This window comes from Xyrauchen texanus, chromosome 9 (assembly GCF_025860055.1).
Source record: "Xyrauchen texanus isolate HMW12.3.18 chromosome 9, RBS_HiC_50CHRs, whole genome shotgun sequence".
NCBI classification, from domain to species: domain Eukaryota; kingdom Metazoa; phylum Chordata; class Actinopteri; order Cypriniformes; family Catostomidae; genus Xyrauchen; species Xyrauchen texanus.
Genome location: NC_068284.1, coordinates 37,989,596 through 38,109,385, shown reverse-complemented (window position 1 = coordinate 38,109,385; position 119,790 = coordinate 37,989,596). Strand labels below are relative to the sequence as shown.

The following is a 119,790-nucleotide window of genomic DNA, read 5'->3' as shown; positions in this document are numbered from 1 at the left end:
TTTAAACAATTTCAATAGCATATTGACTTACTATTTTCAACATAAAGCCTAGTTAAATAACTGTAAAATCTTTTAAACTCAGATTCAAATGGTTGTTTTACAAAGTGTGTGTGTGTGTGTGTGTGTGTGTCCAAGTATGCTGCCATATTACTACATGAATTGATTCAAACAAGGTTTTTTGTGGTTATTTAAACTCTAAAATAGAGGTCGACCGATTGTGAATTTTGCTAATACTGATAACTAAGGTGGTGGAAAAGGCCAATAACCGATTAATCAGTCGATAGTTTTTAAAAATCATTTATAGCATGGTAAAAAAAAAATCTTAGTCTTTCTTTACTACGATGGGCACCGACTAAGAGGCTGAGAGAGTCCAAAATGAACAAAACCCCAAATTAAGTTTATTGTGCAACCTTATAAACAAAAACAAGACCAGAATACACTTGCTTGTTTCGGGACTCCTTTTTTGGAATGATGTAGACATTGCTTCTTTGCAGTGCTCTATATTTAAGTATTCACCAGATTCAAACAATTGGCATAGATTTTTTCTGATAACTAATAATTCCAAAAAGCATCTATCAGCACTGATTATTCTGAAAAACGGATATATCAGTCTACCTTTACTGTAAAATATTTTCTCCACTTGCTGGGTTTCAACTTTATCAATGTAAGAGGTTTAAAAATGACAATTGAAATGATTAAATTAATAACTGCACAAGCTTTTAATAACTGTTTTTAATAGTTGATTAAAGCTTTAAACAACAATTATGTACAATTATCATGTGCAACTACACACAAAGGTCTGACGTGTCTTACCCCTTTGGGGGTGTAAGTGTATTAGGGGGTGTAATTTATTTAAAACCTCTCCTCTAGGGCATAAAAGAAAACAGTGGTCACAAATAGCTTTTCTTGGTTTTCTGATGTCACCAATGAAGTTTAAATTATGATTCACAGATTGTAATGTTTGTGTCAGTTCAAGGGAAAAACAATAAGTTAAATAATAAATATTAAAAATTTTAGTTTTAGTTACAAGTGAATTGTATCTGTTAGAGAAGCACAATTTCTGGATTAATAACACATGACTAATTCACTAGTTCCAGCAATGACAATTTTACTATTAGATGACATAACACATTAAAGCTGTGAAAATGGTATGTATAATAGGCTGAGTGTATGATTAATGTACACACATTTTCAAAAAAGCTTTGAGAGAAAAGACAGGCCAACGCCAATTGCTTTAGGGATGAAGCCCGGCAAAACCATAGTTGCAGCAGAACCCAATCCATCCAAAACATTGCGGACTATGGATGGTTCGGACTCCTTGCCTTTACTAATGTCTGCTTTCAGGCTATCAATCTCCCTCTGCATCCGATCAGCCTCCCGCTGGAAGCCCTGCTGCTGAAGAGCTTCCATTTCCTACAATATAACAAAAAAACAACAACAATAACAACTAATTAAAGAATGATTAACTCTAACCTTGATCCTAAACCTCACTCTACAGAGATTTTGACTATCAGGTTCAAACCGTTTGCACAGCTTTATACTTTTGCATTTCATCTTTTGCCATAACCGTTAAATAGATTGTTCATGTAAAATATCCAGAAGGAGGTTCAACTTATAGTTCCACTTTTTATAAATACGCTTGACACATACTGTATGATTTTAACAAACAGTGGATGTCAAGAATTTCAGTGAATAACAATTGAAAGATTTCACATCTAAATGGGTTTGGAACAACATGATGACAGAATCCTTCATTCCTTAAAAATTAGACAATTTGCATAAATACTGTACACAAAAATCCATTATTCCCATGATTAATTTTTGCTGATATATTTTAATTTAAAAACACTTCGATTTTGCAACGTTTACTCCTCTGGTCCACACTCGAACAGCTTTGTCCTCCACCAAAAATAGAGACTTCAAAAATGCAAAAGTGGAAAACTATGACTTTAGGAAACTGAAAAAGGTATTTATGTCTCTCACCCACACTAGAATGACGTTTTCCTCCACTGAAAAACCCGAACATGACGACGTTGTAAAATTAAAAACAGAGTTTTCAAACTAAAATGTATTGGTGTGGATGTGGCCTAAAATCCAAAGTTCTAAATGGATTTCGAGTTTCTAAAGAAAGTGCCTTGTTCTTACTTTCAGTTTTGCATCAAGAACGCGTTCATTGTCTCTTCTCATTCTCTCATGCTCTCTTTCCATCTGATGAATGATCTGATTAACATGCTCATCATGGGTTCTCTGCATGTCGTCAAATGCTTGCCTCTGTAAACGGTTCTGTTCCATTAGACCCCTTTGTCGCTGCTCTAGAACCTCATTCTTTAACCTCTGCACTGCATAAAGAGAAAAAGTAAAACACAATCATTCCAACACTACAAAACAAATGACAGACAGGTGTGTAGGTAAACAGGATACATGCAGTTCTGACCCATATAGAATTGAAATTTAGATTAGACAGTGATGAATGTGTGTTCTTTGTTCTGCATTAAGTTAGTGTGCTCGATCGTATACAATTGAAAGTCTCTTGCCTAATTGTTGAATGATAGAAAAGACTTGTACAGTAGCTGATATGAATGTTACCCTCTTGTTTCTGTTCCACCACACTCAGAGTTTTGTCAGCTTGAAGAATCATATTTCCAATCTCTTCCTTTGCTTTAAAATACATACTCAACACTTCCTCACTCTATAAAAAAACAAATAAAAAAAACAACAGGTTTTGTTTGATAGAACTAAAAAGTCAAACATGACAAAAAGCACCTCAAAATTATTATAAAAGTAGACAGTATGACTTGTGTGATATATTCCAAGTCTTCTGAAGCCATATGAGGTTTGGGGTCGTTATTCATTTAAAATACTCCCCTTTTGCTGCAGCTCTCAAATCTCATTATCAACTCTGTATACTCAAGCTGGCTCCATAAATTCAGTTATAATTCACAGATGTACCAATTGTGATTGATGTCAACCCCGACTTGACACATCTTTCCTTATTCAATTCCTTGTTCAATTAACAAGTACATAAGAAAAAATTTGGAAATACTGAGCACAGTCATAAAAAACGCATTTGTGCATGGAACTACTTTATTACGCGGCGGATCAGAATCTGCTTCAAAACAAATGATGCGTCCAAGCCTCTCTAAAACATCTCTTTAGAACCACTAGTATCACGACTTGGGCTGCTTCTAACATGTTATTGGAGAAACAAGGATGTGAGTGTGTGTGAGAAAGAGAGAGATGGAGCATGATTACAGACTACAGCATCATCAACAGGTGATCCATCTCTCTCTCCCTTTCTCTCTCTCTCTCTCTCTCTCTCTCTCACACACACACACACACACACACGTTTCTCCAATAACATGTTAGAAGCAAGATACTAGTAGTTCTAAAATGATGTTTCTGAGAGGCTTGGACGCATCATTTGGGAAATGTGGAAAGCTTCCCAAAACGTTTGACCCAAGTTAAACAATTTAAAGGCAATGCTACCAAATACTAACAGTGTATGTAAAATTCTGACCCAGAGGGAATAAAAGCTGAAATAAAACATTCTCTCTACTATTATTCTGACATTCCAGATTACTTTGCATTTATTGTCATTTGTTTAATTTGATATTTAGTCCTTTCAGATGGAAAACATTTATACATTAAATTATTATTATTTGAACAGTTGTGAAACACTTTCTCATGATGTGTTACATTCATACGAGCAGACAGAGAAGTCAGTTTGAAGTAAGTTTGGAGCAGAAGAAATAGAAATACATTTTGTGTAATTTGTCAACTTTACACTAAGCTAAAATGCTATTTCTAGCCATTTTACATGCACATGTTACCAGGCACAATCATATTTCTTTATCAATCACATTCATTCTTTTTTCTAGAAAGACCTTTGATATTAGGGCAAAAATCATATTCTTGATAATAATTTTTTTAATATTTTTCTGTCAAAATATCTAAAAATCCTGAAAACAAGATCAATTCGATTGATCTTGTTTTAGAAACACTACATAATATATTTAGGTTTTTCAGAGAATGTATTTTCAGCATGTGTATTTTGTCTTACTGTACTGGCAGAGTTTTTAATAGTCAAAGTTAAAAAAATCAACCAATGCTGAAGAAGTAATCCAAAGTATTTAGAATACGTTACTGACCTTGAGTAATCAAACGGAATAAGTTACAAATTACATTTTACAGCATGTATTCTGTAGTGGAATACATCTCAAAAGTAATCCTCCCAACCATGTATATATATATATAAAACAATGTAAAAGTATCATTAAAATAATCCATGCAGTATATATATATATATATAACAGTGTAAAAGTATCTGTCATTGTATCAGCGAGTACATTCTTTAAAATGTATCCAAAAGCAGGTTTGGAATGACTTGGAGTTAAAGGTTATTTTAAAATAGTAAAAAAGTAACTTTTCTGTATCTTTATCAGCATAATGGATGGTGATGTGTGCTGTTACAAGTATGACCATCTAGAAAAAAAGAATACATGCAAAGCATGCATGTGTGTGTTCATTACCATGATTTGTGTCCGAGTTTTTTCTCTGTACTTATTGGCCAGATGTGTAATTGTGTCTCTGTACTCATTGTATCCTCCAGGCTTCATGAATAATCCATCAGAAATGCCTTTTTCCAGTGTATCAAACACATGATGCAGATCTGCCTCACATTGTCTCACAGACTCGTCCAGATTCTGTTGGCACATTCCTTGATATTCTTCATGAATCTTTCCCTAAAAAGTGAAAAAGAATGAGAGAGAGAGAGAGAAACTGTTTGTTATAACAGTATGCTCTGCCTTCATAGATACACTGTTAATGATAAAGACAAGCAATGTGTCCAATTTCACTTACTATCCATCCTAAATAGCATTCAAGATTATAATTAATGCATCCCAAATCATAGTACCGAAAAGGTCCAGATGGTATGCAATTTTTGTTACATGTTAGATTGTCAAAATATAGGAACCCAGAAGGTGTGCTATTCAAGTGCATGCTTTTCCAGGTAGTACTGCATCTCTTTAAAAAGTGGTGAATAAATGCATGGCAGAAGTGGCACAGCAGCCTGATGTAATAATGGCTTTTAGTTAAATGCTAACGTTTACACTGAAAAACAAACAGTATAGTACATTGATATTCTAGCTAATTCTTGAAACTTGGCACTACAATACTGCATATAGTGTTACCTTGCTTGAAATGTCCCTCAGTTGTAAGTCGCTTTGAAAAATACATCTGCTTAATGATTAAGTGCAATGTTAATGTACATGTAGTACACGACAAGAGGATATGTGATATCATGGCACAATTCTATGATGTATTATGTCCTAATGTTGCCGTACATTCTTAATACATCCTCAAAGGTATGAACTTTCCAATTACCAGCAAAGTAAATACTGTTAGTGCACAATATATAAGTATGAAAATTGGGACACAACATAGCTCAGATTATCTCCCCATCTGTTATGTTATTTTAGTGCCTCTATATAACTGTCTGCCTTTCTTTATTTTCCTTTAGTCTACTTCTTTTAGTTCCCTCGGTCTGTGTGTTAGTACCATGAGCTCTTTCTGATGAATCTGTTCATTGTCATTGAAAGACATGGTGATGAAAACTTCAATGGCCTTGTTCTCTGCAATTTTGTGGAAGTTGGACAACTTAGGAGGGTCCATTGGAAGCTTAGTCAAATTGAACATCTCTGCAATGTAAAGCTGCAGGGCCTCATCCACTGCTCGGACATTCTGGATCTTGGCCAAAGACATGACCGCATTCTCCAGACAGGGTACCTTCCCACTGCGGATCGCCTCTACGTACACCTCAGCAAGATTACCTAGAGCTGCCAGGAAATAAAAACTTTCTCAGTCATTCAATCAGTAATTCTAGTCACAGTTCACTGATTTCCACAGACTGTTATTAGCAGCTTATGAATGGAAACAGTTGCTGCTGAAGACCAAGTTTTACAAGTAGCATTCATTGGCACAATTATTAGCAACCATTTCTATTTTTTCAATCAATGGTAAGAAAAGAAAAAAGGTCACTATATGTATCACACACACACACACACACACACACACACACACACGCACACGCACACGCACACGCACACACATGCACGTTGGTTAGGCTATCCTTATGAGTACTCTCCATAGACATAAGGATTTTTATACTGTACCTAACCTAACCCTCACAAAAAACATAATTTAGTATGTTTTTTAAGCAATTTGAATTATAGGGACACTAGAAACATCCTCATAAACCACATTTATAGCATAATAATCTTGTAATTACCAGTTTGTAACCTAAAGTGAACTCGTAAACCACCCAACCCTCATTTTGTGTGTAAGAAAGAGATCATTATTTAAGTCCTTTTTATTATAAATTCTCCTCCTGCCTAGTGGGAGGCGATATGCATGAATAATGTGAATTGCCAAAAACAAAAGAAGAAAAATGAGGATGGTGGTGATTTATAGTGAAAAAGCTTAAATATGTATCTGTTTCTCACCCACACCTATCATATGACTTCTGAAAGGGATAGTTCACCCAAAATTTGTAATTCTCTTATAAAAACCTGCATGCCATCCCACATGTGTATGACTTTCTTTCTTCAGCAGAACACAAATGAAGAATGTTTCAGCTTTGTAGGCCCTTACAATGCAAGTGAATGGTGATCAAACATTTGTAGCTCCAAAAATCACGTAAAGGAAACATAAAAGTTATCCATAAGACTCCAATGGTTATATCCATATCTTCAGAAGCGATATGATAGATGTGGGTGAGAAGCAGTTCAAATTTGAAGTCCTTTTTCCCCCTATAAATCTCCACTTTCACTTTCACATCTGAAATTAACATATGTTGCCTGTTTAGTTTCACTTTCACATCTGAAAGTGAAAGTGGAGATTTAGAATAAAAAATGACTACTGTTTAAGTAGCAGACAACAACTATAAACAGATAAACAGCACCTATTTATTATTGATTGACTATTTTCAAAGTATTAACGAGCTGCTTAAATACATTATTTAACAGCATTTGTCCACCATTCACAACATTCAACCATGCACAATAAAATATTAGGATATTTTGGGCAGTGAATTTTTTGTTTATAATTTAATTATAGACTATAAAATAAATGTATTAATCAATGGCAGAGTTTGTGTATGAAGCTAAACTTCATGGTAGGAGATGAATTTAGTTGGTTTTCGTTTTTATTGAAAATGTTTCATTTATATTTACAGTAAACCACCGGGCAACTTATGCACGTCTTTTATTCAGCCTATATCTCTGACACTTTTGAAGGACAATTCTGTTAAATTTATGACTCAAAATTATTATTTTAACCATGTTTTTGTGGCTAAAGAAGAGCTCCATTAAATTTTCTTTGGTTTGCATTTAAAGATTTCAGACTGATTGCAGACCAACGTGGACTCGATTGTTTAAAGACTCTGACTTGACTAAGGTGGACTTGAACCCAACACTACTGTGAAAGTACATACCGGTTCCGGTAACTGTGCGGCCTCCTCTGATGGTTTTTGGTTCTGCACTGCCATATATGTAACTGCAGAAAGTGTTGGCCTGCTGCACGAATTCTGGCTCCAGTTCCGCCTCGGTCAGCTCCTCCATTTTTCTCATGCCTTGTGTACTAGCAGGCCGAGGGAACACAAAGCACTTCCTCAAAGCAAAGAAATGACGAAGACAGCGTCGGGGAAGATTGAACCGCTCAATCTGAGGTGAGCTACCTGAAATGAGTTAAACCTGTGAGGCAACAGTAGTTATTTCTCAATTTCTGATTGGTACAGCAAGTGGTGCAGAACTTACATAAGTCACAACAATGTCATTGTGTGCTTAAATATAGCAACATTGAAAACAGATGACAGTGAATGGGCAGTGTTTTGATTGAGTGTTTGTTTGTGTGTGAAATGGCGTTCGTGAGATGGCGTTATTAAAGGGGTATGTATGTACTGTATATATATAATGTCACTTAATATCACTTAAATGTCAATTCACACCTGCTTTGAGCTTCAGTGCACTCTCCAGATACTCGTCTGATGTTATTAGTTCATTCCCCATTTTCAGTTCCAGTGTGAAGTCCCGAACAGCCCAGACAAACGATGGGAAAACATGCATGAATTCTGCTGACTCATCCTCGTCTCGACTTGCCTGTGCCTTCACACGAATGTTCTCTGTCAGCTCTGTCACATAGCTATATTTAGCTCTGTTCAGGAGGAAATTCACTGTTGCTAGGAGAGACTGTTTTGTATGTGTTTGTTTACTGTGAGTGTGTATAATATATATGTACAAGTTTATTGTGTTTGTACTTACTGTATGTGGGTAGGTAATGATATTTCAAGCAGATTCTACATATAAAACAACATTTTTCTAATACTTCAATGACTATCATACAGTTTTTATAAATTGAGAGATTATTTTTATTCATAAAACCTATATAATTGAACTCATGAAAGTAACTGTCACTGACATCAAAGTCAGTTTTTTTTTTTTTTTTACATATTTCCCACATATTTTGTATTTAAACTAAGGATACAGCTGTAGGGTACATAGTGAAACCACTTAGGTAGGAAATGTGGTAGAGGGGTCTCTAAATATGTGAAAAATGTTGTCTGTTCCACATGGAGTGATTAGAGTTTATACACACACACACACACACACACACACACACACACACACACACACACACACACACACACACACACACACTTGTTGTGTTTTATGGGCTTGTTAATGCTTGTTAAAAGAGATTAGTTAAAGGAATAGTTCACCCAAAAAATAAAATGCTCTTATCATTTACTCACATTTATGCCATCCCGGATGTGTATGACTTTCTTTCTTCAGTAGAACACATATTAAGATTTTTAGAAGAATTTCTCAGCTCTTTTGGTTCAGACAATTCAAGCGAATGGGTGCCAATATTTTTAAGCTTCAAAAATCACATAGGTCAGCATAAAATAAATCCATATGACTCTTAAACAGATCAATGTTTAAATACATTTTTACTATAAATTCTCCTCAGTCAATATCCACTTTAACTTTCACATTCTTCTTCTTGTGCTTTTGGTGATTCACATTCTTCATGCATATGTCCCCTACTGGGCAGGGAGAACAATTTATATCACAAATGGACATAAGTATTCATCTGTTTCTCCCCCACACATATATATCACTTCTGAAGATATGTATTTAACCACTGGAGTCTTATGGATTATTTTAATGGTGCCTTTATGTGCTTTTTAGAGCATCAAAATATTGGCACCCCTTCACTTGCATTGTATGGACCTACAGAGCTGAGATATTCTTCTAAATATCTTAATTTGTGTTCTGCAGAAGAAATAAAGTCATACACATCTAGGATGAGATCATTTTAATTTAGAATTTTTGGGTGAACTATCCCTTTAAAGGTGCTGTAAGCGATTTCAGCCATTCTACTTCCATAAAACATTGAATTAGCCACGACCCTCTATCCTATGAGCTTTATTGAGATCAACATCGTGCAGAAACGGTTGTCTAAAACAACAGCAGCAAAGTAGCGCCCTCAAAAGACAACTGTTATTAACAACATAGATTAAAAATGGCATTAAAGGAATAGTTCACACAAAAATGAAAATTCTCTCATTATTCACTTGTCTTGGATTCTACTGAAGCAAATCGAAACATTTGTGTACAAAATACATTGATAATTAAAACGTTATTATCTTTTAAAAGACTTGACAGAGCTCTATCTTCTTCTAAAAATCTTCATTTGTGTTCTGCTGAAGAAAGACAGTCATACACATATGAAGATCTTCCAAACACAACGTTTATGCTGTATTGCTGTGTGTTATTTGTATTTATCTGTTCTTTTCTTTTTGATGGTGATCCTTTCATAATTGTCTGTCATAAAATAATACTTGTGCGGGAGCTACACTTTCCCTTACATTCATGAAAAATTTTACCCAAAATTATGATGTAGAAAAAAGTTTTTGTTATTTGTAAACAACTCATGTGTACATTTACATTTACTCAACCTTATTTAGAATTTAGTTCCTTTTTACTTAGTTTTCTTTTTTAGTTTAGTTTTTAATGACGTAAAACATAAATGTGGGTGTTGTATATGTGTGTGAAAAGGATACTGCAGCTTTTCCAGTGCCATGTTGTCAATGACCCCTAAGCTGTTGTACACCAGAGTACTGCTGAGCAGAACAGCCAGACAGAAGATCCATGTGTCATGTTTCTCATCCCCCTGAAACATTAAGAGGCCATCAGTTCCAGTAACCTGCATTTTGCATTTACTAGCAACAAGATAAAATGTGTGCAAAAGAAATCACTACTGCTCTCCAGTTTTGCTATGGAGGAATAATGTTGCTTAATGTTGCTATGGAAACATCAATGTGAATTCTGTGTGGCTGGTCTCACCTTCTGCACGTCACCAAGTCCCTCGGTGTCCAGCAGCACCAGAGTGTGTCCTTTTTTAAAGGGGTGAGGGACACACCACATCCAGATGCCTTTGGTCTTGGATTCGATAGTGCTGCCCAGAGCAAAGCCTGAGACAATTGCATTTTTAGGGTCAAAGACAAATAAGGATGTAATATAGAATAATGATGTACCAAGCTAGAACACACACACACACACACACACACACACACACACACACACACACACACACACACACACACACACACACACACACATATATATGTATATATATATATATATACATATATAATATTTTTATATTATATATATATTTTTTTATATATTTTTTTCTTTTTACATTTATTTATAGTGATGTAAAAATGCAGTAAATACAACTGAATACATTTGAGTGTACACATATCATTGTTTTTAAAGCCAAAAATAAGTTGTCAAACACTTTAACAAATATAATGGATGACATAAAGTTTTCTTGGGGTCATACCATTTGACATACAGAAAGAACCTAAACTAACCTTGCTTTATTTTAAAAGATCAACTATTTTCACTGTTTCTAAAAAAGCTGTTCAGCCATGACGTCAATTTGTAGGCTCTTTGTTTGTCCAGCTGTGACGGAGGCTTGTTCTGATGTAAACGAGGTTGTAGCTCGTTGTCTACATTACTGCGGTTGGAAAGAGGTGTTGTTTGTGTTTTAAGAACGTTTCGCGTATGAGTTATTGATCCGGGAATTTCGAATCTGTGAATATATTTATGTCCAACTTTACCGAACTCTAAAAAGCTCTATTCTAAGTTTTTTTTATTATTATTTATTTTTCGCATTTTATACTTTCTTGTCAAATTTAATTATTACAGATTATGTTTATTTATTCATGATAGCCAAACAACAACAAAAAATAATAATATTAGGAGTAGTAGGCTTATTTCTTACCTGACTGTTGTCCCGCTAGGCGGTTCATAATGTATGACTTCCCCGTACGGTAGAGTCCCACCACGGACACCACCACCACCGGCTCCTTGATCTCATCCAGAATGTCTTTGGCCTCTTTCCTCACACACAGCTTTCCATTTAAATCATTTTCAATAAAACACACCGGAGATGACATTCGCGCACTACAAGCCATGTCTCTGCGAAAAAAAGCACAATAAAATGACAGTCTTAGCGACAGCACAACACCGCGATGCTTCAAAACGCTTTATTTAGTAACATACATTTACGTTATTGCGTGCCAAGCAAACAATACAAATAAAATCTGATTGTTTATTACCTATTATAAAAGCATGTAACGGTCACAGGCAGATGAAGGTAAAAGCCCTCTTACGTTTCCGTATGTGTTGCTGCAGCAGTTTGTAAATTAACTCTGAAATGTACTCTAGTGTTTCAGGCTCCTCCGGTTGTTTTTAACATCATGATCAGTACAGAACCAGACTATACCGAAAGTGAAAACAGGCAACTCATCCTGTGTGGTTGGAATCATGAAACATTCTTAAGATTAAAAATCTTGTGAAATATTTTCTTATTTAAGAAAGTTAATTTGCAATAATTTACTGCTTATTTCTTACTTCATATAATGTATGCTAAGATCTTTTGACTCCCCATACCAATTGGCCTGATAATAGTTTGCACGCCTTTACAATTAATAGACCAGTTCCGAGAAATGGCCCGTAATGTCAGCTCAGCTAACAACACGTGGGCGTACACACACTGCAAAATATATATACAAAAAACATATTCGTGTTAAATGTGACTCTTACAGTCTTACAGCAGACTCGGAGAGAAAGCATCGGTAGGATATTTAATTTCCTTTAGTACGATATAGTGAACAAAAAACATATATATAATATATATATATATATATTTAACTTAATAAGTCTTGCATTTATTTGTTATTTCCACAACATTTAATATTGTATTTATTTTTCTTTTTAATTTTAAATATTTATTTTAAATATTACATAATGAGGAAGAATTGCTTTCATATTATGGCATATCTGTACTTTTGTGCTTCAAAAGATATGTTATTAAGCTCTGCCTGGGTGTTTTTGGTGCTGTAGGTCTATTGTAGCTTAAGGGAAAACCAAAACATTCTGAGAAAAATATGTTGGTATTTACCTGTATGATTGGACTCTGAAATGGATGAAAAGATAATGTGTTTTGATTTGGATGACTAAGGTCCTTGAGAACATTTAGCCCTTGGTTTAGGAAGTATTTTTCCTATTGTTTTCATCCACTGGCATTTAAAATAATACATCAACAATAACTAGTATGATTAAAACAATTATTTCTATAAGTCATTAATTATAAATATATATTGTATAGCTTATTGTAAAATATTCACATATATATATATATACAAAAAAATTAGGTTGCTTGAGAGTAGAAAGACTGATTAGATTACATGTTTCACCATGCCTTATAGACAATAGGGAGTATGTTTTGAGCTATTTTGCATTGGTTGATAGGTGATCTCACTTCAAGATTATGGATAGAGTGGTTCTCTTTCATGTTTTTTTTTTTTTTTTTCCAATCAAGATGAAATCACACTGACTTGCTTCATTGTTCTTTCTCACTGATCACTGCAATCTTTGCCTTTTAAGGCACTAGTAATTTGCAAAGTAAACACAGGATGTGGGATGCACATATACCTCAGTAATGAAGATAATCAACAAACATCAAATAAAAAGATAAGCACTGAGCATCAACTATTAACTAACAGTGATGACAAAAACAAAAACACAGATTAAGTCTGCTAACAGCAAACAATAAGACTATAGCACTAACCATACAAATACATTCATACCACAATGCATGCTGGGATCTGGCAAATCAGCAACATTTTTCAATATTAAATAGTGTTTAGACACATTTGTTAAGCTATTTGGACAACATAAAGGGTGACATTGATTGTCTAACATGTAGTAAGGGGGTTAAAGGGAAAATAGGAGGTGAGAACCGGCTTAGCAATATAAATTATGTTTTATGATAAACATAACCAAAAACACACAAACATAAACACATACAGGGCAGCTGCCTTTATCACCCTCAGGCTGATTGGGGTCTAAGCGTGCGTCGCTCCAGCCCGACCCCACCCTCTTCCGTTCTACACATGTGTTTATATTCAAAGTAATTTACATTTCTCAGTATCGAAGATTTTGTTATAAATTATGCAGAATTTACTGACACAGATTTTAGCTGATTCAACAAATCTTTTTGAGTACAGTAGATTTGGCAAATACGCTTGTTAATTCACCTTAATTATATAAACCGATTCAGTGAGAATGGACTAAATTAAGCTCAGATAAATTGATTGAACTCAAATATTCCAGTAGAATGGAGTATGTAAGGATTTATTTTTATTGTACTTCATTTAATTGGTTGAAAACAACATTAGGTATAACAGTGCATGGGTTTGAGGGCAAGTATGCCCATTCCAATCAGTTTGTGAATGAAATATCACAGAACTTTTTAGCTAATTAAATTATCATATGTGTTCAAGGAACTGAATTAGACAGCTAGGAATTAGCATGATTAAAAAGATCTGGCAGGTATCAATTTACCTCCGCTTTTGTTTTACCCCCCTTTAGCAAGCAGAATGGCCCAGAGAGCTAGAATGTCCAAAGAAAGACCAATGTCACAGCCCATTTGTTTGGTGGAGAATGTGGGTGGATCACTCTGCATCTGTAAATATGCCATTGAGTATCTGAGTAGGATTAATGAGCCGGTGGTGGTGGTGTCTGTGGTGGGACTATACCGTACAGGGAAGTCATACCTTATGAACCGCTTGGCAGGTCAACAGTCAGGTGAGAGAATCTGCGGAATCTTTAATTTATCATATAAAGTATAAGTTGATAATGAGAATAGACCAATTGAATACTTGCACATTTGACATGCATTTAAGAGCAGCAGCTGCATCAAGTATGGGCGTATTTTAGATAAAATAAATGTTGGTAATAATAATGCAATTGTTGCAGGCTTTGCTCTTGGAAATACAATCGAGTCAAAAACCAAAGGCATTTGGATGTGGTGTGTGCCTCACCCCTTAAAAGAAGGGCATACTCTGGTGTTGCTGGACACAGAAGGACTGGGTGACGTGGACAAGGTGAGGGCACCACAGAGTACACATGAATTTTAAGAATAAAAGAAGAATTTTCAGGGCTCTCTCTCTCTCTATATATATACACACACACAAAGACATGCACTAAATATTACTGCTTTAATCTGATGATACTGAATATGTTTCAGGGAGACTCTAAGAATGACGGATGGATCTTCTGTCTGGCTGTTCTTCTCAGCAGCACTCTGGTGTACAACAGCCGTGGCACAATTGATAACAATTCACTGGAACAGCTGCAGTATCCTTTAGCCTGTCACACGAATGACCCTCTTCCTCTTTTTATATAAACACAAATACACTTTATAAGATGCTGTTATTTCTCAATGTGCCGCAGCTACATTACTGAACTCGCTGAGCAGATCAAGATCAAATCTCCATCAAAAGCAGCAGACGAGGAGGAAGAGGATTCTGATTTTGTGCGTTTTTTCCCCTCATTCGTCTGGGTCGTTAGAGATTTCACCTTGGCTTTGGAAATAGATGGAAAGAGAGTGACAGCGGACGAGTACCTCAACTTTGCCCTCCAGCTGAAGAAAGGTATTTCTACCAGGATTACTTCTGGATCCTGATGAGTAGAATTGGGTTTACCTTTCATACCCCTCTCATTCCAAACCAGTTAGATTTTTCTTCTATGTAAAACTAAACAGAAGATTTATTTGCAGAGCTGCGTTTTTTCCATTCACCAAAATTGGACAGTAAAAAAAAAAAGATACCATAAAAGTAGTACCTAAAAGTATCTTATCTCTTAAGTTTTCGAATGCCATTTAAAGGGATAGTTCACCAAAAAATGAAAATTCTCCCATCATATACTCACCATCAGAGCCGGCCCAAGGCATAAGCAAACTAAGCGGCTGCTTAGGGCCCAGTGTCCACCAGGAGGCCCACCAAGAGCACATGAAATGACAGCTTGATTTAAAAAAAAAATTTGTGATATATTATGTCAATGAACAATGGTAATTATACAAAAATGCAATATAAAAAAAAAAGTTATTTTATTTGTAGTTGATTGTTCTGCACTTTTGCAAGTTGTTAATTTTTTTAACCAAAAGCAATTAAAGTGGTTAACTTGTTTACAGTAAATGCATTGTCTGCCACATAGTGCTGTAAGACTTTGAATATGAAAGTGCAAATTAACACCTGACCACTCTTGTGGGTTTGCTACTGTTCTAAAAACCATAGAAGGGTAAAACAGGCAGACATTGTTATGATGTAAGCACCAAGTTGCCCCCAAATCAAATTCTGTTTAGGGCCCCATAAATGCTTGGACCGGCCCTGCTCACCTTAATGCCATTCTAGATGTGTATGAATTTCTTTCTTTTGCTGAACACAAATGAAGATTTTTAGAAGAATATCTCTGCTCTGTTGATCCATTCAATGCAAGTTAATCGTGGCCACATCTCTGAAGATCCAAAAAGCAAAAAAAGGTAGCGTAAAGGTAATCCATACGACTCCAGTGGTTAAATCCATATGTTCAGAAGCGATATGATAACTGTGGGTGAGAAATAAATAAATTAAGTCTTTTTTACTATCAGTATCTGTATAAATGTTTACTTTCACTTCCACATTCTTCTTTTGTTTTTTGGCGATTTGCATTCTTTGCGCCACCTGCTGGTCAGAGCTGGTCAAATGTGGAGATTTTCGGTAAAAAAGGACTTAAATATTGATCTGTTTCTCCCCCACACCTCTCATATCGGTTCTGAAGATACAGATTTTACCACTAGATTCATGTGAATTACTTTTATGCTGCTTTTTGGACCTTCTGGGTTCTGGGCACCATTCACTTGCATTAAATGGACAAACAGAGCTGAGATATGTTTGTGTTGTGCAGAAGAAATAAATTAATATACATCTGGGATGGCAGTGAGTAAATGATGAGAGAATTTTCATTTTTGGGTGAACTATTCCATTTAATAGCTTTGTAAGAGAAACAGACTTATACAAAGAAAAAAAAATAAAGAAATGAAGCAAGGCTATTTGTAATTTTCAGACACATGTACATGCACATATTTAAACATTTAAGGTCTTGTAGTTGCAAGATTGAAAAAAATAATGCATTACAAATGTTGAAAAAATCTTTGTTAGTGCAGTTGACTAGACAAAAGAAATTGTATTTCTCCTGAAAACCTCATTTAGGTGTGAATAAGAAAACCAGTGACTACAACTTGCCCCGTCAATGCATCCGGAATTATTTCCCTACCCGGAAGTGCTTTGTGTTCCCATCTCAAACCTCACCGGATAAAATGACATGCTTAGAAAGTCTATAAGAAGAGGAACTGGTGCCGGATTTTTTAGAGGTCACACAACATTTCTGTCACCACATGTTTATCGAGAGTGCTGTGAAAACACTGAAAGGAGGACACATAGTTACTGGGAGATGTGAGAGTTTTACTTAATTATCTTCTCTACACTCTGTAGCCAATTACTTTGAAATCTGTGTTTCAAACACATACAGTAAGCCTAAATTATACATCAAAGAGCATCTTCAGTTTTATGACAATATCACAACTGTTGAACTGTTCTATCAAAATAATCAAATGGTCCAATTTATTAAAATAATGTATGTGTTTGTGTTGTTAGTGCTTGGCCATCTGGCTCAGAATTATGTGGATACAATCAGCAGTGGTCGTGTGCCCTGTCTGGACAATGCAGTGGTTACTCTGGCAAATCTTGAGAACCAGGCAGCTGTTCAAGAAGCTTTAAATGTGTATCAGTGTGGGATGGAAGAGGTAAGACATACATATTCTGATATATTGTATAAAGTCAGTGTTGGTACTCATTGAATGGCCCACGTTTTACATACTGTCCTAAGTGTTTATACGAATGCACAGATGTAGTTCAGATCTAATGTGTTTCTGTTTAACAATTAAATTAACTTTTGCTTCTCAAATTTGTCTTGCTGAGATTCTTACTCATAATGTACATCAACATATACATATATATATATATATATATATATATATATATATATATATATATACATATATATATATATATATATATATATATATATATATATATATATATTTCTCCTGAGGAATTTTAGGAAAATATCTGAGACATATTTGATACTGTAAATAAACCATTGTGAGAACTCCATTAAGTCTCCTGAAATATGGATATCCTATTGTTTAAATTGTATTGTATGCATCATAAAACAACCTTGGGTTTTCAAAGGTGCTATATAAATAAAACTGTTAATTATTGCTTTTGTTGAGATAATTTTTAATCCAAGCTCTTTTGAGGAAGACTGCAACTTATGGGGTAATCAGCTCACTCAGCAGTTGAAACTGTCTGGTGTTTTTTAAACAGCTTTATAAAGCATCCATCTGACCAGTGGTCCACAACATTCATTAGGCATACATTGACAAGATATCTGCATTTTAAAATGGTCATATTAAATAATAGGTCTGTGAGGGATCAATTGTGGATTGAAAAGTGACTTAAACCTATATAGTGTAACTCTGTTGATGGAACTGCCATCAGAAAAACATAACTAAGGACACAGCGTTTGGTTATCAAAATAAACGCAATCCCACAATAACAAATGAAATCTACTAGACTACAAGGTCAGTCAATAAATAAAGGTGTGCCTTTGCCAAATATTCATAAAGATATTCAACATGTTGTTGAAACTTTGCAAGTATCAGAACTGCTGCAGTCATTCACTGAAAGCACACACATACAGAACACACTTTGTAATTTAGAAGTGTGTTTTGCAGGTGAAGAGTAAGTTCACAGTAAATGTGACTGATCTTACATCGGAACACCAGAAGTTCAGCAATTTGGCTACCTCAGAGTTCATGAAATACTCCTTTAAAGATGAAAAAGGAGAATTCCATACAAAACTACAGGTAAGTCTCAAATTCACAGTCATACACACACACTTATACACTCATACAGACAGGGGTTTTCAAACTTTTTGTTGCCAAGGTCCCCCAAATATGATGATCCTCTTGCCAGGGACCCCCAGACTGCTATCAGGTCCCTGAATAACGTATAACATTAGGGCAGCACAATAATGGTTAATGGTAAATAAATGGTTAATTGTGATTTTTTTTTTTCTTTAAAATTTTTATCACGATTATTAATCACAATTGTTTGAGATTTTTTTTCATTACAGGGCTGCACGATTTGGACAAAAAATACTATTGACACTGCTCTAATATCAATTCTAAATTTTTTTTTTTTAATTTCAATAAACAGCACTCATGTTGGATAAGCTGTTAAAACTACAATCTAGTAAATGATTTGACCAAAAGTCACGTTTTATATATAATATAAGATATATTAAATACAATATAAGAGTTACTCTGTATGGATTTCACACATAAGTTCTCTATAAAATTAGATATTATTGTCATTGACAACAGTAATATATTTCTGTACTAATTTAGTAGGTAGAAATGCTATCCGGTCTCAAGCCATTATTTTGACGAGGAAATAAATAACCGAAGAAAGTGTGTGTGTGTGTGTGTTGTTTCTGTTGACAACAGCTTTGACAGGCTCTGGATATTCTCTGGTGCTCCTTCATAACATGTTAAAATGCTCCCATCTCCTCCTCGGTCCACAAAACCACGGTGCCATGAGTGTATTTAAAATTTTTCAAACACTTTTAATTTAATACTTGAAACTTGAGATTTTACTGAAGTAAATCTGGAGCGTTTTTAACGCGGATAGTGCACATTAACTGCACGCACGAACTGAACCGAACCCTTGACTACCAGGGGCCCTTAACTGCCTGGGGGGCCCTGGGCTTTAAGGTTGCATGATCCAGTTTGGCGATTCCCCCGCTCGAAAACCCATCATCAGTGAAAATGAAATGAAACCTTTGGCCATGAAAATTAAAACACACTCTTTCTTCATCAAACAGAATTTATTCATGTTCATTGCGAGAACATGACCAACTTGACGTTGGAGAACACCCCAACGTTGCGGTCGCGGCTTTCGTTCTTCAGCGGGAAAGCTGCTCCAGCTGGCCCCCACGCTGCACCATCTTCCTAAGGGTTCGAGGCCGGCTCAGCTGGCACTGATTGCGATTTGATGATTTAAATGGGCGCGGTTTTGGGGTGTAGGGAACTACATGACGTCTTGTGGGGCATTGGGGGAGGTTATGAGCAGACTGATGCACCTGCTATTACGCACGCAGCAGCTTGCTTGCACCTGCAGTTCACGTAACACAGTTCAGCTGTTGTGCCATTTTGCTATAGGGACCCCTAGTGTCACTACAGGGTTACAATATTGAGTGAGTGACAGAATGGGAACGTCTTGGTTACTGTTGTAACCTCCGTTCCCTGATTGAGGGAACGAGGCACTGTGTCCCTCTTGCCACAACGCTGTACTATCTGCTGATATGGCCGGCACCTTGTCTCAGCTCCTCAGCACAAAACCTGAATGAGTGGCTGCATTATAGCTCCTTTTATACCCGTATGTCTGGGGAAGTGGCATGCAAATTCCACTCGCCAATTCTCATTGGCCTTTTCTCAAAGATTGAAGGTGTTTGTGACTCCCAAGGGCATCTTGTTCCCTCCATCAGGGAACGGAGGTTACAACAGTAACCAAGATTATATAAATATTGTCTTTGAATATGCAGGAAGAAAAGTCATCTTTAATTAATGAAAGGTGGAGTGGGAGCCAGATTGTGATTGATTAATTAGATTTTTTTTAAGTATCGATTTTTTTCACCGATAATGCAGCAGCGGTAAGACAGACAAAATGTTAGTACGTCATTTATTTTTGCATTAAAACAGAATATGCACACACACGTGAACTGAACCTAGAGGAAAATCTTTCTAAAAGAGTGAAAGCTGTTATGGGAGCAAAGGCAGGACCACCATCCCAATTAATGCCCATGGGTTTGCAATTAAATATTCAACAGGCATATATTGGTGTGATGTTAGAGTTTACACATACAGTATATTTGGCCATATAGTGTGTATGTGTGTTATTTATATCTGTATGCATGTTTATAGGAAGCCATAGATACATACTATTTAGACCTGATGGATAAGAATGAGATGGCATCACAGCAGAAGTGCGGACAGCTGCTGAACTATTTGTTCTCTGAGATGAGTGAGCGGTTGCAGAATGGAGTGTACAGTCAGTCTGGAGGATATGAACTCTATTGCAGAGACAGAGATGCCATCATTGCAAAATACCGCAGTGAGCCCAACAAAGGAGTCCGGGTGAGGACATTTACTGAGTGTGTTTGTGGGTCTGCGCTTGAGTGTGTGGGTGTCAGTGTGTTTTCTAAGATTGTTGTTTATGTGCAGGCCGAGGCTGTGCTGAATGAGTTTTTGAATGAAAGAGGAGCTGAAGCAAAAAGTATCCTTTACAATGACAAAAGACTCACTGAGAATGACAAAAAGATTCAAGGTAAATCTTAAAAACTATCCTAAAAAATGCATTAATTTCCCCATTTCATTAAATTGACTAATCCTTGAGTAAATGAAAAAGCACTTGTGAAATTAAAGCAAGATTTTTACTGAAGAGCATGATCTCTGTGGTTGTCTTAGAGTGAGGTTGGGTATCAGGTTAGTGCTATTATTTACATAATTTATCTTTTTTTTCTTGGCTGAATGGTCAGAGGAGAAAGGAAAAGGCGGCTCTGCTGGAACAGAAATGTAAAGAGGAGGAAGAGAAACGAATTGAGTGTGAACGAATGATGGTGATAGAAAAAAAGCGGAACGAGGACAGAATGAGGCAGATGGAGGAGAAGATGAAGCAGGAGATGCAGCAGCAACGGCAGGAGATGGACAAAGCTCTGGAGAGCAAACTGAAGGAGCAAGAAGAGCTGATAAAGAAAGGTTTTAAGGAGAAAGCTGATTTCCTTGGTGAAGAGATAAAAAATCTAAAGAAAGAATTGGAAGAGAACAGTTGCGCATTTATGCAATATGTGATGCCTCTTCTCAGTACTGTGGCAAATGTGCTTCCCAACTTGCTCCATTACGAAATTATGAAAAGCGTGCTCAAAAAATAATTACAAGGGGGGATCAAGGGAAGGGCAGCAGACACTCATTTACCCCTAATTTAATTGAAGTTTCATTTTCCTGGGTGTCAGAGTTACTTAAAGCAGTGGCTGAAGGTATATTACAGATAGTGCTGGGTAGTAACGGATTACATGGAATCTGGATTATGCAATCATATTATGAAAATCAAGCACTTGTAACTATTCAAATAAACTGGATACACTACTGAAACTTTTGATATGGATTACATGTTAATAAGGCAATGGCAGTAAATTGTTATAGTTATTTGATCACTGTAATTTTCAAATTTTTAAATCTGTTATTAAACAGATTAAAATATAATCTGCCTGCATAACCTGATGTTTAGTCCAAACGGGCAACCTAATCCTGATCTATGCTGATCAATGATTAACACCATGGGACACTCCATATATCTTGTACCTCAGCTTTGGAATAAGGGATGGACTATCAGTAAGCATTAAGGGTTAAAAGTAAGTGTTTCAGTGTTTTGAGATGAATGCGTTGGCCTAAACACCACTGCTATTGATTTTGTGATCCTTACATTTCGTACATTTCATGTTGATTTTATGTTAATGTTCGTAGTGTTGCTATTGTTTTATGCACTTCATTGATTTTGATGTCTCTGTGTAATGTTTAATGGACTTTTAAACAATGTCCTAAGGACTTTGTGATGCTTTTTATCAATAAAGAATGGAACATTTTTTCCTTCCTCTTTGTATTTTTATGTTAAAATAGCCTACTCAAATGCAGATCAAATAATAGAGTTAGGTTGGAAGTAATCCAAAATAATCGTATTAAATTATCCGAAAATGTAATCTTCAAGATTACATTACTGATTGGAATTTTTGTCATGTAATTTGCTTTCAGTAGGATATCCGATTAAAATTCAGAAGTAATATCCAGCACTGAGTACAGAATACAGTTGTGTGGAATTAATGTTTGTGGTGGTTCAGATGGCAGCAAGAGTGCAGGTAACATAAAGCTATCTTTGTTAAAAATGTAAACTGTGGGTTCAAATATTAATTTAACAGTTTTTTCTCTTTGAAACTGATTGGCGATCCTTTTTAGGCATGCTGCCTTTTTGTCCCTCATATATTGTGAGAAATATGAAATTGTACATGCTGTTCTGCTCCGTGTGTGTGTGTGTGTGCTTCTGACCTTCCATGTGTGTTCAGTTGACCCCAGATGCAGGCTGCAGTGAGCACGATAGTGAATCAATATATTTAGCAACTGCTGACCATTTTTCTTTTCCTCTTTATCATGTTCCGCATACTTATTTCTGTGATCTGATTAAGGTCACACCCGTCCACAAAGTCAACCGTAATTTAATCACGGCTGGAACATCTGTATATGGCCTCTACACCCATTTTCTCCCCCTTGACCCTAGGCCTTGTAACCGTATATTGCGTGCATTTGTTGGACTCCCTAAAAAGAAAGGGAAGGTTATTGCTCTGCCAAAGCTGCAGAAAGGGAGCTGATCACTCCATTTTGAACAAATGCACATCGAAATAATTTTCTCTGCATCAGTGGGCCCCTGAAAAGGGAGTGTTTGCTCTGTGAGATACACAGAAAGGAGGTAAAATACCTCAGATTGACTGTAGCAGTTGAACATCCTCACTATGGTGGGAAGAGGACGGATAAAGTTAAAAAAAAAATATTTTTGTTAGAAGAAGGTGCCCAGTCCAGCAGGCGTTAGAACTGAGTGTTTGGGGAATTATATGTTGTTTGTCACATGTTTGTTATAGTTTGACTTTTTGGTGTGCTTGTGAGAGTATCTGTATCTGTAAGCGAGAGAATTATGAGAATGTGTAATGTGTGATGAGTCCTTATAAAAAAGTGGAACACAGAATGTATGTTATACGAGCCCTGTAAATAAGGGGACAAGTGTGACTATAAGCCCTATAAAGGGATATGATGAAAGTGACTGTTATCTGAATAAAGAAAAGATCATCTTTTATGTATTGAATGAATGTTGGGAATGAAAGCTGTCTGGTGAAACTTTGAAAAGGAATTTCCTTTGTTAAGAGGAAAGTATAAAAACGTTCAGAAATATAAATACAGAACCATAACATAGAAGGATATACCTTATTTTATCTGCGTTTGCAAATCTGATAAATTATGAAATTTTTAGATTACAATATAAATATTTTAGCTTTGATACATACATGGGATATGTGTATGGTTACAGTCACACCTCGATGGTTCAAATTGATAAAATGCAAGTACAACTTGGCACTCAAGTAATAACATTTCCATTAGATAAATAGAATATAAAATAAAAAAAACGCTATTGGCACGGTTGCAGATCAGAGGGCCCCTGGTTTTCAACACAATGCCAATATGCAATGAAGAACATGATAAAAGGATAGACGGTCTGAAAGGAATAAACACCTACTGACCCATTACAATTTCAGAGGGGAAATACCATTGATTGTGCCATCAAATTACAGAAGTTGGATTACTTTTGAATTAACACTATTATAGCATAGGCATAATAGTACTGTACATGACCATACAATTTTGATTAGGATCATAAAATTCCTATTGTAGTTATGTTTACTACTGCATACCACTGATGAAAATGTTAACTGCAATAATCGTTCCACTAATTATGACAGAGGCACTAGCAAAAAGAATTTGAAAAATAAGAAATTACCCGACCCAGTTAAGTATCTTCTACAATACGTGAATGTTTTAAAGAAACTTACGACACAGTCAATTGACTGGACGTGATTATAGATTCATACTGTCCAAAACCTTACCTCCAGAAATAACTGAATTGATATTAATTGATAAAGTGCCTTTGTTGGATACAAAATTTGATCAGCCACAAATAGAGGAAGGAAGAACTAGGTCAGATAAAGACTTTAAAGGAACCACATAGACTAGGCATGGGGAGACAATGACGCTTTTTAAAGACCTCCTCACATTCCTGCAGAGTATGGCAGCATATAGACAAGATATTAATTTTACCAGAATCTCCATTCTGCTTATTAGGTCGTGATCTGGTGCATAAAATTGGGGCTAAGATAACATTTGACTCTAACTCTCTCCAATTGCTGTTCCCATCAGTATATTCCCAGTCTGTGTATACAGGATGTTGTGGTGATGTCTGCAGTTTCACGTCTCCTGAATCCTCAGCAGCAAAAACAGAACTGCTAAATGTCGACCAGACACTATGGGCCGCCAACAAAGACGAGGCAGGCCTCAATGATTGCAAAACTCCGCTCTGACATGTCGGTATACTGCAAAACAATACCCACTATCCAAGGAAAAGGAGGAAGGTATAGGTCCCATAATACAGCAATGTCTGTGTAAAGGTATTATAAACTCTCCATATAACACTCCAATTAATTATGAAAGAAGGCCAATGGCGCTTGGCGTCTAACTCAAGATTAATGATTTAATCATTCCACTCTCACCGGTGGTGCCTGATGTGTGTACAACTATAAATTAAATACCTGCAGATCACACTCTATAATGAGACTGTAATCGACTTGTGTTCTACCTTTTTCAGTGTACCAGTATCTCATGCCGCACAGCCTCTGTTCGCATTCACATACGGGGGCCAATAGTACACTTGGTGCCACCTGCAACAGGGTTTCCGAGACTCGTCTTCTGTATTCTCCGCTGTAGTGCACACCTCGCTGAAAGACACATAGCTTCCACCACAGACTTGTTTGCTACAATATGCAGACGACATTCTAGTTTTCGGCCACGATGCTGCATCCTGCACAGCTGCCTCATCTATTGTCTGCAACGTTCTGCACAGGCTGGCTTCAAAGCTTCCAAAGAGAAACTGCAATGGGAAACTGAAAGTTGACTATCTCGGTCACGAACTGCAAAAGAGCCTGGGTGCCGAACTGCTCTCTATAAGACAAGATTCTGAGAGAAGCCACACTCTCAGCGGCCGAAGAATCCATTAAGTGGACAGCTGAGATGGACATGGCTTTTAAGCATCTCCGGAGCAGCCTTAGCTCCCCACCAGCTCTGGGCTTACCCAACGATGGTGAAACATTCCACCTTTACGTGCACGAGGCGGCAGGTACAGCAGTAGCGATCCTTGCACAGTCCCATGGCGGCACCTACAGACCAGCCAAAGGTCTCCTTGCATGTCTGCGAGCCGTGGCTGCTGCAGCATTGATGGTGCAAGATGCAGAGCGTATTGTTCCGCTCATTGTGCACACATCTCACCAGGTAGGCAAAAATCTTCTTACACAAATTGCTTACCAAAGGTGCTTTTTCTAATGACTCATGACAATCTAGAACATATAAACAAATTAACTTCCTGCAGGCCAGATGTTTCATCATCTGCTCTGGAGGAGGGGGACCATCGGCACATCGATGGGTCCTGTTCGAAGCTAAATGATTCTGTATACTGGTGCGGCTACGCCATAACTAAACTTCCTAATTGAATCATTGAGGCCTACTCCCTCCCATAAAAATCGGCACAGGCCGCTGAACTATTTACATTAATTAGAGTATGACAATTGGTGAAAGGAAAACCCATTAACATGTACACAGACTCAAAATATGCATATGGGGTAAAGAGAGGTATTTCAAGACAGTAGAAGGAAAACCCAAATTTTCACTATTTTCAAAAGTGACCATCATGGATGAGATGCAGTACATGGGGTATGGTAGAACTAAAAATAAGATGTAGCTCATTACTAATGATTGTAATGTGATAGAATAAACCCATATCTGTAGATATAGATGGTTTATGCTGGTCTCTCTTCCTCTCTTTTTTGTAGGTGCCTGTGTTATTGAGCTTGAAATCATTATCACCAAGGAGGCTGCAATGTCAAGACGTACAGTGAAAAATAAGTTATATTTTGGTCTGGTCTGTTCTCACCCAAAACCAAGTGGATCACTTTGGAAGACATGGATAAACCACTGGACCTGAGATATTCTTCTAAAAATCTTCATTTGTGTTCAGCAGAAGAAAGAAAGTCATTCACATCTGGGATAGCATGAGGGTGAGTAAATTATGAGAACATTTTCATTTTGAGGTGAATTAACCCTTTAACTGGTCCAGCATATTGGAAAGGCATTTAAAACTATCACAGGTGCAGTATTTTTAGACACAGTATTTTATTAAGTTTAATAGCATAAGTTGTATTTAAATGGATAAATATTTTTAAATTTTGCAGGCTACCAGCAAAGTAAATATTCAGCGCAAATGATGGTGACTTCTGGCACATCAGCGTTTCACTGTAGATACTAGAAATGTCCCACCTCTTACAGAAATTGAAAATATGATTGATGATTTCATGTTTGTTCTTCAGCCTTCCTTGTGGGTATGGAGGATGAGGACTTTGAATCTCCTCCCACAGTGGACATCTCCAAGCCTTCCACGGCTCCAGTCTACAGGTCTTCCACGGCCCCAGTTTCCAGGCCTTCCGCGGCCCCAGTCTCCGAGCATTCCGCGGCCTCTGTCTCCGAGCCAGCAGCAGAGCCCACGGTTAGCGAGCCAGAGCACACGCCTGCCACGGTCAGCGAGCCAGCGCCTGTAGCCTCGACCGTCCCAGAGCCAGCGCCTGTAGCCTCGACCGTCCCAGAGCCAGCGCCTGTAGCCTCTGCACCGCCCCCAGAGTCTTCCACGGCTCTGCCTTTGCTCCGCCCCCAGAGCCTCCCACGGCTCCGCCTCCCGAGCCTTCCACGGCTCTGCCTCCCGAGTCCTTCACGTCTCCGCCCCCGAGGTCCTCCACGGCTCCGCCTTCCACAGCTCCGCCCCATAGTCCTCCACGGCTCCGCCTTCCAAAGTTTGATTGATATGCATTAGCTTGTTTAGGTCATATTTATTTGACCGCTACCACATTGTCTGTGTAAATGTCTGATCAAATTAAAGTTAAGTGTGGCGTGCCACAGGGATCAGTTTTAGGGCCTCTCCCTTTCTCCTTATGTATGCTTCCCCTGGGAGACTTTATCAGGAACCGTGGAATTAGTTTTCACTGTTCTGCCGATGACACCCAACTTTATATTTCCTCAAAACCCCACAAAATTTCACAATTCTCCAAGTTAGCACAGTGTATCAATGATATCAATGATTGGATTTCTGGAAATTTCCTTCTACTCAATTCCGACAAGACAGAGATACTAATTATTAGAACAAAAACCTCTAAAATATAATTTGATTCTTAATGGATGTACTGTCACGTCATCTTCTACAGCAAAGGAATTAGGTGTTATATTTGATAGCATCCTTCAATCTCAGAAATATTGCTAAGATATGACACGTGATCTCTGTTTCTGATGCCGAAAAACGAATTAATGCGTTCATGACCTCAAGACTAGATTATTCTAATGCATTACTGAGAGGATTTCCAGCAGCTTCCATAAATACATTTCAGTTAGTTCAAAATGTAGCAGCTAGAGTGCTGACTTTAACAAAGAAATATGATCATATCATCCCAATCATAGCGTCGCTACATTGGCTACCTGTTAAATTTCATATTCATTTTAAAGTAGTTCTTACTATTTACAAAGCCTTGAATGGTATAGCTCCACAGTACTTATGTGACCTTCTATCACGCTATATTCCATCATGTTCACTAAGATTGCAAAATTCTGGCCTGTTAATAATACCAAGAAAATCTAAATCTAGGTAGATCCTTTTCCTATTTGGCTCCTAAACTATGGAATAGTCTCAGTCACACTCTCTCAGTTTAAGTCTAGAGTAAAGACTCATCTTTTCAGCCAGGCATAGACCTAATTTATCTATCAACACATAGTTATGCTACATTAGTTAAGTCTTCCAGAACCACAAACAAATCTCATATTCTAAAATCCTGTTTTAAAGTGAATGGCATTTACACTTATATTTTTCTATTTATTTCCCTTTCTTAACCTTGGGATACATATCCTGAGTTTACTAGAGCCTGCCAGACCCAGCTCTGGTCCTGCCTGATGTCTGACTCCCACTACTATATGGTGCCGAGTGATTATGACTAACTGCAGCCTGTGCCAGGCAGATATCACTTAAGTCTACTATGATGGACTTTACAGAAGATGAACTGATGCAAGCACCAACTGTCAGACATGGGATACTTCATTGGACACGCTTGAAATTAATCCACCACAAGCTTGCAGTCGAACAGCAGTGCACCTTGCTGACTTCAGCCAGCATCACCTTGATCAAATGATGGACTACACTCTTAAAATGGAATACATAAATAATAAATTATTTTATAGGCAATGAATCTGTTTGCACTTCCACAGTTAAGAATGTAAATTCTAAGATTGTAGTCATTAATCTTATAGTTAATACAATATATTTTTGTCTAAACATTGGCCCCTAACACTTACTTAGTTTGCAAATGTTAAATCTTGACTTTTACTACACATAAATAACTAATATATGCATTATATTCATGCTGTTTAGCCTGAGGTGAACTGGCCCCAACCTTGGGCCTGGTTTCCCCCAAGGTTATTTTTCTCCTTTAACCAACAACTTATAGAGTTTTGTGTTCCTTGTCACAGTCACATTAAGCTTGCTCACTGGGGGTCTTAAAATAAATAATAGAAAATAATTATATTTATTCTAAGGCACAATTTCCAATCATGCTTTTTTTAACCACACTTTTTATCCACACTATTATGACTCGAAGACATTACTATATTACAGCTTTTTCTGTTATAGTATATTTTCATTTAATCATTCAGTTAGACTAGTTTGATGATTGCATTAACATGCATGCAATATGCAATGTTATTTAATATGATAGATATTTAATCATTATCATTTAACAGTTTAATAATCAAAGTGCAAATCAGGAAAAATTCAGCTTGGCTTCTCCAGAGAGAATTACAGTCTCACTCTGTGTCTCCTTGTAAAGGCCATTTCTGTGAATGCTTTTAATGGAATTGTAACAAACGAGACTCCCGCAATTCCTCCTGCTCACCACCAGAGGGAACCCTCTCCTGAATATTAGATCGTTTGAACTACATTCCCCACATACCTGGCACTGATTACCTTGCAGCTGATCTTTATCAGTGAACTATTTAAGGTGCTCTCAGACTCTCAATCATTGCAAAGTTTTGTATCTACCCTGGTGATCAATTCTTAGCGTTTCTTTCCGTGTTTTCTTTTCCCGAGTACCACTTCTTATCTGTTTATTTCGTGTCTCGATTCTTTGCTGCCTGCCCTGATCTTATGCCCGTTTCTGGATTACGAACTGCCTTATCTCTATTGTTGTGTTTGCTGGTTACTGACCCTGACTGTACGACCACGATTGAAATAAAACTGCAAATGGATCCTCACTCTCCTGAAGTTTCATTACAGGAATAGAGTGAGACAATGCATGATCAAGAAATGATGAGTTAATGCAATTATAGAACAGAGTACAACATTGATTTGATGCAGACAATATGAGGAATTGGGAGTCCTGGAAAGAATCAAGGTTCATGCATCATCAGGAAGTCTCAAGGATCAAAAAAAGAGCACCACCCGTGGCAGCACACACACTTCTCCATCTCACAGGGATGTGTTGTGTGTGATCAATAAACTGAAATAAGGGAAATCATTTAATATACTAATTCAATGAAAGAAAATAATGATTATTAGTTAATATAAAATACGTAACCATATGAAGTGATTACAGTGTGTTTTATGCATATAAAATAAAATAGTTATGCTTTTGCCATCACTGAAGTAAGTTAAGCCAGGATAGCCTGTTAGAAAGGGGTGTTGATGTAAATAATCAAGGCATAAGATTTTACTGGGTGATAACATTGGATGATATCATGGGTTAATTTTATTGGAAAGAGAGGCCATTCTAAAAGAGAACAGAAACTGTATAAAATGGCATGTTCTAAAATTTAACTTCAGATGCTCCATGGAGCACCTCGAATTTGTTACTCTGTAATAAAAGTCTATTTTTGGAATCAGAAACTTTGTGCCTCCTAGAAGTTTTTGACTCAACTACACTTGGTATGGCTGTTTTGGATAATGTGCCATAAGACTTGATGCAGTTCCCTTTACAAAAGGCTTCACTACGATGTTGCGCTGCTAAGCGCTAGGGGAACAGCTCTTGCTGTGAGCCAAGCTGAAATAATGTGTGAAACACGTCAATGAACATTGACCGGAATTTATAGCCTCGGCTGATGTAATCATTAGATGCACCTGAGGCCAGGCTATAAATGGATACGTCACCAGGTGTCGTCAGAAACTCTTTTTTCAGAGCGATTCTGTTTCTGTGTGTTTCACACACGCTGTCAAAACTTTCTTTCCTCTGTTAGGAGATATAATCAGTTAGACAGTGTGCAGTGAACATTGTTCTTTTCTCTTCTGTTTGGAAAATTTTATATATATATATATATATATTTCTAAAAAAAGAGAGAATGACTGAAAGCAAACGGTGCGTGTTCCCCTCTTCTCGCTCTATAGCTTAAGACGGCACACATCAGTTTTTGCTGTTTGTTTGGGGGTAAGAGCATGCTGCTCTCGCGTTGCAGCAGGGTGGGTGCGAGCACTGCGATTTGCTTTAACAGGCAGAGTGCGTTGTGCTCGCCTCGCTTGCTTCCGGGAGTCAGCAGGCTCGTGCATGGATTTGGCTGAGGAGCAAGAGACGGGTTGATCCCTTTCTCTCACTCTCTCCCCAAACCCAGCTGGTCCTTCACATGATCTCGAAGCGCGTTCCGACGCTTCTTCGGATCATGAGGTGGATCGCGATTCTCTTCCCGCCTCCGAGCTTTCCGTCCGCGATAAAAAATCTACGGAGGAATTGCTCGATGTTGTTACTTGTGCGGTTGCCAGATTGGACTGGCCACGCGAAAAAGAGACCCCAAACGCTCCAAATTAGGGGATAGATTTTATCTTCCAGTCTAAGAAAGGGAACGCCTCATGGGTCCCTTCCCTTTCTTTGATAACCTCCATGAAGAGCTTTTTCGCTCATGGAGAACCCTAAATAAATTTTAAAAAAATATATATATATATATATATATATATATATATATATATATATATATATATATATATATATATATATACTTCCCGTGTTCTCATACCCTCGACGTCATTATATTCGACTATCGTGGGTGCTGAGGCACGGGGTATTCAGTGATGCCGCCGGTCGAAGAGACGCTTGCGGGCTATCTCTCGCCGGGCTCGGCATCGTCACTTAGAAGCCCTCTCTCCCCTCAAAGCCTTGTAGGACAACCTCCACTTTAGTGGGAAGGGCTTATCAAGCAGCAGGTCAGGCTGGTGCTGCTCTGCACACTATGCTGTTTTTCAGGCATACCAGGCTGACCTCCTGGACGACCTGAGTGTGGGTTCTGCGCTTGACGAGCAAGCCTCAGACCCACCTCGGTCCTGACTGAAGGGAGGCTCAAAAGCAAAGCGTGGCGAGTCGTGCTCCTCCTCCTAGGGATTGGGGACAGTCTCGCCGCCCTCGCCAGCCCCCGAAGAAAGACCTCAGGACTATAAATTCTAGTAAGAGAAAACCCTGACGGTCTTGCGCCTAGATTAGGGGGTAGCTCCCCTCGGGATGGGGCGCGTCCTTCACTTCACCCCTCCCGGTACCCCCTCGAAGCCCCTCCATTCCCGCCACCTCTTGGTGTTTCGGGTTGCAGAGGCTTCCGTCAAAATTGGGTGTTTTCGCTGTTCCTGCATTTTATTCAGGACGCGAAACACCCGACAACCCCTCAACAGGAAGTGTTAAAATATAATACCCATCTCAGAGATCCTGGCAGCGTGGAAACTTCTGCCGGATATATTCTTTTCCGTGGGTCTTATAAGGGCGACAGGATTTAATTCTCTCGCCACTTTTCCGTGTTTCAACGGCGTGTTCTCACTACCGTAAACCGGATTTCTTTTTGTGTAAAAAAAAAAAAAAACAACTCAATCTCCTGGTTAAAGGGGCCATGGTATGTGTTCCCCTTCCAGAGAGAGAGTTAGGTTATTACACTAAATATTTCCCGTTTCCCGTGGAGGGTGCGGGGTGGCGTCTGGCTTAGATCTTAAAGCTTGAACTACCCGTGGGTGTTCAAGTCCAAGATGATGCCTGTCAAGACGGTCGTGTCTCAAGCCCTACATCTCGTTTGGCTGGTCACCATCGATCTTATGACGCACTTCTATACTTCATTTAGAAGTTCTGCCACAACATGGAAAGTTCCTGAGGTTCACTTCCGGGGGCGAAGTCTTCCAGGGTCAGGTTCTTTCACCCAGCCTAGCCCTTTTTACCCGCACATTCACAATGCATGATGTAGCGCTGGCTCCTTGCGACTCCGGGGCATCTGCATTCTGAATTACATAGACGACTGGCTGATCCTAGCGCAGTTCCAGGAACTGGCAGTTCAGCACAGGGACATCGTCTTAGCTCATCTGTTTCTCTGGGGTTGAGGCTCAACGGCAAGAAAAGCGTCCTCTCTCCCACTCAGAACACTGTCTATCGGGGCATCGTATGGAGTTCAATCACTATGCAGGCACAACTGTCTCCCGCTAGGATTGAGTCCATTCAGATCACCCTGAGCAAAATCAGGCTAGGTTGCACTGTTATCAGTATCAACGATTTCCAGGTCTCAGGGCGAACGCGTCCACGGTGATCCCTCTGGACCTTCTGCTCATGAGACCGTTTTTGTTGTGGCCAAAAGCCAGGGATTTCTTCCAAGGGCCAAAACCCCTGGGCTAAATAGGGTTACGCGCCTCAGGCTTCGTTCCCTTTCTATGTGGTTCAGACCCGGTTTTCTGCCTTGGGTCCCACTCTAGGTGCGTCTTGTTGTCGCAGACTGCTAACGACAGACGCCTCCCTGACGGGCGGGGTAGCGGCCTTAAGTGGTCGTCCAGCTTAAGGGGATAGGAGGGTCGTCAGCTCGGTTGTCACAGTCACTGTCTCGGGTTGATGGCTGTATTTCTGGCCCTGAAATACCTCCTCCTGAGGCTGCCATGTCTTGGTGCGGGTAGACAATACAGCGGTAGCCTCTTACATAAATCATCAAGGAGACCCACGTTCTTGTCAGCTGTATTTCTGACACGTCGGATTCTCCTTTGGGCCCAGGGCAAGCTCCTGTCACTCAGGGCAATTTACATCCCTGGACGCCTAAATGTGGGAGCAGATTTGCTGTCCAGACAGAACATACCGAGGGGCGAGTGGAAACTCCACCCGAGGTAGTACAACAAATTTGGGAGAGATTTTACAGAGCAGAAGTGGACCTCTTCGCCTCTCAAGAGACTGCGCAATGTCCCTCTACTTCTCTCTGAGTCACCCAGCCCCCTGGGTCTGGGCGCGATGGCGCATACATGGCCCAGAATGTGTCGGTATGCTTTTCCCCGGTTTCTCTGCTCCCGGAGTCTTAGCCAGAGTTCGCCAGCAAGGGTCTTGCCTCTTACTGATAGCGCCTCACTGGCCGAACAGGATTTGGTTCTCAGAAATTATATCTCTCCTCGACGGCTCGCCTTGGGCGATTCCGGACAGGAGGGACCTTCTGTCTCAGGCACAGGGGACGATATTTCATCCCCGGCCCGAATTGTGAAACCTTTCATGTCTGGCCCCTAAGGGTACCAAATGAGGTTCACAGGGTTTTCTCTTGAGGTTATTGAGACCATTTCAAGTGCTAGGGCTCCCTCCACTTGGAACTGATCTGGGTAGATTTTACAGGGCAGAAGAGGACCTCTTCGCCTCTGTTGATAGCGCAATGTCTCCTCTACTTCTCCCCGAGTCGCCCAGTCCCCCCTCCCCCTCCCCCTTGGGAGGGGCTGAACGTAGTAACGCAAATACACCTGCATGCGTTTCCTTCTACTAAAGTTCTTATTACAGAACCAGCTAACTGCCAGTTTGTTTCAGTTCTGGATTTTCTGTAGAAAAAACTGTCAGCGGGCACTTGCCTCGCCACTGCCAGGTTCTATGTGGCCACTGCGGTTTGCCACGGCTTGGTGGGCGGGGTGCCCTCAAAGAGGCATCCTCATTATTGCCCGGGCCTACGAGGCGCGCGGTCAAGCTTCGCCAGTAGGTTTCAGGGCGCACTCTACCAGAGGGCTCTCCTCCTCTAAAACCTTGGCTAGAGGTCTCCCTCTGCAGCAAGTTTGTGATGCGGCAGGTTGTCCTCTCCACACACATTCATTGGATTTTTATAGTTTGGATGTTTTGCCACTCCGGGCTCTTATGCCCTTGAGTCGACATCTCAAGCTCATGTCTGGACAAGTTTGTGATGCGGCAGGCTGGTCCTCTCCGCTCACATTCATCAGTTTTTATGACAAGTTTGTGTTGTGATAGGGTTCTCTTCGCACACATTCATCGAACTTTATGGGCTAGATGCTTTGCTACTCCGGGCTCTTATGCCCTTGAGTCGGCATCTCAGCCCATGCCTAAACAAGTGTGTGATGCGGCAGGTTGTCCTCTCCGCACACATTCATTGGACCTTTTTAGTTTGGATGTTCTGCACTCCGGGCTCTTATGCCCTTGAGTCGACATCTCAGCTCATACCTGAACAAGTTTGTGATGCGGCAGGCTGGTCCTCTCCGCACACATTCATCAAAATTGAATGGTTTAGATGTTTATGCTACTCCGGGCTCTTATGCCCTTGAGTCGACATCTGAAGCTCATGTCTGAGACCTCTCGCGTTTTTGTGAGTACACTGCACAACCGTAGGGGTCCGGACAGCCCCAAGTGCTGGCGGCGTGGGTATTGCGTTCCCCTAGCGCTAGCAGCGCAACATCGTAGTGAAGCCTTTTGTAAAGGGAACGTCTCGGGTTACATGTGTAACCCTTGTTCCCTGAAAAGGCGGAACGAGATGTTGCGCTGCTTTGCCGCACTGGGGCGTCCCAGGACTGCTCTTCAAAAAGAAGTATCTGACGACACCTGGTGACGTATCCATTTATAGCCTGGCCTCAGGTGCATCTAATGATTACATCAGCCGAGGCTATAAATTCCGGTCAATGTTCATTGACGTGTTTCACACATTATTTCAGCTTGGCTCACAGCAAGAGCTGTTCCCCTAGCGCTTAGCAGCGCAACATCTCGTTCCGCCTTTTTCAGGGAACAAGGGTTACACATGTAACCCGAGACGATTTTTCTGTGAAGCTGCTTTGAAATGACGCGTGTTGTGAAAAGTGCAATACAAATAGAAATGACTTGAAATCAAGAGAACACAAGATACATTTCTCTTTATTTATCTGTCATTATGATCCACATACAAAGAAGTTTTCTTTTAGGGGAAGGTCCATGCTATGTCCATTTAGATAGAGAGATGGAGTCTGTTCTTTATTATTTTAGCCTATTTTGTAGCTTTTCAATGAAACTTTTCACTAAAATTGTTACATTGATTATATAATTTGAAATATATTTTTTTTATTAAATTAGAAAAATTGCGCGCACACACACACACACACACACACACACACACACACACACACACACACACACACACACACACACATGTTGTGTTTCCATGTTTTATGGGGACTTTCCATAGACATAATGTTTTTTATACTGTACAAACTTTATATTCTATCCTCTAAACCTAACCCTACCCCTAAACCTAACCATCACAGAAAACTTTCTGCATTTTTACATTTTCAAAAAACATAATTTAGTATGATTTATAAGCTGTTTTCCTCATGGGGACCAACAAAATGTCCCCACAAGGTCAAAAATTTCGGGTTTTACTATCCTTATGGGGACATTTGGTCCCCACAAAGTGATAAATACACGCTCTCACACACGCTCTCTCACACACACACACACACACACACACACACACACACACACACACACACACTTTCTCGAGACTTTTAGACCAAACTGCTGCATACCACAGTCCTATTTGGTGATCTATAGGTACTGTCACGCCTCCGTTGATCTCCTCCATCACCCACTCCAAATGTAAAATGGCCCCTTTTAATCATTTTAAATGTTATGCTACAACAACTAAATTAGTATGTTCTCTATTTACAGTTTTCCCCATGATACTATATTGATGTTGCATAATCGTTCTGTAGGCTACATGCTAAGCTTATTTATAAATATGTTACAATTTAAAAATAAATTAAGGCTACAGTTCTTATGGGGGGAAATCCCCCATCCTCGCATAATTATTTCCAATGATTATAATTAATTTTCAATTACGTCGGAAAATCCTTCGGGTAATGCAACTACTGGGTGGATGTATGCATGAGTCGACAGAGGGAAGGGCAAAGGACACTCATTGAGCCCTCTGACACCTAGGAAAACGAAACTTACGGCTACGGCAGTGGCTGAAGGTACAGCTACAGAATACAGTTGTGTGGAATTAATGTTTGTGGTGGTTCAGATGGCAGCAAGAGTGCAGGTAACATAAAGCTATCTTTGTTAAAAATGTGGGCTCAAATATACATTTAACAGTTTTATTTGTGTGAAACTGATTGGCGTTCCTGTTTAGGAGTGCCGCTTTTCCCCCTTCGCGTATATTTAAACTATGCTCCCGATGTTGTCTGCGGTTAATATTCAATATAATCGTCTTTCATTATTTCTTTAAAATATTGGGGTGTTTTATTTACCTTGGTTTATTTTATAGGCTTTTTTCACAATACTGCAAATGTAACATTAAAACAGAAACAACTTCAGGGATGCGATCTTTTTAAAGAAGTCAAACAGGTAGACTATTTCCTGTTGTAAGCACTGAAGTACATGGATTACTTCTGCATACTTTACATAGCCTATGAAAATGTTTGGGCACTGTTCAGAGGAAGGCAACTTGTCAGAGACATCAGATGGGTGCATCATTATTGTAAGGGTGCCCAGCAACCGCCTCTGTGCTCTGATACCTGATACCTGTGTGTCAGTGGATAAACATGCAATGAAAATAATTCTTATGCACCTGTGCAAATTATTGAGTTATTATAGTGCTTTCATCAACAGTGTTTACAAAGGCATTTAGCATCATTTTAATCTTAAATGCTATTTAGACTTCCATGACATTTTGAAATAATCCTTACATGACATGCAGCACTGTTTATTCACCCTGAAAAATGTTGAGAGAACATATACTCTCATTTACAGCAGGGACAGGGCCAGATGGAAAAATAAAATCTCTGGGGCATACGGGCCAAGCCAGAATATCAGGTTAACATAAAGCTTCTTTCAGTTATTGTGTTATAAAAAGCTTATAATATTTGTTCACTATATAATAAAACATAGATAATTTTTTTCTTTACAGCAGAAAATAAAAAAAATAAATAAATAAATAATTAAAAATCTACTTAAATGTGCTTTAAAATTGGAGTAAATTAGATATGATAGTCAAATTGTATTAAGTGTGAAGTTTGTTATAGATGCATTGATTTAAACTTTTCAAATCGAAAATTGAATTTCTTGACTAAATTAATGAATATCACTTTTTTGTTTCTCTGAACTCACTCTCGTCAGTCATCCATGATTTTAGTACTTTAATCGAACCATTTTGTCAATATTATGGATTAATTTTGGCGCAAGCATGAAAGCATCAAAAACGTGGCACTTCTCAACCTGATGCGTCATCTGTCTAGCACAAGTTTACACATGAAAACAATTGGAAAACGGCACGATCTGATACTAAATGAATTTGGCATGTGAACAGCTCCTATGACAACTGACAACCTCACGTGGGCCACCAGTTGAATAGGCCTGATTTACAGGTTTAAGATTAAGGAGAGTTGTGGGCTGCCAGTCTAAATGCTGCTTGACACTAAATTGTTCTGTGTGACAGTTTAAATCTTGTTAATAGGTGTTTTGACAACTTAAAGAAAGAAGCAAGTGTTTTGTTTAGTCTCCAACAGTGTTATTAACAAAAACTAAAATCATTAAATAAAAATAAAATGTATGAAATTATTGGAAAAAATTGAAACTAAACTAAAATAATTTTTCATAACTCCAAAACGAACTAAAATAAAATTAAAATGATCTCAAATTCATTTTAGTTTTAGTTATATCAGGGTGAATATGGGCAAAGTAGGACACTTTTGGAAATTTTACTTTTCTTGACACGTTGACTAATTATCTATATGACACATAACCTAAGATTGTACCTTTAAAGAAAGCTTAGGATGTCTTCTTCCTTTGTCAAAAGCAAAAATGAAGAAATATTCAATACTGGGAACCTTTGATGGCCCTCTTTTGTCCAAATCCCCGATTTTTTTTAAAGCAGTACTGGTAAAGTGGGACAGAGGAAAAATGATTCTCTAGAAAATATCTACATCTATCTGGAGCAAATTTCTATATTTTCATATACACTTTCACATTATACTATTAAGTTAACTTATCATTTTTTATAACCTTAACTAGATTTACCTAAAATTTCTGTCATTTTCTGTCAAATGAACTTTGCCACACATCCTAAAGTAAAAATGTCCATTTCAAACCTCAAAAAGATAAAGGGATAGTTCACCCTAAAATGAAAATTCTCTCATCATTTATTCACCCTCATGTCATTCCAGATGTGTATGACTTTCCTTCTTCTGCGGAACACAAACATAGATTTTTAGATGAATATTTCAGTTCTGTGGGTCCAGAACGCAAGTCAACATGGTACAAAACTCTAACACTTCAAAAAGCATCTAAAACGCAGCATAAAAGTTATCCAAGTTGTTTAGTCAATGTCTTCTGAAGTGATCTAATCTGTTTTGGGTGAGAACAGACCAAAATGTAACTCCTCAATCGCAGTCTACAGGACCGATTATTATTTCAAGCTTGATTACACTTACTAGTAGAGTCTGCAGAGTGCTAGATAGTGCTGGGAAATATAATCAAGTTTGAACTCATGATTGCCAAGGAGACAGCGGTCAAGATTTACAGTAAAAAAAAGTACTTAAATATTGATCTGTTTCTCACCCACACCTATCATATCACTTCTGTAGACATGGATTTGACCACCGGAGTCTTATGGATTACTTTTACTTATTTAAAAAAAAAATTAAGTTTCAGCCCCTTTTGACTTGTATTGTATGGACCTACAGAGCTGAAATATTCTTCTGACTTGTCCCTTATTTACTAGAAGAAAAAAAAAAGAATGCTACAGAATGCAAACTTGTAATATCATTTATATATAAATTTATATAGACCTCAAAGAAATGGTCACAACTTTTATTTTTGTTATTGTGATCAGGGGCGGACTGGCCATAGGGAGAACCGGGAATTTTCCCGGTGGGCCAGCCGTGAAACGGGGTGAACGGGCCGCGATAAGCTGAAACGGGCCGCAGAGCAGTGGTGATTTTCCAGAGCCAGCAAAGCCTTCTCTGCTGGCTTAACATGCCTAATAAATACATCTCTTTTCATCCTGTCATACTCATTGACATTTTTGTATTTTCAACTCTTTCCACTCCTAAGTCATCTATAAACGAATAGCAAAAAGCAAAATGTTTGTCCAATCAGAATTTATTCCTCGATGTTTACAAGAAAAGTTTGACAACTGTTTAACAAATCACATGCCTGAAGCCATGCTCCTTATCCGAAGCAGCATGTGAGTCTGAGCTCCACCCCGTTAGGCCTTCAGAGTTTCCTCAGAATCCCTCAACAGTGCAAATGAATGCACACCTAATGTCAGATTGTCAGATTCATCAGCCAATCAGATTGGTTTTTTTGTTCTTGGTGAGTGTGGTCTTTAGGATATGTCTCAGTCCAGGCCTTCTAGCTGGCCTTGAGCGACGCAATCATGCTTTGAGTGATGTATGTAATGTGAATGCGAAGAATGCAAGATCTGTCTGACGAGTCGGCTGTCATCACTGCAGGCATTGCCGTTGAGAAAGAGATCCTTGTGGATTTAAAAACCTAAGATGTTCTGCATGATCGTGCAATTGATTTATCACACGATATGGTTTGCTGCTTGAGCATTAAGTGTCAGATCAAGTTTTAAAATGTAACTGTGTACCTTAACCAAATTTAATGCAAGCAAAATTTAAATCACAAATATTATTAGAGAGATTTTTCTTGGTATTAGACCTCCTTGGATCTGGCTTTCGTGCATGGACATGATTTTAAAATGTCAATTGGTATTATTAGTTGACTGCCAAGTACATGTATGATGGGCATACAGCATCTTATTGATTGTGAAATGGTGTTTCTTAATGGCATGAATCGCACTGAAGGCCTAGACTTAAAATGCATGGCCTGCGGCTGCTGCCGCTTTATGCTGAACATGCCGCGAAAGGCTGAAAAGGGCCGTAAAACTATTGTGCATGTAAATTAATGTGCTTTTTGCCATTTTTTAAGATGAAAAAAAAAAGTAAAGGATACGATTTCAACAAAAATGCAAATAGACAATTCTACAGTATTGTGAAACATGTAATTTTGCATTTGGCACAGAAGCAAGACATCTCATGTAACTAAGAAAATGCCCTTTGAAATATGCTATCCAATGTTCATTTAATTGGCAGAGGTGATCTAATTATATAACGTAAACCATTATAAATTCTGTTGGCTCTTATTTTTTGTGGGGCGAAATTTTACAAAGATTGATTTGTGTGTGTGTGTGTGTGTGTGTGTGTGCGTGTGTTCAATGTTAAATGTTAAATCCTTCCAAAATATATTTTTTATATTTGACGGACCTCCCCTTAATTGTTCAAAACTCTAAATATTGAATTATTCAGTTTCATTAATGATATTTATGTTCTTTCATTAATGTGAATGGTATTAGTACAGTGCCTCTGTTATGTAAGCAGCACATGTTCAATGAACGTCACATTCTTTACGTTCTCACAACATGTTAAGCTGCTTTATAAAGATGTGTATTGTGAAAAGGGCTATACAAATAAAAATAACTTGTCTTGACTTGTTCTCACCATAGGTTGATGCTACAGCAGTCAATGAAGCTGTGGGCTTGATGATCAGATGAACTGATGAACTGCCAGTCGATGTTGTTCATGTCAGACTGGGTGTAAGTAAGTCCCTAGCAATGGCAACAGCACAGTCTAGAGATGATCAGCTGCAGCAGTTCATGCAGTTGTATGAGCTGAGAGCTGCATGTCCAGTTTGCACTCATAAGAACTCCAGCATTTCCTACGCCATCATCTCAAAGTCTCACCGTTGCACTCAAGATCTGCTGCTAGTCAGAGCAAAGGTCAAAGGTCACAGATGGAGCCGTGTATTTTGTCGGCCTTCTTACCCACAACCTAGTCGATATGAAGTGTGCTGGTTTTTTAAGGAGGATGTCGGGTGCTTTGTGCATCGTGACCAGTGCACTTTTGCCACTAGTACAGAGGAAGCTGCGGTGTGGAACTTGCAAAAGCACACAAACCTTGACCACAAAAGCTTAATTCATCTGATCAATCAGAGAGAGCAACTGACTGAACAGAACCGGCATGGGGACGGTCAGTCGAGTTCTCAAAATCTCTCAACGTACCAGCATAAACTGCTGGAAGAGTACAGATGCAGCAGCAACGAGATCTGTATTGTGAGTAAAATGAAATACTGCACAACACAACTACACACAACTAGGGCTGTCAAGATTATGAAATTTGGCTGACGATTAATTGCCAAACAAATAATTGCAATTATGATGATTAATTGTCTGTTTTAGGGCTATGATGATTAATTGTCTCTTAAGTTTTTTTTTTTTTTTTTACAATTAATTGTCATATACAGTGGATATAAAAAGTCTACACACCCCTGTTAAAACAGAAGGTTTTTGTGATGTACAAAATGAAACAAAGATAAATAATATCAGACCATTTGCACTTTTAATGTAAAAATTACAACCTGCAATGCCACTGAAAACCAAAGTGACACCTTTCAGAGAAAAAAAAATAATAAAAAATGAAATAAAATAACTGCATAAGTGTGCACACCCTTTTATAATTGGGTATGTGGCTGTGTTCAGAATCAACCAATCATCAAGCTCATGTGAAATAGTACACCTCTTTTCAACTGAAGGCTGTCAAGAGGCCTACAGTAACATTAAAGGAACTGCAGCTCTTTCTGGCAGGACTGGTTGCTCCCTACATGTGACAACTATCTCCCATATTCTTCATCTGTCTGGGCTTTGGGGCAAGGTGGCAAGATGCAAGCCTTTTCTGAAGAAAAAAAAAAGAAAAACATCCAAGTCTGCAAAACCTATATCCAGTCTCCCAAAACCATGTGGAAAAATGTGTTATGGTCTAATGAGACCAAGATTGAACTTTTTGACCAAAATTGTAAAAGTTATGTTTGGCGCAAAAACAACACAGCACATCAGCAAAAAAAAAAAACACCATACCATGGTGAAGCATGGTGGTGGCAGCATCATGCTTTGGGGCTGCTTTTCTTCAGCTGGAACTGGGGCTTTAGTGAAGGTGGAGGGAATCATTAATAGCTCCAAGTACCAGTCAATATTAGCACAGAACCTTCTGGTGTCTGCTAGAAAGCTACAAATTATGAGATCTTTCAGCATGACAATGATCCAAAGTACACATCAAAATCAACAAAATAATGGCTATAGGAAAAAAAGATTAAAGTTTTGGGATGGTCCAGCCAGAGCCCAGACCTGAATCCTATAGAAAACATGTGGGGGGACCTGAAGAGGGTTGTACAAAAAAGATGCCCTCACAATCTGACAGATCTGGAATGTTTTTGCAAAGAAGAGTGGGAAAATACTACCAAGTCAAGATGTGCCAAGCTAATAGACTCTTATCCAAACAGACTGAGTGCTGTAATAAAATCAAAGGGTGCTTCAACTAAGTATTAGTTCAGGGATGTGCACACTTAGCAGTTAGGTTATTCAAAGCTTCTTTTTTCTCTCTCTCTGAAATGTGTCACTTTTGTTTTTCAGTGGCATTGCATAGGCTGTAATTTTTACATTAAGGGTGAAAAGATTCTGATAGGACTTATCAAAGTTTTTACATCACAAAACCTGCTGTTTTAACAGGGGTGTGTAGACTTTTTATATCCACTGTAATTGTCATATTTCTTAAGGTGTGCTTCATTAGAAGTAATTTTTACACACTCTAATTCCAATCACATTAGAATGCCAAAATAAGAAAATTTTAAGCTAATATACTGTAAATGCCATGTGTGTCATTCAGTTGAACTTTCACTGAGCCTCACAGCGGACATCAACAGCTCTGAATATTCGCGGTTGTCTCAAATATCCGCAGTTAGATCAAATAACCATGATCAGACAGTTATTTAATAAATCGCGACAGGACTAAACACAACAAAACTTTTTACATTTGAGCTACATGAGGTTGAAATGATATTTGTGTGTAAACAAATCCCTTTAAGATTAACATTATTATGCCCTGGAGGAAAATCCAAAAATCCACTGTAAATAAAATTAAACAATTTTCACAACATAAAAACTGTACAAAGCAGTGTGCAACTATATCTGCATGCAAACAGCGTGTTAACTTGGTTAACTTGTTAACTAATGTAATTCATTCTAATATGGGATGTAATGTAAAGTAGTGTAACAACATTTTTAATTCTTGTAATCAGATTACATTTACTGACTGATGATGTGAGATTCAGTAGATGGAAATGACTTCAATAAATCAGATTACTTATAGTAGGAATAACAATTTAAAATCTGTAGAGATTAATAAATAAATAATTAAAAAGGAAATAATGAATACTGAATTTGTTAATGAATGCAATGATACAGAAACTAAATGTTTGATTATAAATGTCAAGTATATCGAAGTCCTGAAAGTCTTGTCTAATGAACTAAGAAAGTAAATGGAAAAAAGTTGAGATGAGGTTCAAATTTGGAGATCATATGCGAAGAGCTAGAGAGCTGAAGTGTTAGTCTAACACCGAGATATTCATTAAGGTCTTCATACCCTCTTGAGACTGCCAGCAAGTATTTCCTTTTTAGGTGCAGAAAGTTCTGCACAATGATGCAATAAACCTAAGTGTCAGGTCAGGTGGTTATGAATTATAGAAGTGTGAAAGTTGTGGTTTGAGTGGAAAGATAGACTATAGCGGCACTCTTATGTTTATTTATGCAATACTTATCTCAGCGAAATACGAGGACAGGCCAGTCTCGAAACATATCCTGTTGTGTACTAGGTCTATGTCTGTTCCATGTCTGCACGTTTCTTAGAACAATAGCAGACATAAACTATGCTCTCTTGTTCCAGCTCTGAAACCTCATCAGGTCAAAAGTGTAATCAACAGGTCAAAAGGGTAACAAACTCATATACTAGAAGTGCAAATGTATACATTTGGTCTGAAGCATGCATTTAGTTCTCATGGGAACATTGAATACATAAGGCATCATGCATGAATATAATGATAGTAATACAGTGATGATATAAGTTAATATAAAACTGAGTAAATAAGTGTGAATATGTGAATATGATCACATAGCTTCTGATATAGTTGATTTCAAGCATAATATCTAGAAGCAAAAATATAAAATATAGGAAAGACTCTAGCCACTTATAGTTCATAGCACAATATAGTTCACTCAAAAATGAAATTTCTCTCAACATTTACTCACTCTAATGCCATCCCAGATTTGTAAGACTTTCATTCTTCTGCTGAACACAAATGAAGAATATCTCAGCTCTGTAGGTCCTCATAATGCAAGTGAATGGATACCAAACTTTTTATGCTCCAAAAGTATATAAGGCAGTATAAAAGTTTTCCATAAGACTCCAGTGGTTAAATCTATGTCTTCAGAAGCATTTTGATGGGTGTGGGTGAGAAACAGATCAATATTTATTTCCTTTTTATGGTTTAGTTTAGATTATGGTGACCACCTTTCCAAGCTCCAAAGTATAATTCTAACATATTATTGTATGTGATTCATGTCTTGTTCTCAAGGAATAAGATACGTTTTGGTGAGAAACAAACCTATTACAGTTTAATTTTTTTTTTTTTTTTTTTTTTGTTAATGCATGACTTAGTGTAAAGCTGCTTTGAAATTATGTGTGTTGTGAAAAGCGTAACAACATAGCTGCACACAAACCAGAGAGCAGTATGTAGTATGTAGTCATAAAATAGATGGATTTCTATATATAGCCTTATTTAGGGACTGAAGGTAGCTACAGTCACACCTTGTCCTAACTAGATGACAAACGACAAGCAATAATAGTTCATATAAATAGCGGTTCAGAATTTTCTCCGGTTTTTCCACTTCACTTTCTGTAAGCAAAACCTCCAAAGATCCACGGTCTCCTGTACTCTCCGTCTGACTGTAGCATCTGGTTGTGTATGTGTAACTACCTTCAGCCTCCTCCATGACACTGAGCCCATTTACATGCACACCAATATGCTGATTACTCTTTAATATCAGCTTATTTACAAAATCTGACAAGGTAAGAAATCCGCATTTATATGACATTTGAAATAATTGCGTTATTCTCTACCTTTGACATCAAACCATGAAGAGGGATGCGCTCAAAAAGTGCGCACATTGGCATCTACCTATGTTGATCGGGTTATTCATAAGCCGTTTATAGCCTTAACACCGATAAATGAATGCGGTTTATTGCATTTACACGACTGCATGCGTTGTTGGCTTATTAAGCATAATCGGTTCAAGAACGTGCAAGTGAACGCACTCATTGTTTGATTTAGAACTCCGGTTCAAACAAATAAGGCTGGGCATAGAAATGAATCCATTTTTCGACTACAAACTCTTGTAAGTTCTGCTCTCTGGTTTGTGTGCAGATATGTTATGTTTTATGTTATTAATATCCTTGGCGGTCCTGTTGAAGAGAAACAAAATTAGTTTCCACTTGAACGCCCCACCTTGGGCATTTAGTGTAACTACTGCTCTTGTGCAAGAGCTCTAAAGAATGCGTGCAGTCTGTTTCATGAACGTGCACAGGAGATGAACGGTCGGGCAAATGCTTCATTTAATAATACATTCGATTTTGGTTTGCTTCTAACCAAAACTTATTGTATTCCTTCAGAACAAGACACAAGTCACATACAATAAATTATTAGACTATTTTTGTGTAACTTACCCAACACTAAAGAGAAGAAAATGAGTCCACTCATCATGCAAATAACACAATTATACCTATAATGAACTTTGCACGGTTTATAAATAATTAATAACAAGCTTAAAATTTTCCATTAATGCACAACAATGTTTTTCTTTTACTGACACATGTCTGTGATTTGCAGATCTCCGAGCAGGTGGATGATGTGTGTGTTACACAGGATCAGAGTCTGTGTGTGGACTGTTTACAAACAGATAGTGAAATCATATGGAAATTCAAAATCACCACTGAGGTCAGAGATACACCCAACCATACGTTTACTTATCTATCTAAATGGGGACACACGACTTCAGTTGTTTTCCATAAAGCTAATGACTAACCTAACCAATATCCAAACCATCATTCTAAAATAACTTTTTGATGTTTTTTTTAGAATTTTAAAATCTCCTTATTTATAAAAATGTTTTTACAATTGAGGACACAAAATATCCCATAAGAGACATTTATTTCCCCCCAACTAAAGATGTTTTATCAGATGTAACTTAAATGTCCTCAAACTTTAGCTAAGTAACCACACACACAGCATATATTGTGTCTTTGTATGTGCATGTGGGTATTTGTGCTTACATGTTTTTTTTTTTTATGTGCTGGTATAGAGGTCCTTGGCTCACGTGGCTCTGCTGAAAGTGGAGAGTGGAGCAGTTTTCTCTTTGGGTGACAGTTTACAGAACACTTTCCCACCAATCACACACACTGCAGGCCACCACCTGCGCTCCTCTCACTCCACTTATGAGCTGAGTGTGTGTTTTCTGTCATTTCGCCCTGGTGTGTATGAGCAGTGGCTGGTATTTGACTTTGAAATCCGTCCAGTTCTGCTCAGGAAACTCAAAGTGAGAGTCGATCAGCAGTTCCATACCCAGCCAGATGAGGTAGAAGAGAAGGAATGTGCTGAGATTATTTCAGATGAACGTTGGAACAGAGGGAACAGGGTCATCGTGCCCTTCTCTGCCAGGAAGGAGGATGAGAAGCTTCTAAGTAAATACAAACCACCCCAGATGAATCTCCAGTTCAGTCTGTATACAGATCATAGTTCCCCACTTCATCAAGACAACTACAGAGAGAGAGCTCACTACTTCCTGTTTAAAGAGGAAATTGCTGAAGAGAAGCTCATTAGCAGGTCGGTCAATGACATGATGCCTTCTTATTATGTCCTTCTGTACTTTTTCATTTTTTTTTAATAATATAAAAATGTTTTAAAAGCAGCATGTACTTTATATGCAGGACCTTTTAAATATACACTCACTGAGCACTTTATTAGGAACACTATGGTCCTTATAAAGTGCCCAACGTGGTCCTTCTGCTGTTGTAGCCCATCCGCCTCAAGGTTCGACATGTTGTTCATTCTGAGATGCTATTCTGCTCACTACAATTGTACAGGGTGATTATCTGAGTTTCCGTAGACTTTGTCAGCTTGAACCAGTCTTTCTATTCTCCATTGACCTCTCTCATCAACAAGGCATTTCCATCCATAGAACTGCCGCTCAAAGGGTGTTTTATGTTGTTGTTTTTTTGGCACCATTCTGAGAATTTTTCACCACTCTTTGAGAATTGTGGGCATGAAAATCGCAGGAGATCAGCAGTTACAGAAATACTCAAACCTGCACGTATAGCAACAACAATCATGCCACACTCCAAATCACTGAGATCAAATTTTTTACCATACTGATGGTTGATGTGAACATTAAGTATTTGCATGAGTTTATGCATTGCACTGCTGCCACACGATTGGCTGATTAGATAATTGAACAAATAAGTACTGTAGGTGTACAGCTGTTCCCAATAAAGTGCTAAAGGAGTGTGTTACAACTTTTAACTTTCCCATGTCCACCCATCACTTCTCATTTGTAAGGTAGAAAAAGCACCTGATGCATGCATAAATTCTCCTCCCTGTTCACATCTGACACACCTTTGTTGTTTAAATCAACTCTAATTGTCACATACTTTAAAAACGCATCTTGAATTATTACGTTTTACTGTGAAAATATAATTTAATCAAATTTCAGCAAAATAACGGCAAGCTCTTCGAGGTAATGCTGCTGTGCAGAGACCGCACTCTGAAGTGAAGTGAGTGAGCAGGACATTTCATTTTACATTTTACAAATCCATCTTGCTTCGATTCCTCCGTCCTCGATTCCTTTCCTTGCATCCTTTCCTTATTTTATAAAAGGGAGAATATAGGAAGTGAGGAAAGGAGGCAAGGAAAGGAAATAAGAAAGCACAACTTTTTGATACATTATATAAGTGTTTAAGGAGCAGAAATGACATCATACAACAGCATGCAAATTACCTCTGGATACATGTTTAAGATCATTACCACTATTTGAATTTTGGAAAATAATCACCTTTTAAACTGCTGGTGTGTTGTTGCCAAAATGGATCATCATGTGGTATGACCTCAAAACATACTGAAAATGTGTTAATTTGATTATAAAGTTCATAATGGCTTTGTAAGGAAATAATGCCTGTTTTGTTGAGGTTTCCAATTCTTTAGAAAAACATCATGTGGTTTGAACAAATATCATGCGGTTTGAGACCATTGCTGAACATTGTCTATGATGGAAGTATGTCCTGGTTTTTAACTTTTTATAATTCCACGTCTAATTCAGAAGTCCTATATATTCATTTTAGTTTATTAAAATAATTTATAGTGTTTTTTTTTATTCCTCTTATTATTATTTATATGGCTGGGTGTCTATGGCAGCTCCTATATTTGGAAATGAAAAAAATTCATTAAAAAATATTCAATTGTGCAAGCCCAGCCAGTGTTCGAACGGGAAAGGTACTCACAGCATTCGAAGGGGGAGTCAACCCGGCTGCGAACAAACGAGCCCACGATATGAATAAACGTGAATAGCTCACGCTGCATATGGGTGGTAGCTCTCATTGCTGATCGAACGGGAGAGCCAGAAAAGATTGTATTGGAGGGCTCTGCAATGCCTTATCACGGGAGGCACTGAGTGGAGGTCTGAGTGGAGGCATGAATCCTAGCCACTCAAAACCAACCTGGCTCTCCCTTCAGACACAATGGAGGTGCCCTCACAGTGTAGTAATGTACTCAATGCACTTAAAATAGGGAGCCCACGATACAAATAAACGTTAGTTAGCTCGCAAGCTTTCAAACAGGAGAACCCCCTGTATTGAAGCATCTGTTTAGCAGGTTGAAGGTGAGGGGGAGCCTGATGTTGGTTCTGGTGGGTTGGGATTTGTGGATACCTTTAAGGAGAAGTGAGATCTGGGGATAGTTTATTGTGGAGGAGTTTTGGCTGAAATTTTATTTGTAGAAGAAATGGATGCCACTTAGGTATCCTTTGATGGTTCATGAATGGAGGTTTTTTGATTGATTGAGGTGTGAGGTGAAGGAGGATGTGGATGTGGAGTGAAGGGAAGGATCTTGAAATGGCTTGAAGAATGGAATCCTGGGGGATGTGGGAAGGAGTCTGAAAGGGTGATTTCTAGGAATTTCAGTTCTGAACAGGGAAGAACTGGGGTTGGTGATGGGCTCGCTTCAAGAGCCAAGGCTCTGGGTCTCTAAAAGAAAAATGAGAAGTCAGCAATATGATTTTTTGAGCCTGGAATGTGTTCTGCTTTAATTATGGTTTGCTGAGGAAGGATTTGGGACGAAGTTCGCTTGCATAAGGTAACCTTATGCAGGGAATGTTCCGGAGTAGGACAGATTAAAATGGTAGAAGGGAGGGGGTTAAAGTGAAGAGGGGAATGGGTCTGGAGCGGGGTTCTCCAGTGGAGGCAGCCTCACGTGAGAATACACTCTAGTGGCCCATGGATAGGAAGGGGTAGTGGGATGGATGTAGGCAGAGAGAATAGGTTGCGTGGAAATACTAAGGTGTCTGGAACATATGCAAAGCTTCATGCTTGCATGGGCATTTGTTATATGACGTGGGCCTGCACAGCATTCGATGGTAGGATAAATGGGGTGAATCTTCGAGTGCAGACTCACAGGGCGTTTAACAAGAGCCCATGTTTTCGTGTGAAAAGTTTATGCTGCAAATAAGCAAGAACTCACTCTGCAGTACGAATGGGTTGAGCGCAGCACTCAATATAAGGGTGTATGGTAGTCATGTCCGATTTGATGCTGAGATGCAGGCTCATGATGAACTGTTTAGGGAAAACCTGAAACAGCCCAATTGTTGTCAGTTGCTAGATCGGTGATGGTTCATTTGCTATGAGTGACACAAAATGGGTTACGGAGCCATGGAGGCTGAGACCCATGGTCTGGAAGATGTGCTGCGGTTGTGCCACATGAACGGTTGTGGCACTTGGATGGCGAGTTTGCGCTGTTTGCCATATAGTGGGAGTTTGTCGAATGGCCCTAAAGACGCTGCAGCACCTGGACTTTTTAATTTAGAATCCATAGTTAAAAACTGTGAAAAGCTTTATTTACATGTGGTAAAAATATTATATATAATGTATAAATATATCATATAAAAGAGTTTTTCATAAGATTTAAGCCTAAATGGGAAAACTCTATGTAGGTATTAGATCTGTAACTATGGTTATAGACGGTTGCTGCGTGATGCTTTAATGGCCAGCAGTGTTGGGTGTAACACGTTACAAAGTAACACTTTACTGTAATCGGATTACATTTTGGGGTAATGCATGTAGCGTGTTACTTTAAAAACTAAGTAATCTGATTTCAGTTAGAGATATGAATAAAACTTACTTGGATTACACATTTATTGCTAAAACAATAATATTAATTAAGTAGAATGCATATTAAAATGGTACTTTTGGTACTTTTATGTGTGTTGCTGTGTCAGCTAATAAGCATTGAGGACATGTATCGAGGCGACTGCAGTTGAGTGAGCTGTGTTACAATGGATGCAAATTTTCATGCGCTCACAATCAATCTCAGCGAGCTTTGTCAGCGTGCTCCCAGCCCTAGATGAGGCATGCAAGGCTGGATCATCGACAAATCCTCCTTAAATATCCACACTTTACTCCATCATCGTGTGCCTCCCTCATGTCTCTCTGCAGCTGCCATGGGAGGAGAGGGGATCGGCTTTGGGTATATATGGAAAATAGCGCTCGTTCCCATCTGACAGAGGGATACATTGCTCACAAGGTGGAAACATTTGCAAGAACGGCGTATTGAAAAAGATTTCGCTAAGCAGACATAAACAGCTTTTTATGTTCTTTATGTACTGTACACATTAAAACACAAACACAATGCTACAGCATTACAGATGCGCAAATGATAAAGGATGCTAAATTCGTCTGATCACAAGCAGGGAGTTACTCCACTCGCTGTAATGTTGTGTAAACACACCTGTTTGCACACTAAAAAGAAACAACAAGCATACAAATGCACAATGGTTTTACAATCAAATCTATCTGCAAATGGGTTTTCAGAACTGTTTCAGCTCAATAGTATTATTTTTTTGTTTTTCACACCAACAGAAACACAGGTAAACAAGCATATTTTACACATACATGCAACACACAGCTAAGATGGTTGTTGATAGTGTGCACACACACACACACACACATAACTGAAGATACTACATCATATTTTAGATAAAAACGTTAAGTTGCATTTTTTAGAAATGTATTGGATGTCTTTAGCCAAGTTGCTGTCTTTGTCATATTGCTGTAATTTGGTTAATATTTCAGTCAATATTAAAGTACTAAATTACTAACTAGCTATTAGTCACATTTTTTTTCCACAGGTTTGATTGGTTTTAGAGAGTAACTTCAAAGTAAATAATTAGTAATCAAATTACTTTCAATGTTCCCGTTATTATGCATAGTCCAAAGATCTATTTGTAAGGTGTTGTGGACAGTATTTTGAGTCTGTTGCTGATTCTTTATGTTGGGGTGTCTGACAGACAACAGTTCCCTTACAACTCAGTACACTTGGCATTGCATTTATTTACGCATACAGGGAAGGGCCTTCTACACAACCTAGTTGAAACCTCTGTACAATAATGCCAATATTCTTATATTGGCTATGGTGTTTGAGCCCTGCCCGTTGTGGCGCGAAGCTGTCTGCTATAAAAGCAGGTGCACAACACCATTTTCTTCCTTAAAGACTGCGATCCTCTCTTGTATAGAAGCCCTCTACCTTTGTCGATAAACACAAGTCAGCAGGTGGAATCTTCACAGGAAGACTTTCCGCTACCCTGCAGTGCTTCGGCGAACATCACACCGCCTCACCACTTGCCGCTTAGCTGGTGAACGGGCCATAGCATCCTGATTCCCCGCAGCGCTTCGGCAGGGTTTGTGTATCCTTACAAAGCAATTGTATATTGTGTGATATAAATAAATATTTATTTATATATCTAAAAGAGTCACTTACGTGTTTGCGTCTTTTTAAAGATCTCGTTCCGTAAATGTTCCTTGTGCGAGTGGAACATCCTGCCGTTAGATCAGCACTAGAGCTTCATCCTCACTGTTGGAGACAGACTGTCCTTACTGTGAGGGCATGAGTCTCAAGATGCTCGATCACTCGCTATTCACCCTCATTCTAAAAGGAAACGATTCAGCCTAACGATTCCTGAGGATTCACACAAGGAGACACGGCAGGGCCGCGATGTCGAGTAGGATGACATTGAGGTGGTCCTCATGCCAGCACATGCCCCGCAAACCCCTCAATCTCTACGAAGTTCATGTTTTCCCCCCAGCAAGGGCGAGGAATGTGCATGCACCACCGACAGGGAGATGCTCCGCTTCCTTACAAGGATGGTCGAAAAGCTTCTCGGCACGTTCGCATAGTGACACCATCCTATCTAATCATGGTGGAAGAAAACGGTTATGCCAGTGCTGTTGCATAATAAGAAAATGTGCTTATAATTGTAAAACCAGTTAACTGCAATTTCTTTTCATAAAAGCGGTCCATACGACTTGTATGTAATATTCCAAGTCTTCTAAATCCACACAATCACTTTGTGATTTTATGATAATCGGACAAGAAAGGTAAATTGTTATTCATTCTCAAATCAAATCAAGTCAAATGGATTTGTAAACAAAGGTTCGGGAGGAGCTTGTCAAGCTAGTGATACGAGCTTGTGATATGGGCTCGCCGACAGTTTTGTGGAGATCGCCGACAAAAGCCGTGAGAACGATCGCAATGTATGAACTATCAAAGATGCGATTTATGAGAATCGCCAACGCGTCGCCAATGTCAGCGAGATATTTAGAATGTTAAATATCTGGACCTGTCTGCAATTTCAAATTGCACAATGTGAAATATGTTTTGACTGAATACAACAGCAGCGTTGCCCTACAGTCAATGAGAGAGCAAGAAACGGGGTACATGAATTTCAGTGTGAGTCCTGATATACCTGCAACAGGCTGTGGTATCGAGAAAGTCACATTGGACCGAAACAATGGAGTAAAAATGAGTGGAACATTGGCAGGAGCACCAGATTTGATGTTTCATCTGAACTGTACCACAACCGGGTGGAGAAAGAGAAGAGTTGGAGAGAAATTTCCAATTCTCTTGGACAGTAAACAAATAGATAGATTTTTCTAGACTTTTTCATATTGTAACCAATAAAATGTATGATTAAATTCGAAAAATGGGTTTTCACTAGTGCTCACAGACATAATATGATGCCTTTAGACGATTAAAAACGTACACATCATATTCTGAAATGCATAACATATGATCATGCATTTGTTTTCGTATCTCGTATCACTTCTCGCGTGTACTCTGTTGGGAAACGTAATTTGGAGTCCAAGCAGAGTCGTCGGGGATTCGTCAATAGTGAAATGTCTTGTAATGTGTTCACCCATGTCGCGGATTCGTCCTGTAATTTGAAAACGCTACGACTTATATGACAAGACAGACAGTTGTGTAATATGAAAGGTACCACAATCCGACGTCTTTGAAAGTCGTGTAGTGGGTAGGAGGCATAAGTTGTCCTGAAGGGAGGGGAACTTATAGCTGGAACTTATAGCTGGAAGTGAGCCACATGCTCGAACCACTCCTTTATGGACAGCAAGCCAAATTTGTTTGCCCTTAACAATCTATTTATAATTTTTCCTTCAGGGGCTAGGTGGACATGCGAATATATGAAATAGAATTATTATACATTTATATAAACAGAATTATGCAAACCATATTGGTCCTTGCACGTCGTTACCAAACGATCAATGACGCAATGAGTATTTTTAATAAACTACTTCAGATGAATTACAACCAAATGACGTACATGAATAAAAATACATGTCAGTTCAACTATTACTAAATATTTTCTGTTTATTGGGATTTCAATAAGTGCTTTATTACTGTGCTCTGGCCTTTTGTAACCTCGGTCGTGTCCTCATTTGGTGCAACCAAACATAATTTGGATAATTTTGAATACATTTTCAATACCTTTTCTAGATTTGAAAGAAAAAATGTATATGTAAATTTCACAAACACCAGAGAGACTGCTCTTAAACGATAAATAAATAAATATTACTTACAGATAAAAAAAAAAACTAACTTAACCACATGAGTTTTTTTTAGGGGCAAGAACAGATTAACTTGGTAAAAACACATTACACCTATTTAAAATTGTATTAACATGGTTTAGTACAAAATTCTTCAAATATACAAAAAAAAAAATAAAATACATAAATAAATAAATTGTGTGTATATATATATATATATATATTTAAAATTGCCTTTAAAAAACCTAAATCTGTAATTGACCAAGGTATAGCCTATGGGAAATTTACAGGACCTTAACCCCCCCCAATTGTAAAATGACACAAATAATTACATTTACACATATAATTATGTAAAGTCCCAATGTCTGTGAGTCAATTTATCTTTAAGTGGCTTCCTCCTACATTAAAGCTTCAGTTATGATATAAATGATTCTTAAAATGGTATTCGCCTGCTCGGTTCATCCAGAGCAGTATATCCTATTTTAAAGACCCAGTATTGATATAAATGATTTCAGAGGAATACAGAATGAATCAAAAAGCAATCATTTATTTGCCAGGTAGGATTTAAAACACAAGTTAAAGAAACAAGTCAAAGAACATACCTGGCAGTTGAGAAAACTACATGTAATTGCAAAGCATTGGAAATCTGAATGCAGATTCCTATTATTACAGTTACACACATCGAGGTGTGGGATCATCTGACTACAGAGAACCCTGAGCTCTGGGCCAGCCTTCCTTAAATATCCAGACAGAATACACATTGTGTACCAAATGGTATTATAATTTGGGGGTGAATGGGTTCTTGACTTCCTGGTGTTAAACCTTCAAGGAGTGGGATAGACTTCCAGAATTATTCAGTATTTGGCAAAGACCTTATAACTTTGCTGTCATTAAGTTTTACAAACCTGGGAAAAAGAACACTATACCAGTCACACGGAGACATTTTAAACGATACCAAACATGTTACACTAGTTACATTATTTGTATACATCAGATATGGTCTTTTGTGACATACAGATCTTAGGTGAGACTGAGGTGATTCTGAGCTGAAGGGGAATAGATGAGGAGGAGAGAGGAGAAAATGGGACAGATGTGGAAGGGCAACAATGAAGTTTGCAATCTTCGCTCAGTGGGGTGTGGTGCCTCAGGAAGAGTTGCTAGTTGTGAGAAAGTTGTTGATATGTTGATTTTCTCAAAGATCATACATTTGCTCTTTGCCTTTGAATGCAAACATATTGGCACCCCGCCTTACACAAGCCAATCGCTGTTACTATATGATTAGATGAAACATCAGGGTTGCCTGGTGTTGTTAATGTTAGCTAAGATTACAGCACAGGGAGGTGGATAAACAGGTTGGATTAGGGTAACAGATTCAGTTAGTGATTGTAAAGAAAGTAATTATGTCATACAGTGTGCAATACATTTAGCTATGACTGGTTTTGTTCTCGTTAATGAATGTATTGTAATTTTTGTCTGTGCCATACTGCCAGCCACGCCCACAGATTTACTGCCATTCTTCACATTTGATAATCTTATGATGGTCTTGTGGTCTGCTCTAGGCAGGGTCACAGACTTTGTAATGTATCTAAGCATCAACAGCTGAAGCTGCTTGTCACATGGCAACTTCGTTTTAAACCTTTTAAAGCTTGAAGAGGTGGTCACCATAAACTGCCATTGTGTGAAATCACTGAGCACAAATGTTTTTCACAATTTCTCCCTTTGTGTTAAGAAAAAGTCTGCCAGATATTAAGATAGCATCTAGTGGCCTCATGTCTGACAGTGTCAGAAAGGTGTAACCACTTAATTGAATATAAAGGTCATTGAATGCAAACGGAGATGTACTGGCTGCCGGGAGCACCGGGTGTTTTCCCAGTGGGCTGCTGGGTAATTTGGGCTGGCCTGTCGCTGCACAAGTACCGGCCCGCCCTATAGGCGCAATAGTCGGCCGCCCTGGGCTCCAACATGTCCGCACGGGTCCCATTAAAGTGCGAATACTCCAAAAAAACTCTGTAAGGTAAAAGACATTACAATGGCTTTTATTTTATTTTTTATTCCACATCATAGCACGTTTCCGTGTGTGATTTATCTCCGTACCTTGCGTGGACCTCAGTATTACACATACATATAACAATAATGGTGACAACCAAAGACAACATATTAAGTACAAGATCTGAATAATCACAAAATGACAAATAACTGCAAGTTACAACAAAAACAATAACAGCAGCATATATTAAATCTGCTAACAGTAAAGCTATGAGCAGTACATAGTAATTTGCATAATTGATTCATAACACAGGGAGCTGAAGTGCAGCATACTGAATAATACTCACACCTGATAAAAATGCAGAAAATAAGTCATGTAAAATATGACTGTGGCTATTTGAGTATTTGAGGCTTACTTTGTTTAAGCATAGGGCTTTTCACTTTTTCCAAGAATAATCTGGGGAAGGAATTAAAACACAGCAGATATAAAGATAAAAAAATATTAAATATGAGCAATTCATCTGCAAAATATCTGCACGTCTTTGAGAGGTATGTTTATTTTGTTTTACATGTATTTATATTTGTTTATATTTATATATGTACATATTCTGGCAAAAATGTGTTTTGATTGTTTAAAAAAAAAAAAATATATATATATATATATATATATATATATATATATATATATATATATATATATATATATATATATATATATATATATATATATATATATATATATATATATATTATTGTTATACTTGTTTTTTCCACAACTTCATATTAACTAAGACAATAGTTTATTTGCACTTCTAGAAAAAAGTTGAAAGGTGATAAAGAACTTTAAAAACTTTGAAGAAATGCGGACTTGTCACAGCACCTAAAATACACACTTTGCCTTGTAGTTTCATGTACATTTTAACCTAACATCTGTACGTTGAGAAAAAAGTTTCTGTGCTTATTTTAGTGCTTTCTCTAAAAAAATCCACTCATCGTATTTACATTGGTTTTAAAGTTATGACAATTTTTTGCACTGTTGGTGCCCATTGTCATGACTAGCAGTCAATAGAATATTTTTTTTCTTTCATTCTTTTCAACAAAATGTTTAAATTGTGCCAGAAAATGAAATCAGTGAGTCGGTGTGTTATGTGTGGTGTGTTGCAGGCTGGGTTTGGTGGGCCACTCTGGGCCAGAAATTCCAGGGCCACTTTTTAGTCCCAGTCCACCCCTGAATGCAAACCATATCCCTAAATTACTGATCAGGGTTCCCCAGATAGACATACTCTGAATAGAAACCTGGAAATATCGAATTGAGGAATCAGCGAATTGGTCTGAATTAGAATTTTTCCAGTAATCACAAACTGCTCGACGTCATGGAAACAATTCATAGGTCAAAAAGTGTAAGAACCTTGTTTATAGCACTATTTGCAAAGTTTACATTTACATTGCAAAGTTTACATTTACATAACAATGTAAATGTAAAGTCCTGAGTTGCCATGATTGGATGAAGCATGGGCAAGGCTGCAAATGCTGTTGTTATGCTTTGCTAAAATAGTAAAGAGATTAAATTATTTCTACATGCAGAGGTGAATGAACTCGATTTGACTCAATGCCAACACTTTTGTCAATGATCCAGATTAATAACTCGGACAAAATAATGTTGGCCATATTCCATAGACAGCTTTTGCATGTGGTCCAGAGTGTTATTGAAAAAACCTGCATCTTATTCACTAACCACTTTCAATCTAGTTTATGCAGTTTCAATTAGTGCTGAAATATCTCTGTTAGGCTCATTATACTGTCGATTGTGCTTTATTCACAAAACTCTGTCCAGCAAAATAATCATCACGCTCAGTCTAAGGAAAGCAGGTGGTAAACTGAATTTTAATCAAAAGTGTTTGTATACATTTTCAATTGATCATGGCAGTATTTGGTTCAATTATGATTAGATGGAGAAGAGCTTTATCATCTGGCATATATCCAGATGTGTGGTGTAGTCAAGCACATTTTCAGTATGTTTAAGAGATGATTCATGAGTCTCAATGACGATCACAATGATGCTGTGCAGTCCGTCAGGGTGTATCAAATAGGGTGATCTGCTGCATCCTCTGCATATAGCGCTCAGAACGGCCCGCAAGATCAGAATTGTGCATGCTAATGTCATTCTGCACAGATTTTGTGACCACATTTGCGCCATATCCTCATCTGTATAATTCCTTTAGTGAATAAAGCACTAAACCAGCACAGACTACAGTATATACACTAATATATAGACTGAATATATATGGTACTTTTACTGGATGCAATTCACTCTTAGTGAAATCAGAGAATCTCTCTTCATATTAAACCTGTTTTTTACTTCTTGGAACGTACGTATGGAGTACAAAAATACCCAGATTTTTTTAGATCCAAGGACAACAAATTGCCTGATATTTGATATTTTAAATGAATTGTAAATGGTTTTCTCTATTCCTCCCACTAATTTAGTCTAATCCTCACCAAATTTGGGTCAGATGTCCTTCATTGTCTTTGTAAACAGACACTCACCAGACCAATGTTTATAAGGCGCTGAGTCCAAAAAATAGCATTAAATGTAAGAAAAATGCTTGCACACTAAAAAATATGTAATAAATAACCATGTGGTTAACGTTTAGACCAACACAAGAGACATTTTTAGAATATTACATTAAACTTTAAATCGTCTATTTTGTTTCTAGCTAGATTGAAATAGACAATGCAAAGTTGAATGTATTTTTATGAAGAAAGTATGGGTCTTTTACTACAACATATTAACAAATTGTACTGTGAAAACGACAAACAGAGAGTAAAGCTATTTCTTGGAAATGCTTTTGCTTACTTAAATGAAACTTGGTAAGTTACCTTGGGAACCTCTGATTGTTGGGATTGTGTTTAAGATACAATGTGGCTCTATAATTGATGCTTCTAACTACAGTATATTGATGGTTGCTTCTGTTTGCTGCTTCTTCCAAACCTGCAGATTAAATATTTGTGGAAGCGTGTCTCTCTCACAACATCAACGTCAAACGAGGTTTATTGCTGCTCCAGGGAAGCTCTTTGCCACTCTCAAGGTCTCTTGTTCACTCACACCAGACTCTCCAGAAGGGCTGATGCTGAAACGAGGGGTGGAGATGGCTTTGGTGAACACCACGGCAGCAAAGGGCAACATTACTTGTATGTCAGTGGAGAACAGTAACCGAGTGTATGAGGCATTGGTGTGCAGGCAGGCCACAGATGAGGGTCACATCAGCCTTGAGCTGTCTGCACCTTGTGTGTCTGAGCTACAATTGAAGAAAGAAAGTAGGTGTGAAATGGAGGTTCAGTTTCAACTGAACAGACTGTGGTTCTGTCAGATGCACCAGGCTATTGACCTCCTACCATACTTGCACTTTGTTCTGCCTGACCTCAGTAACTGTTGTGTCCCTGTAAACAAAACCAAACAGTCTGAACTGAACAACAAACAGCAAATTGCCCTGAACTTCATCCTTGGTAAGTGTGAGGGTAGCAAGGTTGCTGCTCCCTTGCTGATATACGGCCCGTTTGGCACTGGGAAGACACTCTGTCTCGCTTCAGCAGCCAAAAAGTTGGCCAGCCAGCCCCAAACCAGAGTGCTCATCTGCACTCATTCTAACAGGTAATCTGCCAATAAATAAACAGTTATTATATATTATAGATTATTATTCCATAGCGCTGTATACTGCAATGAATTGCAATATATTCAGATGTTTATTTGCAACAAGAAGAATAAAAACAAATAGGAACAACTAATCTCCTGTGAATGTAAAAGCACCTCTCTATCAAAATCTACATATAGTACTGAGCGAAAGTTTTAGGCAGTTGTGAAAAATAATGTAGAGAGAGAATGCCATGAATTATTTTTCTATCAATTAACTTAAACTTAATAAATATTTGGTTGACCACCCTATGCTTTTAAAAACAGCACCAATTCCCTAGGTAAACTTGCACACAGTTTTACGAGGTTGTTGGTAGATATGTAGTTCCAAGCCTCTTGGAAAACTTGTCACAGTTCGGTATATTTAGGCTGTCTCTTCATGTAATTCCAGACTGACTCGATGTTGAGATCTGGGCTCTCTGGGGGCCATACCATTTGTTGAAAGAATCAATGTTCTACTTCTATTCTATTTGCAAAAGGAATGTTTGAAAATCTAAATTTGATCTTTTCTAATATGCCTCCGATTTTGCACAGTACTTTTTAAGAAATTAAATTTTGAGTGTTGTTCCCTGTAGCTCGGCAGATTTATATGTCAGAATTCACTTCCATCCATATATTACAAATGGACATCCAGACCTCAAACTACTCAGGATAAAGGCAAATAAGGGTGGGAAATCCATCAAAGCAACCGATGACATCACTCGCAAATACTGTCTCTGCTCTAATGATGGACAGTCCTTCATTCTCCCAGCACGCTCCCATCTAGAGTCAAACAACATCATCATAACTACCACATCAATGGCACGTCATCTCCGTGAGCTGAAGCTTCCTGCAGATTTTTTCAGCCATATCCTGATTGATGAGGCATCTCAGATGTTGGAGGGTGAAGCACTCATGGCTCTAGGCTTAGCAGACAAACACACTCGAGTTGTGTTAGCAGGTGACCACATGCAAATGGCTCCAAAACTTTTCTCTGTGACCGATGACAAGCGATCAGAACACACATTGCTCAACCGCCTCTTCCGCTACTATCAAGATCAAAGCAGCAATATTGCCAAGAGAAGCAGAGTGATCTTTAATGAGAACTACCGTTCCACAGCAGAAATAGTGGACTTTGTATCCACCCACTTCTATGTGAGCGATGGCATCAAGGCTATAGGAGATGTCCCTCCCCATCCCAGGCTACATCCCCTGATCTTCCAGCATGTCAGAGGAGAATGCAATTTGAACTCAAGCTCCATGTCCTGGTGCAACCGTGCAGAGGTTACTAGTGTGATAAATGTGATCCAAGGGCTTGTGACAGATTGGCCAATGGAATGGGGTGAAAGAGAACCAATGGATATCTGTGTTCTAAGTGAAGGCCAGCAGGTACCCAGTGTTTATCACTTTGATAAGTCATGACAAATACTTGCGTAACATTCTGTAATATCACTGCACAAAGACACATGCTCTAAGAGAATGAAAATAATTAACAACTACTAATCAAGCACTGATGTGATAAAAGTGGGGTTCAAGTTACATCAAAGTATCTTTAATTTCTTCAGGTTGAGGTCATGAAATACCAACTCCGGCAGAATAAAATTCAAGTTTCTGTACAGAATTTGGCAAACATTCAAGGTATGTGTTCAGAACACTGCTGCGTTGATAAATACATACTTTGGATTTGTATGATATGCAATTTTGACATTTATAAGCAACGTTTTTAAGGATTACTTCACCCAAAAATGACAATTCTGTCACAAAAGCAAATGTTAGGCAGACTGAATAGGTTACTGAGGCTAGGCAGTTCCTAGCATTCTACCCAGCATCTTATTTTGTGTTCCATGGAAGAAAAAGTGAAAAACATGAGGGTGAGTTAATTATGACAGATTTTTCATTTGTGGGTGAACTATCCCAGTAAAGCTACTCTAATCATATACAAGTCATAAATTATGTTTATTGTTATATATATATATTTATTTTTTTAATTATTGAAAAACCTACTAAAACACCTTGTTTCTTTAGGGAAGCAGTTCAGGGTCATTATCATAACAACAGTTCAGACTAGAGACAGACTTCTCCAATCAGAGTCAAGCTGTCTAGAGTTTTTTGATGACATTCGTGCACTGAACACCGCCCTAACCAGAGCCCAATCACTGGTGGTTGTGGTTGGAGATGCTGGAGCTCTTTGTTGTTTTGGAAAGTGCTCAAGAATCTGGAGGGCCTACATTGAACATTGCATCAGCAAGGGCAGTGCCAAACCTGATCATTTGACCAGAGACTTCCTACAACAGGAAATTCTGGAAATTTCAAAATTTCAGAAGAAAGAAAGGGTAGAAAAATCTGAGAATGATGCACCTACCCAGGCTGAAACTGATCTTATATTGAAAGAGATGGATGACTATGATCCTGATGTGCAAGACTCAGATGCAGAGAATGAAAGTAATAAAGATCACAAAAGGGTTTTATACTCCTCAACTGAAAAGGAAGACCTGCTGGAGCTTGTCAGGAAACAGCCTGCTATCTATAAGCATGGAGAAATGGAGATGGAGGGATACCAGTCAGGTTATGTAATACCTTATGACAAACCATCTGAACGCATTTACATTAAAGGGAGGAAAAACATTGGCATGTGTTTCCCTGGAGATGAAGTTGTGGTGGAGATTGGCCCACGACCTGATAAAGGCAGTCTTACTGGGAGAGTTTTGGGTGCCACAAATAGTGCAGCATCTTCCTCTGAAATTGTGTGCTCCTTAGAGGTTGAAAATTACCAAAAACGGAAACAGAAAAATGATAAAACCTTTCTCACAAAGATAATGATACCTTTCAGCATCAACACCACCAAAATATGTGTCTTGGTAAGCAAGAAGTCTCGGAATTTCATTCCAATATGGAAATTTGTCAAGGACAAGTGGACATTGACAAGATATTTTCCTGTTGATGAGCACACAAAACAGGAATATGTTTTTGTTGTTAGGATTTTGTGCTGGAAAGCCCACTGTTACTTCCCGCTAGGCAATGTTACAAATGTACTACCTATTGGGACAACTTTAGAGGAGGGACTACAGATTTTGAAATTAGAATACAACCTAGGTTCAACTCCTCTGATAGAAGAAGATGCATTTTTAGACACAGAATTTGACAAAACTGATGACAGCAAAAGACAAAATTTCAAAGATGCACAAACCTTCACTGTTGATGGAGCCAAGGCCAGAAACTTGGATGATGCCATCAGTGTTACAAATCTGGGAAACTGCTATGAAATAGGGGTTCATGTTGCTGATGTGGCTAGTTTTGTGCCTAAGGACAGTCCTCTTGATAACTCCGCAAAAGAATTGGGAGCAACTTTTTACAGCCCTAAAGAAGAACATACCATGTTCCCAAAACATCTTACCACCAACTTTTGGAGTCTCATCCCAGGAAAAGATCGTAAAGCCATTTCAGTCATTGTCAAAGTGGAAAAGGACTCAGGCATTATCACAGAAAGGACCTTACACCTCTCTATGGTAAAATCTAAAAGGCAGCTGACCTACGATGAGGCTGAGGGTATAATAAGTCAGTGTGATGGTAAGCTAAGATTTACAACATTGGAGGACTGTGTCAGAGTGGCTTACCTTTTTGCAAGAACACAACGCAAAGCTAGACTTAAAGAAAACTGGAACTATGCCCAACCTGATAAACATCGGAAGCCAGGGGAAAGAGAAGCTCATTTGATGATTGAAGAGCTAAACATAATGTTTAACAATGAGTTGTCAAAATTTTTGACCGAGAACATGAATACTAAACTTTGCACTCCTTTGAGATGTCAGGCTCCTCCTACAGCAGATGAATTAGAGAAGATCAGTAATCGTCACACAGAGCTAATTCCTCTCTCCTCAAACCTGACATATCACATTGACAGAAACCGAGTGGACCTGAGTAACACAATTACCTTCAGTGTTTACAGTAATCCTAACCCTGACACAAATCCCAGCCCTTTATCAACCTACCTACGAGATGCCATCTCTGTCAGTTACTCTGAATATCATTTTGAAATTGGAGTTCACAAAGCAGATGTCTCTGGGAACAATTTTCAAAATTTGGGAGCACAATCAAGCATGTGGAGTTTGATTCCAGGCCAAAATCATCGGGCTATTTCTTTACTTCTGAAAGTGGAAAAGAAGACATACAAAATTGTAGAGCAAAAGTTGGTGCTTTCCTCCATAAAGTTAAGCAGGCTATTGCCCTATAGTGAAGTTGACAACATCATCAACCTGTCAATCGCAAATGAAAGGATGACTGATTCTTTAAAAGGCTGCATCATTGAGGCTTTCCAGTTTGCATCTGATCACAGGCAAAAGAGACGAATAGTTGACACGTCCACTGCTGCAGATCTAGGTTTAACAGAAGACAGCAAATGCAAGTTAATGATGGAGGAGCTGAATCTGATATTGAAAGAAGCTAGTGATCACCTGATGAGTCCATTAACTACTTCCTTAAACACTTTTAGCTGCCCACTGACAGCTACACCTGAACTGGTAAGGAGACTTAAGAGAGATCACGAGGAGCTTGGGTTTCAACATCTGGACTTGAACAATCAAGAGAACAAATTCATAATTCTAAAATCTTTATGGGAAAAGATTAAGTCAGCTGCTACTGAATGTGACTTTTACAAAATGGCTGACATAATTTCCACAGATGACCTCCATCCACAGTTGCATGAAGTGACTGATCAGTTAAAGGCCATTCTCAACAAAGCTTACTACATTCGTTCACTCTCCTGCCAAGATGCTTTAGTTGGGCACTATTCATTACATCTGGACACATACACGCATGCATCCTCACCTATCCGGCGGTACATTGATGTGGTACTTCAGAGGCTAGTGCATGCAGTTCTCAGCAATAGTCCTGTTGAGTACTCAAAGACAGACATTGAATTTTTGTGTGACAAGTGTAAAAGTGGAGAAAGAAGGGCACAGGAGTACGAGAGTAAAGCGGAGTCACTTTGTCTCGCCATCAGTCTACAGAAACAGAGCACATACAAATTGGCTTTTGTCACAGTTGTTCGGCCTGAGAGCGAAAGCTTTAAATTATCATTTCCATTTGACAAAGGAACCTTCCCAGACAAACTTCCTGTTTTGTACAGAGATTTGCAGCTAGAGGATCAACCGGTATATGACAGGAAACTAAAACAAATGACGCTGACTTGGAAAAAACGGATATACTCACTGAACGTAAACCCGAACCCAGTGAGGAACCAGAGATTCTGTTCAGAAATACAGAAGAGTACCTGGCACGCCATTGTTGAGGCAGTGAGAGAAGAAAAGTGGGAAGAGGCGAAGTGCCTAATACAGGGAGCAGATGTGATAGAGCATTGTGAGGCAGATGAAGTGCAATTGGATATTAGGGATCATAAAATCCTAACACACTATCTGAAAGTTGGAGACACTGTGCAAGTCCAGCTGACCTCAGAGAGGGAAAGAGGCTATTGGTTGCCGATTGTGCAATTACTGAGTGTGAGTTCAAGCTTTGAGATATGTGTAGAACACACTCATAATCCTATTAAATGCTTTTCCAAACGTGCAAGTCACCCATCCAAAGGTTCCTATGTAAATGTGGAGGATTATGTGCAGATATGGAAGCCCATCTGTGAAATGGAATCTGCTGCAACAGCTGTGGACGATAGTGATTGTATTGTGATAGAGAATGTAGGCATAGCATGGGGTGATGAACGAACTGGAACCTTCTCTCTGCCTGTAGAATATGTCAAGACATGGGCAATCGAATTTGACCTGGCAAAGTGTTTGCTCTGTATTCGAAAAAGAGTTCTGAAGCCGATCACACCAGATCAGTCAGAGGTAGATCCAGAGCACTACACATGGGTGGCCCATGGCGTCACAACTCACTGTTTGGATACACCGGAAAAAAAAAAAAGAAAAAAAATTATTCACTTTAAAATAAACTATGCATCCATGGACATTTCAAAAGCCAAGATGGATCCCACGTTCACAGTTGAAGTGATTCCAAAACTCCTTCCAGACATGTAAGCTTGTTACACAACAGCCTATAAAATGACACCATAACTCTTCAGGCTATATTATATAAATATGTATATGATACATATGTGTATTTATTAATCATGTAATAAAAACATTTAGTTAAATGTAAAGAGGCAAACAAATTACACTGCTGGTGAAAAAACAGTGATGTAATGTGTGATCTATTTTGCTTGATTCATCTAGACGAAAGGAAAGTGCAGTGAATAATTTAACAAATGCTAATGATCTTGTTAAGAACATTGCACTAGGACAACGGATTCTGAAAAAAGGTACGTGTATGACATTTACAGGAAATAATGTTATATGGCAGAAGACTGTTATATTATTTAATTATTGAAATGTTATATTTAATAATAATTTCGAGCAACAGTTATTATCTATATTTCTATGCTTGTGTTTATTTGTTTATAATATACCTGGACAGGTTCCTCATGTGTCTTATAATTTATCATCATTTTGTAAAATTTTAAGAGTGGTTTTTCTTATTCTTTATTTAAAGAAATATTCCGGGTTCGATACATGTTAAGCTCTTTGACAGCATTTGTGGCATAATGTTGATTACAACTAAAAAATTATTTAACTCATTCATAATTTTCTTTAACAAAGCAAAAATCTCAGTATCGTACAGAATGGCACTTACAATGTACAGTATGGCAGTTACAATGGAAGAAAATGAAGCACATTTACAAACCAGTAAAATGCAATGCAAATGTTTCAAATCTGCATAATAATTAAACATAATTTGTGTAAACATGAATCAAGTCTGATAAAATTTTTTTTCAACCATTTCTGTTTTAAGTTCAATTTTGTTGTCTTGATGACTTGAAGCCAGTAAACCATGTAATTTTCGCATTTTGTCTGCTCTAGGATACAATAACCAAAAATGAAAACTCTGTCATTATTTAATCACCCTCTAGTTGTTCCAAACCAATATGACATTCTTTCTCCTGTGGAACATAAATGGAGATGCTTGGCAGAAATATAGCTTCAGTCACCTGACTCTTTCATTGTATAAAAAAGCAGATGAATGTTAATGGTGACCAAGACAAACACACTGCCTAACATCTCTCATGTTCCATGGAAGAAAGTCATAAGTGTTTGGAACAAAAGGAGAATGAGTAAATAATAACAGAATTTCATCAGAATTTTCATCTCTTTAAGCCCTCCAGACAGACACAATTGACTTCCATTGTAAATGCTTTCTTCTAACCCTATTTTTTGCTTCACTACACACAATTAATTATTTCATTTAATTTATACCGACTGATCTCCGTTCAGGAGACTCTGTGCAGTCAGTAAAGGATTAACCTTTTGACGTACGGAGTCATTGGACAAAACAACATGGCGCTGATCACAACAGAGTTTGTCTTTGGTAGAGACGCCAACAAAACTACATCTAGTAAGAAACGTAATTCAATTTTTACATTGAAACCTGTTTGAGTCAAAAGATTAGTCTCTATTTTTATCCATTTTTAAAATTAGAGCAATTTATTTTAAACACAACAACTCTCTACATGGACTGTATGCTCATTTTCACTTAAAATATCCTATATTCACTGTGCATTATCACATTGAGAATCAATGGATGCTGGAAAATGTTGCTTTCAGAGGCTGTATACGGAGTTAGGATGAAAAAAGTGCATTTCAGACAGCACACTGGAGGTTAAGTCATTCACTAAAAGGGGGCATCCTAACTCTCTATAGCCGCTATGTGCATTCAATCTAAACTTTCTATCGAAAGTTCAGTTTTGGGCTGCAGATGATGTTCAACACTCAACATGTTTGGCAGACATGGGACAATGGTAATCAGTACATAGATTCAGAATTTTTCATGCAAAATTTTATTTAAACATGGTTGGCAGTGATTAGATGCTGCTGCTATAACTTTAAATCCCAATTATTTATGCTGATTTCTGATGTATTGTCTGTAATGTCTCAAAAAGATGAATAAACAATACTCCAGGAATGTTTTAATTTTTTTAAACTTTCTATAGCTTGTTATTATTAAAATTTTACAACTAAGTTCCATAGTATATCAAATTTTTTTTTTTTAAAGAATTTGGTCAAAGAAAAAGTTGAATGGAATCAGCATGCACACAGCAGACATGCTCGGGCAAGGGCGAATATTTGCCTTGAACAAGGGTGGGGTTGCAGTGTGAAGCATTTACATTTTTTCATTGATTATGGTATAAATAATGGGTGGTTGTACTTGCTTGTTTTGATTATTTGGGGGTTACCTCCCCCCGGAATCTACACCCCTGCTCTTGGGTCTCAGGAGGTATTATTTTTGTGGTAATCAGCATCATGCCACAAATGCCTTTGATAGAGCTTGACTTATATTGAACTTGGAACATTAGGTTAATAATTCAGTGAACCAAGTCATAATAATGTGAGCCGAAAATTCTATATTTACACTATAACTAATGGACAACATGTCATTTAATTTCAAAGTATTTTTGTGTGTATCAATTTACAGGTGCTGAACAAGTTGTATTGCGGTATGAGCTTTTGAGAAAGCCAGTACCAGTAGGTCTGCCTCCACTGAATGAAAGCCAGTTTAATGCTTTGGAAAAAGCACTGAATGGCACATTCACCCTCATTCAAGGCCCTCCAGGTTACACTCTCTGAGCATACACAGTTTTTTAGATTATGATCAAAGATTTATATCTTTTTTAACTTAATGCCCTCAGAGAGAAACATTAAAACAGTCTTTTGTATGTGCTTCTTTATAGGAACAGGAAAAACTGTTGTTGGAGCTTACATAGTGTACTGGTTCTCTCAGCTAAACGCTAAAAAACCTCGAAAGCTGAAGGAGTTCAAAGAAAAGAGAAGAGAGATGTTATTCTGTACTGTGGACCCTCAAACAAGTCTGTAGATGTAGTTGCAGGTAACTACTGTGTATATTTGAGAACTTGCATGACAGATGAGTCTTTGTTTGTATATTTATGTGCTTCTGTTTGATTGTGTACACAGAATGCTTGCTGAGGTTTGGGGAGGAGTTGAAGATATTACGTGTGTACAGCAGACAGATGGAAATGCAAGAGTACCCTTACCCTGGCAGCGACCTCCAGTTATCCCACAAATCACTGCGCCAAGAAAAGTCTAAACCTGAGCTTAAGTACTGCAAATGAACCAAACGTTTTGTTTTACATCATGTCACTCATCTTATTAACAGATGTTAATTTTATATAATTGCACAGGAATATACTTGTTCAACCTTTGTTGGCCACATAACAGTTTTACATAAATTTCAGGAAAATTCAACCAAATCAAAGCATGAAAATGTCAGTAGCTAGGTGAGGAGAGCTGAGTGGAGAGTGACTGTCAACCCAACTGTTGGACACACAAACAACCTTGTTGTCAATGCTTTCCCACACTGGAGAATATAATATATTATTATATTCTCAGTGTGAAAGTGAACAGAAATTCACAATTCAAAACAGGAGTAAGAATTAGGGTTAAACATACTCAACAAATGAACGGAAACTGTTACTTGCTAAGTGATGTGATCAAATGCTTTCTTAACTGGTAAGATTAATGTTATATGAAGCCAGTTTTCCAGATCAATTGCTTTTGTATGTACAATAGTCATGTAGCCAACACTTATCCAACGGAACTTTAAGTATAATTATTTCAGGGACAATCCCCCTTGGCCTGCTAGAAGGGCACAATGTTGATATCTAAAGGCTCACTTCTTGCAAGGTTACCAGCCTTGAACTTTAGCTACTACGCCACACTCTGCAATCCAATCTCTACAATACTCAGCAACTTCAAAACTCTACAAATAATGTATAATTGCAGAGTTTATCTTTGCCATACTAAAGCTCTTCACATTCTTATGTTTAGGGACATATCACTTCATCACAGGATTCGGGGGTGTCACAACCCTAATTCCCAAGCAATATTGGACTTTGATGAAAGAATCGCCAATAATCCTAATACACTCACAGATGAGGATGTAGAAGAGTAAGAATTTGTTTCTGTTGTAACACTCTTGAAGGACTCCCCATGTATGTTGGGCACTTGTTGGCTGTTTTTCTGTAACTCACCAGTTCAACTGCTCAATATTAGTTTTGTTATGAAATATAAATTTTGTATAAATTACATGTAAAATTGACAATGATTTATATTTATATCCAAAACATATTTGAAGCATTTTAGCAATAAACCATTTCATTGAGTCAGGTGTCCAAAACCTTTGACTGGTATTATGCATGTTTGCACATCGGTGTGCATGTGTGTGAAATTGAGACTTCACTGTGTCTATCCTCAGCTATAAGAAGCTACTAAATGCTGCACGCCTGTATGAATTGGAAAGGCATGATGTTATTCTGTGCACTTGCACGGCTGCTGCCTCCCCTAACCTCACAAAGACATTCAATGCACGACAGATCCTCATCGATGAGTGCGCCATGGCAACAGAACCCCAGACGCTTGTCCCATTGGTCAGCTTCAAACCTGAGAAGGTCAGAGTGACTCTTGACTCATCTAATCCATACATAAACTTTTAAATACACTCATTGAGCACTTTATTAGCAACTCTATGTTCCTAATAATGTGCCCGATGGGGTCTTCTGGGTTCAACGTGTTGTGCATTCTGAGATGCTATTCTGCTCACTAAAATTGTACAGAGTGGTTCTCTGAGTTACTATAGCCTTTCTGTCAGCTTGAACCAGTCTGGAAAAGGCATTTCCATCAGCAGCTGCTCACTGGATGTTTTTTGTTTTTGGCATGGAGTAAACTCTCAGAAAAAGACTGTTGTCTGTGAAAATCTCAGGAGATCAGCAGTTACAGAAATGCTCAAACCAGCACATCTGACATCAAAAGTCATGCCAGAGTCAAATTTACTGTTATCAAATGTTTTTTCCCCATTCTGATGGTTGATGTGAACATTAACTGAAGCTCCTGACTCCAATCTGCATGATTTTATGCATTGCACTGCTGCCACACGATTGGCTGATTAGATAATCAGCATGAATATGTAGGTATACAGGTGTTCCTAATAAAGTGCTCAGTGAGTGTAAATGTTCCATCTGTTAAATGCAGGACAAAATTGACATAAATTGTAGACAGTAGTACTGCACAACTTACTGCAAACTAGCCTAGCCTGTGTTAGGCCAATGAATGCACTAAATAAAAGGTTGATATGAGAGTAATTTACTATGAAACAATTATAATCAAATGAAAAACCAAAACATCAGCTGAATTATCAATTACAGTGCAAATAATAATTTCCTTCCTGCAGGTTGTACTGTTGGGGGATCACAAGCAGTTGCGTCCGATCGTGAAGAATGAACATGTGCGGAAACTTGGCATGACACATTCTCTGTTTGAACGCTACATGTCTAAAGCACTACTGCTGGACACCCAGTACAGAATGGTACAAAACTTATACCCACATATACATGCTATGCAAACATACTCTTGCATGCATTAAGTTGACTATGGATTCTTTCTTTAGCATGAAGAGATCTGCAAATTCCCATCAATGGTGTACTACCATGGTAAGCTGAAAACTAAAGTAGATGAACGGACCAGCATGCTGCACACTGAGACGGACAGAGAGAGAAAAAGTAAACACATTCTGTTTGGAGACATACAAGGAGTTGAAATCAGTCTGGTTGTTTCAACTGCCCGTGGGAATGAGAACTCAAAAGCCAACCTTGCAGAGGTTAAAAAGGCTGTAAGTGGAAGCTTAGTATGTGCTTGTGTTTACAGTTCAGTGTCAACTTCTGTCACTTTTGCAGACTTTGACAAAAGAAACTTTTTTACTTCAATGGTGATTGGTTTAGATGATGAATAGATTAACCTAGAGGGATCCACAAAGTGCAACTGGGTAAAGAGGCGTCATCCTTAATGCCCTTTAATCCTTTACAGCCCATTTAATGAAATTATATCAAATAATGCTACCTATCCCATACAATTTTAAGTCGTCTCATGTGGTTCACCATATCTGATCAACACATTATTGTCCAAGTGCCACATGTTAATGCCAGGTGTGATTGCCATGTAGCCTTGATGTGCTTGAAGGACCCTTTTGTGTTGTTGTGCAGGTTGAGATTTGTGGTCAGTTGGTATCTGTTGGCCGTGTAAGGCAGGAGGAGATTGCCATACTCTCACCATATAATGCACAAGTGGCCCAGATCAGAGAAAGACTCCAGTCCACTGGTATAAATCTCAAAAGAGTCACTGTCACCACCATTACGAAGAGTCAAGGTAATATCCTCTGAAATAATTCTATGATTCTGTGTCAAATTTGCTTTATTGGTATGACGAAAGTTATAGTGTATAGCCAAACTGTTTGCAAAGATTATAAAGAGTTTTACTTGGGGAAAAAAGTGAAACAAATAAGAACGTGTAACATGATTAGATTCAAGTGACAGTTTGATTGTCTATATTGAATGTGAAACTGCTATGTGACAATGTGTAACTGCAGCACAATCACAGTCAGAATTTTTTTTATGAGTAATGTACAATTATACGCCGCTTGCTGCGACTGGTGAGGACAAAAACTCTGATTAGAAGAGATACATTTGATCTCTTGTGTTGTCTTTGCTTGGGATAATTAGGAGTAGCTGTGGGGTACGAGCTCTGTACTAATAATTAAATTATATTTATGTCCCTCTTCAATCTGCATTATATGAGCATGTGATGATGAGGATGATGATGTGATTGCAGGTAGTGAGTGGAGGTATGTGATTTTGTCGATGGTTCGCTCCTGCCCCAGTGAAGAGATTGAACCTATGCCCTCCAAGGAATGGCTTTCCAAACATATCGGCTTTGTGGGTGATGAAAACCAGATCAATGTGGGCATCACAAGAGCACAGGATGGGCTATGTATTTTGGGTAATGCCTCAATTAATTTACAATAGTAACATTAGTGGTTGTAGTCAATTGTACCATTTGTTACGCAAAACTTACAGCAAACTAGCCTAGCCTATACTGGGCCTATTAATGCACTGAATAAAGGTTGATATGAGAGTAGTTTACTATGAAAGACATGTAATCAAATGATCAACCAAAACATCAGATTATATCTTATCAGCTATTTTATTATCCTATTTTTTTTTTTAAACATAATGATTTGTGTTAGTGGCCTGCTATATAGTACAAAAGTTTAAAAAGTTTAATATGTATTTAAAATAGGAAATGACAGTGGTCAGGTAGATTTATAGTATTTATGGTTGGTTGGTTGTTGCTTAATGTATTGTTTTTGTATTTATTTATAGGTAATCAAGAGTTACTGAACTGCAGCCATGCATGGACGAAACTACTGAAACATTATTCAAGTCGTGGCTGTGTGGTCTCTGCAAACCAGATAACAGTGCACCATATCAGCAATTGATCTTCCAGCATTTTTTTTATTAGTGTAACTTTTTTCATGTTTTTATATTTTTAATCATACATTCCAAATTCAGTGCATCATCTCATTTCATTTCAAAATGAGAGTAAAACATTCTACATTTTTATAATTAGAGTCAGAATGTGGAAGGTTTGTTTTATTTTTAATTTTATATAATTGTTTAGAAGATTCTGGGTACAAACACATTTTCAGGGTTTCAGACATAAAATTACTGAGACCCGTGGAACAGGTGCTGAATTTAAAAACGCTGTTTGAATTAGATATCTGATCATTTCTTTCATTTTAAAGCATGTAATCTCAAGATAATTTTTATATATAACATATTTAAATTCTTGACCTACTGAGCCACCATGGCCTTTTTCTACTTTATAATGGTTTTTAAAATGAGTTAACATCAACCAAAGATGCTAACATGTTTTCTTTTCCACTGGGAGAAAAATATTCTAAACCTGGACATCTGACTGCTTTCTTTGATTCACTGACCCTTTTCTGTGTTGTGAGTGGTTCACCTGCTTTCATAAGTCACTAATAGAAAACTTGCAGTCCAATGTTGATCAATGTCCAGGGTCAAACACTGTGCTCATGTGTTGTGTTTTTAGTCTTTCCAGGAAGATTGGATGCCAGTGCAACAAATGAGTAAGGCAGAGTTGTATGTAGCAAACCCTGGTGCAGAAATTCTCCTGGTGCAAAATTAGTACAAATACTAAATATTTCAGTTAACAATTCATCAGGTATTCATCATGTATTCAATACATGAAAATAACTAAACCAGATGATGAGACTCATCAAAATGGCATGATATGACCAGGATTTTGCCAAGTTGGATGTGTTCCTAGATCAACATATTTTGTTGATATTGGAACAACATTCCTGTCAAACAGTCCTTACTCTGTTAATCCCAACTCTCACTCTAACCATGGAAAAGTCAATGGGGTCGAAATCTTAAGCTCCAAAAATGACAAAGGCATCATAAAGGTAATTCATATTACTTGAGTGGTTTAATCCAAGTCTTTGGAAGTGATATGCTCAGTTTTGGGTGAGAAACATACCAAAATGTTTTCCTTTTCTCAAAATTTTGCCATTTGTAGTCTCCTTGGCTCACTTCTTTGTGCTCTGTGAATGTATCAAGTGTAATAAAACAAGAAGTTGATAAGAATGCTGTTCAAGCCATGAATGTTGTTAAAGCATAGAATAGTACGACAACCTTACCATAGCATTATTACAACATAAATGCAATATACTTGTAATATTACAACAACGTGCAGGATCAGATGACCATGACAAAAAATGACAGCAAGGGAACTGTAAAGGATTAGGCCAATATGTTTTCATAAACATTTAAAAAAATAATAATAATAATAATAATTAACTTTCCCCAATGCACTGAACCATAAATAAATTATACAGATTACAGTGTATTAACATTATATATTATTTTTTTTTACTTTTTGAGTCTTATTTTATTTATGCTGCAGTTGTATTTGTTTTCACTTTTATTTGTCATGTGGTGATTGATTATACTTGTTTTGGTTGATACCGTTATTATGGTTTATGGGTTAAATATTGACGTCCATGTGTGTAAGCGAGATAAATGATAAATATAACTCAATAAAAACTCAATGCTGCCTTAACATCGTGATGAATCAAAATTGATATGGATGTATTTGTTAAGAAGAGTAGATTCAAACTGTCAATGCCTTGTTGTAGATTCTTGTAAAAATGTATGCGTCTTCGCATTCTAAGTTCTGGTTTGCTCATTGATTTTAGTGACCCTGCTTGCACGTGCACACACTCATCTGTGGCATCCGCATCCACTATTCAAGTATGGCTTCATATAGTTGTCATAGTATTTGGAGATGGCCCTTCTTGACATCATAAAGCTTGGAATGTGATGGAACATCTGTCTGCTATCTAAAACCCATGTTTCTCCAGGTTTGCTTGTCTTCGGGGGAGGACGTGATCACTGAGACAACTCTGGGGTGAAAGTTCTGTATGGAGAATGGGTTAAAAGGTGTGTTTTAGAGGGCAGAGTGAGGTGGGGTGTAAACTGGCATTTTATTGAGATTGGAGATTTTGTGCATCAGGTAATGTGATGTCAAATAAAGGCTGAAAATATTTTTTTCAATGATACCCCGGCATCGCTTCAAGATGCTTGCCATTTGATTTGCATTAGTTCCCATAGTAGCATTCTGGTCGGGACTATCAGGTATCTTGCACCAGTTTAGGTTGGGTGGGTGGAATGCAGGTTCTGCTAGTTCAACCCAGTGAATCACTTGGAGCTAGAAGTAGGGTGTGCAATGCAAGGTGGTGTGTGGGATGCAGGGAGGACCCAACATTTTTTATAATCTAAAGTATCTAATGGCAACCACCTAATTTCTGCACATTAGTGATTTAACTTTTTACTACAGCTGTCAATCGATTAATGTTTTTCTACTTCATATGAATTACCTAATGTGCAGATTAATTGATCAAATGAATCACAGTTAATAACATACATAATATTTGCTAAGAAACCCCCCAAATATATTAATATATATATATATATATATATATATATATATATATATATATATATATATATATATATATATATATATAATACATATATATATGTGTGTGTGTGTGTGTGTGTGTGTAAGCATCATTAAAATAAAATTTAGAACATATATAAATAAATTTATATTTGCATTTAATTAATATTTATATTAAAATATTAACCCTCACCCTCTTTCAAATCATTGTCCATAAGCCTATCACTGGCCTGCAGTCCACACAATCATCTCTGCATTTTTAGGATGCTGTGTCAGGTTAATCATAGTATTGGGACAGGCCCAATGCCCCCCTTATATTTTTTAAAACAAATAATCATATTGAAACAAAACACGAATGCTTCTGATGATGTGTTATTTGTGTAATTATGGAATATTATAAGCGCTTATGCTCATTTTATTGTGTAATTTGGAATTAAATTATTAGATTTTACATCAGAGAAAAAGGTCATTAAATAAAACGGCAATTTCCGATAATCAGGCACAGGAGCAGAATTTTCACTCATTCATGACACAATTGGTCCATCTGGTGGTGATGCAGTGTTAATCTTTTTTTCATTTTTTTTTTTGTAGTTGTAAATGGGGGAGGAGGATTATGGAAAAAGTTGTTTTTAACAAAATGCAATAACTCCCAACGACCACAAGGTGGTGCCTAATGATCCCATTTTTTCCCATTTTTCTTTCTGTTTGTAAGTACTCTACACTATATAATGTATGTAAGTTTAGAAGTCCGAGACCATTTGTGAAATGCTTCATATTTCCATTTATTTTTAAATTATATAATACAGTTTATGTTACAAAATATACCATAAGCCTAACAATATGAGTGAAAATTTTAATTGAAAAATTTACAAATGTTTTACAGTTTATACTTTAATTGGAGCATGCTATCGAGTTGGCGATGGCATAGACTCCAAAAATGTGTGCAAAAACTGATGATCCATGTTTTTTCCCAGCATGATTTGTGAATGTTCCAAAGAGCATGTGTGCTTCAAACAGACACAGTGTGCCAAATGTGTTAATAAGTAACCTACAAATGTCTACGTCATCACATTTTATGTTTGCATTTTACTTTTTTTTTTTTCCAGGTTTAAATTAGCTACATTTTGAATCCCAGATTTTCAATGTGGAACCCACTATACTTTGATGTCCTTAACATAGTGGTAATTTTTATTTAAATTGTATTGTCCAAAAAGGCCAATCCTAGATCCTATATAAAACCAGAAGCCTCTTTTATAATAAAATCAACACATGAATAAAGTATTGTCACAAGAATCATGGATATCCCTTTTACACTGATAAACATTCTTGCAATGTTGCCATATAAGGGCACAATTAAAGACCCTGTGAAATCAAAATGAAAGTTTAGCTGTTTTTAGACCATATATACAGTATTAGCTTTAAGGTCATCTATATGCTAGTGTGCTTCTAAAATTAGTTTTCAGAAGGCATAAACATTTCAAATCTGCAGTCTCTCTCTTCTGGCTAAAAAGATTAAGGGACATCCAAAACGTCACATAGACCCATGCTGTTGGGTCATTCCAACCAGATTTTCCAATAAGAATAGCTTAAAAAGATTTTAAGCTATTCACCATTCAGTCATCTGAAGCTCTCACTGTGGAGGGTAATTTTCTTTGAAGGGAAAAGGGATGATCGCTTCTGAATGGGATGTGCCAACGTGGGAGCTGGATGCGAGGAAAGTTGCTGGAGTTTATTTATATTTTTTTGCAAAAAAACTGAAGATTTCATACAAAGGTGTACACTACAGTCTTCAGAGACAAAGGACAACTGTCTCTAACAAGGACAGAAAGAGATGTGGAAGGCCAGATGTACAACTAAATAAGAGGATAAGTACATCAGAGTCTCTAGTTTGAGAAATAGACACCTCAGCTGACAGCTTCATTGAATTCTACCTGCTCAACACCAGTTTCATGTACAACAGTAAAGAGAAGACTCGAGGGTGCAGGCAATATGTAAAGAATTGCAAAGAAAAATCCACTTTTGAAAAGGTTAGAGTGGGTAAAGAAACACAGACATTGGACAAAAGATAATTGGAAAAGTGTGTTATGGATCTTAACCCTATTGAGCTTTTGTGGGATCAGCTAGACTGCAAGGTGCATGAGAAGTGCCCAACAAGACAGCCACATCTATGGCAAATGCTACAGGAAGAGTATCTGGACAAACTGAGAGCTAGAATGCCAAGGATCTGCAAAGCTGTCATTGCTGCACATGGAGGATGTTTTTGATGAGAACACATTGAAGTAGTTTAAGAATTTCTGGAAAGAAATTTCAGATTGTAATAGTAATTTTTCACGTTATTAATGTCCTGACTATACAGTGATCAGTTGAATGCCACTTTGGTGAATAAAAGTACTAATTTCTTTCCATAAGAGCAAATTATGTACATTATTCCAAACTTTTGGCCGCCAGTGTACTTAACTAATTTATTTGCTTTTTTAATATTGAAGCACCCACCCCAAGTACCTTGTAGTACAACGCATGACAGTATCATGAAATATGAATATACTCTTTCAGTACAATCACATCATATTGGTAAACAGCACAGTCTTTTTTATATTCATATAATGTTATTTAACTGTATTCTGTCATTAATATTAAGGACCTTACAACAATGTGGCGGAACCATGGTACAATGGTGTCAAGATGGTAAACTGCCCCATTGAGCAATAATTAATGTACAATACACAGCTTAGTCTTTTTATATTATCCAACACATCCAACCTCTTCTGCCATTACATTCCCTTGCTTGCACTGTATATAATCGATTTGTATTTAGATTTGCACTACGTATGTGTATGTGTGTATGTACAGGTATGTATGTCTGTGTGTGTGTGTGTGTGTGTGTGTGTGTGTGTGTGTATATAATTATTTATATATATATATATATATATATATATATATATATATATATATATATATATATATATATATATATATAGTGTATTCTATATATACTTTTTCTTTTCAATATTTTTTTTAAGTCTTGTTGCTGTTGTGTATTGTTGTGTACTGGAAGCTCCTGTCACCCAAGACCAATTCCTTGTATGTGTAATCATACTTGGTAATAAAGCTCATTTTGATTCTGATTCTGATACCATGGTTTTGATAATTACAATGGAAGCATATATGCCAATACAACCGTATTTTCTGAGAGTGATAAGCCTAATGGCTTATTAGTTTAAATTAAAAAACAAGGCAGAGTCAGACAGCGCCTTCAGTTTATGACAGTATTCAATAAAAGAAGTATTGAATTTCTAACACCAAAGCGACACAACCGCTCCCTTAATAACTAATAAAGGCGTCTACGCTGCAGGTGTGCGATGTCGGAAATACGGTTGCAATCGTATTATTCTTTTGATAAACTTGCGACACAATACATGAAGGGAATTTTTATCTCACCTGCTACACGTGGCCACGGCACTTAGATGTTCTGGGCGAATTCAAACGACATTTATTGCTCCATTGAAGGCCACTGAGGGGGCGTCACTCGAAAGTTCCAAACGAATGTGGCTAAATTAATCTTTCCTCGAAGGGCCCTTCCACAAGACGACGGGTACATTCGTAAAAAGTAATGTTTCGTTTCTTTCAAATAACCCACTACATGGGCACTTCACCTCGGAGTGAGTAGGGCATATTCTTATTGGAATATACTCCTGATCTGCTGTGGCGAGCGCTGTTGAAAGCAACTCTGTTTATTTTTCTTTAAAGGTGCACTCATTTAAAAAGTTTAACTTTTAAAGACGTGAATTGTAATTTTGCAAAATATGTAGGAAATCATGACCACTCATTAAGACTCCAGTCATATTAGTAACCTTATAAAAGCTGTTTTGTTCTACATGGAGAGGGTCGTCTGCACATGGGGGCTGCCATTTAAGAATCACATGACCAGCCGGAAATATTACTAGCTTAATCTCAGTAGCCATCTTGTTATTTTACACTTTCTTTCATTAATTAAAGTAATCATGGCTGACTGTGAATACTACATTTCTACAATGACATCTGAAACTGAAAAATATTGATTTTATAATGATCTTGCATCCAAGCCACTAGGTGTCAGTGTAAGTCCAAGATGTCACAAAGACAAAAGTTATTGAGTGCACCTTTAATAGGCCTTTGATTTACAAAGACATCTCATAATTACATTATTACTATTATTCTAAGGTTATTATGACATTTTTATTTAGTTTTCTTTGACTATTTTAATTTAATCATTAAAATCTCTCCTCTATTTCTGGATGACCAGAAGGGCACCTTCAGATATGTGAACGAAAAGGGGCAGGGGCTTGCACCCCTGCTGCCCCCTTCTGTGCAAATCACTGCTCCAAACATTAAAAGAATAGTTCCCACACAAATTAAACTTCTGTCATTTTTACTTACCCCTGTTCCAAACATGCATTCTGTTATTTCCAGTGGAGCAAAATGTAGACATTTCTGAAGAAATGCAGCTCTCCCCATACAACGATAGTAACTAGGCTGCCTTCCTTCAAAATACACAATAAAAGTAGTCCAAACCACTTATGTCCTAAATTCCAGGTTTCCAAAGGTTATGATAAAAACAAAGCTTTGTCCGAGGTGCATATTAATATTCATGCTAATATTCAAGACCTCTGCACATTTAAATTGTTGCATTTTCAAGTCTTATGTGAAAGTTTTCTTCACTCAGGATGGTGAAAAACTATGGAAGAATTAGAACAGTCCCACACTCCCGATAAACAAACACATTGTGCTGTTAACAGAGGGATCCTAACCTTATTATAGGTCTACATGGTAGCTGAAATCTACTAACTCATTCCTATATGTAAAACCTATATGTTTTCTCCATTTGAAGTATTATTGAGGGGCTGGATAAAATATTTTCTGAATTATAAGACACTATTGAGTGTGAATCCCAACGGACTTTCCTATGTGCACCTTGAGGACTCCACTGATTGGATAGTCATTTTTCAGATAAACAGACACATTAAATATATATGCCTATTTTATATATCTAGCATTGTATCACCCACACGTGTGTGTCCTGAGTTAGACCTAATTATTTGCATGTGCCAGTGCAGTACATTTTTCATGTAGGTGTATCATACAATGGATTATTAATGTACTGTTTGGCTTTGTTTTATCTCTAGCCTTCATTGGTATTATATCTTACCATATAGACCATTTACATGACTTTTGAAAATTCATGCATTTATTTCCACACTGGTGCCAACTGGTAGCTGCTTTCGCAAATGTATTTACTAACTAATGATTAATAAAACTCCACAACATAACTGACTTGAACCACTAAATGTGAGTGTGTTACTACACACACACTTTGTGTCCTCTTTTGTAAAAGTAGAACTTCTTTTTTGTGGCTTTAAGATCAAAAACTGTGTTTGATTTATGTATTTGGAGCACTGATAGTCATCACAAGTGGAGTCTTTGGCTGAGACATGATAACTTTACCGCTAAAATGAAATTCTGTTTGGGGTAAGCTTTAATTGTTCAGAAAACACACTCTTTCTCTCTCATGCACAGACAACTTTACACACACACACACACACACACACACACACACACACACACACACACACACACACACACACACACACACATACATAAACACCTACATACATACAAAATGTTGGATCTGTTCAAGCCTGTCTCCTTTTCTCCTCTCCTTTCTCAATAGACCTGTTTGTAGCAGTGGGTTCATCTGTAAAGATACCGTACACTGACAGAAGAAATAAGTGTGGAGTGGAGACTAAACAGTTCATTGACTCAAGACTTGTTCTCTCCTTTCAGAACACCAGTCTGAAGGACCAAGGCATCTACACCTGCCACCAAGAGAAGGGAAACCTGATACAAACACTATCTCTATATCTGGACTGTAAGTTTAAGCATATTTTCTTGTTAGTCTGATGAAAGTGGGTCATTAGGACAAAAGTGATTGCCCTAATGATACAGAGAGCTTAAAATGAAATTTCATACATTGTAATGTTTGTTTATTCAGATCCTCCTTCTCCTCCAAATATGTATGGTTGGTCTTCAAGTTAAAATAAAAGGGTGTTTTGCTCTTGGACACAGACTCCAGACCCTATACTTGGACCACATTTCATTGCTACATACAGGTATTGCTATAAAAACGTATTCTTGAATGCTTCTTTTAAAAGTTTGTGTTGTAAATTGTGTGTTAATTGGCTAATCGGTATGATAACAGTACAATTTACATTGTATTTATAAATTGCTTTATTTTCATTATTTTACTTTAAGGATTATTCCAGGCTCAATATAAGTTAAACTCAATTGACAGCATTTTTGGCATAATGTTGATTACCACAAAAATGTATTTCAACTCATTCCTCCTTTTCTTTCATAATAATAATAATAATAAAAATTATAATGTTACAGTGAGGGGCCTGGGTAGCACAGCGAGTATTCATGCTGGCTACCACCCCTGGAGTCACAAGTTTGAATCCAGGGTGTGCTGAGTAACTCCAACCAGGTCTCCTAAGCAACCATATTGGCCCAGTTGCTAGGCATGGTAAAGTCAAATGGGGTAACCTCCTTGTGGTTGCGATTATTGGTACTTGCTCTCATTGGTGCACATGGAAATTTGTTTGTGGATTGCAGTGAGTAGCATGAAACTCCACATGCAGAGTCTCAGTGGTGTCATGCACGACGAGCCATGTGATAAGGAGCGTTGATTGACTGTCTCAGAAGCGGAGGCAACTGGTACTTGTCATCCGCCATCCTAACTGAGGTGAGTAACCGTGCCACCATGAGGATCTTCTAAGTAGTTGGAATTGGGCTTTCCAAATTGGGAGAAAAGGGGATAAAAATGAGAAGAAAAAAAAATAACATAAAAATAATGTTACTTGTATCTTGTATTGAACCCGAAATGTTCCTTTAACTGTGTAAATTGTTGTAATTGTATCCACTAATATTTTTATGATTTAAAACATTGACTACAATGCAATAGTTCAGAATATTTGGAATAATAACCTCCTTTTGAATTTAAATATAGGAACTAGTCATACCCACTCTCAAGTGCTCGAAAATGCCAGCAATGGGAAGAACAAAACAGTCAATGTGTGCTAGAAGAGCTGGAGATCTTTGAAAGAGAACCAACTCTTTTCAACATTACAGCTATTAATGCTTTTGGAAGCGCAACATGCATATGACCATTTATTTTCGAGGATATATGTGAGACATTTACAGTCTTCTTCTTCCAGTTAATTTATTTCACTGTTGACAATCTAATTTTGGCAGTCTATTGAAATGTTTCATACAATATAAAATTATAAAAAAGAAGAAAAAAAAGGCATAGTTAAGGAACAAATGTTGTGTGATGGAACGACTGCTTCTGAAATGTTTTCAAGGCTTTATCAATATTTATATCTTCACGCATATTCCAGGAACCAGGATCCTCCAGTGAATGTGACCATGATGTTAATGCCAAGAAGAATGTTGTCTGTGCAGTGACATCACCATTTCTATTTTATTTAGGAATAATTGAAATGATTTACCCTGCAGGCTTCATGTAAAAAATTACTTTAGATAAAAGTCAACAGATTTGTCAATATTCCAAACCAAATCAGGAAAGAAGTAAAGAAAAAAATCATTTAAATGTAAGTCAAAAAGAGGAAACAAAATCTAAATTATCTAGAAGGAATGGTGACTTAAAGTAATGGTAAATGGTCTGCACTTACATAGTGCTTTTTTTAACCTTAGAGGTTACCAAAGCACTTTACACTCTGTCCAAATCACCCATTCACACTCACCAATGGCGGCAGAGCTGCCATGCAAGGCAAAGTTGCTCCTGAAGGCCAGTGGGAGCAACTTGGGGTTCAGAGTCTTGCCCAAGGACACTTCGGCATGTGGAGTCATGTGGGCCAGGAATCAAACCACCAACTCTGTGATTAGCAGCCGACCCGCTCTACCACCTGAGCCACAGCCACCCTTAAAGACCAAAGGTAAGTTTGTAGTGTATTTCTAGGTTTCCTAATCCACTAGATACTGTGTGGTCTGCTTGCAAAATACAACATCACAAGACCTGATATCAGGTCATGAAGATTGTGACACTATCTGATACCATTTTATACTGTAGTGCTCAGTATAATGTGTTGACATATAAACACCCAAATCCCATTTTTCCAATGCAGAATCCTTTATGTTGTCAGAATGGCCCAAAAACACGGTATGAATCCTTTCAATCTGCTATGCCAACAATCAGCAGTGTTACAATCTCAGAGTGGTGAATACCTAGGGAGAAAGACATGTGCCATCACCTTCTTTTGGATGTCAGTGCCTGGGCCAGGCTTCCGAATGGCAACGGTGCGAATATTATGGTGGCTTTGCATGGAGAATGATGGCTGTCTGTTCAAGTAAACACTAGGGTCCGTGCTGTTGTACCGGCAAGGCCCTGGGTTCATACCGTCTGCTTTCCTGCGTGCTGACATGGTGAAGCTGGCACTGGAGAGTTTGTGGCTCAATTGACAGAATAAGGGGCACAATGTTGATTTCCACAAAAAAAAAATCCAAAAAAGCAAAACTCGATGTTACAGTGAGGCATTTACAGTGAAAGTGATTGTGGTCAATTGTTGGAGGGTTTAAAGTCAGAAATCATTTTTGCAGCAGACCACTGTTCCAGGCAGAGGAACTTCAAGTTATTTGTCATCAATATTACATTATCATGGCAGCAAAGTTGTAGAATTTGACATAACTTTACACAGAAAAGGTTAACAGGTGATTTTTAGCACACTAAAAATGTTGTTTGCATCTTGTGGCAGTACTTTTAAAACAGTGATTATTTTAATGTTTACAGATTGGCCCCATTCACAGCTATTGTAATTTCTCACTGTAGCCCTAAACAACATTATGTCACAAATTCTGTCGATTGATTATAACTTGTATTGAACTGGAATATTACTTGAATTTGTTGTTCAGCTACTTTTCTCACCGTTTAAAGTCAACATGAAATCAAAAGTGACCCTTTTTACTTTCATTACTTTAAGTTCTTGGTCTTATTATACTCAATTCATTGGTGTTTCTTTTTCCAAAGGAAAGAATTGTCCTCATCATCTTACATCAAATTGTAACAACTTGATCCACCTCTGAAACCCTGTACACCAATGACTGCACCACCAAGGACCCCTCTGTCAGGCTCCTGAAGTTTGCAGACGACACCACTGTCATCGGTCTCATCCGAGATGATGATGAGTCTGCATATAGAAAGGAGGTTGAACGGCTGGCTTTCTGGTGCAGTCAAAACAACCTGGAGCTGAACACGCTCAAAACAGTGGAGATGATTGTGGACTTTAGGAGGAACACCCCAACATTGTCCCCCCTCACCATTCTAAACAGCACTGTGGCAGCAGTGGAGTCATTCAGGTTCCTGGGCACTACCATCTCACAGGACCTGAAGTGGGAGATACACATCGACTCCATTGTGAAAAAGGCTCAGCAGAGGTTGTACTTCCTTCACCAGCTGAGGAAGTTCAACCTGCCACCAGTGCTGCTGAAACAGTTCTATTCAGCAGTCATTGAGTCTGTCCTCTGCACTTCAATAACTGTCTGGTTTGGTGTAGCTACTGAAATCAGACATCAGAAGACTACAAAGGACAGTTCGGTCTGCTGAGAGGATTATTGGTTGCCCCTGCCCCCTTCAAGAACTATACACTTCCAGAGTGAGGAAAAGGCTGGTAAAATCACTCTGGACCCCACTCACCCTGCCCACTACCTTTTTGAACTGTTGCCTTCTGGCCGGCGCTTCAGAGCTCTGAACACCAGAACCGTCAGACACAGGAACAGTTTTTTCCCTCAGGCCATCCATCTAATGAACAATTAAATTGCCCCATTGAGCAATAATTATGTGCAATACACAGTTTAATTTTAATTTTAATTTATATTATCCAACATATCCACTTCTGCCATTACTTACATTGCTCTGTACATAATATACTGTTTTTTGTTCTTTATATACAGATTGTATTAGATTTGCACTACGTGTGTGTATGTGGGTATGTATGAAGGTGAGTGTATGTACGTATATGTATAATTATTTATTTTGTGTTCTTTTTTGTTTTTAATTACCTATGTCTTGCTGCTGTTTTTGGTATTGTTTGTATTGTTGTTGACTGGAAGCTCCTGTCACCTAGACAAATTCCTTGTATGTGTAAGCATACTTGGCAATAAAGCTGATTCTGAAACAACTTATTTTCAAGATGTCACCAGTTCCTTGTCTTTTCCGACCCCTACAACCATCTGACTCTATTCTAGTATGTAACACTCACTTTTCATAATACAATTGTGACCCAACCTACATTTCTCATTGCTGAATATATTAACCCGGAAATTAGCCAGGTTGTGGATCTTTAAATATTTGCAGTCTAATGTAATTTTAAGGTTTATATAACCAGACACAGGCTTAGTCTAGACTTTTCATGAAAGTTATACATGGCTATATACATGTATAAGCAACATAGATCTTTGTAATGAGTGCACACCAGTGACATACAGAGAGGTGGGAAAACATCTAGCATCAGATTAGTAGAAAACCAACCTGTTTTCTTTTTTCTACCAAGCATGGAGTAGAACGGGGTACCGTCTCTTCGAAAGTGCTTTTTTTTTGGCATCTATATGATACTGAGGCACTAGACTGGAGGCTACAGACACCACTACTCAATAGAAACATAATGGGAATAAAAACACATCAGGGTTTACTGAATTAAAAACAAACATATGGATTTTATTAGCTTAATAAGCTAGAGATTAATTACATTAATCATTAAAGTGCATGCCATTGTTTTTGAGATAAGTCCGGATGTGTGAGCCTTTATTTTGCATTAATGCTTTGATCAAACTGGGTGTTCTTTTGCAGAAGGAAGTGGGCGTTATATGCCACTAATTAGGCGTGTGCGTGTGTGCGCGCGCTCCTGCATGCGTGTTTATAAATCCATGCATTACTTTGGTGCTTTGTATTAGACACTTATCAAACTATAAAATGATCAGTTCTTTAGTTTTAGAAGTGCCATATATCCTAATTATATAGTGGAACAACAAGCATGCTTAAGGGCATTCTCGCATGAGTCAGCTAACCCAACTATCATTCTGGTTCCGTGGCAAGGATCATGTCATCTGTCAGTGCAAAAAAAAGTGAGAAGTGTCTGATTTCATGTCATGTCACTCATTGTTATGACACTCACTGTTACTGCTCATGCGGCTATGGAAGGAATAGGCCGGGCTGCTGATCTTGGTGTAGTCATGGTAACCGATAGTGGGCGGAAGAGCATAACGCCTGGGCCCTGTAGGCATGAATAAAGACCAGAAGCATGCTAACTAGTTACCTTTGACCATTTATCATTGGAATTGGTTAGGGTAATCAACAGAAAAGAATACAAAAATGCAATAAATATTATGCAAACAATTTATTATAGAAAGGTTTTTCACAGATTTTTTGTTAGTATGGTTGTATTTAGTACGAGTACATGATTACGAATTCCCCTCCTTAGGCTGATTAATTTTGTGATAGTCAATTTAAAGGGATAGTTCACCAAATAAATGAAAATTCTCTCATCATTTACTCACCCTCATGCCATACCAGATGTGTTTGACTTTCTTTCTTCTGCTGAACACAAATGAAGATAAAAAAAATACATGAAAACTCCACTCTTTTGGTCCATTCAATGAAAGTGAATGGTGGCCAGAACTGTGAAGGTCCAAAAAGCACTCCGGTGGTTAAATTCATATCTTCAGAAGAGATATGATAGCAGTGGGTCAGAAACAGATACATATTGAAGTCCTTTTTTAATTATAAATCTCCACTTTCATATAGTTCTTCTTTTGTTTTTGGTGGTTCACATTCTTTGTGCATACCTATTGGGCAGGGATGATTTATTGTGAAAAATGATTTAAATATACACCTATTTCTCACCCACACCTTTCATATCGCTTCTGAAGATAAAGATTTAACCACTGTTGTGTTGATTACTTTTGTGCTGCGTTTATGTGTTTTTTGGAGCTTTAAAGATTTGGTCACCATTCACTTACCTACAGAGCTGAGATATTCTTCTAAAAATCTTCATTTGGATAAACTATCCCTTTAAGGTATGCAGTTGCTAGCTGTGTTCCTCTGAGTAATAGATGTTAAAGTTTTATATAAAATATGTATATATATATATATATAATAATTAACACATGCTGTTTTGGTAAAACTTGGTTGTAAAATTTCATTTGAAATCAAATTAATTTTGATACACAGTTCAACATCGTAGAAACTTTTTAAAGCTTTGACCAAAAAAAAAAAAAAAAAAAAAAAAGAGAAAAAGTTCTGTTCTCAGACTGATACAAGCAGGTGTTGCAATAAAAGACCTTACTGACTGTTTCTTTCATCAAGCTGCCAATCCATTCTCAAGATCCAAAAAGTAGCCCACGGTACATGTTTCAACTACTTACAAACTGTTGTGCTTGTAGAGCCTTGCGCTAAAATGAATTGTCAGACCTCTCCGCTTTGCTGAATAATTCTTTCACTGCAGTAATTTGCACAAATTAATCTATTGAAATGAATGGTCACAAACTCATCCCTTTCTCTGCCAGCAATGATGGGCTGCCATCTCACAACTTCCCCCATGCCGCGTGTATTTTCTGGCTGGCTTAGGGAGGTCCAGCAAAGGTTGAAGTGTCAGTTTATACACACTGGAGAGACAACTACGGCCTGAATTATAAATGAATCTTACAAGTATAAGAAACCTTATCCTTGTCCAGGCTGCAAGAACATCCAACTCAAGATCTATCTGCATAACATATTTCAGAACATCCATCACCATCTCCAAAAGTCACCTACCATTACAACTTGGCAACCTATCTGTAAACCACCGCTAATTAACTAATTACACATGGTGACGTAGACAGTCAACTTCCAGACCAGTTGAAAATAACTATGTTTATATTCAATGACCACTTTTTATGGTCAAAGTAACATTAGAGATGTATGGCCTATGCAAATGATATTAGTAACAGAAACTCTTTATTCAACTTAAATGATATGTTAACCACCTTCACAAACATCTGTTAGACTTTTTTTTAATTATAGGCGTTTTATATAATTGCATCAATTACTGCAATTATGAACTTATAATAAAGTTTTTATTGTAAAATAATTGTGTTTACACATGAATAAAACAATTATGATTCAGGTTTGTGTGTTCAGAAAAATGAACAGTTCTATTCTACAAAAAGGCCAAGAAGAATCAGGAATGATCTTGACTTTTAAGAGCCATTTGAAAGGATATAATATGATAATGAGCCACTTAATTTGAGTTTGTTGATTTAACAAATGGATGAATTGATAGTCTCTTAAAAAACTATGTTTAGGAACATTTCATAGGACAACATTTCTCAAAAATTGTCCCCCATATTTCCCCAGAAATCTTAAAATTTTGTTATTAGAGACATGTGAAAGAAATATTCCACTGTGACAACATAACACGTTCCATGTTTGATGTTCTCCCATCAACACCCATTCAAATAGTACTCAAAACAAATGTAACTTCTGGAAACTTGCGCTCTTTTTTTCAGTGGCATAGTTTTGCAGTAGGATGTCCCAGATCAAGTTTCTCTCTCTCTCTCTCTCTCTCTCTTTCTCTCTCTCTCTCTTATGTAACATTAATTATGGTACAGAGACTGATTTAACTAGTTAGGCTACTTTAAAATAACTATGCATTGCTTTAATATCCATTGAAGCCATTGACGTTTGGCAGCTCTATACTGAGAACATTTTAATGGAAAAAAATTTATAATAATTAGCAATCAAAGAAAGTGCATCTGGTGCCTGAAATACATCACCCCTGACCAGCGAGCGGACATTAAACATTAACCTGCTCTATTACTGGGCTTGGTGAATCATGAAGAAGGCGGCACCACAACAGCTGACCTCTGGAAAGCAGACAGAGAAGGCTAAGGCAGTGTAGGTCAAGTTACGACAGAATCAAGGAAAGTAAACGCTATGAATCTGAATCTAAACTTAACTGTCACCTGGTTTTCATATAACTGGTATGTTAGATCATACATAACTTGCACTCCAAGAGCTTAAGAGAAGAACTTTAAATAAAAAGTAGGGAATGTAATTCTGCAACCTGATCCGTAGCATATTATTGATCTCTGTACCATGAAAGTGCCTGCAGTCTCACTTTGCAACACTTATTCGTGAGACAATACTGTGAAATAATACTCCAATTTCCAGTAAAGGGATAACTGTTACAGGTGAGTTCATTGTTACAATTCTCAGAATAGCAAAGACTATTTTATTTTGTGATTTAAAGCATTGCTACAATTGAATTTGGCAGTACTGAGTCACGTTAGACACCATGATGAAATCACAGAGTTGAAATGTTAAGGACTCTAAACCCAATGGCCTAAAGCATTTTATTTTCTGTTCTTTGTGAGTGTCACTTAGGGAGAAGTATGAAATACTGACCGTGGAAGAGGCCAATGTGAGAGCGCTAATTTAACCAGACAACTGTTCGTACACACATTAATCTTCTTCCCTGCAGAGAATCATGCTTTTGCTCTATCTGGCAAAGCACTTTTGTGTTATGTGCAATTTTTTGCAATTTCTGGACCTGTTTGGAATATAAGTTACTTTATAGTACTTCTAAAGTACTATAAACATAAAAAAGAACCATGATCATATGTTTTATCTCAAAGAAGGATTTTATGAACAATATTAGAGTTTAACAATTCAGTCAATAATAATATAATCTACCTACACATAACTTAGAGTCAAAACAAAACTTTAAATTTAAATATGCAGATGCAATTCAGTACAAAAATAAAAGCAGTCAAATAAAATTATTTTCAAACAGTTCAATGCTACAAACACAGTTACAGATTTGCATTTCAACTGCAACACATAAAAACACAAGAGAGAACATTTGTTGGCTGAAACTTTCCTCTCCATTCATTAAATAGCCATTTACGGAGTTCACTCTGGATCTCCAACATGTTAACTTTGTCCTGAATGTAGTTTTTTAGTGGGTCCTCCTTTATAACTTCAGAAAAATGCAGCGAGACTTAGAAATGACATTGACAGTTGCAACAAAACCCACTCTTAGATCCGAGAATTGATATGTTGAGTATTTCGTGGCATAGCATGTATTTTATGGCATATACAAGATGTTTCAGACTGTGACAATATCTTCTGTGAGGTATACCCGTCACATTTTCTTTATGTAAAATGCTGCAGTATAGTCACAATTGTAACGTTACAACATTTGTGAAAGATACCTTTGGTAAAACTAGATGGTCTATGACATTACTATTCTTCCAGTTTCGTTGAAGTTACACAAAACGTTTGTTGAGAGAACTTCTAACATTTTCCATTTGTCCATGAGGAACCTCTCTTGAACATACAGGTCGGCTAAAGTTAGCAGTTGGCAGAAACCTTATAAAAAAGTCACAGGCCCACATACAGGCAATGTGTCACTTCGGCGAAGCATGGCTTGGGCATCGTCATCCTCAAGAGTAAATGTGCAAATTATGTGAAATTGGTGCCCCCGACACAATCAGAACTTGTCTCCTCTAAAAATGAGTTGCGAGGATATAATCCATATGGTCTCTGTGGCGATTATCAAAGAAAGATGTTTAACAGATTGTTTTCCTCTATTATAAGGCATTTTTGAAAACTGCACAATTTAGACTGTGTCCAAGGGACCAAATCACTTCTTGTCACTTTTTGCTGTTTGAACATTCCATTTTGAGTCCAGCTGTACTTGAACTTTCTTGCACTGAGCCAAGGAGTGGTCTGGAAAATGTGAGTACTTCCACAGTGTGCTGTTGTTGTTAAAGTGTTCTGCCTGCCAGAAGTGACGTGCTATGATTTATCTCCTTGAAGAACCTGAAAGCAGACAATATTACAGTAATCAGATAAATGTTCACAGCACATGAAAGGCTTCAAATAGCCATTCAAAAACAATCAAAGATCATGGATTCGTCATGGATTACGCTGGTGAAAAAGTATAGTTAAAAGTCTTGGCATATTTGCAGAAGAAATGTTTAGAGATTTGTATAATTGTTGTCATGAATTGCTAAGGGTTTCTCATTGGAAACATCATGATGTTTTGTTGGATCATCTCTTCTCAAAAACTCTTTTGTGATGCTGACAAGCATTTGGGTTGTATTGTTTCATAGAACAGACCGACCACAACACACTAGAGACAAATGAAAGGGGCAAATGGTCTCTGCTGAGTATATTGTCGAGTGCATTTATTTGTGCCAGTGCCAGTGTTTGTTGTTGCTTAAGGTCAATCCCTTACAAACAAGGTTACACTGGAATCTGACAGAAGTGAACTCCAGAACTGAATACATGTATAGAACGATATGCATGAATTGTCTGTTTGTATGCTCTGCGTTAACAAACTTAAAAACTTCATTACTCAAGTTTATTTAAATGGTCCAGTTTCTTCAACAGTTTATGAAAAATTACCTGAGTTGCCTTATGTTATTTACTTGTGTGGTTACCAATCAAAACACAGGAAACCATACAATAACACAAGAAACACTTCAATTAAATTGACTCGGGAAACTCAAAAAAGTCAAGGTATGGATTCCATCACAATGTTATGAGAGTAAATATTTGTGGCATAACCAAGTCGAAGAAACTAATGTTGAAGAAAACCAGACACTCAAATAATGAGAATTTGGGTTAGAGAGATGTAGAACACAAATTAAAAGCTTCTTACCTACCTGGTTGCGTGTTTTGTGAGATTTCTGCAGCCAGACCCGCCACTGATCATAAAGTTTGATACTCATACCGCTGCAACCGTAGGCATGTTTGCGCACCCAGCCGAAGAACTGCTTCAAGTCTCGCCGCAACGTGGAGTTCTGCTGCCCCGCCTTCGAATCACATGAACCTGTCAGCAGCCGCTCTGCAGGGTGAACAACAATAATAAACAAGCCTTTAGGAAAAATGTACTTGTATCTCCCAGAAAGTTCAAATGAAGAGCAAATGGACATTTTGCTGGTGCTTCTCAGAGCAAATGGACATCAAATCTCATGGTTCTCAGATGTTTTTCCTGAGAAAAAAATACAGTTTCAGAAGATACAGTACTGTGAAAAAGTTAGTGAGGATGTCTTCAAAAATAATGCCCTAAATAGTTTTCATTGATCAATTAACATCATGCAACGTGTGACCACCTTTGACTTCAAAACAGCACCAATTCTCCTAGGTACACCTGTACATAGTTTTTATTTTGTTGTTGGCAGATATTATGTTCCAAGCTTCACAATTCTTCCATCTGTCTCAATTTTCTCAATTGCTTCCATCTCTTTATGTAATCTCAGACTGACTCAAAGTTCAGTTGGGGGCTCTGTGGGGACCATGCATCAGTTGCAGGGCTCCCTGTTCTTCTATTCTACATTCTATTTGCAAAAGAAATGTTTGAAAGTCTAAAATATATATTTTCTATTGACACACTAAAGCTGAAGATATAAATAACCATCTTAAGACAAATGTTTTTGTGAAACATCTTAAGTGTCTAAAACATTCACACAGTACTGTATTTCAACAATGTCTCAAACTGTGCTCAGATTGCCAAGATACCAAAGTCTGCAATAAAAAGTCCATTTCTCATCAAATTCTTCGAAGACCTTATTATCTGAGCTATGTTTTCCACACTCACTCACATTCAATTATCAATATACTTTTACTGTACATTTGTAATAGTATATATTCATTAGTAGTTCTATTTTGTATTTCTCCAAAGGATCTTTAGGAAAAAGACGATGATCAAACTTAAAAGAAACATCTGAGAATTGGATGGGTGACCATCCAGAAAGACAAGCACCTATCATGCCTACGTCATGCTTATCACACAGATGAAGCCTGTGGTTTACGCAGGGAACCAAACACAAGTTGGCTAAAAATAAATCCTTTTCCATTTTAAATAAACAGCAGGTTTCTGAGCTCCAGATGTGGAGTGCTCCAGAAGATTTAATGTGCAGAGTTAATCTGTTAATCTTCAGAAACAATCCTCTGAAAAAATATATCAAAAACTCCCTGTGGCTTTCTGGCAAGCCACATAATGGGGAGATGTATGACTCAAGTAATGCATTGCATGTGCTAATTGGTGTCTGCTGAACTGAGAATTGTCTTGGAAATATGTATCTGATTATAGGATAGACTGCATGACACACAGAAACTGTGAAAATATGATAACGGACGAAAACATTTTCAATCCACTTTGCGCTTTAATATAGACCAGCTCTCACTGCTTCCATATAACCAGGCACAATATACTGGTGTTTTGGATATGTTGTGTTTTGTATGCTGACCCTCAGAATGAGATGGTGTTGTGCTGGTATCCTCACCAGACATCTTAACTAGCTTAAACAGCAAGACGTCCTTGATCATGAAGCCTCACAAGAAAGACCAGACTGGTTTACCAGTATTATTATCATTAAAACTTTTTGGCATCAATTAACAAAAACTAGCCTGGAACAACACTGAAATTTATATTGGTATCAAAAGTGTTGATAAAGCAAGCAGTATTTAGCTGGTTATTAGATGTCAACATTGTGGCCAACATGAGTTATGCTAAGACCATTGGATTGGATTTTTGCCACCCGGTTTTAGAGTCACATTACTATGCCTACATTTTTGTCAAAACGATTTTCACATGGCTTGTTGTATGTATCGTGGCAGTTTCCTGGTGCAATCCATTTTAATGTTGGCATTACATAACCAACCACATTTATATGCTTTTTCAAGATTGTAATTTCCTTCAAAATCTTAAGCTCATCTGTTTGAGAGCACATTTAACTCTCTTTTAGCATCATACAGTTCACATCTGAACTGCCGCAATACGTGTAACAAACCCAGTGTCATTTTTGAAAAAAGGTTGCCACAGTGAATTAGTTTCAGAAAATGTTGTGAAAACTTTGGCTGCATAATTTTGTGTTACACAACAATTCATAAATATAATAATCTGTACTGTTGTCAAAAATAGTTCATTAGTACTCCGGTACCAAGTCGGTACACAAACAAAACATTTTTTACGATACCAGAATTTCTGAAGGTACCGGAGTACCGGGTCTACCCGGTACCCATGCAGAGTCAGGAACTTTCAAAAGATGGCGACAAGCAAAGTAGCTTCTGCTGCGGAGTCTGAACTGAATCTTGTCGAAAAGAAAAGTGGAAAAAGCTTTGTATTTGAGGCTGATGAAAAGGGAAACATCATAGATCAGCAAAAACCTATTATTTGTAAACACTGCTTTCACAATTTTCTGACGAAAGGAGGAAACACATCAAACTTAATAAAGCACCTGAAAGACAGACACCTGGATTTATTCAAGCAAATAAAGCAGGTGAGTTTAAAAGCATATTATCATTTGCATTAGGGCTGAAATGATTAGTCAACATTATCGACAAAAATTTAAGAGAAAAATCTTCATTGTCGAATAGTCATTTGATCTCATTTAACGTAAAATGAAATCATATTAAACCGTAATAACGCGTGAGAGCAGCACTGCAGTTCGTGCCTGAGGAGAGAAAGAATTACACAGATCAGTCCAGATGCACTCTAAACTTTCACAGCTTCATCTTATGTAGATCCCAAAGTATTAGGGAATTATAAAAAAAAGTAAATTCAAAAGCAGTCTCGTTGTGGAATAAGCGGAGCCGGAGCTCTATAAAGGAAACATCCCGGTGTTACAAATGCAGTTATTTTAATGTGTTATAGCTTTATTCAAGTTCAAATACTACAAAAGCAGATCATGTTAATAACTATAAACTCAGAAACTGGCATTTCTCTGTGTGGTCGTTGCCTCTTCTATGAGTTGCGCGAATGTCCCGATCTAAGGGGGAGAGATTGAAACTGCACCGGCTGAGAGAGACTCTGCCTCGGGGACGCTCATCCCTCGAGCGCTGACGCTTAATGCAGCTATATTAGAACGCGATGGCTTGTGACTTATTTAATCATAATATTTGTCACTGTGCATTTATTATCGTGAAGAAAAATGCCAATATGCAGCTTTATTAATACGGGAGCACTTTGCACATTAGTTTAGAAATTGTTTTTTATTCATTCTATTGTATGCTTGTTTATTTCGTTTTTTTTTTGTAATTGGTAAAAACTTAAAGTAAAAGTTGCAAAAGTTGAAGCAAATCTTAGTGTAAGTGTTCAAAAATACTTTAAGCATACATTGTACATAGTTCAGTTTTGTTATAATTAAAAAATTATATATTTAAATTAATGTTTTGCTCAATGGCATATTTCTGTTGCTAATGTTTTGTTAACTTTGTTAATAAAAGAGTGTTGTTTAGTAACCTGTTTTTGTGTTTTGCTTTGGTACCAAAAATGGTATCAAGTACCGTGAAATTTCAATGGTATTGATACCGAATACTGAAATTTTGGTACCGTGACAACACTAATATACTGTACATATAAAGTGAAACGCATGTGCAGCTGTAAACAGGATATTGTAATTGATATTTCTCTTACCACTGTGTGGTGTTGAGGCTGCAGTCGGGTGACTCCAGTCACTCCATATGCCCGCTTTCCTGGAGCCCAGAATCCCAACTGGATTACAGCGCACCTGCACAAAATACACTGTGCCAGGCCTCAAACCTGCCAACCTGCAGGAAGTTTGATTCCCGACATCATCCACCACCTGCAAAGACAGACACCCAAAGCAGTCCATTACACATCAAAGACATACAGCACCCAGATACCACACACTTCACAAAATTGTGCTTGTTCAATGTTCTCAATGTGAAATAAAAGCCATTCACGTTCAAATCCTTGAGCAAGCTCGCACAAGCTCATCTACAAAGAGGAAGAACAAAAAATCCCCCCTTTGTGGTGCTGGGGGATATACCAACATATATCAGACAAAGAATTACACACAGACACCAGGCCCAGCGGGTAAATGACAGGGACACACACACACATAAATAATTGGACTGCCTTTTTGGCTCGATTCTTCACAGCAAGCGCCAAAACTACCCTGAGAGGAAATCTGTTATCTATTACTTATTAAGTTTGAGTAATTTGATGGGTAAAGATAACATCAACAATATGTAAACAGTAACAAGCCAGCCCCATTGACGCCTCCTCTACTAATATCCATTCTAAATTCTGCATACTGAAGCAGAAGAAGGGTTGAGCGATGTAACAAAAAAAGTTACAACTTGATTGGGGCCTTCGATTTAACATACTAATTTAGGACAATTACTTATATGAAAAATAACTTGTAAAAAAAATCATGCATAATAAGGAAAGGCATTTAAAAAATTACATTCCGTAATAAGGAATGTTTCTACCATCTGAGCAATTCACACTCGGTGTACCACCTTGATGTTTATTTTTTATTATGGAAGTAGGGGGCTTTCAGCGCTCCAGCTGTACAGGCAATGTACCTCATCAAACCAATGAGCAGACAGCACAACCTTCCAGAGATAATGCACTTTTGTGCTCAAAGACAGCTGGACCGAGCATAAAAAAAAGCAGGGCTTTCGAGAAACAAATTTAAAAACTAGTGAACTAGTGAAATGCAACACAACCAAAGTTTGACATTCCAAAAGTGTCCAACTGAAGCATGAATACACAGATCTTATTCATGCTAGCACATCTTTGATTTTTAATGGGAATGACAATGAGGCTGTATAGGATAGACTTACCATCTCTTCAATGGCACGAATGGAAAAAACCTGTATAAAACTCCTAGATTACATCTGATTTTCCATAACTCATGTTGCCTGGAGTTCTTTGTATACTGAATGTCCTTGGTCAGATGTTTTATCAATGTTTTGACCACAGAACGATCCAAAAACTATTTAAACTGCAGTACAGCCAATTGAAGTGACTGTATATCTATCCCTCACAGCCTCGTTGTCATTCCCATTAAAAATCAAAGATAGCGCTAGCGTGAATAAGGTCTATAGACCAACAATTAAAAATCGCAAAAACGGAATTAGGTGAATAATATGTTCAATGATATGGAAATAAAACAAACAATATTTTGACTTTGAAGCACCTTTTTATATTGTCTAAAAATGCTTTCCTTGTCTGCTTCTACAATATATGTATATGAATGTTTCTGAATTATAATATTTATAATTAGTTTGATTATTATATCCTAAATTATCTTTAAATGGAGGCTTTTCTCAGTAAATATTGATTATACACGATTAATTACAATAAATTGAATTAATCTGCACATCATATAATAAATTAGATTAAAAAATTATAAAGTTTGAACTGATTCATGGCAATTAATAAAATTGTCAACTCTAATGTCGTTTTTTCTATTTAAATTAAACCAAAGCTGCGGGGGCCTGGGTAGCTCAGCGAGTATTTACGCTGACTACCACCACTGGAGTCGCGAGTTCGAATCCAGGGTGTGCTGAGCGACTCCAGCCAGGTCTCCTAATCAACCAAATTGGCCCGTTTGATAGGGAGGGTAGAGTCACATGGGGTAACCTCCTCGTGGTTGCGATTAGTGGATCTCGCTCTCAATGGGGCGCATGGTAAGTTGTGCGTGGAACGAATAGCATTAGCCTTCACATGCTGTGAGTCTCTGCATAGTCATGCACAGTGAGCCATGTGATAAGATGCGCAGATTGACGGTATCAGAAGCGGAGGATACTGAGAATTGTCCTCTGCCACTTGGATTGAGGTGGGTAACCATGCCACCATAAGTAAGTAGTGGGAATTGGGCATGCCAAATTGGGGATAATGCGGGATAAAAATAAATAAATAAAAACAAAGCCGCTATTAAAAATCTCTCTTAATGCTTTTATTCTCGCAATGAATGGATCATAAAACTTGGCATCTGGCATCTCTTTTAGAAACTTAATGGTAAGGAAATGTGCATTCAAAACATTGCTTAAATTATTACCAAAATAATTGTGAATATATCACGAATATTCTATATATGTCCTAGCCCAAAGCAGAGGTATAGCCAGGATTCAAATGCAGGAATGTCGAAATGGCTCAGAGAGGGATAATAGGGGCCTGGGCCCCCTGTAATTATTTACAATCCTGGTACCACTGAATCAGTCCCTTTCTGCGCTCCATTTCCAGACTCACATTTCAAAAACTACAAACATAGTTAATATGCATGTCACCGTAATCTGAGGACCATCATTACTATTGGAACATGCTGAGTAGCAGAATGTTAACATCATCAGGTTGCTGTGTAACAGGCTTGCTGGGTAATTATTTCCCTTTGTAAAGACTATGTAAGCAATCTGTGGGTCTACAAGGACAGAATGGATGGGGTGATAATAGGACTCTCTAAATGTGCTTTAAAAACAGCTTATCATCTGTTAATGATGTGCTTTTCATGGTCAGTGTCATATTTTGACTTGGTTAACTAGGTAGGACTGTGCAATTGACAGCACAATGATTGGTAAGAAAAAAATTATGTAACCCAACTCTGCCCTGTTACAGAAGGAAAACCTGCCAACTGATTGGATCCATATGAGCGAAATCAGGACAGCAAATGCCTAAGTTTATTTGAAACCCTAAAGTTTTGCCGGACTCTTCCATGGCCAGAGGACTGGAAACCATGTGCTGTTCTGTTACAGCTGGCAATGACATTTCAGACAAGTAATACAAACACTCTAAATTCTACTGAAACATTGCTGTTATCTTTTGAACCCCTCTAATTAATCATTGTGCCACTAGCTACTCTGGAAATGCTTTAAAATCGAGTAACTGATATTAACTCCCATCCATGTGTAGTTTACATTACGAATGGAAGTGGGTGTGGTAGTGAACTTTGTAATGACTATGGTAATGAGTGTAATGAGTAGGTGGGTGTGGTTGTGAGTTGTGGTAATGAGGATAATGGGCATATGAAAGTGAATGTGGTGATGAGCAGATGGTGTGTACTCCTTGATTGAAAGCTACTGTACCTTCCAGTCACTGCTGTCCTCCAATCTGTATCTGATCTGGTACTTGGCCTGAAAGAGGAAGTCTTTGAGTGCAGGTGGTGTTTCCCATCGCACAGTCAGCTGGTCCTCCAGGTCGCCCACTCGACTCACTGTCACATCAGTCGGTGGGTCTGTCGTCACTGGAAGTGGGAAAGACAAAAGTTAGAGATAGTTTGTCATGACAATGGTTTTACGATTTGAGGATTGTTCCCTGTTCAATACAACTTTCACACTGGCAGTTTAGTCCAAAACAAAGCATGGTTTGCATGAAAAATTGGTAATATGAAAGCTGTTTTGTGAACCCAGGAGCGGAACATGGTACTGAACCCGAGACTACTTATATAGAATGTGGTCTGAGTTTGTTTGCAATGTCACCCGAACTAGGGTCGGCACTTTTTCAGGAAGTAAAATAACTAGCGCATGTGTTTTTGTCAATTTAAGTATGATGCTTAATCCATTGCACAAAAATACGTGCACTATAAGTAGCAGGGGAATGTTGTGGGACACAGAAGTGTTCCTCTAACCCAACTGGTAGAGCATGACACAAGCAATGCCATGTGTGTGATTCCCAGGGAACACACAAACTGAAATAATGTATACACTTAATGCACTATAAGCCACTTTGGATAAACGCATCTTCCAAATGCATAAATGTAAATGTAGAATAGGTGCCTTTTAGATACATGCCTGAGTGAGCGTGCAATATAATCAGGGCTCCAAATGCATTGCTCGCAACCAGTGTTGGGTGTAATCCAATTTCAAAGTAATTAGTCTTAATTAATTTTAGTAAAAAAAAGTACTGTAGTGCATTACATTTTAAATCCTTGTAATCAGATGAATTGACTTTCAATTATTTTAATTACATTTAAGTACATTATAGGGTTATGCTTCTTTCTAATATATTATTTATGCAGAATATATTAATTTTGGCCCCATAATGAGTCATTGTGAAGGAAAACAACAATGTGTAACACTGAATGAACAAGGATGAAATATAGACATTATTTTAAATTTGTTTAGTGTAAAAATGTCTTAGAAAGTAACTTTAAAGTAACGTCATTAGTAAAGTGATTACTTATCCAATTAAGTAATTACGATTTTTAGAGACATTTTAGAGAAATAATGAGTCGTTTGTAATGGATAACTATTTATAAGTAACTTACTCAACACTGCATATCTGCTAAATTATGACATACGACGCACAGAGGTGCAAATGTCACTCACTGTGGTGCACATAATGGCACCAAATCAATAAAAACCACACAAATATAGCAACACACATTGTGTTCTCATCATGTGCACCTTTGTGATGATGCAAGTTAATGAAGATTATGTTAGGTGGTGGGAACAATCTCATTCGAACCACAGAAAATGTGCCCAGTATTAAAACCACAATAAAGAGGTCATGAAGTGCTATTTTTTTATAATTTTATTATCTTCCCTGAGGTCCACTGACAATGTTATGAAAGATTTTTTCACCAAAACAGTCACAATTTAGTAATATGTGATAATTTTCCACCCTGTTTTTGGCCCTCTGTCTGAAACGCACAGTTATGGCCTAAAACATAAAACTTCAAAGGAAACGCTCACTGTTCTGATTGGCTAACTTCATGCAGCCCTAAAATTCAGCAAACTCAATTGGAAGAACATTATAAAACAGAATTGCAGGGTTTACACATAACGCACATCCAACACATTGCATCTAAATATATTAAACTGTTCATCTCAAGCACAACTGTTATAACTCTGTTATAGCACCATAAACTATCAAAATCTTGTGACATTTGAAATATTCATGAATTAATTTACTTATGTTTTTGAAGTGTTTTTAACTGCCCCTTCCTTCAATAACAGTTCCATTGCAAAGCTTGAATTGTATTTTGACTGTTCACAAGCAATCCAAGCTGACATGAACCACACAAAAAAACCCTCACATACATAGTCCATAGAACTGTGAAATTACACAAATACATACTGAAGGCTCTGAGGCATACATCAAAGGGAACACAACGAAAGGTCAACAACATCCATCGTCAAAGACATCCTATGTTTAAATACAACAACAATTTTAAAAAAATAGCAAAGATGGGCTAAAGAACGCGTCCATGACATGTTTGTGCTCAAAGCAACACAGGCAGTAGCTGAATGAAAGAGAACTGCTTCTCCCTTTCAGAGTTGTAACTTGACACTGCGTCTTTTAAAAACGGCATGAGATATGTATCAAGCAGTCAAAGATGTCTGTCTAGTGCATGAGTATATAAAAAACACAATTCTAAATAGTCCAGATGGGTCCCCATAGGTGTTATGTTTGGAATCGTTAGCCACAGAAGCCCTCTTGACTTGAATTGCGCTAGTGCCCAGTGCACTCACTGTGGTGCACATAATGGCACCAAATCAATAAAAACCACACAAATATAGCAACACACATTGTGTTCTCATCATGTGCACCTTTGTGATGATGCAAGTTAATGAAGATTATGTTAGGTGGTGGGAACAATCTCATTCGAACCACAGAAAATGTGCCCAGTATTAAAACCACAATAAAGAGGTCATGAAGTGCTATTTTTTTTATAATTTTATTATCTTCCCTGAGGTCCACTGACAATGTTATGAAAGATTTTTTTCACCAAAACAGTCACAATTTAGTAATATGTGATAATTTTCCACCCTGTTTTTGGCCCTCTGTCTGAAACGCACAGTTATGGCCTAAAACATAAAACTTCAAAGGAAACGCTCACTGTTCTGATTGGCTAACTTCATGCAGCCCTAAAATTCAGCAAACTCAATTGGAAGAACATTATAAAACAGAATTGCAGGGTTTACACATAACGCACATCCAACACATTGCATCTAAATATATTAAACTGTTCATCTCAAGCACAACTGTTATAACTCTGTTATAGCACCATAAACTATCAAAATCTTGTGACATTTGAAATATTCATGAATTAATTTACTTATGTTTTTGAAGTGTTTTTAACTGCCCCTTCCTTCAATAACAGTTCCATTGCAAAGCTTGAATTGTATTTTGACTGTTCACAAGCAATCCAAGCTGACATGAACCACACAAAAAAAAACCCTCACATACATAGTCCATAGAACTGTGAAATTACACAAATACATACTGAAGGCGCCTGAGGCATACATCAAAGGGAACACAACGAAAGGTCAACAACATCCATCGTCAAAGACATCCTATGTTTAAATACAACAACAATTTTAAAAAAATAGCAAAGATGGGCTAAAGAACGCGTCCATGACATGTTTGTGCTCAAAGCAACACAGGCAGTAGCTGAATGAAAGAGAACTGCTTCTCCCTTTCAGAGTTGTAACTTGACACTGCGTCTTTTAAAAACGGCATGAGATATGTATCAAGCAGTCAAAGATGTCTGTCTAGTGCATGAGTATATAAAAAACACAATTCTAAATAGTCCAGATGGGTCCCCATAGGTGTTATGTTTGGAATCGTTAGCCACAGAAGCCCTCTTGACTTGAATTGCGCTAGTGCCCAGTGCACGATGACGCATGTTGTGGGATGTGTAAATACAACAGAGCAATGTTTCATGACGTCACAAACAGACAGATTTCAAAATGAGACATTTCAGCTGGGTGGCAACTATAAATGCTCTTTTTAGACTGAGGAGATAGTTTTGAGTTCTGAAATACAGTTACCTCTTATACTGTATGTCTAAATATCTAGGAACATTTTATTCTCAATTTCTTGACCCCTTTAAGCTCAATCGTCAGTATTTGTGGCAAAATGTTAATTTCCCCACAAAATGTATTTCCACTCGTCCCTAGCTTGTTTTAAAAAAGAAGAAGCAAAAATTGCAGTTACAGTAAGGTACTAACAATGCAAGTGAATGGGGCCAGTCCATAAATGTTAAATTACACATTGTTTCAAAAGTATTTCCACAAGACTTAAACATCTGTGTAAAGTTACACTCACTAAGCACTTTATTAGGAACACTATACTAATACTGGATAGGGCCTCACTTTGCTCTCAAAATAAGCCTCAATTCTTCATGGCATGGACTCCACAAGATGTTGGAAACTTTCCTTTGAGATTCTGGATGTTGACCTGACTGCATCACATCATTTCTTTACATTTGTAAACTGCACATTCATGCTATGAATCTCCTGTTCTACCACATCACAAAGGTGTTCTATTGGTCACTGAACAACAGTGAACTCATTGTCATGTTCATGAAACCAGTTTGAGATGACTTTTACTTTCTGACATGGTGCATTATCATGCTGGAAGTAGCCATTAGAAGAAGGGTAAATTGTGGCCATGAAGGGATGCTGTCACGAATGTAGGTGAAGGCAGACGAGGGGCGAGGATCTAGTTGCAGTGGTTCTTTTATTGAAACAAAAATGGAAACAGATACAACAGGAACAAAGGAAATACCCGCGATGGGGAAAAGAAAGCAAAACAACACAAAAGACATCCGATGGGTTTAACAGGTAGAAGAAACAATGACGAGAGCACAGAAACAAGCATCCACAAACATTAAAGACCGACAGGGGAATGGAGAAACAAACGGGGTTAAATACAGTGGCACAGGAAGATAACAAACGATATTCAGGTGCAGACAATAACGGTGTGGCAGTGGTGATGAGGGCCGGGAACCATGGGAAATGTAGTTTTATTACACAGACAGTGAAACACGGGGCGGACAACAAGGAAAACGTGACATGGAACGTGAAAAGTGGCATGTGAAACAGAAAACACGGGGCAGACAACACAGGAACGTGACAGATGCATTAGGTCAGCAACCATACTCAAATAGGCTGTAGCATTCAAGCAAGGATTTATTGGTATTAACGGGCCCAAAGTGTGCCAAGAAAACATTCCCCACACCATTACACCACTGCTACCAGCATGGACTGTTGACACAAGGCAGGTTAGGTCCATGGATTCATGCTGTTTTCACCAAATTCTGATACTATCATCTGTGTGCCTCAGCAGAAATTGAGATTCATCAGACCAGGCTTAATTTCTCCAGTCTTCAACTGTCCAGTTTTGTTGAGCCTTTGCCCACTGCAGACTCAGCTTTCTGTTCTTGGCTGACACAAGTGGAACACGACATGGTCTTCTGCTGTTGTAGCCCATCCGCCTCAAGGTTCGACATGTTGTGCATTCTGAGATGCTATTCTGCTCACTACAAATGTACAGAATGATTACCTGAGTTATCTCTGTCAACTCCAACCAGTCTGGCCATTCTCCGTTGACCCGGTAACACCAGTAAACCCAGTAATCTCTTTTATCACAATAATATCAAGTTGAACAGATATTTTATCACACTAAAATCATGTGTATTTAAATGTTTATAGACTGGCCCTATTCACTGCCATTGTAAGTGCTTTATTGTAACCACAATTGTTTTCTTATTTTCTTTTTAAAATCAAATATTTTCTGTGGTAATCAACCTTGTGCTACAATTTGGTTGGTTGAGCTTAGCATGTATTGAACATGGAACATTCCTTTAAGCCAAGTCTGATGCATCATTTCATAAAATGTATAGATTCTCCCCAATATACTTTTCTAATCTATTCTACTCTTTATCTTTTTCTGCTATGTCCAGGATTGTAATCAGATCACTACAGAATAACATTGAAAGGATACAAAATGCTTTAAATCCAAACTAATTATAGTTGCTCAAAAATGTTGTTTAATTAAGTGGTAACATAGATGAGCATAGATTGTCTCTGTTGCTAAGGCGGTGGAGGCACTAGGTGTGGTGGATGTGTCATAGCTTTGGCATGTTTCGAACAGCACCCACCTGCCTCTTCCTGCACTTTTCCATTCGATTGCCCTGCCTCCCCCTTCAGGTGCAGTTACACTGATTTATACACACAGAATGTAAAAGTTTACAACACAAGAAACTCACTTTCAAGGAAGAGTGGCTTTAGTATATGCTCAGGATACTCAAATTTAATTTAAAATACTTTCAAATGTCTTGCCAAGTCAAAATTCCCCCTGATTCAAGTTATAGCAACACTAATACCATTTTTATTAACATGTGTGTAGCTTAAATGTCTACTTGAAGAGATTATATGCAAGCTTGGCCTGCACTCAAAGATAAGATCTTAAAGGTTCAGCAAAACTATTACTATAACACCAGCCTCAGGCAGGTCATGGTACTGGGATTAGCAAAAAATTTGCAAAAAATTCCACTCGACCATAAAGGTTTTTTTTTAGGTATGTGTGAGTAGGTGGGCAGATATGAGGCAAAGAGATACTGATGACACTGTAAAGGACCACTGCAATTCGTCACACCTCCACACAGCTTTACAAGGAGTGGCACTCTCAAGTTGCACGTGATTCTCTCATGTTGCAAGCCGCCCATGAAAAAAACACCTGGGGCTTGCGCCTTAAAGGGTCAAAGGTCAAAAACTCACCCACGTCTAGGATATCTAAGTTGATGATGTCAGATGTGGCAGTTCCGAGTTGGTTAAAGGCCTCCACCCATATCTCGTAGGGCGTGAAAAGGGCGAGGTCGCGGGGGATGTAGCACATGTATGGATCATCTACGTTGTAGTCTTCACACTCCTTTTCTCGCCCATACCACCTATGTATGCAAACAGGACGGTTTATTTTCTAATGTTTAATGTGGAAATGTGGACATGAAAATGTCTGCCTCAGGAAACTACATTCCTTTTGCACACTGAGCATGATAAATTAATTACTGCTTTATCTGTATAACACAATATGTCAATAGAAAAAATTACTAGAACATAAAGAACATTACAACTTAATACTATGGATCTAAATAACTGTCTTTTGACAAATAATTGTCTTTGACAAACTATGAGTTTGGCATCTGCCCATCAGAATGAATTAGTTTCAGACATCCCTAAACATCCTCACACTGTCCTCCAGTAAATGGACATGTAAGAACTTGACATATCCAAACAAGATAAGGCATGAATTTGAGAAGAGGCATTCAAATCAGTGTGCTTGACCTGTGCCACTGACCTGAGCTTGTATTTGAGAGTGTATTTTGTCTTGACGAAGGTTTCCCCCTGGCCCCCAGGGGCCCATTTACAGGTGAGGTCTTTGGTGTTCCTAGACCAGCAAGTAAGGTTCACAGGTTTTTCAGGAGGCACTAAAAAATGAAGTGAAGAAAATTAGTGCTGCCAAAATGTGTTATCTAATTGAAGGTACACTAAATGCTTTAATTTGCATTTTGAATGAGACCAAATGGTATAAGTAAAATAATTAGATGAAAACGTAGATGTTCAGAGTGTCTGAAAATAGGGCTTGAAAATTCTGTCACTATTATGTTCCAAACCTGTATAACTTCCTTTTTTAGACAAGACATTAGGGACAGACAGTCTCAGTCAACATTCACTTCCACTGAATTGAAAAAATAGGAGTGTCAACATTCCTAAAAAAAATATCTTCTCAAGTAGCATGGAAATAAATACATCATTTAAAAAAATCAACACGAAACACCATTCTCAACACATTTTATTTCCATAATTTTACGTATTTGAGCAAAACAGGACATTCAATGAAGAAAAATGTAATACTGGACTAGATTTTATTTGAATCGATTGAATCAAATTGATTGGATCATGAAAAGTGGTTTCCTGTCAGGGTTGGAGTATAGGAGTTATAAATTGGAGTTATAAAGTTATAAGTTGGAGTATATAAATAACAGTGCTTAGATATGTCAGCTTTAATGAAAAGACCATTCAGAGGCGGTGCAAATTATGTTTGGAATAATGTGTACCGATAAATAATTTACAGTAAGACCAGTAGCAAGTATTAAAGTCAAAGTCAATAGGGTAAATTCGGATCTTGTGTTGACTTAAAATATTTTCATTAATGGACTAGTGTCTTAAGCTGTCATCCTCATTTAAGTTAAGGCCAAGATTCCATTCAGCTGACAACAAAAGACTCTAAGTGTAAGAATGTGATTATACGAAACAAACCTTAAAGAGGATACCTCGGAGACACAAAACGTTCTGCTTAAATCAATAATGCACCCGCACACATCATGACTATGTCTGCATCCGTTTCTGGCTTTCAGTCTTTTTTTTCAAATGCCCACACTGCAAAATAATCACTTTTGTTTCATAAACATTTTCATAAGAAAATAAGACTTGTCTTTAGACTTCATATATTGAATTAAGCTGATCTTATCTTACCCCATGGCCAAATTCTTGTTTGAACCCTCTGTGGGTTTTTAATTATAAAATCACAGCTGGAAAAGAAATATTACCTTATATTTTAAGTATCAAATAATTTTTCAAAATGTATTTGCTACATGTGACCTTTTTTTTGTGCTTTCATTTATAAATTACTTTCTGCCATTCGGGTAAATGTTTTTTGGCAAATTGACTGAAACTTGACAAACATTGAAATTGCATTTCTTTTGTCTGGAACAAATGGAATGTTCTTGGCATTTAAAAAACTTTGTTGACATGTAAAACTTGTTTTAAATCCTATTTAAGCATAATGAAAACAAAATGTGCAAGGTTTACGTTTAAAACATAAAAAAAACTATTTACCAATGGTTTAAAAAAATAAACATTTCAGATATTGTCTGAAAACAGATCTTATCATATTACAAAATTTGGCTTTTCAAGGTAAGAATGTGTATCTGTAAGGGTATTTTAGAGGAAAATCCTGAAGGAATATTTTGCAGTGCTTTAACCTTAACTTTGTCTTTCTTTCTCTCTCACTTTTTGTCTTTGTATTTGTCTGCGTTTGTAATTTTCCATACTGCCACCATTCCATTTAACTTGACAAATGAAGTGCATTTGTTCTGTCATACGTATCAGCTGAGGGAAGTGCTTATAATGGACCATATACTGTAAGTGCTGAAAGCAAAACAGTGGAGCAGATAGCAATCTTAAGGGGCTTATACAACTCCAGAGTTCATTGGTGGATGGGCAGGAAACATTAAATACTACAACAACTGTGGCTCGGTTGCAGAAGGGGTCAAATCATAAGACTGTCTAATACTTTTAGCTCTGATTCATATTCCCCAAGGCTCTAGGTTTACAGACCTACCCAAAAAAAATCAATTTCGATTTATATAAAGGGTGTAGTTCAGGGTCAGAAGTTAAGGGGGGCTCTGGGAAAAAATGCCACCAAAAAAAAAAAATGTGCTGAAATACATTTTTAGTTATGTCACGAACCCCGCTCCTCTGCCCCAACCCCGCTTCGTCGACCTCACTCCCTCGCTCCGCACGCTCGAGCCCTCACGCCCACTTTTGCTCCTACTCGCTCACATGCTCGTAGGTTATCTCCCTTCCTCGAGTTTCTCACGCGCTTCCAATCCTCCTGCACATTAGTTTCACCTGCACTCGTCTCATCACCTTTCATTGTTTACACCTGCACCTTCCCCTATAAATACCACAGCACATCCGTTGCACGGGTGTTGGTTATTGTGTTTAGTTTCCCGTATCTTTGCCCCCCGCTAGTCTCGTCTAGTTCTGCCCTCCTCTTGTTTACCCCTTAGCTTGCCAGCTCCCCTTGTTCCCCTGTCTTTGATCCCGCTAGTCCCGTCTAGTTTTTCGCCTTACGATACTTTGATTCCCCGGCTTTTGACCCTACGCTTCCCTCGACAACTCTTCACTGGATTTGCCCTTTGTACTTTTGCCTGCACTGCTTTCTCTTAATAAAGCAGTTTCATCCGACATTGTGACTGTCTCATCTTGTGTGTGTGTGTTCACTACAGAATAACCAACCTCACCGTTGACAGTCACAATGCCCCACGCTAAGGATTCGCGCAGCTCAGCAGAGCGGAGAAGCACGTCACATTCAGCGCGAGGAGCTACAGTGTGGAGAGATGACCACGCGCTCACGGCCCAGGGGCAGCAGGTATGCGCTATTTCTGATTTGTTTCACCCTATTTCACCTGTGTCTGCCCCTGAGCCCGTTTATGCCTCCAGTGCATTTCTGAGCGCCGTGCACTCTCCACCCCCGGAGAGGTTTTATGGCTCTTCGGACGCTGACCAAGGGTTTTTTATGCAAGGCAGCGGTTGTGTAACTCATAACCCCGCCCTCGACATTATGGAGCCAGCGGCCCGACTCGTGGGGTTGCGTCAGGGGAGTCAATCCTTGGAGGTTTATGTTGTGGATTTTTGTGCCCTGGCCAACCAGGTGAATTTTAATGAGGTGGCTCTGAAAACCATTTTTCAACATGGACTGAATGAGCCAGCCTCATCATTCATGCCTGGTGGACGCTGCTCCCTTAACCTGGCTCAGTTTATTGACCTCCCCCTACTGTACGCTGGTTCCTCGTTTACTGTAGGGGAGGCAGACACTGAACCAGCGTTCCCTACCACGGCCCCCGTCTTGAAGCCTACCACGGCCCCCGTCTTGAAGCCTACCACAGCCCCCGTCTTGAAGCCTGACACGGCCCCCGTCTTGAAGCCAGACATGGCCCCCGTCCCGAAGCCTGTCACGGCCCCAGTCCCGAAGCCGGACATGGCCCTAGTTCTGAAGCCTGTCACGGTCCCAGCCTCGAAGCCTGGCACGGCCAGCGAGTCAACGCCCATGCCTGCCACGGCCAACGAGCCAGCGCCCACAGCCCACGAGCCAGCGCCCATGCCTGCCACGGCCAACGAGCCAGCGCCCATGCCCGCCACGGCCAACGAGCCAGTGCCCATGCCCGCCACGGCCAACCAGCCAGCGCCCATGCCCGCCACGGCCAACGAGCCAGCGCCCATGTCGGCCACGGTCAGCCAGCCAGCGCCTGTAGCCTCGACCGCCCCCATGGCCACATCCCCTGTTGGCCGAAGACGTCAGAGAAGGAAGAGGGCCCCTTCTCCCCAGTCTCGTCTTGTGCTCAAGACCACAGAGGTTCCCCCAGAGTCTTCCACGGCTCTGCCGGGTTCTGCTCCGCCCCCAGAGTCTTCCACGGCTCTGCCGGGTTCTGCTCCGCCCCCAGAGTCTTCCACGGCTCTGCCGGGTTCTGCTCCGCCTCCAGAGTCTTCCACGGACCTGCCAGCCTCTGCTCGCCCCTCAGAGCCCTCGCGGGCTCCTCCTCTCAAGCCTCCCAGAGCTCTACCCCTCGAGCCCCCCCGGGCTCCGCCTCTCAAGCCTCTCAGGGCTTCCCCTCTCGAGTCTCTCAGGGCTTCCCTTCTCGAGTCTCTCAGGGCTCCTCCCCCTCTCAAGCTTCTCAGGGCTTCCCCTCTCGAGTCTCTCAGGGCTCCTCCTCCCCTCGAGCCTCTCAGGGCTCCTTCCCTCGAGTCTTTCATGGCTCCACCCCTCAAGCCTCCCAGGGCTTCTCCTCACTGAGTCTTTCATGGCTCCACCCCTCAAGCCTCTCATGGCTTCGCCTCACGAGTCTTTCATGGCTTCATCCCTCAAGCCTCTCACGGCTTCGCCTCACGAGTCTTTCATGGCTCCACCCCTCAAGCCTCTCACGGCTTTGCCTCTCGAGTCTCTCAGGGCTCCTCCCCTTCCTTCCAAGCCTCTCAGGGCTTCTCCTCTAGAGTCTTTCATGGCTCCATCCCTCAAGCCTCTCACGGCTTCGCCTCTCGAGTCTCTCAGGGCTCCTCCCCCTCTCAAGCCTCCTAGGGCTTCTCCTCACGAGTCTTTCATGGCTCCACCCCTCAAGCCTCTCACGGCTTCGCCTCTCGAGTCTCTCAGGGCTCCTCCCCCTCTCAAGCCTCTCAGGGCTTCCCCTCTCGAGTCTTTTAGGGCTCCTCCTCCCCTCAAGCCTCCCAGGGCTTCTCCTCATGAGTCTTTCATGGCTCCATCCCTCAAGCCTCTCACGGCTTCGCCTCTCGAGTCTTTCAGGGCTCCTCCTCCCCTCGAGCCTCCTAGGGCTTCTCCTCACGAGTCTTTCATGGCTCCACCCCTCAAGCCTCTCACGGCTTCGCCTCTCGAGTCTCTCAGGGCTCCTCCCCCTCTCAAGCCTCTCAGGGCTTCCCCTCTCGAGTCTTTCAGGGCTCCTCCTCCCCTCAAGCCTCCCAGGGCTTCTCCTCACGAGTCTTTCATGGCTCCACCCCTCAAGCCTCTCACGGCTTTGCCTCTCGAGTCTCTCAGGGCTCCTCCCCCTCTCAGGGCTTCCCCTCTAGAGTCTTTCAGGGCTCCTCCTCCCCTCGAGCCTCTCAGGGCTCCTCCTCCCCTCGAGCCTCTCAGGGCTCCGTCCCTCGAGTCTTTCATGGCTCCACCCCTCAAGCCTCTCACGGCTTCGCCTCTCGAGTCTTTCAGGGCTCCACCCCCTTCCAAGCCTCTCAGGGCTTCGTCTCTCGAGTCTTTCATGGCTCCCCCCCTCGAGCCTCTCGAGTCTTCCACGACCTTTTTCCCCGAGCCTCTCATGGCTCTACTCCCAGAGACTCCTGAGCTTCCTACGGCTCCGCCTCTCGAGCCTCCTACGGCTCTGCCTCCCGGGCCTCCTACGGCTCCCCCTCCAGAGCCTCCCACGGCTCCACCTCCCGAGCCTCTCACGGCTCTGCTCCCAAAGACTCCAGAGCTTTCTACGGCTCCGCCTCTCGGGCCACTTACGGCTCCCCCTCCAGAGCCTCCCACGGCTCCACCTCCCGAGCCTCTCACGGCTCTGATCCCAAAGACTCCAGAGCTTTCTAGAGCTCCGCCCCTCGAGCCTGCTACGGCTCTACCCCCCCGAGACTACAGAGCCTGCCAGGTCGTCGCCTCGGGGACCTCCCACGGCGCCACCTCCCTTGGCTCCACCTCCAGAGCCTTCCAGGCCTACCTCACTAGAGCCGCCCACGGCGCCACCGTCATTGGCTCCGTCTCCTGAGCCTTCCAGGACGTCGCCCCTAAAGCCTCCTTCGGCTCCACCTCCAGAGCCTTCCAGGCCTCCGCCTCTAGAGCCTCCTGCGGCACCACCTCCCTCTGCCCTGTCTCTTGGGCTCCCCATGGCGCCGCCTCCTCAGCCTCTCAGTACCCCGCCTGCCGAGTCTCTCACGGCTCCGTCTTCCAAGGCTCCGTCTCCCAAGTCCTCCACGGCTCCGCCTTTCACTGCTCTTCCCTGGCCCCCTGACCCTGTCCGGTGGCCCCCTGACACTCTCCCTGTCCTGTGGCCTCTTCCCTGGCCTCCTGACCCTGTTCCTGTCCGGTGGTCACCTTCCAGACCCCCGGACCCAGTCCCTGTCCTCCAGTCGCCTTCCAGACCCCCTGACCCAGTCTCTGCCCTATGGCTGCCCCCTAGATCTCCCGACCACCCGCCTGTCCACTATGTTCCCCTTGACCTTACCTTGAACTGCCCATGGACTGTCTCACTTCCCTTTGTCTGTCCCCCGGTCATCCTGCACCGCCTCCCACGGCCGTCAGGAGCCATCCTATTCAGAGGGGGGAGTACTGTCACGAACCCCGCTCCTCTGCCCCATCCCCGCTTCGTCGCACACACACTCACTCCCTCGACCTCACTCCCTTGCTCCGCCCCCTCGAGCTTTTCACGCTCTTTTTGCTCGCTCGAGCCCTCAAGCCCACTTTTGCTCCTACTCGCTCACATGCTCGTAGGTTATCTCCCTTCCTCGAGTTTCTCACGCGCTTCCAATCCTCCTGCACATTAGTTTCACCTGCACTCGTCTCATCACCTTTCATTGTTTACACCTGCACCTTCCCCTATAAATACCACAGCACATCCGTTGCACGGGTGTTGGTTATTGTGTTTAGTTTCCCGTATCTTTGCCCCCCGCTAGTCTCGTCTAGTTCTGCCCTCCTCTTGTTTACCCCTTAGCTTGCCAGCTCCCCTTGTTCCTCTGTCTTTGATCCCGCTAGTCCCGTCTAGTTTTTCGCCTTACGATACTTTGATTCCCCGGCTTTTGACCCTACGCTTCCCTCGACAACTCTTCACTGGATTTGCCCTTTGTACTTTTGCCTGCACTGCTTTCTCTTAATAAAGCAGTTTCATCCGACATTGTGACTGTCTCATCTTGTGTGTGTGTGTGTTCGCTACAAGTTAGTTTTTTTAAAATCTATTATAAAATCTCATATAGTTCTTAATGTTATTTTCTAGGCCTAGTTATACCTATAATAACATAAAATATTATTTGAATTGATGGTATGAGCAGTGGTCGATTTGTAAAAAAAAAGTTTTTAAAAAGATTCAAGGGGCAATCGCGGGATCAAACATTTTCACTCAAAGATCACTGACTATCCTTGCGATTGGTATTGTTTTTACTGCATTTATTGCTATACAATTCTTATTTTATCATGACAACCTATATATACATCATTAGAAAAGTGCACTTCAGCTTTGATCTAAAGGGATGGTAAGGGGGATGGTTTTTGCCATTTCTTTCAACAAGGGGGATGGCATTCCCTCGCATCCCCACCTCAACTCGAGCCCTGGGTATGAGGTAATATATTCTTAATCTAATTACAGAACTACTGTAAATAAATTGATTAAATTAAAATATCTGAATAAAAGAATGAAGAATGTATATATTTTTTAGCTTTTTAGAGAACAGTGGTGTAATTTCTGCAAAACTAATGTCACCAAGTAAAATTTCACAAATATTAGTTTTCAAACCGTTTTCCAAAACATTAAGCACACACACACACACCCCACCCCCCAAATCTAACACTGGTCAAACAAACAGGTAGTCTGCAACTCACACCATTGGTTGAGCCATGTTGGGCCGGTCGGGATTCCCATACAAACAGAGCAATGTTTTGTAAGCACCAGAGCCACAGTGTTTACATTTTTCTGGGAATCACCCTACGAATGACTAACTTAAAGGCCTCTGTATATTAAGCTGGGAAATGAGAAGAAAATATATTTAACCCAAAAATGAACTACCACATGAACATTGAAAAATTACACACTTCCCCTTTAAATTCTGCACCAACTGTGGCTCAGTAGCGGGGTCAAATCATAAACATTGTCTAATTCTTTGATCCATATTCCCCAAGGCTCTAGGCTTACAGACTTACCCACAAAATCCATTTCAAAATATATTGTTTTAAGTTGCACTGCACGCATATACAATTAAAGACATACTCAGTAGTTGTAGAGGAGCCTAGAATAAATACGAACAATATGGTAGACAGACTCACTGCCAACATAGATGCATGAGCCAGCCAGCACATGCCCCCCGCTGTTATGGCACAAAAGGTTATCTCCGGAGTGTTGGCGGGACCCAGAGAGTCGAGGCAAGGTAACGCTGAGCACAGTGGGGCTTAAGACGCTGTAGGTGCTGCTTGGAAGACGCTTCCCATTCAGCGTCCAGTAGAGTGAGCCTGCATGTAGTCCATTGTCTGGTTTCACTGAGCATGTAGCTGTCAGACTGGAGCCAATGAGAAGGGCAGGGTCTTGAGGGTAGATGGTAGCCACCTCTAAAAAAGGCAAAGAAACAGTAGGTTAGAGCTGGAGAGAGAAACTAGCTTGTCTGGTAATGGGTGAGCTCTCTTTACATGACATTTTAGAGGGAGATCTTGGCTTATCTTTGGCAGACCGGCCTCATGACTTGCACCTCACAAAAGTTAATAGTGACAGCCTTAATCAGAGCAATGTGGGATATGTGAGGTGATTGCAAAAAAAGTATTCATATCTGTGCAGTAACTATATGCTGTTAGTGGATGAAAGATACAGTGGGCTCCAAAAGTCTGAGACCACTACTGGAAATGCTTCTATTTTGCATAACAATTTGAGTGTAACTTGATTTAATAATTTCTTATACAGTAAAAAAATGTTAACCTAAAAAATGTGCTTAATCTGGAACATCTAAATTAACTGGGTTGATCCTAGTAAAAAAATTAAAAAACATTTAGCATCACTCAAAATTAATATATAAGACCCATTTTAAGGGTTAGATCAGGTAGAAATGGCTCTTTGAGGTAACAATTGCAAGTAACCACTTTTTACCAAACCTCTGGATCAATGTCCCAGCATGATTTGAGAATGTTCCAAAGAGTATCTTGTGTGCTTCAATGAAAGAAAGAAAATCTGGCCTTTTGGACAAGAGTTAACATGGTCAATGTCAGAAATTCACTTATTTGCTTAGTGACAGACAATCTAATACATCTCTTATTCATTTTATGTCATAACATTAACACTGATCATCCACAACATTAAAACCACCTACCTAATATTGTGTAGGTCCCCCTCGTGCTGTCAAAACAGTGCCAACCCTTTCACAGAATAGCATTCTAAGATGATATTCTTCTCACCAATTTGTACAAAGTGGTTATCTGAGTTACCTTAGACCTTGTCAGTTTGAACCAGTCTGGCCATTCTCTGTTGACCTCTCTCATCAACAAGGTATTTCCATCAACAAAACTGCCCCTCACTGGATGTTTTTTGTTTTTGGCACCATTCTGAGTAAATTCTAGATACTATTGTGTGTAAAAATCCCAGGAGATCAGAAGTTACAGAAATACTCAAACCAACTCATCTGGCACCAACAATCATGCCACGGTCCAAATCACTGAGATAAAATTTTTTCCCATTCTGATGGTTGATGTGGACATTAACTGAAGCTCCTGACCTGTATCTGCATGATTTTATACACTGCACTGCTGCCACACGATTTGCTGATTAGATAATCGCAAAAATTATTGTTGCTGCCAGACAGGATGGTTTGAGTATTTCTGTAACTGCTGATCACCTGGGATTTTCAAACACAACAGATACAAGTAACCACTGAATGGTGCCAAAAACCAAAAACATCCAGTGAGTGGCAGTTCTGCGGACAGAAATACCTTGTTGATGAGAGAGGTCAACAGAGAATGGCCAGACTGATTCAAACTGACAAAGTCTTTGCTAACTCGGATAACCACTTTATACAATTGTGGTGAGAAGAATAGCATCTCAGAATGCTAATCTGAGATGCGGGTTGGCGCTGTTTTGGCGGCACGAGGGGTACACGATATTAGGCAGGTGCTTTTAATGTTGTGGCTGATTGGTGCAATTGCTGTCAAAATCCTAAAACTTTATTTCCAGATTTAAATCAGATTCTGGTTCACATGATATTCAATGTGGTCTCTGATTACCAAGACTATTGCAACCCATTGTGTCTATTTTGCCCTAGGATTCTCAAGCCTGACTAGTCCTTTATTTTAGAATTTCTAAGGTTTGACTTCTACCAGTGTGTTTACATGAAAGTTCTTACACGATTATGCTTAATAAACTGATAAAGTGTGCGGTTATGTAAATGCAATAAACCACATTCCTTTATCTGCGTAAAGACCATTAATGGCTTATGAATAACCTGATCAACACAGGTAGATTTTTGCCCATCCTGTGCCATAGAAACATGGTAAATACGTGAATGTGTTGAACGCATGCCTCTTCACAGTTTGACATCAAAAGTAGAGAATAACGCAATTAGTTCAAATATCATGTAAATGCGGATTTTTGCTTTGTCAGATTTTTTAAATAAGATGATTTTAGAGAGTAATCGGTGTATGAGTGTGCATGTATTGTGCAATTTATCCCAGACAATCAGCATATTAAGAACTAGGCTATCGTTTTTAAACCCTTTTGGAGTTCATTATCACCCTTGTAATGTGACTGTGTGTGGAATTCATCAGAAAATGTGTAAATTCAGTGCAGTTGTGTAATAGGAGAGAAGAGGGAACTGCTGCGTGATTACAAGTAATTACATCAAGATGGATAGATTGACTAACCTTAAACGAGATCGTAAATAGTGAAACCTCCACATGAAAGAAACTAAATAGGCAGAAAAATTGGTTCTTTCACCTTATAACTCTAATGAAACAATATCACACTAAGTCCTTGTATTGCTTTCATCATTTGAGGATCTAAAGTTGATCGAAAATAAATCAGACTCCTCAACCACAACAAAAAATTGTACTTCAAGCAGTTTACTGACAGTAGCAATTACAAGTATTTATCCTAGGTGTCTGAATAGGAAGTGAGCTTTACAATATTTGTTTTCAGAAGGTCTCATGAGGTAAGCCTGTACTTCAGTGATCACTGATGCAACTCCAAAGGAAACTTGGTCCAGCTCTTTATTCTGGATGCACATCTTACTACTGAGAGAGTGAACAGCGTGACCTCCCTTTGGAAATTCCTACCCATGTTGTCTTACCACAACAATGTTTTAAAAGTATACTTCTGTCTACACATTTTTTCTTAATATTTCACTAAAGCCCAGCAAAGGTCAGCATGTTATTAACTGTATAACAAGAGGAGAGGGCCATGTAGTATACCATCATGCACCTCACTCGCTTAATCCCCTGCCTGGCACCGGAGGTGTGACTGAGGCAATACTTAATTAGATGTAATTAGTCTTCATTTTCCCCTCCACTAACTCCTGGGAATGTCACGTAAGGAGAATGCTTGCAATGTAAATGTATTTTATTATGGCTATTAATAATTTTTCCCTTTGTTATTTGCACACCACGTATGCTCTTTGATCCTGTTACACTGGTCTCTGTAGTTAATTAAAGGCAAATTAGACTTTCACAAACAGCTATATTTCACCAACCCCCAAAACATCATGTTCGATTAGTGATAGTGTTCATTTGAGGTGAACTTTTCCTCCACTCACAGGTGTATTACAAAAACAAGCTGAAGCACATGATGTCAGGGTTTTTGTTGTGGCTGAAACCCATGTGTTAAATAAATTATGGTCAGACCTGTTGAAATGTTAACCCCTAACAGACTTTCTGAATAGTGCAATATCTTGCACTATTATAGAAATCATTAGTTGCCCAATTTTTAAACAGGCAATTTACTACAACGCCAATGTCTAATGTAAATAAAACACTGAGGGCTGCAATACTTCGTGTGTACAGCCAGTCTATAATTGTGTTTTAATTGGAAATTTCAGGTGGATTCTTTTTGTAACGTTCTTTCGCAAAGTATTACAGCTTATGATAGAAAATGTCACGTTTACTCATAGAAATTCACTTTTGAACTCGTCAAATTCCGACACCAATCAAATTCGATGGAGAGAAACGCTAACACAAGTAACTAATATATATATACTCACGGGTGGAAGACGACAGCACGCCGGTTGCACGTAGCAGCAAAAACAATAACCATATCATCTTACAAGATATGTTTCTTTCTTTCAAAACAACAATGTCTTATTGTTATATGAAGGTGTATTTTATCCACGCATGCAAGTTGAGCGTAACCACACCGAGTCCTTCTCCAATGCGCTCCCGAAGAGTTGAACCCACAGCCTGTAAGTCTGGCGCTGGATGTTACGGAAGATTCAACTTTAAAGAATATCCGCCAAATGGTCTGTTAATGCGATGGTGAATGGGTCCTCTTCATATACATTTGGCATCGTTTACCGTGGTGAGCCTCCCTTACTGCTAGGAAACATCCAAGTTTATACTTTGTAAGCCCCTCCCATGTCTTCCCACACAGTTTCAAGTCATTTTTGCCTCTCTTTCGTTTTATTCCCCCTCTTGTCTGTCTGTGCCCTCCTCACTTGTATTCAGAACAGTCGCACATTGTAGTAGGCTACTCATGTCTCTCTCTCTGCATGAATGTAACCCCAGCTGCAACCTACATGTACCTGTATGACGCAGTGTGGGTCAGAACAC

At 38.6% G+C, this 119,790-nt stretch overlaps 3 protein-coding genes and 1 pseudogene across 4 annotated transcripts; 2 read left to right on the top strand and 2 right to left on the bottom strand.

Moving 5' to 3' along the window:
* Positions 1 to 787: 787 nt before the first annotated feature.
* gbp2 (guanylate binding protein 2) lies at positions 788 to 11,956 on the bottom strand. Its single transcript, XM_052134707.1, has 11 exons — positions 11,690 to 11,956; positions 11,353 to 11,549; positions 10,407 to 10,534; positions 10,124 to 10,233; positions 8,006 to 8,199; positions 7,493 to 7,735; positions 5,560 to 5,837; positions 4,530 to 4,742; positions 2,587 to 2,689; positions 2,146 to 2,339; positions 788 to 1,413 (listed from the first exon to the last, which is right to left on the bottom strand). Exons 2-11 carry the CDS (start codon positions 11,543 to 11,545, stop codon positions 1,192 to 1,194), a joined length of 1,878 nt encoding a protein of 625 aa, XP_051990667.1. The 5' UTR covers positions 11,546 to 11,549; positions 11,690 to 11,956; the 3' UTR covers positions 788 to 1,191.
* Positions 11,957 to 14,032: 2,076 nt separating this feature from the next.
* Positions 14,033 to 21,271, top strand: LOC127649552 (guanylate-binding protein 1-like; annotated as a pseudogene).
* A 15,412-nt stretch (positions 21,272 to 36,683) lies between these two features.
* On the top strand, positions 36,684 to 75,466 carry LOC127649544 (helicase with zinc finger domain 2-like). Its single transcript, XM_052134701.1, is given in 20 exon segments — positions 36,684 to 36,783; positions 41,251 to 41,856; positions 46,518 to 46,625; positions 46,990 to 47,510; positions 59,772 to 60,425; positions 61,040 to 61,832; positions 62,009 to 62,081; positions 62,469 to 66,465; positions 66,665 to 66,750; positions 68,958 to 69,095; positions 69,214 to 69,317; positions 69,320 to 69,368; positions 69,455 to 69,599; positions 70,328 to 70,447; positions 70,755 to 70,947; positions 71,727 to 71,861; positions 71,943 to 72,164; positions 72,535 to 72,697; positions 73,160 to 73,327; positions 73,711 to 75,466. Coding segments are annotated over 19 exon segments (8,283 nt in total). The 5' UTR covers positions 36,684 to 36,783; positions 41,251 to 41,358; the 3' UTR covers positions 73,827 to 75,466.
* Positions 75,467 to 91,095: 15,629 nt separating this feature from the next.
* On the bottom strand, positions 91,096 to 119,566 carry LOC127649426 (cytokine receptor-like factor 1). 2 transcript variants are annotated; one of them, XM_052134505.1, is made up of 8 exons: positions 119,226 to 119,566; positions 115,324 to 115,602; positions 107,308 to 107,437; positions 106,731 to 106,900; positions 100,308 to 100,465; positions 96,889 to 97,057; positions 93,130 to 93,315; positions 91,096 to 92,285 (listed from the first exon to the last, which is right to left on the bottom strand). In XM_052134505.1, exons 1-8 carry the CDS (start codon positions 119,281 to 119,283, stop codon positions 92,269 to 92,271), a joined length of 1,167 nt encoding a protein of 388 aa, XP_051990465.1. In that variant the 5' UTR covers positions 119,284 to 119,566; the 3' UTR covers positions 91,096 to 92,268. The 2 variants fall into 2 exon arrangements, with proteins under 2 accessions (XP_051990465.1, XP_051990464.1); XM_052134504.1 differs by having other exon boundaries at positions 93,134 to 93,315.
* Positions 119,567 to 119,790: the final 224 nt, after the last annotated feature.

Coding starts and splice junctions, on each gene's coding strand:
- gbp2 (XM_052134707.1), bottom strand. CDS start 11,545: ATGGCTTGTAGTGCGCGAATGTCATCTCCGGTGTGTTTTATTGAAAAT. Junction 8,200..10,123: donor ATGGCACTGGAAAAGCTGCA/GTATCCTTTTCA, acceptor AGCTAAATATAG/CTATGTGACAGAGCTGACAG. Junction 4,743..5,559: donor TTCATCAGAAAGAGCTCATG/GTACTAACACAC, acceptor TTCACTTTTTAG/GGAAAGATTCATGAAGAATA.
- LOC127649426 (XM_052134504.1), bottom strand. CDS start 119,283: ATGATATGGTTATTGTTTTTGCTGCTACGTGCAACCGGCGTGCTGTCG. Junction 107,438..115,323: donor CTCATGCATCTATGTTGGCA/GTGAGTCTGTCT, acceptor TTCATTTTTTAG/TGCCTCCTGAAAAACCTGTG. Junction 100,466..106,730: donor CTTAGATATCCTAGACGTGG/GTGAGTTTTTGA, acceptor TCCCACTTCCAG/TGACGACAGACCCACCGACT.